This window comes from Netta rufina (genome assembly GCF_964035555.1).
Source record: "Netta rufina genome assembly, chromosome: 1".
In the NCBI taxonomy this organism is placed as follows: domain Eukaryota; kingdom Metazoa; phylum Chordata; class Aves; order Anseriformes; family Anatidae; genus Netta; species Netta rufina.
In genome coordinates, this window is record NC_140123.1 from 48,646,664 (window position 1) to 48,790,842 (window position 144,179).

Consider the following 144,179-nt stretch of genomic DNA (forward strand, 5'->3'; position numbering starts at 1 on the left):
ACATTTTTAAACTCACTATTTTTTTTTCATTTTACTTAGTCAAAAACAAATAAACAAACAAGAAAACACACACAAACAGCAACAAAAACAAACAGGAATTTCAGACAGAAAAGTTTTGTCCATCTTTTTCTGATACTAAGTTGAACATAATCCTTTTTTTTTTTTTTTTTAACCATCTGTTATTTCCATGTGAGTTTCCACAAGCGTAAATCAGTGTATCAGACCATCATCTACCATACAGATATTTTTTAATATTACAGAAGTCTGTAATAAACCTCTATTCTGATCTATTTGGGGGATTTATATAACTATCTTTGTGTTATTACGGCCTAATTTGAAACCATTATATAATGCTAACAATAAAAATAGCAGTGCATACTACTTAGCTATCACGCAAGAATGCAACTAAACAAACAAACAAACAAAAATATTGTCTACCTGCTCAGTTGCATTACATAAATATCATAATAAAGCATTTGTCTAAGAGTAAGCAAAAAGACTGACATAATTATCATCAGTCCCTATAAAATGGACTGAAATTGCAACTAAAAATGTTAGTTGCAATTTCTAAACTGTTGTCAAAGATGACAGCTACAGAGTGGGTAATGAATTATTTTAACCAAATTAATAGATGGAAGAAACCTTTCACATTTATGACACCAGTTCAGAGTTTGTTATCTTACATGTTCTGTGTTAGACACCAAGTTTTCATGGTGTATGAGACTGGATTTTTGAGCTTCGCTATCTCTGAAATAGATCATAGCACATAAGCAGTACCCTTGAATTTATACTCCAGCATTAATTCCAACGCTACCACTAATGTTAAAGTCTGAGGCTTTAATCTAGAATAACCTTTCTCTAGGTTTCCAAGCCTCGAGTCCCAGAAGATCACTGAACAGATATTGCATATATGACAGATCTTTTTTTTTTTTTTTTTTTTTTTCCTTCTCTCTGAGGAAACATACAATCATAGTATACAGAGAGTAACTGACTATTCATCTACCTGCTCCCCCTCCCTGTCTGCTCTGCACTCTTATCCCCAGTAACTAAATTACCTAAACTGATCCAAAGAAGTACAACCTTTCAGAAAGAAAAAGATATTCTGAAAGACGAATCTCTTGCCTTCCCTGCTGCTTTATTCCCCTAAACTCATTAAGTGCTGGCCTGGGAACACTATAATGAACAAATTGCTTCAAGCACCATTGTGTTTTACTTTAAAGTTTTGGCCAGACGAGTTCATTACTTTAATTGAACTGATTGAAAACAAAACTGGTGCATATAAGAAACATATTGGTTCAAGATATGGACTGAGAAGGAATTCTCTGCAACATTTCTTCTTGTATATGTAATTCTATTTAGGTGAAGAACATATTTGTAAACTACTCTAATGTCTGAAAATTCCCCTTCATAACTGTGTCTTCTAGTGTGGATGTTTTTTGGTTTATCTGCATAAGACAAAGTTTGATTCTGCAGTCTATGAAATGTGCACGCATTTAAACAGAGGACTTTTTAGTAAACACATTTGTGCAAACTATTTTAACACGGTAATGTATATTCCTAATATGTTAGTTCTATAGAGAAGACTAATCAAACAATTATCAGGTTTACCACATTCTTCCTCATTTAGCTAGCTGTTCTTCATTCAAAAGAAATTAAGATACTCTCTGGAAAGCCAGAAGGTAGCATAGATTTATTTTGACCTAAAGCAGATAGATGATTCTCTGCATCAGCGAATATAGTAATGAATGAAAAATCAGCATACCCTATCTGAAACTTGAGATTCATCCCATTTAACATTAAGCTATTTAAAAGTTAATGCTTCCCCTAATCTGAGTATGTTGTTTCTGTAGTATCTATATATCTGAAAACCTTCTTTTGGCATCACTGGAGCCTTTGTTATTGATAGAATACAATAGATAATTTGTTTTCGAAGAAAAGAGACCAGGTTTTAGCAAGATTAAATACTATTTTTGATAGTACTGTGGTGTAGTGGAAATATAAATCTTATTTAAAAATCATCTCAGGATTTCAACAACATGGAAATTTTAACTCAGAACTGTATTGAAACCTCTAATCTAACTCCAGTCACTACAGAGTACATCATGAGGAAAAAGGGCAAAATTAAATTTTCTTTTGCTGCTGTGATTCCCAAGACAACAAAATGATTCTGGTGAGTTGTTCACAAATCATACGGTATTGAGGAACTCCAAGGCTTCCCTATATATGTCAAGAGAAAAGGCGTACAAGAGAAAAACCAGGACCAGGCAGTCACCTTTCAATCATGAAAACTGCGTTGAGCTGGAGTCTTAGTACTCTCAATTTTACTGAAAATGGAATGTTGCAGTATTGGTACAATTACATTTGAGAGGTATCGCTCCATAATTTACTACTAATCATACATTATCTATCTCCACATTCTTTTTATCCAAAGTCTTATTAAGTTGCAGGCCAAGTAAACATTACTATGTCCCGCTTTTCAGATGTTAGGCTGAACTCTACTTCTGTTATTATTAATTTGCAGAATATTTAATATAACTCACGGATTTCAAGCAAAAGCTATCTCAAAGACATCAAAAGGATTTTATAAGGGAGTGTAATTTAAGCATGCCTGTAAATTGTTTTTAGGACTGTTGCTTAACGATTACCATTTCTAGGGTGATTTATGCTTTTTTTTTCCACATGGATAAAGAGATTATTCCACATTGTTTCTAACAAAAGCAGAACATTACTGGATGTAATTTACTAGTTGAGTTTGTAGGTTAAGGAGCTCTGTAGCTCTTTATACTAATAGTAGAAAAAAAATAAATAATTCAATAAATAAAGATTTCTAATAGTGTTGACTGTTCCCTTACCCTTTCACAGCCTGATTTCTTCTATACTTAGCCCAGAAGGGAACCAGAGACATAGTTATCTTAGGAAGTCTGGCAATGAATACTAAGCTAAGCTCAGAATCCTGGGTTCATTTCCTTAGGGTATCCTCTCCTCAGAGAGTGTTTGGGCATTAGTCACTTGTATTTTTAGCAATATTGCTACAAGGCAAATCTTATATTTGATCTATACATAATGGAAATGTACCTTCATGGTATGGTCAATGATTCTTTTAAAGAAACATTCTCAGAATGTAGGAAATACTCTTAGTGCTATAATTTTGATACATACATATTTTTATTTTTTTTTTAATGAAAGTGCCGACAACAGCTTTTCAAGAGTAATAAAGAAACAGGACCACCTGTGTCAGGGAATATTTTCACTTAAACACTTACATAGATTAACCAGAGAATACTCACTAACAGTCACTAAAATCTTTAAATTTGGATCATTATTGTTTAACTTTTAGTTTTATATTTAAGTGTTAAAAGTTATTTCAGACTTTAAATATGAACTAGACCATCTACTGTTGAAAATGTTGCTTACTGTAACACTGGCATTTGTGCTCACAACAGATGAAATTGTTTGTTTGTTTGTTTTTTAGAATGATCTACTACTCACTGAAACAGATATCTTTGCTGATGATGCAGCTAAAATTCATGAGGGAATTCATGACGTAAAGGAGCTTTGTGACCTCTCAGAGAACTGATCCACAGTAACCACAGCAAAATTGTAGCTAGGCAGAACATTTTTTTTCTTTACTGTATCCAGAGATATATTCACTTTACTAAAACCAGAGATCACACTGCCTTTCTGCTTTGCAGAAAGACTTCTAAAAATGCTGCTTATTTGTTTGTTTACTGGAAGTTCATGTTTCTCTTTATGGAATGGATAATATTACATAATACTCATATTTATAATGTTCTCTCACCCCTCTATGCAACATCAGTGCGTTTGCAAAGTATAGTAATCCTTTTTCTTTTGTTCTTTGTCCCTTATTGTCACTTAAAATAAGAAGTTTAAGAAGATCAGAAGATGAAGCTCAGCATCTCTTTTGTTGATAAACAGCAATAAATAAATAAATAAAAAAATAAAAATAAAAAAAATCACAGCCAGTTAGTGCTTAGATTGCAGGAGGGTTAATCTTTGCAATACTTATTAGGTGTTGTCCAATCACCCATTTCCATGCAAAATGGCAATAGAAAGTCTTCAGGACATAAATAGGTTTGTTTTGCCTGTGTATAAATGACTACCCAAAGTGTGAGAAAGCAGAAAAACAAGCACAAATATTTTACTTCTTACAGCTTTACTTGTAGTACAAAAAGACAACTGATTTAAGGAAACAGATTCTAAGAAAATTGAGGATAATGGGTACATAATTTACAGCATGCCATTTTCCAGAGGATGTAGAGGTTGATTGATGTTAGAGGTTAATTGATTTCAGAGTATCACACAGAATCACAGAGAATTGAAGGGGCTGGAAGGGACCTTGAAAGATCATCGGGTCCAACCCCCCTGCCAAAGCAGGTTCCTCAGAGCAGGCAGCCAAGTTAGGCGTCCAGACGGGTCTTAAATATCTCCAGAGAAGGAGACTCCACAACCTCCCTAGGCAGCTTGTTCCAATGCTCCGTCACCCTCACAGTGTAGAGTTTCTTTCGCATGTTGGTGCGGAACTTCCTATGCTCTATCTTGTGACCATTACTCCTTCTCCTGTCCCTACAAACCACTGAAAAGAGGTTGGCGAAATCCCTGTCTCCCACACCTCAGATATTTATACACATTGATGAGATCCCCTCTCAGTCTTCTTTTCTCGAGGCTGAACAGACACAGGTCTCTCAGCCTTCCTTCATAGGGAAGATGCTCCAGGCCCCATATCATCGTTGTGGCCCTCTGATGGACTCTTTCCAGGAGATCCCTGTCTTTTTTGTACCGGGGAGCCCAGAACTAGACACAGTACTCCAGGTGAGGCCTGACCAGGGCAGAGTAGAGGGGGAGGATCACCTCCCTTGACCTGCTGGCCACGCTCCTTTTAATGCATGCCAGGATCCCATTGGCCATCTTGGCCACGAGGACACACTGCTGGCTCATGGTCAACCTGTCGTCCACCAGGACCCCCAGGTCCTTCTCCTCTAAGCTCCTCTCCAGCAGGTTGTCCCCCAGCCTGTACTGATACCTTGGGTTGTTCCTACCCAGGTGCAGGACTCTACACTTGCTCTTATTAAACCTCATTTGGTTTCTTCCTACCCATCCCTCCAGCTGGCCCAGGTCTCGCTGAGTGGCAGCACAGCCTTCTTGAGTGTAAGCCACTTCTTCCAGCTTTGTGTCACCGACATACTTGCTGAGGGCAGACACTAGTCCCTCATCAAGGTCATCAATGAAGATGTTGAACAAGACTGGACCCAGCACCGATCCCTGGGGATCAGTGCAGTCACAGGTCTCCAGCAGGACTCTGCACCACTGATCACCACCCTCTGAGCTCAGCCAGTCAGCCAGTTCTCAACCCACCTTACTGTCCACTCCTCTATCCCACACTTTCTCAATTTTGTTAGCAGGATGTCACGGGAGACAGTATCGAAAGCCTTGCTAAAGTCAAGGTAGATGACATCCACAGGTCTCCCCTCATCTAACCAGCTGGTGATGCCATCATAGAAGGAACAAGGTTGGTCAAGCACAAATTCCCCTTGGTGAATCCATGCTGACTACTCCTCATAACCTCTTCCAATTGCTTGGAGATGGCATCCTGAATGAGCTGTTCCAACACCTTTCCAGGGACAGAGGTGAGACTGACTGGCCTGTAGTTTCCTGGATCCTCCGTCTTGCCCTTCTTGAAGACCGGAGTGATATTGGCTGTCCTCCAATCTTTAGGTACCTCTCTTGTTCTCCAGGACCTTTCAAAGACGATAGAGAGTGGTTTGGCAATCACCTCTGACAACTCCCTTAACACACATGGATGCATCCCATCGGGACCCATGGATTTGTGTGCACTGAGCCCACTCAGATGCTCCCGAACCACTCCCTTGTCAACAAGGGGGGAGATCTCCACTTCCCAGACTCTTTCTTCCCCCTCCAGGGTTGAGGAGTCCCAGGGGGTGCAGTCCTTGAAGCAAAGACTGAAGCAAAGAAAGCATTCAGTATCTCCGCCTTCTCAGCATCTCCCGTTACCAGGACACCCCCCTCGTTCAGCAGGAGACTCACATTATCCCCAGTCTTCCTTTTACTGTTTACATACTTAAAAAACAAAACAAAACAAAACAAACAAAAAAAACCCTTCTTATTATCTTTTATCTCTTTTGCAAGCCTCATCTCTAGGTGGGCTTTAGCCTTCCTTGTTGCGTCCCTGCAGGCCCTGACAATCCTTCTATACTCCTCCCAAGAGGACAGGCCCTTTTTCCACATTTCATAAACCTTCCTCTTCCTTTTGATTTTATCAAAGAGCTCCTTGCTCATCCACATAGGTTTCCTGCCCCCCTTCCCCAATTTCCTACTCTTAGGAAATCCCTACTCTTAGGGATGCACTGATCCTGAGCTTGGAAGAAGTGCTGTTTAAATGTAGCCCAGCTCTCACATGCACCCTTGCCTTCTAGCAACCTAGCCCATGAGATACTCCCAAGCAGGTCCCAGAAGAGGTCGAAGTTGGCTCTCTGAAAGTCCGGGGTTGCAATCCTGCTTTTAGCCTTACTTCTTCCACCAAGTTCCATCTGGAACTCCACCATCTCATGGTCGCTGCATCCCAAGCTGCCCCCAACCTTCACATCCCTAACAAGCCCATCCCTGCTGGTAAGGACAAGGTCCAGGAGCACCCCACACCTCATTGGCTCCTCCACCACCTGTGTCAGAAAATTATCTTCAGCACATTGTAGGAACCATTTGGACTGCGCATGCCTGGCCGAGTTGCTTACCCAATAGATGTCCAGAAAATTGAAGTCTCCCATGAGAACCAGCGCCCGTGATCGTGAGGCTACTACCAGCTGCTTGTAGAAGGCCTCGTCGACCTCCTCCTCCTGATCTGGTGACCTGCAGTATACTCCCACAATAGTGTCCCCCATACCAGCCCATGCCTTAATTCTCACCCACAAGCTCTCCACTTGTCCATCACCCTCCCCCAGGTGGAGCTGGGTACACTCTAACTGCTCCCTCACATAAAGGGCAACCCTACCCCCTCACTTCCCCAGCCTGTCTTTCCTAAAAAGGACATAGCCCTCCATGACAGTGTTCCAGTCATGCGAGCTGTTCCACCATGTCTCTGTGATTGCAATGAGATCATGACCCTGTGACCAAACACAGATCTTGAACTAATCCTGTTTATTTCCCATGCTCTGCGCATTGGTATAAAGGCACTTTAGGGAAGCAGCAGGCACAGTTATTCCTACAGGGATGCAAGAAGAAGAAAATTCTGGACAGGGTATCGGGATCATCACCTTCTCTAAGATGCCCTCAGACGATCCTATGGGACAACTCAGAGGTTTTTCTCTACTATCTTCAACAGTTACAGGCCCTTCTCACTTTTAGCTCCCCTCCCTTCCCCTGTCAAAACCTAGTTTAAAGCCCTGGTAATTAGCCCAGAGAGCTTGCTTCCCAACATACTTGTGCCCCACATACTGAGTTGAAGTCAGTCAGGAGCCCACATGCCCACATACCTGGCTTCTCAAAGGGCTGCCCAAGATCGAAATACCTAAATCCTTATGTATGTAGAAGTTGACTATTAAATGGCAGCTTCCCAGTGTGAGTACACTACTGTTGCTACTGTTCTTAAAAATCCACTCATTCTTTTTCTAATCTGTGATTCAACGGAGGTGTCAACTATATTTTTATGTGTAACAGAATTCAATTAATTCCACAGCTTTTTTCAAATGACTCACAGATTCTCATCTTTATTCTTTTGACCTTAACATTCCCCAACATTAATCTTCCCTGTCTTCCATATATTTCTGCATCATTAAGAGGACAATATTTCTGAATATTCTGTGAGTAATCTGCTGATACAGTTTACAAGTATAACAATAATTGTTTTTACCTTTGCACAAAATTCTGCATCTCTTTAGCAAATTTTCACACATAGTAATTAAGAATCATCATTTGTGTCTTACAGTGGAGGAACTAAAGTTGTCTTTTTCAAAGGTGAAGAACAACGTGTTTCAGAAGCATAGTGTAAGCTCATGATCATGTTATTAAACAGAACTTAAGTACATGTTAAACATAGAATGATAGAATCATAGATTCATAAAGTGGTTTGGGTTGGAAAGGACCTTGAAGATCTTGTGATGCCAACTCCCCTGCCGTAGGCCGGGACACCTTCCGCTAGACCATCTGTCTCAAAGCCCCATCCAACCTGGACTTCAGCACTTCAGGGATGGGACATCCACAACTTCTCTGGACAGCCTGTTCCAGTGCCTCACCACCCTCTGAGTAAAGAATTTCTTCCTTATATCTAATCTAAATCTTCTGGTTTAACATTACCCCTTGTCCATGACAAACACTGATACAGTCTCTCCCCCTCTTTTCTGTAGTCCCTCTTTAAGTACTGGAAGGCCACTATAAAGTCTCCCTGAAGCCTTCTCTTCTCTGTACTAAGAAACCCCAATTCTCTCACTCTGTCTTTGTAGGAGGGGTGCTCCAGCACTGTGATCATTTTCTTGGCCTTCCTGTAGACATGCTGTAGCATGTCCATGTCCTTCTTGTACTGGGGGCCCCAGACCTGGATGCAGTACACCAGGTGGGATCTCATGAGTAGAGGAGGAGAATCACCTCCTTTGACCTGCTAGCTACATTATTTTTGATGTAACCTAATATAAAATTGGCCATCTGAGCTGCAAGCATGAAGCATATTCAATACATTTGAAATATTTTTTTGCATGTGTTGCAACCCTAAATGTAGCCCTGAGTAAGACAGTATATGAGAATCAGATTTGCTTCAGGATAAATAGCAAAATCAATAATATAATCAATATGCTGATCCATTGACTGCCAGTCTTATACAGTAAATTCAAAAAGAATCTTTGCTCTTGAAACTATAGATATTCTTCTTCCCTTATCATAAAAGAAAGTGAGCCAAATGACTATATGTAAATATATCTATATTATATTTAAAAGCCTGACTTCAGAGTAAATAGGGAGTTTTGTACGGGAAAGCTTTTTGCCCAGTTCAGTGCATGTAGAAACAGAAAATATGCAAACAATCATCTTGCCTCTCTTTATCCAACTTTTTATTTTTTTATAGATATATTTGATGTAAAAAAAATAGTAACATAACATCTTTCAAGTTGGGAAAGTAGTATACACAACATAGGACTGGTGTTACCCACATAGTATTAGGTTAGTTTGAAAAGAAATAACTTGAAATATATAGGTTAGAATGGTTTATAACAACACTTCTAATTCTGAAAGTAGTTCCTGTGGAAAGAAGTAAAAAATATAGGAGAAATATAACATATTTTGAACTATTCAAACCTTCTTAATGAAAAGTGTACATTCTCATAAGCTTACATTAGTAGTTATTTTAAGTAAGTAGTTAGACTTTGTTTTATGGTTCACCTGTAACTCTAGAATTTGTGTCTTATTGAGTATGTATGACTTTTGAAGCAAAAAGATTTTTACAACATTAAAAAATTGTCATAAAGTCTGCAAGACAAAGACATTTTATCAACATCTCTAAACCTTTATCTTTAGAATTTAGCACTAGGTAGTTGCTAGGACATTAAAAAAATAATAATAAAAAAAAAAAAAAAGTGAGAGAGTTTACTTTTAGATTGTCCCTGAAATTCTGAAATTGCCAATTCCTTTTGCATGATGTTCTCCTTTTATTTATCTTTAGATATTTTTGTTGCTACCCATCAATTCTGAGTGCCTTCCAAGTACGAACAGTCATAACTGTAAAACCTGCAATAGGTTTCATACTTATCCATCTCCCGCAATGCTGTCTGCTGTCTCACAGACCACATAACTCCAGCTCTGGTGAGTGATGGGGAATACCTAATAACACTAACAAGAAGAAATATATATAAATATATATAAAAGAAGTATACTATATATATATATATATAGAGAGAGAGAGAGAGAGAGAAATAAAGAAAAAAAAAAAAAAAGAAGAAAACAAGAACAAAAAAATAACCTACAGTAAACCTCACATGATGCATTGGATATTTTCTAAAATTTAAGTTATGGTAGTAATAAAGATCAAGTGTAAAGAAACACTATGGAAACATGAAATTTGTAAGATGATACAAGCAGTCCTTTGGAGTCTGTAATAGTATATAAACAATTGTTCTTCCACTTTATTCAGAAATAGAATCCAACTCAACCTCCAAGGAGCATACAAGTGAAACATAAGAGTTAAAATTTAGAAGCTCAAAATAAATATTTCAAACTTTCTTCAGATTTTAAATTAATTTTTTAGCTGTCAGGGCCCTGCAGGTACCTTTAGTTCTTACTGGTCCTGCCCAGCCTCCCCAGGCTACCTCAGTCCAATCCATGTCCCAGAACCCCATTTCAGCCTTTGAAGCCGTGTCTCCCTTCCTCAGAAAAGCTGCTCCAGCTCCTCACAGCACTGCCCTACCCAGCCATGAGCACCACCAAACTGTTCCCACCCAACAGCCCATGTCCCAGCCTGGTCTCAGCCTGTCAGTCCACAAGGAGGTTTCAGATGCTGTGGTCTTCAACTGCCTCTTTTGCCCCTAGCTGCCCGGCACCTACCTGGGACAGACCCTGGCTTCCAGGCACTATCCTGCTGCCCCAGAGGGAGCCCCTGCTGGTTCTGGCACACTGCACTGTAGGAGCCACTGGCCGTGCTGCAACATGATACTACCTTTGGATTCACTAGGTTTAGTCCGTGTTAAATTTCCTTCATCTGTACCTTTTATTTGCAATGTGGGATCTTCTTGGTAAGATATGAGGAAAATATATTAAAGGGGATATTTATTATATGATTAAGAAACTTAAGATATAGTAAAATGAAGATTAGAAGCCAAAATACACAGGCTATACGTGGGTTAGGTTAGAAAGCTTCACATTAAGTTAACTACTTAGAGTCTGGTATTGCTGGCAAACACTTGACCAAGCACTATAACTTTTGTTAATGTTCTTAGTTCTGCATATGTAGGTGTGCTGATGTTATCTCTTATGAGAAAACTTCTATGGCACTTGGATTGTTTACTTATGTCATCTGAAAAATAAATAAATAAATAAACAAATAAATTTTGTGTTTATATCTTCCTTATTAGCTTTAGAACTTTGGCTGACAGTTTCGAACCTTATGGAATAGGTGCATCCTTCATCTTTCAGCCTTCAGAGTGTTACGGAATCCATTGGACTGCAGGCTGTGGGATGCCTTCCCACCTTTCTGGAGCTGAATCCTGTGCACTGTCAGACCCAGGTTCTTTCTTCCTTCTCAGTGCAATGGATATAGCTGCTGTTCTTCCTGTTTGCAGATCTGAGCAATAAGGAGACTGAACATGTATTCTGCAGTTTCAGCTGGAGAGGCAACCTCATGCACATACATGCATGCCCCACACAAACTTTCTTGATTGCACAAGCAAACCATGTTCGTGTATGCCTCAGAGATACTTTAGCCCAGTCTTAATTTCCCTAGTAAATTACTAAAACATACACAATGGAGTGTACTCCATTCTATACAGTTACATGCACCCAGGACCTACAGGCTCCCAGTGAACTGTCTACCCTTGTCCAGGTGTTGGCACTTAGGTACATATACACAGAACATAGACAGTGAGACTGCACAGAAAATAGAGAAGAACCGGATGTATTAACAAGAGGGCAGACTGTGGTAATGAGAAGAAGGGCTCAGTTAGACAAGTGTACTGACCAGCAGATCATTTACACATAATTAGCACCTTTTATTCCTCCTTTCTCTCCATTTTCTATGATTGTGATCCATGTGGATCCACGCCCTTCTTTGGCCATGACAGTTCCCAAGAAACCCATCCCCAACTACTTTTTCCTATTGGTCCCTATTTAGCTAAATCTATATCCAGATGTTATATTTTTGATAGTCCTTCTGTGCCCAAGCTTTAGAGGAAGCCTTTATTATGTGATTAGAGGCAGGATTCCAGCCACTTTCAATGTAGCATGCTGTAGCTAAAAGAGAAAGTAAAAGTACTTGCAAGACTTTGAATGTATTCCAGCTAGATTCACTGTATCTTTGAACTTCAGAAATTCATCCAGTTTTCATAAAGTTTTTGTCTAACCTTTCTGGGAAGACCGTAATTCCTTCCACTTTGTTAAACTTCACTTTGTGAATTCAGAAGTTGTAACTTTTAGCAGCAAAATGTGCATTAATAGCAAAAGCACATTTATCAAGTTTCTGCCAGGTTATCCAGAAATCTCATTTTTGTGGACAAGATCTATATCCTCATTGTTGTCATCTGGCAGTCAACACAAATTCTGAGTCAGCTCCAAGGCTCTTGGACAGGACTGTGTGCACTTTTTGTTCTGTTTCTTACAATTAATTATTAAGCTTCTTAGAGGACCAGAGATGTTCACAGATGTTAAGGGAACTATAATATACATGCCATCACAGACTTCAGAGTCAATGGTTCTTACTAACATTTTTGAGATTTCAGTTCTGAAGGTGAAAAGCAAACATAGACTTCTCTGTGGGAAAATCCACTTGTCTCTAGAAAAATATTTACACTGCACAAATTTTGAAAAAAAAAAAAAAAAAAAGAAAAAAAAAGTAAAAAAGTTTAATAAGAGAGGTTAACATCTATTTCCAGGTTTGAAAAGTACCAAATAGTCTTTAATATCTCTGGTCCACCTTGGCTGAGTCTCTGCGCACACCCTCTATACCCATGGACCCCATGGACCCAGGGCCTTCTTTTCATTCCCAGTCTGGTGAGATTTATTGTAGATGGGCCTGTTTTGAGCTGACAGACCCCTCAGACAGCTTGTTTCCATCCCTGTTAGCTGTATGGACCTCTTGGATGGTCTTCTCAGATGCACTTTCTGCAGTCCCATGCTCCTGAAGGAATCACTTACTGCACCCCAGCCTTGTCTCAGTGCTTGCCAAAAGCATTGGGGACTGCTGGAGGGCCTGTTTTCTGGCTGTGTCTCAGCTCTGATCCTGACCTGTCTCTGATCAACACCAGCCATATCTTGTCTCCAGATACATCTATTTCTCAGTCATCTCCTGGTGATCATGGCTGGACATTCCACATATACCTGGACCTAATCCACCACATGTTGTGTCTGAGATTTTTGATATCTCTCTTACCAGTACCTGTGTTTGCCCACACAAATCAAGTGCTGTGGGACTAAGCCCACTTGGTGCTAGCACAGCTAATGCTGGGGTCAGCTTTGTCTCCTGCCTCATTCCTCCATCTGGAGCAGCCCTGTTCACACTGCACTTACTAACAAATTAAGCTTAAGGTAAAGCAAGTAGATATACATTTTGTTTTGAAAGTATTTTGTACAAAGATATAATTATTATAGCCCTTGAGGAGGGCTATGCTACTCTCATAGTCATTTTTACCACAGCAATTTTCTCTACATTACAGAACTAATAACTTTTAAATCCAGTTTAGTTTTCAGATTAAAAAAATAAAGTTTCTTTACATTTTAGCAGACAGAACTAAGCCTAATGAGCGCTATGTAGGAAATTGTCTGGTATGTAGCCATTCACAGTATCTGAGTTGAAATGCCTAACCTGGTGCCATTTTCTCTTCCACCAGTGAATTAAAGTAGAACACATTGAAGATAGATTTATTTTTTAAAAAATAAAAAATAAATAATACATTTAACCAGAAAATTCATACAAAATGTCATAAAATATTGATACCATTTTCCCCCATGTTGCATACTGATTATTTCTATTTTTTACTCATTTGATTCTCCTCCTATCAACTTAAATTAAAAACATTGCAGTTGTATACTCCCAGCAAACAAGCACAATCTATATATATATTTTTAATTGCTCTATTCCTGCAATTGTCCATGCTAGAAGACTTATTGAACGTAGTGAGACCCACCTTTACAATTCAGCATCACCTCCTCCCAGAGAAAAAGGTACACGGAGGGAAGGTGTCATTAGGGTTTGCCCAAACATGGTCAAGATATGCCTGAAGCATTTTTGCCAGAACTGTGTAATGCATCATGGAATACTTATGCTACTTGTTACTAAGACAACTTACTAAGAATCAGGTTAAAATTAATGGCACTTAGGAATATCAGTTGGAATGGAATATTCCATTGGAATATTTTTTGCATTCAATGTATGTGTTTTCCTAAATGCAAGGAAGCAAAATCTAAAAGCATAAAAAATCTAAAAAAATAAATCTAAAAAAAAATGTAAAGCTTCTATATTATGTATATTATGTTTTCTTGTTTAATTTGCTTGATGGCATTTTTTTCACAATTTAATATGCCATTTACATATTTATGCATATGTTCATGTGCAGGCTGTTTAGAACTTTAAGTCATATGTTATAGGAAGTATTTTCTATAACTGCAGTATTTCTTTTCTTGTTCTTAGTTGCACAGTGTTCACATCCTAATGAGGTACTCACTCATCCTGCATAGGTGATCTTTTCTGCCACCGTGGTTTTTTATTATAAAAACATAACTGGCTATTCAGATCTTCTGAAAGTAAGTGAAATATCAGAGACTTCAATCAGTTCATCCCACAGGCTCAGATACACTTGGAGCTGTAGGAAATGAAAGACAGAAGAGACGTGTTATCTGTATTGCAACCTCTTTGTTCAGTTTTCTGACTAACTGCAGCTTACTTTCTGCATTCAATGAAAAGACTTGTTCTAAAGCACAGCATCACTTATTGAAGGTCGGGATTATATTCTTTATGAGACCATCTTAAAAAATAAAAAGGAATATTGCTTCTGCATTTAATTTAAAGTTCTTTGACTACTTTTAGGGATACCTACCTACCATCTAAATGAGCTCCTATAATGCGACAGAATTAAAGTTATTGCCATAAAAAATAGGATACACATTATTACTGCACACAAGAGATTTGATTAAAGTCATTGTGACCTTTGCAGTTCCTACACTTAACCAGTTATCTACACAAGTGTACCTGATTTGTAATGCTTATGTTCTACAGTTGCTACTTCAATAAAACCAAAGAACTTCATTGCATTATTCTATTTTTTAATTCTAAAAGAAGAATAGCATATACCATTGAAAACTGAAGCAATCTACAATGAAGACACTGCAGTTCTTTACAAAAATTTTAAGTTCTCTTTGACTGTAGAGGAATTGGTTGACTTGTATTTTATCTGGCACGGAAGACTAAATAATTAATTTGTATTTTCTGAAGAAAAGTGAGCATAGATAAGGTATAGCTGGTTGAAGATCAGTCCTAAAAGAATGAAGATAAATATATAGATAAATATAGATAAATATAGATATATATAAATATATAGAATAAAGTATGGTGGCAAAACTAGTAAAAAATCTAATCATTCAGATGCTGCTCTCTGCAAAGCTGTAGTATTTGGATATCTGATACTTATTTATATGACCAAGTGATGAGTGCTGCCTACTTCAGTGAAAACTGAAGACAAAAGTTATGTTCTAAGGAGTGCGGAATGTTGAGAAAAGATACACAAATGTATAACAGGAAATGGGATGAAATAAGATGGAAAAACAAAAACAAAAACAAAACACAAACTCATCAACTTGTAGGTTATGTTGACATAAGTATATCAGTGTATAAAAGTAAAAGGAAAGAAGTAAATATTACATAGTGAAGTCCATATTTTTTGAAACACTTTAAACTTGTAGCAGATAAGGCTATCATCTCTGGTTGACTAAGACCCTAATATTGTGTTCAGTTTAGAAAACACTTTAGAGCATTTAAAACAAACTTACACAAAACAATTGTAGTAATACAAAAGAGGGTTTACAAATGTTCCTGAGTAGTGTCTAATTCAAATTCTTGTGTCAAGGAAAAAAGAACTACTCATTCTTTTTTTTTTTTTTTTCTTTTTAAAGGACAATACAAAATGTCATGAAACCATAAAAACTGCTACACTATTCATCTGTTTCCTAAAATATTCCTCATTGTTCCTCTCCATACTCTCAAGATCTATCAAGAGTGATCTTGAGAGACTAGGGAAAACAAACAAACAAATAAATAAAAAAAAAAGGAAATAGATGTGAAAAAAAATGACAAGATGTATACTTGTTTCCACAGTAAAAAGGATTTAACTCTGTTATCCTGCCACATAATTTATTTATTTTTTTTTTTTCAGGATTAGCTCTACTAGAAATTTTCCGTATATGGTCTTCTGACAAAAACAGTTAGATAGCATATAGCAAAGATAGTAACACTTATAGTTATGACATAATTTTAAGAAGTATCCACAAAAGCTCAAGGATCCATTGACCAAACATTCAGAAGCGCTTCAATAACTTAGTTTTAGGAAGTCAATGTCTTGCAGAAATATTATATTGTACAGAAGAGTAATAAATCATTAAGATATGTAATAAATTGTTTATATATTATGCAAAGGCCCGAGGATAGGAATTTCTTTAAGTAAGTTTCCATGAAAAAAGATTATAACATGGAAGTCAAACAGATATATACGCTATTCATAAGCTCACTTTGAAACAAGTAAGTAAAAATAAAAATATGTTCACAGGTTCAATTGAATTTAATGTGATTTAAGCAAAAGCTTAAATATGTGAGCAATCTAAAACTGAGATGAGGAAAAAGAAAGTTGAATTATTTTACAGAATAGACAATAAAAGTAAATTCAAAGAGCAACTAAGAGACAAGAACTTGTAAAAATTAAATCACATCTGAAAAAAATATGTTATTCTTTCTAAAGTTATCAGTCAAGGTAGAAAATTATAGTTCCAAAAATTTCTAAATGAAGTTTTTTATAAAACCATTTGTTCCAACCTCGGAATAGGCTGAAAATGTTGATGAGCATAATATTCATTCTTTAGTAGGAAAAAACAAAAACATTAAAAAAATAAAATCATAAATAAAGCTGTCTTCATCACTATTGATGAAGAAAGAGTCTCAGCAGTGCTTTAGATTATGCTTATTATTTTTTCAGGGTTAAATCCTGATAATACTCATATTTGCATAATAGGAAAAGGATTTAGTGTTATCTCAAGGGACTACATTTTTTAATTTGTTTCTTAAAGCTGGGTGTTATCAAGAGACCAGGAGTACATAAATGTGTGAATAGTATCAATGTTTTTAAGAAAATGTATCAAACAGATACATGTTCCAGATGGAAACATTTAAATAAAGTCATTTTTTTTTAATAAAGTAATTATTTATTTAAATAAACAAATTTTAAATATAAAATTATCAACATTACAATACAGCAAGAAATATATATAAAATGATACACAATATCTTCCTGATAAGGTAGTAAAAGATTTGACAGTATTGAAGTTGGTGGATAAAAAATGGATAAAAAGAAAATCTAAGCCAGACTTGAAGAGGGGGAAGAACTCATCACCATAGTTAACCTAAAATTAAAAGAGTCATGGGTAATTTAGAAAGTGATAAGCACATTAAAGTTGTTTCAAATAGCGATAAGTGATATGAATAGTAATATACATATTTTGCAAGACAGTGAGTTTAGTAAGTAAATATAATGCACAATTTTCTCTACATTTTCTTTATAAATGCATTTTCTTTATAAACAATGCCTATGTCTTCAAGAAGTACCCAGCAAAATAACATGACTCAGTCATAAAAAGTTTCAGATTTTAACACAGTACATTTTGAATTTCAGTTCTGCAAGATGTCCTGGTTTCAGTTAGAGCAGAATTTTCTTCCTAGTAGCTGGTGGAATGCTGTGTTTTGGCTTAGGATGAGAAGAGTGCTGATAACACCTCGATGTTTTAATTGTTGCAGAGCAGTGCTTATACCAAGCCAAGGACACCTCAGCCTTTTGCTCTGTCCTGCCAACAGGCAGGCTGGGGGTGCAGTAAGAGCTGGGAGGGGACAGACCCAGGACAGGTGACCCAAACTAGCCAAAGGAGTATTCCATACCATCTGACGTCATGCTAAACGATATATAGGGGTGGCTAGCCGGGGGAGGGGGCCGGACTGCTCGGGGTTAAGCCGGGCATCGGTCAGCGGGTGGTGAGCAATTGCATTGTGCATCACTTGTTTATACATATTATTACTTTCCTATTATCACCATTGTATTATTATTATTATTATTTGTTATTGTTATTTTTGTTATTATTATTTTCCTGTCTTATTAAACTGTCTTTATCTCAACTCACGGGCTTCACTTTCCATTTCTCTCCCCCGTCCCAGAGAGGGAGGGGGAGGGTGAGCGAACAGCTGCGTGGTGTTTAGCTGCTGGCTGGGTTAAACCATGACACAAGAATATATAAAATAATTTAGTTTAATATCTTAAGAAAAAACTATAGAGAAAGTTTAGGGAATATTCCAAAAGAAAAATAATTAAGCCCCAAACTTCAATCCAGGTGGGGATGCATATGTATATGTATCATAATCTCATATAATGTAGCTTGAAAAGCATTGATATCACACTGATTGTCCTGGTTTCAATTAGAACAGAATTAATTTTCTTCCTAGTAGCTGGTGGAATGCTGTGTTTTGGCTTAGGATGAGAAGAGTGCTGATAACACCTCGATGTTTTAATTGTTGCAGAGCAGTGCTTATACCAAGCCAAGGACATCTCAGCCTTTTGCTCTGTCCTGCCAACAGGCAGGCTGGGGGTGCAGTAAGAGCTGGGAGGGGACAGACCCAGGACAGGTGACCCGAACTAGCCAAAGGGGTATTCCATACAATCTGACGTCATGCTAAACAATATATAGGGGTGGCTAGCCGGGGGGAGGGGGCCGGACTGCTTGGGGTTAAGCTGGGCATCGGTCAGCGGGTGGTGAGCAATTGCATTGTGCATCACTTGTTTGTACATATTAGTAGTAGTAGTACTATTATCACCATTGTATTATTATTATTATTGTTGTTGTTGTTGTTGTTGTTATTATTTTCCTGTCTTATTAAACTGTCTTTATCTCAACTCACAGGCTTCACTTTCCATTTCTTTCCCCTGTCCCAGAGAGGGAGGGGGAGGGGGAGTGAACGGCTGCGTGGTGTTTAGCTGCCGGCTGGGTTAAACCACGACACTGATATTTTATCTTTGTGCTGGTGCAGCACAAAGACTCCAAATCTCCCAAAGCCTGACTGGGAACGGGCAAGATGTGGTGAGGGGACATCACCAAGGCAGCTGACCTAAACCAACCAACTTGGTGGGGAGGAGCTCGTGTTATGAAACATAGAATCATAGAACCAGAGAATAGCTTGGGTTGAAACGGACATCAAAGATCATCTAGTTCCATCCCCTCCTTCCATAGGCAGGTATGCCACCCACTAGATTAGGTTGCACAGGGTCTTGAACACCTCCAGGGATGAGGCATCCACTACCTGTCTGGCTAACCTATACCAGTCCCTCACCACCATCTGTGTGAAGTTTCCTCCTAACCTCTAAGCTAAATCTACCTTTTTTTTTGTTTGTTTGTTTAAAATCCTTCCCCTTTGTTCTGTCATTATCTGATTGAGCAAAAAGAGTCCCTCTCCATCTTTTTTGTAAGCACCCTTTAAGTACTCAAAAGACACAATGAGGTTGCCCTGGAGCCTTCTCTTCTCTAGGCTTTACTGAGAGCTATAGGTTTTATTGAATACAGCCCTACAGAGAAGGACTTGGTGGTTCTGGTGGATGAAGAGCTCGACATGAGCCGGTAGTGTCTGCTTGCAGCCCAGAAGGCCAACTACATCCTGGAGAGGGCAGCAGGTCGAAGGAGTTGATTGTGCCCCTCTGCTCTGCCTTTGTGAGGCCCCACTTGGAGTACTGCATCCAGGTCTGGAGCCCCAGCAAAAGAAAGATGTGGATCTGAGTGGGTCCAGAGGACAGCCATGAAGCTGATCAGAGGACTGGAGCACCTCTCCTATGAGGAAAGGCAGAGAGAGATGGGGCTGTTCAGCCTACAGAAAAGAAGGCTCAATTGTGACCTCATTGCAAAATAGGAATATGTTATTTATATATGGTTTATATATACATATATATATATAGTGTGTGTGTATATATATATAGTACAAATATATATACGTATATACTTATTACACAAGTATCCTAGTTTGTATCAAAAATAGTGTGGTCAGCAGGACTAGGGAAGGGATTGTCCTGTATTCAGTTCTGGTGAGGCTGAAATTTGGATACTGTGTTCAGTTTTAGGCCCCTCATTAGAAGAAGGACATCATGGTGCTGGAGCATGTCCAAAGAAGGGTGAAGTGGTGCAGCTGGTGAACAGTCTAGAGAAGAAGTATCGTGTGGAGCTGAGTTTGTTTAGCTTGGACAAAAGAAGGCTCAGGGGAGACCTTATTGTACTTTACAATTACCTCAAAGGAGGTCGTAGTGGGGTGGGGATTGGTCTGTTCTTCCAAGCACAAAGTGATAAGATAGAGGGGAAATGGCCTCAGTTATGCCAACATTGGTTTGGGTTGGATATTAGGAGAAAATTTTTACTGAAAGGGTTGTGAGGAATTGGAATAGGCTGCCCAAGGAAGTGGTTGAGTCACTATCCCTGGACGTCTTCAAGAAATGTGTAGATTTAGAATTTAGTAGCATGGATTAGTGGTGGGCTTGTCAGTGCTATTTTAAAGGTTGGACTAAATGATCTTAGAGTCTTTTCTAACTTGAATGATTCTATGATATGTACGTATACATTATACTTCTCTCTCGCTTTCTCTCTTCACATTTGTGTATACAGAGTGTGTATATATATATATTTATAAAATAAAAATTCTAATCATTTACAGCAGAAAAGTTGTCTAGGCCTCATTATATTGGATTGAATTTTGTTCTTCTGTTTTTGATAATAGAAAGAAATGAGTCTTCTTCAAGCTATTTCCATTAGTCAAGGCGATTCCTGCGGACTGTCCAGAAATCAAAGACTGCCTTGTTTTTTTCTTTTCTTTCCACATCATATGCCAAGGAAGAGGATAGTCAAATTCAAATGATTTCTAAGCAGTAAATGCAAAAGGGATGCCATTAGGTGTGAATTAATCAGACTTGATTACTATTTCAACTAGATAACCATGTTTACCCACTCAGGCCGTATGTGTCAATACAATAGTATGTTACTAAGTCACACTGAGCCGCCACAATATCTTTTTTTTTTTTTTAGGTTGTAAGGGATTCCTGGATTTTCATGTCACTGTCATCATACTGCTACTATGTTTTCCCAACCACTGAAGTTAGCATTTAAGTAACTTTGATCAGACAGGAAATAATTTCATAGCATCCTGATCCCTTCCAAATTTGTGGGCTTTGTTTTTTTTTTTTTTTTTTTTATGAAGCTGCATGTACAAGCTGATATTTTGAGGTTAACAACTCTTCATCCAGAAGATACAACAGATACAAGTGCTCTCAAATTTAGAATCAATTTACGAGTGTCTCGTCAAGTTAAGCTTCAAAGTAGTGAGGTAAAATTCAAGATTCTGAAATACCTCAAAAAGCAAGTTTGATTCATAATAATAAAAAAAAGAAAGTTTAAAAATTTCAACACTGCCTGCTGCAAATTTACAAAACTGGGGAAACAGGTCATAAAAACATTAAGTTGAGTGACAGCTAGATTTCCATAAACATACCACAACATATTACCTTCTAACATTAAGAATGGAGAGCTAGCACTGAACACGCATTCAGTTCTCAGAGATATGTATACTACAACAGCAAGGAAAAGGTTCCCAAAATTAGCACTGAATAAAAATGCAACTCTGTGTGCAGTCTAAGTAAACTTAATCAGAGGCAATACTGATTAATGCAGGTGAGATGGCAGGGTAAAGCAAATGTATTATTTTGATCTATATGTCTTGTGGGATCATGATCATGTATTGTGACCTGGAGATTTGCTTCAAGATAATCAGTCCTATTTTTTATTTATTTTTCAGTCAAAAAGCAGCACAGTAGGCACAGTTTATGAATAAGGCGGGAAAAGAACAAAGAGAACAACAAAACAAACAAACAAACAAACAACAACAGCAACAACAACAACAACAACAAACTAAAACAAAAACAAACAAACAAAAAAACAACAAAAAAAAGAACCATCAATCACTTCTCTCTTTTGATTTTAGTAAGTATCTTTTTTTTTTCTTTTTTTTTTTTTTTTCTCCTTAGGTCCAGGCCCAGTAAAACAGAATACCATAACTATAAAGTACAATGGTTTTAACATTGACAGTTTGCATTATGCAATAACAGCATAGATTCCTAAGGAAACATCAGTTTCTTTATTTTTCTTGTGCCATATTTCCCTCTGTTTGCATTAGCTTGCTACTTCAGCTACATATGTACATGCTAAGCATTACAGTGTTGAACCTGTTAGATGAACTATACCTTAAATTATATACAATAAATATATATAATAAATTGATATATACACTATATCATATATCATATATTATATATTATATAATATATTATATAATATCATATATCAAATAATATATAATTATAATATATATTATATATATAATATATATTATAATTATAATATATATTATAATTATATAATATATAATTATAATATATTATATATATATATAATAATATATGTAATATATACACAATATATTATATATAATATATATACACACTATATATAATATATTATATGCATTATATTATATCATGTTATATATACATAATATATATTATATTATATATAATATATACATATAAATAATAAATTATATATTATTTCTTGTATATGTGTATATCTTTTGTGATTACTGTTAAAAAGTGAATAAATTAGCAAAAAAAAAGAGCTATATTATACTAATGAATAAACCATTTCATTAATTACACTAATAATTTAACTTGTTTAATAACCCATGAGGGGGTGGAGGAATCAAAATCAAAAGAAAATAGAATCTTTCATGGTCCTCTAATGTGGTTATGAGTATGTCAAATTAGACTAATAGCGCAATACTTAAAACAATGATATAGAGAAAAAAATCAACAAAATGCTTTGGATGGCTATGGTTTATTCCTAGACGTTGAAAAAAGTCAAATCAAGGTATAAGAGTGGTAAATATTCGGAATAGTTCTCCTATCAGATTCCAAATACTGTTAAGAACATGCAATGCAAAGAACAAAATGAGCAGGGAATAGGCTAACCCAGGAAATTATTGTGATAGTCATTCCAGATAGACATCTGTAACTCCAGATGCTTGCTAAGCTTGAGGCAAACTTTAGAACAGAAGTTCAGACATTGGTACACTCACAAGAAAAACAACAACAACAAACAGTTATAATGCAGATGTGACAGGATTTTTATTTTTATGTTTTTTTTTATGTTTTTATGTTTATTTTTTATGTTACATTATGTTTTTTATCTTTATTTTTTCCATTATTATTATTATTATTTAGGCATGTTATATTTAGACCGTTATAAACATGTTAGGATGTAGAGATGCATATATCATTGTGGTGTCAGCTTTAAAAAGAGAAAAAAATGTTTGGAGAAATGATAAATGAAAAAAAAAAAAAAAAAAGAATAAAGAAAAAAATCCAAATAGTAACTTTTCTGAGGAGGAATCTTTTCTAGTATTTCAGTATACATTTTGTAGGATCTAACGTATATCTTATTTATGCACAATGTACTGACAAGATTTTTACTGAGTTAGAAAACATGGGTTTAAAGCAAGGTTAACTATGCCTTCTAGTTCATCTAGTAGTAGATTTAATATTGACAGTTCAAAGAGGATACTTATGTACTTTCTGTAAGTTGGAGCGGAATTCCTGGGTCAACAAAACGCTTAGTCATCTACTTGATATTGCCACCCAGTACAAGGAAGCACGTGAACTTTTTGCTTCCCCTTAGCTTGAAGAGAAAATTATTCCTATGACTTATTCCTTCTAGGTATACAAAATGCGTACTTTCACTACTGCATGTCCTGAATTTCTATTTCAGGACTTTAACAGGTATGTTTGCATATCATCTCCCTCCTTCAGTTTCTTTTTATTAGGGGCCAGCTCTGTGGTACCTAAAGAGGAAATTTATTATTTGTACCTTGTGTTTTCTCTAAATGAATAAATTATTTCCTCTAACAGGAGAAGTATATGCAGTGAGATCTGGTTCAAGAGCAAGACACCTATATGTAGGCAACTACATAAAAGTGTCCATATATTAGCTATGTTTTCCAATTCCCATTTTAGCCAATGGCAAAGTAGACAGCGGAGGCCAGAAAGAGATCCAACTGATATTCCACTACTGGAATATCATAGTTGCATTTTGTTATTTAGGATAATCTAGGGTTGATGGATAAAAATTAGCATTTGCAGAAGACCTTCATAGAAGAAAAGGATCTCTTGATGATGCTAGATGACTATGAGTAAAATAATTTTGCCCTTGTTAGCTAATAATGAAGGTTATAAATAGCATATCCACCTAGAATATTAACATTGGTGCAAACAAACTGCTATGTACCATTTTCAGCACAACTTTAGAATCCAAGCATCCTATCCTTTCTGTCTCTAAAGGCCTTAAGGAGACTATGAGGTTATCACTATGAAAATCACACAGCTTAATCTAAAAAGAGAAAGAATTATATGTACATATATATATACACACACAAAAATCTGTCAATTGATAAAAGCCGTAGAATCATAGAATATCCTGAGATGCAGCAGACCAACAAGGATCATCAAGTCAAACTCCTGGCTCTGCACTGGACCACTGAAAAATCAGACCATGTGTCTGAGATCACTGTCCAAACATTTCTTGAATTCCAGCAGGCTTGAAGCCATTGAGGCCCTGAGGAGCTTGATCCAGTGCCTGACCACCCTCTGGGTGCAGAACCTTTCCCTAACACCCAGCTTGACCCTCCCCTGTCCCAGCTCCATGCCATTCCCTCAGGTCCTGTTGCTGTCCCCAGAGAGCAGAGCTCAGTGCCTGCCCATTCGCTCCCCTTGTGAGAGAGCTGCAGGCCACCATGAGGCCTCCCCTCAGCCTGCTTTGCTCTGGGCTGAACAAACCAAGGGACCTCTGTCACTTCTCAAACATCTTGCCCTCTAGACCCCCCCCCCCAAGATTATAATACATGTATTTGATCACTGCCTAATATCCATACAGATATGTTATAGATCAGGAGAAAGAAAATATTTTCCCAGCCTATAAAGTGATATGAAATAATTTGTGTCCATTCTGAATACAGGATGTAAAACAAGGTGGAGGAAACGTTTAACTGCTAAAACACTGTGTAGTTCTGGTGCAGTTCCACCAGAAGTCATCATATGTAAGTCTTCTAGTCTGGAAATAATAAATCACCTAGACAGATAGATGGGAAGTATTTTAAAAGAAGTTACCAGTCAACAAGTTTGGGTGTTAAATATATGGAAAATTCAAAAAGACTTTTATTTATGTAACTGGGCTGACACAAGGCAAATGAAATCTAATGCTGACAAGTATACAACAATACGTGATGACAGGGAAAACAATACATGATGACAGGGAAAACACTGGCCTCAAAAGTAAATTAAACATAACAATTTTTAATTATTTATTTTATGTCCAAAAATAGATCTTAAGCTAGTACCAAAGGTTTCAAAAAAAATAATAAAATATTTATATATATGTTTATATATATATACATATATATATATACACATATATATATATATATATATGGAGGAATAATTAAAAAAAAAAAAAAAAGTATTGTCTTACAGACCCTATGTTAAATTAAGTGTGGCTAACAAAATATTTATTGATTGCATGGAAACTAATTAGTAATAAATTATTGAATGCAAAATATATGTATGCATTTTGTAGAAGAAAGTGTACTATGCAAACAAATGGTAATAAACTGCATAACTAAAAATAGAATAAAGTATTAATTTACTACCAGGCTTTCATATCACTTAGCCATATTTCTGAAAGATTTATATCACTGAAATATTAAAATAAACATTGTATTATTACAGTTTATGATATATAATATCTATTCTAAAAAGTCTATGCTTTAATTTCTTTTCACTCACAGTTTTAAATGCAGTGACTCCCATTCCATCAGTATAATAACTTTTGTTATTATACGTATTTAGATAGATTTCTCATTCATGCTTCTCTGACTATTCTCTGAATTGTATTTCACCATTTAAATGTTAGATTTATTCCCCTAATTGAGGAAGAAATACCTTTTTTTTTTTTTTAATTACAAAAATCTTTCCGTTAATGTTTACTAAGGAAAACAATTATTTATGGATTAGAATGAAAGACCAGTATACTAAAGGGTTTTGTTGAGGAGGGAGGAGAAGGGAGGGAGAGAGAGGGAGAGAGAGAAAGGAAGTTGACTTTTTTTCTTTCAACTTTCAGAGCAGCGCTGAAGAGAATGACTTGGCAGTTCTGGTGGTCAAAAAGCTCAACATAAGCCAGCAGTGTGCACTCGCAGTCCAGAAGGCCAACTGTTCAACCTGAAGGCTCTAGGATGACCTCAATGCAGCTTTTCAGTACTTAAAAAGGGCTTATAAAAAAGATGGAGAGTGACTTTTACACAGGCAGATAGTGATAGTGACTTGTGGAAAGCTGACTCCACAGTCAGTAAGATAGTAAAGTAGGTATGTTTATTCAGCACTGGGCAGCATGGGGGGTAGTCCCACCAAAGTCATGTGCACCTAACATGGCAACTTGCCATGGGTATATACAGTAAAGAGTTACATACGCATGAAGTTTCCCAATACGCCTATACATATGCATAACCTGTCCCCGCTTAGTATTAAAATTAGCTACAAGAAGTCATTTCCATAAATTCCTCTTGTCTGCACTTAGTGCCTTGTGGCATTGAGGGTCATGGGGATGAAGTAAGATGTCTTCATCAGGGTTGAACTTTTCACCTCATCTCTTTGCGCATGCTCTCTGAGGCCTTGGTCACAATCTGGGTCATAAGGTTGGTTTGATCTGGTTCTTGGGGTCTGAGAGGCTCCTGTTATCTTGAGACCTTGTATGTTTAACATTCCTTATCTTGTCCCTTTGTAAGCAGTCCTACTTATCTCTGACCCCTTGGTTAAAATCTGAACCATGAGGGGCTCCTGTTATCTGGAGGCCTAAGTGCAGCACAGGGGAAGTACATCACAAATATAGCACCAATTCATTCTTAATCAATTGTTCTCTAATTTCTAATTCCAATGATTCAATAGGACAAGGGGGAATGGTTTTAAACTAAAAGAGAGGAGATTTAGATTAGAAATCAGGAGGAAATTCTTCACTCAGAGGGTGATGAGGCACTACAGTACCTTGCCCAGAGGTGGTGCCCCATCCCTGGAGGTGTTCAAGACCGGGTTGGACAAGGCCCTGGGCAACCTGCTCTAGTGCATGACATCCCTGCCTATGGCAGCGAGGGGGAACTAGGTGATCTTTAAGGTCCCTTCCAACCCAAGCCATTCTATGATTCTATGGTTCACTTAGGTTTGTGAACCATGTAGAGTAATTTCTTTGCAGAGGTTACATTTGCTGTTTTGGGAAGTAAATTCTTGTTTTTGTTTTTATTTTTATTTTTTACAGATATAAGTAAATTACTTTTAAATTTCTCATGTTTTTTTTTTTTTTTTTTTTTTTTTTTTTTTTTTTAGAATAGACTTACTAATTGAAGTTTAGTCTTAGCAGATAAAAAAGATGCCAGTGACTTCCAATTATCTTACCTTAGTATTGATGAAATAAAAAAGAATATGTCTTGAAGTCGTTTGTATTCCAAAATATTTGGTATTCTTATGGCAAAGGATTTTGTTCATCATAGGAAAGTAGTATCATGGTTGATAGCTTGTTTTTAGCTACGATTTTTAAGGTAAGTTTTGGTGCATTGTCAAAGGCATTAAGAACCTAAGTGCTTAGTATATATCTCTGGTCAGAAACTGGTTCTATGAAGTAAAGAAAAGATATTTTAACAGTTTTATTAACTTGAAACTGCTGCATATTACTGTTGTGGTTTAAACCACCAGGAAGCTAAGCTGCTCAATCACCCTCCCCTCCCCCCACAGAGGGATGGGGAAGAGAATCAGGAAAAAAAAAAAAAAAAAGTAAAAGCTTGTGGGTTTAAATAAATACAGTTTAATTCAACAGAAAAGGAAGAGAAATAATAATGATAATAGTAATAATAATTATGTATACAAACAAGTGATGCACAATGCAATTGCTCACCACCTGCTGACCAATGCCCAGCCTGTCCCCAAGCAGTGGTACCCCCCCACCACACTCCAGCCAGTCAGCCCATATAGTTGTTCAGCCTGACATCACATGGCATGGAATATCCCTTTGGCCATTTTGGATCAGATGTCCAGACTGTGTCCCTCTCTCAGCTCTCTTCAATCTCCTCACTGGAAGGGCTGTATGAGAAGCTGAAAAGTCCTTGACTTAGTCTAATCAGTACTGTGCAACAACTAAAACATTACTGTGTTATCAGCATTATTCTCATCCTAAATCCAAAACACAGCACTGTACCAGCTATTAGGAGGAAAACTAACTCCATCTTAGTTGAAACCAGGACAGCTACATGGAATGTGGAATGAGAAGATAATACCTAATTTCAGAATCAACTTGCCTTTTCTTATGACAGATGTGAAAATGCTTTAGCTAAGAGCGTGAGGAAAACATTAACCCAATGTAAAAGAAATGACATGTACTTCTCAATGCCACACATTTTCGTTTTATGAAATTCACCAAATCAGTTGAGACAAAGTGCTTGAACTTTCCCAAAGGGTAGTACTATACTGGTATTATATTTTTACCAGGCATATAAAACAAAAACATTTCAGGCAAAATTATGTATGAATACATACATTTATTTTTTCTCTATCTTAATTTCCCAAAGGAACCTTTTAAACACCCACATGATGTTTGTGAATAACAGCTTTTTGCAAGTAATAGACAGAAAACATACATAATGAAATCATCTATGCTTCACACCTTTTGCTACCTGTCTTTTAGTCACTTATGAAAATTGCCTTTAAATTTCTCAGAAATCTTCAGGATCTGCAGGAGGACACCTTCCCACCTTTCATTAAAGTTATACTTTAATTCTAAGCTCAGTCTAATCCCACATTGCAACCAGGCAATCAGACAAGTAGTAAATAATGACAGGGTTGTGTAAGTGTCAAGTGCTGTAAATATTTTAGATCAGATCAGATAATCACTATCTGGAAATATATATATATACATTTTCCTTTCTATCTTTTACACCTACTTCAGTAGTTCAAAATTGGCAAACACATTTCAGTAATATATGTAATGACTAAAATAACAAGGTCAGTAATTAAGAGTTCCCAAGTCTCACATAATTAAAATGGTGATGGTTCTGTTATACTCTATAAACCTGCATATCTTTTGTTTTTAATGGAAATTCCCAAATATAAATCAGAAAACTATCAATACAGTTATTAAAATTTAGTTTCTATCAAGCCTGTCATCTTTCAGACTTTCTATGGCTGACTCAGAAGTAGTGAAAGTGTGGTGAAAAAACATTGGTCTCAATAATGTCTGGTAATACAGTTAATTTTCTAAGTATTAAGGGCATAGGTTTTTGTTTTTTTATATATATCTACATACATGTGTTCATGTGCATGTGTGTATTTATGTGTCTGTAAGTATAATCTGATAAGTTTCTACAGCTTTCTTATCTGCCTCACTAATTTCAACAACATTAAATTCTTCAGATACTAGTTTCCTTTAAGCCGATCACACCTGTAAACCCATAACAGTGGAAATGGATGGTAGGGATGTAAGCTTCCACTCCCTTTTTCCACAAGAATATGTCAGGACTGATTCTCCACAGCATTATCTCAGTGCAGTTATTGATTTAATTCCTGTCTTCCTTCCACCTCACAGCCGGTAAGTGAAGAACATGGGATTCTGGCCCTTGTATTGATTCTTGTTCTTACCATTGGTTAGCACAAGATCAGAGAACTTTCCCCTACTCTAACATTGAAGAATACTAAGAAAATAACTGATGGAACCTTACTGATGGTATAGAATTGCAGAGAATGCACAAATAGAATACGAATACTGTGCTGGTTGTTTTACAGATAATAGTAGAAAATCCTACATGAAAATTTACATTCTACGTGAAATTCTACATTGGAATTTAATTTATACATAAATATCAGAAAAATGACGGCTCTTCGGCTAACAATAAAATGTAATATATTTCATTTAGAGTCCATCAGTTTATTATTTTATTCTTTCCTCCTTTTTATTTATTTATTTTTTTTCCCCACTGATTAGAAAGCCATAGATACATCATTTCACATATGGTTCTTGAAGTTTCTGCATTAGCATGTTTTATACCACACATAAGCAATTAGGGAAACACTTTGATTTCACAGTCTGATGCAAAAGTGTCAGTTGACCATTTTTAAAATGCTGCTAGCACTCCTGACAATTTTAGTTTGCGTGCTGCTGCTCTGACTAATGGTGACTTTGTGATATCTTTAGCAGTGTGCAGCCTAAGATCCCCCCTAGCAGTTTTCGCCTTTTCATTAACAATTCTCCTCAGTCTTTCTCAGTTTGGTGATGCTTGTCAGATCTGAGATTTACAGAGGAGAGAAGAATAAACAAATACATATTTAGTTACAGAATCACAGAATCACAGAATTTCTAGGTTGGAAGAGACCTCAAGATCATCGAGTCCAACTTCTGACCTAACACTAACAGTCCCCACTAAACCATATCCCTAAGCTCTACATCTAAACGTCTTTTAAAGACTTCCAGGGATGGTGACTCCACCACTTCGCTGGGCAGCCTGTTCCAATGTCTAACAACCCTTTCGGTAAAGAAGTTCTTCCTAAGATCCAACCGAAAACTCCCGTGGTGCAACTTTAGCCCATTCCCCCTCGTCCTGTCACCAGGCACATGGGAGAACAGACCAACCCCCACCTCGCTACAGCCTCCTTTAAGGTATCTGTAGAGAGCGATAAGGTCACCACTGAGCCTCCTTTTCTCCAGGCTGAACAAGCCCAGCTCCCTCAGCCACTCCTCGTAGGACTTGTTCTCCAGGCCCCTCACCAGGTTCATCACCCTTCTCTGCACCCGCTCAAGCACCTCGATGTCCTTCTTGTAGCAAGGGGCCCAAAACTGAACACAGTACTCGAGGTGCGGCCTCACCAGAGCCAAGTACAGGGGGACGATCATTTCCCTAGCCCTGCTGGTCACACTGTTTCTTATGCAAGCCAGGATGCTGTTGGCCTTCTTGGCCACCTGAGCACACTGCTGGCTCATATTCAGCCGACTATCAACCATCACTCCCAGGTCCTTCTCTGCCTGGCAGCTCTCCAACCACTCATCTCCCAGCCTGTAGCTCTGCTTGGGGTTATTGCGCCCTAGGTGCAGGACCCGGCACTTGGCCTTGTTGAACTTCATGCAGTTGACCTCAGCCCATCTGTGCAGCCTATCCAGATCCTCCTGCAGAGCCTTCCTACCCTCGAGCAGATCGACACACGCACCTAACTTGGTGTCATCTGCAAACTTACTGAAGGTGCACTCAATGCCCTCGTCCAGATCATTGATGAAGATATTAAAGAGGACCGGCCCCAGCACCGAGCCCTGGGGGACGCCACTAGTGACTGGCCTCCAGCTGGACTTGACTCCATTCGCCACGACTCTTTGGGCCCGGCTATCCAGCCAGTTTCTAACCCAACGAAGCGTGCGCCAGTCCAAGCCAAGAGCAGCCAGTTTCTTGAGGAGAATGCTGTGGGAGACGGTGTCAAAAGCCTTGCTGAAGTCAAGGTAGACCACATCCACAGCCTTTCCCTCATCCACCCAGCGCATCACTTTGTCATAGAAGGAGATCAGGTTCGTCAAGCAGGATCTGCCTTTCATAAACCCATGCTGACTGGGCCTCATCGCCTGCTGGCCCTGCAAGTGCCACGTGATGACTCTCAAGAGAATCTGCTCCATGAGCTTTCCTGGCACTGAGGTCAAACTGACAGGCCTGTAGTTTCCCGGGTCTGCCCTCCGGCCCTTCTTGTAGATGGGCGTCACGTTTGCTAGCCGCCAGTCAACTGGGACCTCCCCCGATAGCCAGGACTGTTGATAAATGATGGTAAGCGGCTTGGCCAGCTCCTCTGCCAGTTCTCTCAGTACCCTTGGGTGGATCCCATCAGGCCCCATCGACTTGTGCACATCCAAGTGCCGTACCAGGTCACCAACCATTTCTTCGTGGATAGTGAGGGCCACATCCTGCTCCCCATCCCCTTCCATCAGTTCAAGGTACTGGGTATCCAGAGAACAACCGGTATTGCCGCTAAAGACTTAGGCAAAGAAGGCATTAAGCACCTCAGCCTTTTCCTCATCCTTTGCAACTAAGTTTCCCCCCACATCCAGTAAAGGCTGGAGATTCTCCTTAGTCCTCCTTTTTGTGTTGATGTATTTATAAAAACATTTTTTGTTATTTTTAACGGCAGTAGCCAGACTGAGCTCCAGATGAGCTTTGGCCTTTCTAATTTTGTCCCTGCACAGCCTTTCAACATCCTTATAGTCCTCCCTAGTGGCCTGTCCACTTTTCCAAAGATTATAAACCCTCTTTTTTCTCCTAAGCTCAAGCCACAATTCTTTGTTCAGCCAGGCTGGTCTTCTTCCCTGCCAGCTCGTCTTTGGGCATGTGGGGACAGACCATTCCTGCGCCATTAAGATTTCCCTCTTGAAGAGCGCCCAGCCTTCCTGGACTCCTCTGCCTTTCAGAACCGCCTCCCAAGGGACTCCCAAGAGAAGCCCCAGTTAAATCATAAATCTAATTGCTTCAGAAATTATAAGATCTATTATTGAAACTATCTACAAGAGCCATGTCACCATAATTTCATTTCTTCATTTATTTATTTACAACATATATGACCCTAGTGGACTGGAAGCTGGTAAATATTGTTCCAAGTTTCCAGAAGGGGAAGAAAGAGGACTCTCTTAAAAATACTGAAAAGATTATTCTGAGAGGTTTTGAAAAATACATGAAACAAAGTGCAGTCATTGGTCACAGTCAACATGGATTTGCAAGGGGAAAGACTTGCTTAATGATCTTAATTTCCTTTTACGACCTATAGGTCACCCACCTAGGGGACCAAGGGAAGCCAGTTGAAATCTTTAGAATTTCAGCAAAGCTTTCAATGCGGTTTCTCATAGTATCATTCTGGACAAAATGTCCAACATACAGCTAGGTAAATGCATAATATGATGGTTGAAAAATTGGCTGACAGGTCAGGCTCAAAGGGTTATAGCAAATGGATTTGCATCAGACTGGCAGTCAGTCACTAGTGAGGTTCTCCAGGATTCCATTTTAGGGCTCTTTAATGTTTTCCTAAATGGCTTGGATGCAGGAGTCAAAGCAAGTTTACAGACAACACTAAACTGGGAGGAGCTGGGATTCACTTGAGGTAGAGATGTCTTTTTAAATTACATTTCAAGAATAATAGCAAATTGCTCTTAATGCAAAGTGGGAAATCCCTTGGGGAAAAAATAAAAAAATAAAAGCATGTGGCCATACGGTAAAATTTATTATTATTCTTAAGTAAGCAAGATACACCAATGAAACTAGGATGGGGTAGCTGAAAAGTAACTTTAGAGTGGGTGTTTGACAACTATATTATTGATAAGGGATCACCCTTTCTTCATGTAACCGACATGTAAACAACATAGCTATGTTTCTCAAGTATTTTGTTAATATTTCGCTATCTGACTGAGAAAAATAGAACTTTCTTCACCTGGATAAGAAAGGTGAGACTCAGCCCTTGGACAAAGGTTTAGTTATTCAACAAATCCACAGTCTTCCAAGTTCAGTTTTTTTTTTTTTTTTTAATGAATTCTGAATGCATCCATTAAAACTGACAGCACATAATATTGAGTGAAGGATTTAATATGCTGATAAATAGATGAATTTAGTTCACAAAACTGATATCTCGTATTGACATGATTAGACTAATCAAGAAAACCTTACAGTGGTTGAAGTTTTAAGGAAGATGGGCAAGGTCAATGTACTAACAAAGCTCAGGGAAGAACTTTGGCATTAACTGACTGTTGCATAAAAAGCTGAACAAAAGGTGGCCTGTGTTTTAGACAAATGGCTGTATCAGTTGAGCAGATCAGCTGTCTATATCAGTTGAGTGGATCATGCTATTTGCACTTAAAAAGAAGATTAGTCAATCTTGGTAAGACCAGTGCATTTATTTATTTATTTATTTATTTATTTATTTATTAACAAAAACACTATCTTGACCTCAAAAAAAAAAAAAAAAAAAAAAAGCTAGAGATGATAGAAAAATTATATGCAACAAAAGTTGTATTCTAGGTATCCCTGCTTCCCTGCTTGAGCAGTTGATTAGACTACATGACCTCCAGTGGTCCCTTCCAACCTAAATCATTCTGTGACTCTGATTCTGTGAATTCTATGAAAAATCCAAAGAAATGAACTTGAAGTGTTTTTTCTTTATTTTGTCACTTCTGCCGGTCCTTCTTTCTCACTGCTAAGAAGAATGAGATAAATAGAGAAAACGAAGTAAAATATAATAATGTGGAAATACTTGAAGAAAGAAACAGCAACAAAAATCTAATCCAAACAAGAAATTATTTTCAAATTAATATTTTGGAGATTATTCTAAAATTTTTGTTCAAGGGATTGTATCTCTTATTTCTATATAATGCATAATCATCAAATCCTCATTTTAATGCTACTTGCAATCAAGGCTGAGGAATTTGAATTTTAGACAAATTATTTCATCTTTTTCTTTGTAGTGTTAGAAATTCAATTATATGGCTAGCAGACAAGAATTTGTACAAGATTGTACTGGTTTTGCTGGGATAGAGCTAATTTTCTAATAACTCATATAATGTTATGTTTTGAATTTCTGTCTTCCCAAGTAACTCTTACGTGTGATGATGCTCTGCTTTCCTGGAAATGGCTGAACATCTGCCTGCCAATGAGAAGTAGTGAATGAATTTCTTATTTTGCTTTGATTCCACACATAGCTTTTGGTTTCTCTTTTAAACTGCCTTCATCTCAATCTGGTTTTCTCACTTTTACTTTTCCAATCCTTTCCCCCATCACATGGAGAAAGAAGTAGTGGGCAGCTGTCTGGTGCTTAGCTTCCTACTGTGGTTAACACTGAACTGTTTTCATTTTGTTTTAAGTTTTTGAAAACCAGAGAACTCAACAGAACAGCTAAAGTGGACACTTATTTAGAAGGGGGGAAGGTTAGATAAGTATTCAGTTTTAGAGGAATTAAATTTAATTTCTGGCATACTCCAAGTGTATGCCTTAAATTCTTTTACATCTATGCAGTAGGTTTTGGTCTCTCTATTGGGATTCCACTCCGATCCTGGGAAAGTTTACAGCTTAGTTTTAGATGTTGCCTAAATTTCTTTAAAGAAATGACTTTCAGCAAAACAGTTTTCTGATTCAAAATATTTTAAAGGAGGAAAAAATATCAGAGTTACTAATCACACCTCTGCAGCTAGCAAAACTGATGAAGGATATTAAGTCCATTACTGCAAAGCAATATTTTTGATTTTGAACATGTTTGTTATCTACATTAATCTATTTTTTAATTAAAATTAAGTACTAATTCCTATTATTTATTTTTAGGATCATTCATTTTACTCTCTGTCTTTTAAATGAATTATTATGCTAAATTATAATTTAAAATTTAATTTACATGCAATTCCATGTATCAGTTCCAATGAAATATCGTTTTAAAATGTTCAATAAGGAATAGAATAGAAATTTTTTTCCTAATATACATCAAGTTGCCTTCTTTCTAGTCAGAAAGTAGGATGGTTCTAGGTTCTATGATGGAATGTTGCCCCTACTTCATCCTGTTGTATGGATTTCTTCTATGGCTCTCTTTTTTTTTTTTTAATTATTATTTTTTATTTTTTTTCCTGCAGGGAGATGTGTACTGAGTCTGGCTGGGATGTAGTTAATTTTCCCCTTAGCAGTGGTGCTCTGCTCTACACACAAGGCTCAAAAAGCATTGATATCACACTGATGTTTTGTCTATTTCTGAGTAGTGCAATAGATAAGACTCCAAATCCCCCAAAGCCTGTCTGGGGGTGGGCAAGATGTGGGGAGGGGACGTCAACAGGGCAGCTGACCTAAAACAATCAAATGGATATGCCATACCATGCAATGTCACACTCAGCAATAAAAGGTAGGAAAGCTCCTGTTATGAATCATAGAACCATAGAATAGCTTGGGTTGGAAGGAACCTTCAAGGTCATCCCCCGGCCATATATACATATATATATATACATATATACATATATACACAACCCACTAGATCAGGTTTCTCAGGGCCTCACCTAACCTGGTCTTGAACACCTTCAGGGATAGTGCATCCACAACCTCTCTGAGCAGCCTATCCCACTGACTCACCAGCCTCTGAGTGAAGAATTTCCTCCTAACATCTAAGCTAAATTTACCTTCAGTTTAAAACCATGCCCCCTTTTTCTGTCATTATCTGATGGAACAAAGAGTTGCTCTCCATCTTTTTTATAAGCAACCTTTAAGTACTGAAAAGCTGCAATGAAGTCACCCCAGAGCCTTCTCTTCTGTAGATTGAACAGCCCCAGCTCTCCCAGTCTTTCTTCATAGGAGAGGTTCTCCAGCCCCCTGATCATCTTTGTGGCCCTCCTCTGGACCTGATCTGACAGATCAACATCCTTCTTGTGCTGGGGACTCCAAGTGAGGCCTCACAAGGTCAGAGAAGGGAGACACAATCACCTCCCTCCACCAGCTGGCCACTCATCTGTTGATGCAGCCCAGGATGCAGTTGTCTTTCGGGGCTGCAAGTGCACACTGCTGGTTCATGTCAAGCTTTTCATCCACCAGAACCACCAAACCCTTCTCTGCACAGCTGCTCTCAATGAATTCTTGTTCCAGTCTGTATGCCTCTCTATGACTACCCCTGTCTAGGTGCAGCACATTGCACTTGGGCCTGTTGAACCTCACTTGGCCCACTTCTCAAGCTTCTCCAGGTCCCTTTGGATGGCATCCCTTCCTTCTGTTGTATCAACTGCACCACTGAGCTTGGTGTCATCAGCAAACCTGCTGAAGGTGCACTTGATCCCCATGACTATGTCATTGGTAAAGATGTTAAACAGTATGGATCACAGGACAGACCCCTTAGGGACACCACTTGTGACCAACCTCCACTTGGACATAGAGCTGTTGACCACATCTGTCATCCCAAACAACTGCCACATGCATTGAGGCCCTGCTTCCCAGGATGTAGCCAAACATTGCTTGTTGTTGGGAAGTTGTGGTGGTTTTACTCAGATGGGCAGCCTAGCTCCACTTCAGCCACTCTCTCATTTTCCCTCCTCAAAGGTGAAGAAAATATGATGCAAAGGGCTCAAGGGTTGAGATAAGGATGGGGAGATTGCTCTACAATTATTATGATGGGCAAAACAGACTCAGAGTAGGGAGATAGTAAGATTTGTTGCCTATCACTGACAAGCTAGAGAAGTGAGAAACAAAGGAAAGAAACCAAAAACACCTTACCCCATTCACCCTTTTCCACTTTCTCCCCTCAAGCAGCCTAGGAGAATGGTGGAATGAGGGTTGCAGTCAGTCCCTAACGCATCATCTTTGCCGCTCCTTCACAGTCATTCTCTGCCCCTGCTCCTTGTGGGGTCCCTCCCACGGGATGCTGTCCTTCCTGAACTGATCCTGCATGGGCTTCCCACAGGCAGCAGCTCTTCAAGAACTGCTCCAAATATGGGTCCATACCACGGGGTCCATCTGTCAGGAGCAAAGTGCTCCAGCACAGGTCCCCATGGGTGGCAGCTCCCCCCAGACCTCCTGCTCCTGTGTGGGCTCCTCTCCATGGGCTGCAGGTCTGGCCCAGAATCGGCTTTGGCAGGGGTTCTCCATAGGCTGCAGCCTCCTTCAGTGTAGCTCCACCTGCTCCACTGGGGTTCCTCCATGGGCTGCAGCATGGATATCAGCTCCACAGTGGTAGTCCATGGGCTGCAGGGAGACAGCCTGCTCACCATGGTCCTTACCACAGGCCACAGGCGAACTTCTGTTCTGGTGCCTGGAATACCTCTCCCCCTCCCTCTTCACTCACCTTGGCATCTGCAAGGCTGTTACTTACTCCTTTCTCTCTACTAGCTGCAGTTCTGGAGCAGTTTTTTTTTTTTTTTTTTAATTATTATTTTTTCACAGAATCACAGATTGTCTAGGTTGGAAGAGACCTCAAGATCATTGAGTCCAACCTCTGACCTAACACTAACAAGTCCTCCACTAAACCGTAACGCTAAGCGATATGGTTTTATTTATTTATTTTTTATTTTTGTTATTTAACACGGGGCAGCTTCTGGATTCTTCTCCTGGAAGCCACCTTTATGGCTCCCCTGCTTAACCTTGCCACTTAAACCCACTACAGAAGTAGAGAATAATTGTGGTGTTTTGTTTGTTTGATTTTTCTCTATCTGTGTTTCCACATGGCCTTTTTGTTTTGTTTTGTTTTGTTTGTCCCCTCTTGTTTTTACTTTAATTAAATTATCCTTATCTCAACCTCTCAACTCATGAGCCTTTTTCTTTCCCATCCTACTTTCTTCCCCATCTCTCCCTTTGTGGAGGAGGAATGAGAGAGTTTATCAGTCCATCACTGTGAAACCACCACAATATGGAGGTAAGATTTAATTATGAAACAAATCTTATTGTTTTCTTTGTGTTTACTTTGAGTCACTTCTTTGACATAAACCTGAGGTTTTCTGACAATGATTGTGATGTCAGAAGACTGTGACTTCAGCTGGAGGAATAAACAGAAGCAGCAGATGAATTCTTATAAAATAAGAAATGCTTCCATAAAAATGCCTTTGTTAATAAGAAACAGGAAAAGGAAAAAAAAAAAAAAAAAAAAAAAAAACAAACACAGAAGAGATGTGACATATTTAGGTTGATTTTTCCCCTAAACAAAATGTCCTTAAATATTCAAGATGTATCCCAAACTTGCTTATTGCTATAATCTTTTCTTGTAACTCTTAACCCGTTACAGACTTATTTATTTTTTGTGGAGTCTTCAGATATTTCTGTTAATTATTATGATTACTGAAACTTTCTTATTCACTTATGCACATATCAAATCACTTAGAAAGTAATACCATAGCCATGTTCTGTGACCATCATGATTTATTCCCACAGTTATTGTATCATGCTATATCTACAGTGTAATAGGTGTAATTGAATACCTAGCTGGAAGACAGCTGCAGTCTTAATGTGGAAACAGAAAGTTGTAGTTTCACTGTATTTTTCTTTGTATCTGCATTTTACACAAATTTTACATTTATAATATTCACACATTAAATATTCAATTCAAATTCATCTTAAAATTCCTATTTCATCAAAAGTAAAACTACAAATTATTATAATACACTAAAATATAATATATAGATAAAAAAAACAGTTTGTGAAAAGATTGTATAAAATCAGTTCTTCAAGGGAAAAATATTTTTAAAAAAGAAAGAGAAGAAAGAAAAAGCATCCACTAGCACAACAATGTAGTACTTTCACAGTACATCCCCTACTTTTAATAAAAAATATGCAACATTTTCAATACAAGACATATAATATATGAGCTACATTGGACAAAAATTAAATTCAACCACACGATTTTTCCATGTCTATAATCCTTTTTCTTTATGAGACTCTTTATAAGTCTCTTGATTAATCTCAGCTGTGGTAGTAGGATATCTTGGGAAAATAACTACTTTCTCAGGTAAGTAGGTCTGTAGCTATGGCAGGTTTGATCTTGACTGGCTGGCAGAATCCCACCCAGCTGCTCTCACTCTTTCTCTTCAACAGGAAATGGGAGAAATATAAGATGGAAGAGCTTGAGAGTTGAGATAAGGATGGGAAGATCACTTACTGTCATGGATAAAGCAGACTCAACGTGGGAAAGATTTATTTTATTGGCAGTTAAAAATAGAGTAGGGTGGTAACAAGAAAAGACAAAACTAAAACCATCTTCCCTCTGAATTCCCCCCACCTTCCTTCTTCACAGGCTCAATTTCACTCCCTTGTTCCTAGCAGTTTCACCTCCTCCCCATATGAGGGACACATGGGGTGGGGCATGGCAAGGCTTGCAGTCAGTTCATAAAATTCCGTACGGCTTTTTCCTGCTCCAATGTGGGGTCCTTCTCATGGGATACAGTCCTTCACAACTGCTCCAGTGTGAGTCCTTCCCATAGGCTGCAGTTCTTCAAGAAATGTTTGAGCAAGGGTCTATTTCATACAATTGGGTGCAGCCCTTCAGGAACAGACTGATCCAGCATGGGTCCCTCATGGGACTCAATTACTGCCAGAAAACCTGCTGCAGTGTGGACCCCTCTGGACAAGCCACGGTTCTGCCAGAAGCCTACTCACACATGGTCTCTCCATGAGCTGCAGCTTCCTGCATGGCATATTCAACTGCTCTGGAGAATCTCTGCTCCAGCACCATTGTTTTTCTTACATTTTTTTTTTCCCTTCATTCTCCTCTCTCAGAACTGCTGGGCAGAGGTTTTTACCCATGCTTAAGTGTATTATCACTGATGCACCGCCACTGGCTTGGCTGATGCGTCAGCTCTGTCCTGCAACAGTTCCACTGGAGTCAGCTGGAATTGTCTCTGTGCAATATGGGAGCACTCCCTGGCGTGTTCTCACAGAGGCAACCTCTGCAGTCCCCCTGCTGCTAAAACCTTGTCATATAAATCTAGTACAGTAGCCTACCTGCTGAGATAAGAAATCATAATCAAGTTTGACAATATAAAAATTATTTAGATTCTCATTATTTAGATTCTCATTTAATATTTATCACTGTGAAATATTTATATTTTCTACTTTCCACTTAATATACATATATATATGTATATATAAAAGGATGTTTTCTTGCTGTAAATAAATGAAGAAGATTTACGATTTCCTTTGGTGAGATCTGAACTTCTCCATGTTACTTTGAAAAACATTTTAATCTCCCTTTCTGATTTGAACCCTCTAATTATGGTAGCTTTGAAATATGACATCTTTTACAAGATTTACATTACTGAGATGAAAGTTGTGAGAAGTAAGGAGTTCAGATGAGGAAATGATATGACAACAGCTAGGCTTATCAAGAGTTCTATGTGTTAAAATCATAAGTAAAAGAAAAAGCTGTATTCAATAGACAGAGGTAAAATCCTCTGTCAGTATCTTCATTACAAAAAGAGAAAAGCAAAGGTGCTTTTGGTGTTGGAGACAGCTTGAAAGTGATCCTTTTGAATAATAAAATATTTTGATTTATTTGCAAAAATAAAAGATATGATGAAAAAATTATCTAGGTCCTGATCTTACACACTGGGATGTCTGAGGGTTATAAGCACTGATGCCATATTTCCTTACACAGTAAAGGCTGTAGTTGAGGCTTTGTTCATATCACTTTTTAAGGATATGAAGAGTTTGAGATGGCTTATTCCTTGGATAAAACAGTCTGACAAAGGGTATCACAGGAAAAAATGAGATGGGAAGAACAAACATTTACATACAGAAATCCTGATCATTTGGTAAAACCAAAAGACAACAGCCAAATTCAGTTGTACTAATAAATAAGGAGAGACACAGAACATAGGAAGGTTGTTCCAGCAGGATTATCCAATTTATGATTGCTAAAAAGTGAGAATGAGACACAGACTTGACAAGACTGTGGAGATGAACACACACACACACACACAAATATCAAAAAATCTCACTCACACTAATTGGTAGGCTAATAATCTACAGATAACACTTTACAGGAAAGATGAACCTATGACTCTAGTAGCTGGCACTAGTTCGACTTGCACATGCAGTTCCCCCCGACAGACTTCTGCATCCAAGTCATTTATGAAAGCATTAAAAAGAACTAGTCCTAAAATGGAGCACTGAGGAACCCCACTAGTGACTGGCTACCAGCCTAACATAGCTCCATTTACTATAATCCTTTGACCCTGATCCATCAGCCAATTGTTTACTCATCGCATTACATATTTGTCTAGCTATATGCTGGGCATTTTGTCTAGAATGATACTGTGACAAACAGTATCAAAAGTTTTGCTGAAATCCAGAAAGATTTTATCATTTAGACATCCCCAGCCTGTGGTGCCAGCAACTGGAGAGAACAGGGCCCCAGCATCAGCTATTGGAGTGAAGGTCTTCTACTCCCAGCCACTGGGGCAGGTGCTGTGGGTGTTCCCAAACCAGATGCTGGGAAGAGGGGGGACCAGCGTGAGAGAGGCAAGTGCAGGGATCTGCACTAGCCACTGGAACAGCATGTGTAGGTTGCAGCCCATGTGCCTGGTGCTGGCTGCTGTCAGGGAGAGGGTTGGGGGGTTGGGGGAAGAATGTGGTTTTCCCAACCTTGTTTGCATGGGTGTCCATGTGTGTTCTATAGCAAGCTTGAAGCTGGACTAGCCAGAAAGTGATGGGGCCTTGAATCTAGACCAGGGTATGAGGTGGGTGGGCAGTCCATGCTGGTACACCCAGAGGGACTTGCAAATGTGGTGTACATGAGGGATTGGTGAGTGAGTACTTGTGTGCTTGCAGGAAACTTCCAGCCGGACTAAGCAGCAAGTAGGTGACCTGTGAAGTGGGTAAGGGGTCTGGGATCCAGGCAGGGATTCTGGACAGAGAGGCTGCACCTGTATTTGAAGAATCCAAGCAAGGAGCCCAGGATGCAGGCAAGGGTGCTGAACAGACATGCATGCCGGGTACTCAAAGGATCCACATGTGTGGATATATGCTTCTGAACCTAGCGGGTGGTGTGATCGCATGTGCCTCCAGTAGGGACCTTCTATCCCTACCAACCAGAGAGGAGGAAAGGGGTCTCATCTGTCTGTGTCTCTTTCATGTGTGTTGTTGAAGACAGACATTGACTGGGGCAGCCTCTATGAATGGTCATGCCGGTGTCTTTTCACTGTCTGTGTGTCTCTGGGATACATGCTCAGCTTTGCTACTGGCTGAACATGCAAAAAAGGAAGTGGCAGCTGCATCCCCCAGCCTGGGCAGAGACCCTTGTTTCCTGGGCGCTGGGCTGGGTGCCAGTGGCCCCAGTGGCCAGATAGAAGCACTGCTGGTCCAGAGCAGCTGGAGGTGGAAGCCACCTCCACACCTCCAGCTACTAATTTTCATTATGCCAGTTACTATTTTTCATTCATAACTATGAGCTCAGTAAGACTAAAAAAAAAAAAAAAAAAGTGAAAAAATATTAGTTCAGGGCAAATGAGATTGAATTCTGTACCCTGATGTGAGTCAAAAGCTCCCCTTAATTTAGTATCAACTGAAAACTTAGTAAGCATTTAGTTTGGTCCTCCGTCCAGGTAATTTATGAAAAAAATAAAGGAAACTGGTCCTAAAATTGAGCCCTTGGGAACCCAATTTATGACCAATTGCCAGCCTGATGTAACCTCATAATTCTTTGAGCCTGACCCATCAGCCAATTATTCACCCATTGTATTATGTATTTGTCTAGCTGTATGCTGTACATTTTTCCAGAAAAGTACTGTGAGAAACGTTATTAAAATCTTCATTGAAATCCAAAAAACCTATATCAACCATTTTCCCCTCGTCAGCTAGGTGGGTAACCTTGTCTGAAAAGGAAATTGTTACTTAAACAGGATTTTCACCTCAGAAACCCAAGCTGGCAGTGATCTATGACTGTACATCTTTCAGGTGTTTTTCAATAACTCTCAGGAATCTTCTCCATAATTTTACCTGGCACTGAAGTAAGACTGACAGGCTTGTAATTACCAGTGTCTTCTTTCTTGCACTTGACAAAAAATGGGACATTTACCAGTTTCCACTTGAGTAGGACCCCTCCAGATTCCCAAGAAAAATACCTGAGAGGGGTCTTGTTATGATATCAGCCTGTTCTTTGTGTATCCTTTGAGGAAACCTATCGGTCCCATAGACGTATATACATACAAATGCACTAGTTTGGAACTGACTGTGTTCTGCAGTCATGGTCTTCTGAACTGGGGCTCCAGTGGCCCAGGACCCATCATTGGTGTTGAAAGCAGAGGCAAAGAATGCATTAAATATCTCTGCTGTATTTATGTCCCTCATCAAGTACGGGCCAATGCTATACCTGTTCTACCTTTTTCTGTTAATATATTTATAAAAGCGCTTTATATTGTCCCCTACAGTACTGACCAACTTCAACTCTAATTGAGCTTTGGCTGCATGATTTTTCTCCCTATCATTGTCATCAGTATCTCTTTGGTATTCCTGTGTCACCTGACCTCACTTCCAATGTACATGCACTTTCTTTTTCTGCCTAAGCTCTAGAAGAAGATCCCTGGTCAGCCAAAATATTCTACTTCTCCATCTTCTTGACTTCTGATATTTTGGAATTGCCTGTTCCTGTGCTCTTAGGAGGTGATACTTAAAATCTTCATGGCTGAAGCAGTCTTTGGAATGCTTTGTGCAAAACTGAAAAAGTTGCAAAGAAAAACAATTCAAAACATCCCTAGAGTATCTTCAGAACAACAAGCACTGTATATTTGGAATAGTCTTTTCAGAATATTCTTCAGAAAAAAAAAAAAAACAAAAACAAAAAACGTGTTATTACTTGCATCTATAGAGACTCTTTCTTGAAAAAAGACAGCAGTTTTCTGACAGGATATAGGATGCATTTGAGCTCATAAAATTCAGATGTCATGTCTCATGAGGAAATCATGTTTCAGATGTATTTTTGATAAGGTCACTAGTAGAAGTTAAAGTGGTCTCACTGTGACAGGTTTCTTATATGACAGTAGAATTGTGTTGATTCCTAATATTTGTCAACTGGTACAACTTGTCCTAATGCATATTTAATATATACCTCTTCTTTTAAGATAGAAGGAAGGAATCTGATTCATCATGAAGCAGTAGAAAATCTAAGTGCTACTGTAAGTAGAAAATCTGAAGGCTACTGTCTCAATATAAGAACTTCTTGAGAGTTCATTTATAGGGTAGTAGAGGGGACAGTATCCCATAATCTAAATCAGATTGTTTAAATATCTGATGTCTAAATCTCTGCTTCATTTCCTGGGAGCCCTTTATTGTCAATGCAGAAAAGCCAACAGCTCTAAAGAAATGTTTATGTATCCAGTCTTAGACAGCTGTATAAGCATGCAGTGAATAATTTCTGTAGGTATCTATACTGGCTATAAACAAAGTTTTTGAATTTTCCCTCAGTAGAATTAGGATTGCCCTCAATAATGATTTTCTATTAAATGTATAAAAAAGTAATGATTTATGTTTGTGTTCTATTAAAAAAGCAGTCTAGAGGGCTCCTGGAGTGCATGGAAGATAACTTCCTGACTCAGCTGGCTAGTGAGCCTGCTAGACATACTGTTCACGAACAGAGAAGGACTAATGGGAGATGTGATGGTCAGGAACTGTCTTGGGCAGAGTGACCATGAAATTATAGAATTCTCTATTCTTGTTGAAGTCAGGAGGGGGGTCAGTAAAACTGCTACCTTGGACTTCTGGAGGGCAGCCTTTGAATTGTTCAGGATGCTCATAGGGTGGGTCCCTTGGGAGTCAGTCCTGAAGGGCAGAGGGGTCTAGGAAGGCTGACAGTCCTCAAGAAAGAAGTCATAAAGGCACAGGAGAAGGCTGTCCCTGTTTGCCATAAGATGAGCTAGTTGGAAAGAAGATCTGCATGGCTGAACAGGGAATTTTGCTGAGTATTTGGGAGAAAAAAGTGGTGACGTCCAGTGGAAAAAGGGACAGACAATTTGGGGAGAGTACAAGGAAGTTACCAGCATATGCAGAGAAAAAAATCAGGAAGACCAAAGCCCAGCATGAGCTCTACCTGGCCAGTATGGTTAAGGGTAACAAAAAATGTTTTCACAAATATATTAGCAGTAAGAGGAACGCCAAGGAGAATCTCCATTCTTCACTGGATGCAGAAAGGAACATGACTACTGAGGATAAGGAAAAGGGTGAGATTCTTAACACCTTCTTTGCATCTGTCTTTACTAGCCAGACCACTTATCCTCAGATTACTTATCCTCCCAACCTGGATGTCTGGGACAAGGAGCAGAATAACCTCCACCCCTGCCTAGTTCAAGTGGATACAGAGACCTGCTGCGCCACCTGGACTGTCACAAGTCCATGGGGCCAGATGGGATACACCCAAGGGTGCTGAAGGAGTTGGCGGATGTGATCGCTGGGCCGCTTTCCATCATCTATCAGCAGTCATGGTCATCCAGAGAGGTCCCAGATGACTGGAGACTTGGTAATGTGATGCCTATCTATAAGAAGGGTAATAAGGAGGATCTGGGGAACTACATGTCTGTCAGCCCGACCTTGGTGCCAGGAAAGGTGATGGAACAGGTCATCTTGAATTCAATCATGCAGCATGTGTGGGACAACCAGGGGATCAGGCCCAGTCAACATGGGTTCATGAAAGACAAGTCACAGCCCAGTCAACATGGGTTCATGAAAGGTAAGTCCTGCCTGACCAACATCATCTCACTCTATGACCTGATGACCCACCTGGTGGATGAGGGAAAGCCTGTTCATGTAGTTGACCTAGACTTCAGCAAGACCTTTGCCACTTTCTCCCATAATATTCTCCAGGAGAAGCTGACAGCCCATGGCTTGGACAGGTACACTTTTTGCTGGGTTAAAAACTGGCTGGACAGCTGGGACCAGAGAATAGTGGTGAATGGAGTTAAACCCAGCTGATGACTGGTCACCAGTGGTGTTCCCTGTGGGTTGATGTTGGGGCTCATCCTGTTTAATACCTTTACTGATGAGGGAAGTATCATATATACTGATGATAATACCTTTTGGATGAGGGAATTGAGTGCACCCTCAGTAAGCTTGCAAATGACACCAGGTTCAGGGGAACTGTTGATCTGTTGGTGGGTAGGAAGGCCCTGCAGAGGGACCTGGATAATTTGGATTGATAGGAAGAGACCAATGGGATGAGGTTCAACATGACTAAGTACCAGGTCGTGCACTTGGGGCACAACAACCCCATGCAATACTACATGACTGGGGCGGAGTGGCTGGAAAGATGGGAAGAGGAAAAGATCCATGAGTGTTGCTCAATGTTCACCCGAACATGAGCCAGTAGTGTGTCCAGGTGGCCAAGACAGCCAACAGCATCCTGGCTTGTGTCAGGAATAGTGTAGTCATAGGACCAGAGGGGTTACCCTGTACTCTGCTCTGGTGAGGCTGCACCCCAAGTACTGAATTCATTACAAGGACATTGAGGCCCTGGAACATATCCAGAGAAGGTCTGTGAAGTGGGAGAAGGGCCTGGAAAAAAAGTCCTATGAGGAGCAGCAGAGGGAACTGGGCTTGTTTGGTCTGGAGATGAGGATGCTCAGGGGAGACCTTATTGCTCTCTGCAACTACCTGAAAGAAAGATGTGGGGAGCTGGGTGTCAGACTCTTTTTGCAGATGACTAGTGATAGGACTAGAGGGAATGGTCTCAAGTTGCACCAGGGGAGGTTTAGTTTGGAAACTAGGAGAAATTTCTTCTCAGTAAGAGTATTGGAATCCTGGATCCCATTGGAATGGGATCCCAGGTAGGTGGTGAAGTCACCATCCCTGGAGAAGTTTAAGGAAAAGCTGGACTTGATGCTTTGGGACATGGTTTAGTGGGTGATATTGGTGGAAGGAGAATGGTTGGACCAGATGATCTTGGAGGTCTTTTCCAACCTTAATGATTCTATGATTCTATGAATCCATCAATATGTCCTCATCCTCACTCTTTGTGTGAGTGAATGTCTTCTCTCTGAAATACACACTGAAATTGTTACCTTAGTCTCTTTCTTAGTCAAAAAATGCATAGGTCTCTATTTCACAGAATCACAGAATAGTTTAGGTTAGAATGGACCTTTGGAGGCCATATGGTCTAAATATGCTCTCAATATTACTTTTAAATTAATTCTCCATATTCTTATTCTGTAGATAAGCTCAGTCCTTTTTACCATATCTACATTTTATTTTTCTTTTTAATATTAATCTTTTTAAAAAGTTATTGTCGTGGTTTAACCCGGCTGGCAGCTAAACACCACATGGCCGTTCGCTCACCCTCCCCCCTCCCTCTCTGGGACGGGGGAGAGAAATGGAAAGTGAAGCCCGTGAGTTGAGATAAAGACAGTTTAATAAGACAGGAAAATAATAATAACAAAATAATAATAACAATAATAACAATAATGTTACAATGGTGATAATAGGAAAGTAATAATAATATGTACAAACAAGTGATGCACAATGCAATTGCTCACCACCCGCTGACCGATGCCCAGCCTAACCCCGAGCAGTCCGGCCCCCTCCCCCCGGCTAGCCACCCCTATATATTGTTTAGCATGACGTCAGATGGTATGGAATACCCCTTTGGCTAGTTTGGGTCACCTGTCCTGGGTCTGTCCCCTCCCAGCTCTTACTGCACCCCCAGCCTGCTTGTTGGCAGGACAGAGCAAAAGGCTGAGATGTCCTTGGCTTGGTATAAGCACTGCTCTGCAACAATTAAAACATCGGGGTGTTATCAGCACTCTTCTCATCCTAAGCCAAAACACAGCATTCCACCAGCTACTAGGAAGAAAATTAATTCTGTTCTAACTAAAACCAGGACATCTATCCACCCCTTATTCCATACCATTTATGTCACGCTCAGGTTACACTCTTTTCCATACATTCTAATTAGTCACCTACAGTAGTCATAGTAGTGATAACATACAGTATTATATAGTAATTAACATGGTACAATTCAGTTCATGGGCTATTCTCACCCAGTATTAAATCTCCTTGAGGTACACACCGGACCTCTCCGTTCTTTTGCATCACCCACCAAGTGTATCCAGGTCCCTGAGCGAAAACAATTCCACGAATAGGTTTGCCTTTTCCTGAGGCAGGAGTAGCCCAGACTGTTTTACCCAGCATATTTCTTACATGCACTACAGGAACTTTATCCCCATCTACAGTACGTAACAGGTTTGATTGGGCAGGTCCAGCTCGGTTGGCAGATCCCCTAGTATTGACTAACCAGGTGGCCTTTGCCAAATGCGTATCCCAATTTTTGAATGTCCCAGCGCCCATTGCTTTCAATGTAGTCTTTAACAGTCCGTTGTATCGTTCAACTTTCCCGGAGGCTGGTGCATGATAGGGGATGTGATACACCCAATCAATACCATGCTCTTTGGCCCAAGTGTCTATAAGGTTGTTTCGGAAATGAGTTCCATTGTCTGACTCTATTCTTTCTGGGGTACCATGTCGCCATAGGACTTGCTTTTCAAGGCCCAGGATAGTGTTCCGGGCGGTGGCATGAGGCACAGGATATGTTTCCAGCCATCCGGTGGTTGCTTCCACCATTGTAAGTACGTGGCGCTTGCCATTGCGAGTTTGAGGGAGTGTGATGTAATCAATCTGCCAGGCCTCTCCATATTTATATTTCAGCCATCGTCCTCCATACCAAAGAGGCTTTGACCGTTTGGCTTGCTTGATTGCAGCACATGTTTCACAGTCATGAATAACCTGTGCTATAGCGTCCATGGTCAGGTCCACCCCTCGATCACGAGCCCATCTGTATGTTGCATCTCTACCTTGATGGCCTGAGGTGTCATGGGCCCATCGGGCTATAAATAATTCACCTTTATGCTGCCAATCCAGGTCCACCTGAGCTACTTCAATCTTAGCAGCCTGATCCACCTGCTGGTTGTTTTGATGTTCTTCAGTAGCCCGATTCTTGGGCACATGAGCATCTACGTGACGTACTTTCACAGCCAGGTTCTCTACCCGAGCAGCAATGTCTTGCCATTTTATTCCTAAAAACTGAATCTCTCGTGCAGGTCCTTTGACTTTATTTTGTTTTATGGCAAAACCGGCTTTCAGAAGGATTTGGACTATTTTCTTCCCTTTCTCGAAAACTTCCTCTGCTGTGTCACCCCACACAATTTTGGTGGGTACTCACCCCGTGCCACCCTGTGGTTTTACTTACGAGACCATGGAGAGGACATGAGAAAATGGGATGGAAAATCTACTGCGACCCTAGAGGCACGGGTACGTGAGTTGCAAAAGAAAACAATCAAGAAAAAGGGATTCTCTGAAAAGTTTGCTGCTCCAACTTCCAGCAGACAGTCCTTCAAACACAGAAATGAAGAAGATTCTGACCAGGATTAGGGGAGCCCTGCCTCCAGCCAGGGGGAGGAAAGGGACAATCGAGTTTATTGGACTGTGTGGATTCGATGGCCTGGCACGTCAGACGCACAGAAGTATAAGGCTTTAGTAGACACCGGTGCACAATGTACTATAATGCCATCGAGATATAAAGGACCAGAGCCCATCTATATTTGTGGAGTGACAGGCGGATCTCAGCAGTTGACTGTATTGGAGGCTGAAGTGAGTCTGACTGGGAATGAGTGGGAAAAGCACCGCATTGTGACTGGCCCGGCTAGCTCAGTCGGTAGAGCATGAGACTCTTAATCTCTGGGTCGTGGGTTCGAGCCCCACGTTGGGCGCCAAAAAGACTGTCGTGGTTTAACCCGGCTGGCAGCTAAACACCACACAGCCGTTCGCTCACCCTCCCCCCTCCCTCTCTGGGACGGGGGAGAGAAATGGAAAGTGAAGCCCGTGAGTTGAGATAAAGACAGTTTAATAAGACAGGAAAATAATAATAACAAAATAATAATAACAATAATAACAATAATGTTACAATGGTGATAATAGGAAAGTAATAATAATATGTACAAACAAGTGATGCACAATGCAATTGCTCACCACCCGCTGACCGATGCCCAGCCTAACCCCGAGCAGTCCGGCCCCCTCCCCCCGGCTAGCCACCCCTATATATTGTTTAGCATGACGTCAGATGGTATGGAATACCCCTTTGGCTAGTTTGGGTCACCTGTCCTGGGTCTGTCCCCTCCCAGCTCTTACTGCACCCCCAGCCTGCCTGTTGGCAGGACAGAGCAAAAGGCTGAGATGTCCTTGGCTTGGTATAAGCACTGCTCTGCAACAATTAAAACATCGGGGTGTTATCAGCACTCTTCTCATCCTAAGCCAAAACACAGCATTCCACCAGCTACTAGGAAGAAAATTAATTCTGTTCTAACTAAAACCAGGACAGTTATTCAGCCCATTTTTAAGTGTACATGCATTTGTACGTGTTAGGAAGCACGGTCAAAAGCACAACAGACACCAGTTGAGTCAGATCATGCTGCTCCATTTTATTGCCTGAATAGCCTAACTTTTATAGTGAACTTTACAGGGGCGGACAGTGTTTCACACAAGATTATTGGTCAAAAGCACTCAGACAAACAACTATAAGAAAACAACCCCACCTGCAAGAAAAGAACCCCCCTTGTGATTAGCAGTCAGGAAAAACAACCCCCCTTGTGATTAGCGGTCACGTAGACCTTGTCCTTGAGGCCAGCTGCTGGTAACAATATTTTTCTGAGTTCCTTAATTGGGCGATGTGGGAGTCATTGCCGTGGGAGCTTCTCACAGTTACCCTGGTAGCTTGGTTTGCTCAGCTACAGCAGGCCATGAGATTTTCTAAGGCCTACTCCTGGTTGCTTAAGGTAAGCTCAGATTGAACAATTGTTCTACGGACACATGTCCACGTCCTGTATGCCAATTCCCAACACGTACGTACAAATCCATACATGTTTGATGCATGTCAGATGAAATTTTTTAGATAAATGATCTTTGAGGAAAAAAAATTAGATCAGAAATAATAGATAAAATAGAAGTTTTTTGTCACACCTTTCACAAGTGGAAGACGTGAGAATACTAAACCTGCACACACAACATCAAATACTCATGCAATTCATAAAGGCCTGTTCCAATTTTTCAGCCATGTCACATATCTAACCCCTACAATGATGGCTGGGTTGTACTCTTCCATAAATATACATTAACTTTTTCATACTGAACTGTAAGATACATTTTCATATTAAACAGTAAGATGCCCATTCAGGCTATTTTTTGCCTGTCTACCTTAGTGATATGACTTCCTCTGTACTGTTTGTAAACCCAGATCAGTTTAGGCACTTTAAAAGAAAAAAAAAAAAAGACTCTATGTGTTTGTATTGTTCATTTTCCTCTAGTAAACTTACCCAGTAATTCTTATTTATTTATTGATTATTAATTAATTTATTTACTTTTAATATTCAGAATGTTCATAGAAATACATTTACTTTTCCCAGAGCTGCCATATGAAAATTCTCCAAATTTAAATGACAAAAGAAGAGATTAATAATTTAAAATATGACAGTATTTATATTATTTTCCTGGATAATATTGTCCGTCCGATCAATACGTTTAAAAAACAGCCCTCTTGACTGCCTGTAAACAGTGGACAGAGGATTAAAAGCTTAAAAATGCCGTAAGACGTAATTGACTAATATTTGCTTTCAATGCTAGTAATGTTATCTGTTTTATAAAAGTCCCTCAGTTTGCAAGAAAATAGTTGGAGAACAATGATTATTTTTTTTTTTTTAATTTTAGAGAATTAAAAGCTTGCTTGTTTAAATACCTGTGTTTTGGTTTTTGTCTTTTTTTTTTTTTTTTTTTTTAATCTAACCAAAAAGGATATATCATGTTTTCTATGTCTTCTTTTAAATATGATTCTCTTCTGGCTTTGATCATCCTAATTACAGGGGAATTCTATATACTCTATAATCTATTTATATATAATCAATTAATTATTAATATATTAATTATAATAATATTAATAATTATATTAATATTGACATTGATATATGCTCTATTCTATATACTCTATAATCTGTTTAATGAATGGCTGTAAAAACAAAGGTCCTTTTTATGAAAATAGTCATTCATATATATTGAAATACTTGAGAAAATGACATTATTCTGTCTAATTAATCAAATAAAACATAAAAAGAACTATTGTATTTAATTTTAGGTCTTTTCTAACCATTCAAATACAGTAGAGCTGCACATTCCTGAAGGAAACACAACTCAAGCAGATAAAGTTCAGAGTATATGACATGGTTTTTAAGTACCCTGAAATAGAAAAGTAAAATAAATATTAGACGTATTTGCTGAAACATTTAAGGGCTAACACATTTTAATTTTTTTTTTTTTTTTTTTTTTTTGCACATCTTAAAAAATTGCAAGTACTCTGCTTACTCAGTTTGTTATCTAAAACTAAAATGTCACTTAATCTTTGAGCTCAAACTAGTCACATTGGATGCCAGAAACAAGATTCTAAGACTTGGAGCTGGTATCTTCTATGCAGAATATATATATTAATATATAATAATAATATATAATAATATATATCTATATTATTATAAGAGAAAAAAATGTTACTTTTATCTGCTTTCATAAATAGGTGACTTGAGGAGCAGGCAGATCTCATACAATCATCAGATTAGGAAGATTTGATGTAAATAGGTAACTCTAAACTTCTAAGCTTCTTAGTCTTTACTTAGTGCTTTGCTAACCTATTATTCATCCCATTTTCAAATGATTAATGAACACTGTACCAGTGACTGGGGGGGGGGGGGAGAGGGGGAGAGGAGGATTTTTTATTTTTGTTTTAGCTAACCAAAGCAAGAAGAAGTTGGATGATAACTAGAAAGTCATATAAGTCATATCAATAAAATAACAGGAAAACCAAGCTTTGCCAACTATTGAGGCCAAGGCACATACGAAAACAGCACTTATTAACAAGATTGCTAATTCCTAGATTGTCCGTGAAAGGAGCCAAGTGAACTTTTTGTGAATTGAATGTAATTAGTGCTATTTCTTTACCATGTTCATCATTAGTAATCATACTGTTGATTAGAACTTAATACAATCACTAACCTTCATGTTTCTTGAACATATACATGTTCACCTGCTGTTAAATCTCTATGTTTGTTATAAAGTAGACAAAAGAATATAATTAAAAACTATGCATAAATTTTTACCTGTAAATGTGAAATGGATAACATCTGAGCAGTTAAAGGGCTGGAGTGCTGCTACTGCTTTATTTTGAATTGCAACATACTTAAACTTGAACATTTGAAACAGCATATTGTCATAACTTTCTGATTTTCTAACCCCTTGGAAATATGCAAAATTTCTAAGCATTCTAACGCTTGCAATCAATTTTAAACAAATTTTATACTTTTCTAGAGAACATTGCTCCTTGGGTTTAGTTTCAGTGCCTGAAACTTAAAATCTACATCAGATATTTGAGAAAAAAATTATAGAACAAATCAAAATTAATTTTATTCTTTTCCCAATATATGCATATTTAAACAAGTTATGATAAAAATATCCCTAACATTTTTAAAAAATATATATTAACTAAGGTTTTATATCATTGACACTTTGAAGAGAGTGTCCTAATTTTAAAACAGAGTATAAAATATATTAGCTATTAAGAGAAAAGTAAAAGCAATATCCTGTAATCAAAGGTCTATAATACTCTCTGTTTTCTTAAAATAAAAAGAAATTTAAAAAAAATATAATGAGAAATTTACATAACATAAAGAAATAATTTCTAATATCTAGAAAACACTTTCCAGGCTACAGTAAGAACATATTGTAAGAACGTGCCTCAGTCTGCTCACATGTTGCTGAATAACAAATGCAGGATGTTTTGTAGAAATTTTTAAATTGCTATCTAAAATGTTTTGTTAATGATAGGCAATATGTGAAATAGAAAGATAGCTGTAAACACATTAATTTATATATTTATTCTGTCTTCCAATTTTATGCTCATATTAACATATGAAAGTGATGAGAGCTCAAAGCAATTTCATTGCTACACACTTTAAAAACCATTTTCAAATATCACTCATACTGCTTCTTTTATGACTGGGAAATAATCAAGAAATAATAGCCAGTTCAAATTCAAACTCAATTTCCACATATTTTTATGTTTTCCTGCTTTGAGGCATTTTTAAACATTGTGAAGAATATGTGTTTTCCAAAATATTTTTCATTGTTTTCTCAATAGAAAGAGGAGTTAATTGCTTAATTGATTTGTCAATACATAGTTATTTTAGCTGTGCAAAGTGTATTACTTTAAGTGTAGGTGAAGCTTTAACAACAACCGTGTTTTACATGCATCTTTTATTTTTTCTTAATTTGTTGTTGAAAATAGTTTGTCTGTCCAAAGAATCATGGATAATACTATATTGCATCTTGTATTTCTGTATTCCAGTAAAAGTAGACAGCAATATTCAGGGAGGAATTTGGCTCCAGATTAAGACATGCAAATTTTCTATAGCATCTATCTGCAAGTTAGATGACTCCATACACATCATTGTTTATCTAATCAGTAAAATTTAAAATTAGCAGAATAGCAGAATTAAGAGAGCTGGTCAGATCATCCTAAAACATATGTGCCCATTTGGTGTGTTGAACACTGTGGAAAACTTTTTTTTTTTTTAAATAAATAATAAAAAAATACAGTATTTAGTTCAAAAAAAAACCAATATTTAGTTCATGGAAGTTATCATAAATAAAGTGTTCCAATCTTCATCTCTCCAAAAAGAATAAAAGCAACTTTAAACATCTTTTATTTTGCATTTCCGTGGTGATTTGTGGCATCACAGTAAGAGCTTTTCTAAAACAATTAGGAACTTTGGGAACTTTAAGATAATACATAAGTATAAAATACATTATTTCACGTCAGATAGATAGGGCTTTATCTGAAGACAATGACAACAACAACAACAAACAGATTTAGACATTTAGAAATTTGGATGCCAATGTTTCTTGTGTTCCTGCAATATTTTCTGCCACTGCCTGGCCAAATTCTTTCATCCTCTTGTAACCTAATCAGTGCAAAGCCTAATAGATTCCAGCTTTGATATATATATACATATATATGTATATCTTTTTCAATGCTTGTGGGACTGTCCTGTTTCTGTTCTTTGTCCCACCTTGCCTTTTCGTAAAATTCAAAGGAAGCCATGTACCCTTTACAATGCTACCCACAAGATTTTGAAGATCCTCTGCAAATTCTTCAGTAGATTTGAACACACAAGCATTGTACTACACAAAAGTTCTTTAAAGGGTTGTGTTCTCTTCTGTTTTTAAGATACAGAAATTAGCTAAAACTTTTCACATCGACTTCAAAAGCCTTTTAGATCCCTTCTTGGATCTGTCAGAAGGATCTGGCACCCCAAAATGTTTCAAACTCCACTTGCGCACAGTATATTAGATCTTCACAGTAAACTCCTCTTTGGGAAGAGTTGTTGACTCTTTTAAAGGTAGAAGGGCCTTGCAGAGAGATCTGGATGGATTGGAGAGCTGGGCAATCACCAACCACATGAAGTTTAGCAAGAGCAAGAGCCAGGTCCTGCACCTGGGACGAGGCAACCCTATCTATATGTGCAGACTGGGGGACGAGATACTGGATAGCAGCCCAGCAGAGAGGGACCTGTGGGATTTGGTTGGTAGCAAGCTGAACATGAGCCAGCAGTATGCCCTGTTAGCCAGGAGGGCCAACTGTATCCTGGGGTGCATCAAGCATGGTGTTGTTAGCTGATCAAGGGAGGTGATTGTCCTGCTCTACTCTGTGCTGGAGTGGCAGCACCTTGAGTACTGTGTGAACACCAGTATAAACAGGATGTGAGACTATTGGAGAGTGTCCAGAGGAGGACTACTAAGATGGTAAAGGGCCTAGAGGAGAAGATGTATGGGGAGTGGCTGAGGTTGCTTGGCCTGTTCAGCCTGGAAAAGAGGAGGCTGAAGGGAGATGTCATTGCAGTCTACAGCTTCCTCACAAGGGAGAGTAGGGGGGCAGGCCCTGATCTTAGTAACCAGTGCTAGGACCTGAGGGAATGGAGTCAAGCTGTGACAAGGGAGATTCAGGTTGGATATCAGGAAAAGGTTCTTCACCAAGAGGGTTGTCGCGATCTGGAACAGGATCCCCAGGGACATAGTCACAGCACCATGCCTGGCGGAGTTTAAGAAGCATTTGGACTGTGCTTTTAGTTATATGGTTAGAATTGTTGAGTAGAAAGAACCGTGGAGCCAGAAGTTGGACTCAATGATCCTTGTGGGTCCCTTCCAACTCAGGATATTCTATGATTCTATGATTTTATTAAACAAGTGCTAATTTATTATTGCCTGTACATTAACTAAAAATTTTGTGTAAGTATTTCTTCTTGCATTCATTTAATTTTCATTTCTCAAGGTACGTGTGTGAAAAAAAACACTATCACTAAAAAATACGGTATAAACAGCAATGAAATTTAGGAAGAAAAATCATACATATCTGGGCATTTTTACGATTGTTATTTCAACTATGTATCCCACTGAAGTTGTAGGGTAGCAAGCAGTCTTTATGGTCTATAAAATGGTAAGTTATGAGGTTGAATCCTACATCTAAAATGATAAATATTTGGCATTTACATTGATTAAGGTTGCTTTGAAAACTAGCATTTACTGATATTCTTGTGAGAAATAAATGAAATTAAAGGATATTTTAAATTTTAATTAGTCAAACTAGATGAATGTATAAAGAAACAAATAAGACTGAGATTTAAAATCAGGAAGGGGTTTTTATGAACAGCAGTTAGTTTATTCATATTTTACTGCTTCGTTTGGTTGTTATGTTTTGTTATCACTAGGAATCTATCAAAATGTAAAATTGATTAGATTTAGAAGCTGTAGTTACTTATGACAGAACATCAATATTCTGAAAGATTTTGATATAAATTTTCTGATTCCCTTAGAAACCATATCTACTTGTGAAGAACTGATCAAGTAATTTGCAACATGAAGGTGTTTTGTTTTTATATTCAATAACAACATAGATTGCTCTACCTTGTGTTACTTTTCTGTTTCAGGTGTTACTGATTGACCTGAGGCTACAAAAGATAAACTATGCATATAAGTGGATCATTAATGACATAGTTTGTCAGCAGGAAGAAATTTTTAAAAAGTTTTTGAAGTCTATTCTTAAAAGTTGATATTTTATCTAGCACCAAACTGTGTTCCCCTTCTTTCAGATTTTAGATAATAGTAGCCAAGGCACCATGGATACTGCCTCTTTCTCGTTATTTATATGTAGACAGAGACAATAATATTATAACTTAATATTTACATTACTCTCTCATAATATACTTAGATTCCCAACACCACATAGATTGAGCTTAAATCAAATGAGTCCCACTTATTTTAGGCACATCACTATGTTAACTTCAAGAAAATAAATGAACTCATATGTCAAAAATTGAATATATGAGTTTTTCACTGTAAACCTTTATAATACTTAAGTAAGGATCAGGGTTCTGGGTACAATGGCTTCAACCTATGAGTAAAAATATTGTTGTGAACTTTGAAAATGTATTAAAAATGCAGTAAAGAAGGAAAAACAGGCATAATATTGTAGTATAAAATATTAGTTAAAGTTTCATTTGCAGACCAGATTTAATTTATTTTTGTTTTGCCATGGTTTTATATGTGTGTGAAGAGACAAGGGAGAGTGTCAGGAAGCTGCCCAGCAGAAAAGGACCTGGGGGTGTTGGCTGACAGCCATCTGAACATGAGCTGGCAGTGTGCCCAGATGGCCAAGAATGCCAATGACATCCTGGTCTGCATCAGAAATATGTGGCCAGTAGGACTAGGGAAGTGATTTTTCATTTGTACTTGGCTCTGGTAAGACCACACTTTGAGTATGGTGTTCAGTTCTGAGTCCCTGACTACAAGAAAAATATTCCCTAAATTGCAACAACCATTTGTCAGCCGTGGAAAGGGGAAGCACAATCGGCTCTGGAATAATTGGATAGCTGGTCTTTGTTCTGCCTGCTGGGCATCACCAAAACTCCATCACTCCACTGTTGTCACCACTTCATTTCAGGTTGCCGGTGGAACCTTGGTAGCTAGGTCTGTATAATTTAAATTCTATTTTTCATCAGACTTTGCTATCATCAGAAGCCAGGAACTTGAAATATGGAAATTTTTGGAAAGGACCAGTAGTGCATTTTTCACATATTAGCATTAAAGACCTCACAACTAACAGTTTTTTTTTTTTTTTTTTAATGCTGTTGCCAAAGAAAAAAAGTTCATCTATCTTTAACAAAAGCTTTCTGTTTTGAGTTTCTTCCCAATACAGAGAATACTTAAATTTACTTCCTGAAAACTCTGGTTTATGCAATTTTGCTATCTTTACTATCTTTTGAAGATGAACTCTTAAGATGATCAGATGTATGTTTTCTATAGCTAGAGGAAACAACGGGGAAAAAGTACTTGTCCAAGTGTCCTGGTTTCAGTTAGAACAGAATTAATTTTCTTCCTGGTAGCTGGTGGAATGCTGTGTTTTGGCTTAGGATGAGAAGAGTGCTGATAACACCTCGATGTTTTAATTGTTGCAGAGCAGTGCTTATACCAAGCCAAGGACACCTCAGCCTTTTGCTCTGTCCTGCCAACAGGCAGGCTGGGGGTGCAGTAAGAGCTGGGAGGGGACAGACCCAGGACAGGTGACCCAAACTAGCCAAAGGAGTATTCCATACCATCTGACGTCATGCTAAACAATATATAGGGGTGGCTAGCCGGGGGAGGGGGCCGGACTGCTCGGGGTTAAGCCGGGCATCGGTCAGCGGGTGGTGAGCAATTGCATTGTGCATCACTTGTTTGTACATATTATTATTAATAGTACTATTATTATTATTATTATTATTATTATTATTATTATTATTATTATTATTATTATTTTCCTGTCTTATTAAACTGTCTTTATCTCAACTCACGGGCTTCACTTTCCATTTCTCTCCCCCGTCCCAGAGAGGGAGGGGGGAGGGTGAGCGAATGGCTGCGTGGTGTTTAGCTGCCAGCCAGGTTAAACCACGACAGTCTTTTTGGCGCCCAACGTGGGGCTTCTTCAGCACGACCCACCTCCTCCTCTGATGATATCCCAAAGTATTTGCCTTCTGGCCAGTCCATAATCACTTCCAATATTCCTGGGCGACTGGGGTTTCCTATTCGAGCCCGCTGAGTAATCAGTGCAACCCACTTGCTCCATGTAGCATCAGTTGCATGATGCGTAGAAGAGACCCTTCCCTTGAACATCCAGCCTAGTACCGGCAATCGGGGTGCTAGGAGGAGCTGCGCTTCAGTACCGACCACCTCTGAAGCAGATCAAACTCCTTCATATGCTGCCAATATCTCCTTTTCAGTTGGAGTATAGCGGGCCTCAGATCCTCTGTATCCCCGACTCCAAAACCCCAGGGGCCGACCTCGAGTTTCCCCAGGTTCTTTCTGCCAGAGGCTCCAGGTGGGGCCGTTCTCCCCGGCTGCAGTGTAGAGCACATTCTTTACATCTGGTCCTGTTCGAACTGGCCCAAGGGCTACTGCATGGACTATTTCCTGCTTGATTTGTTCAAAGGCTTGTCATTGTTCAGGGCCCCATTCAAACTCATTCTTCTTACGGGTTACTTGGTAGAGCGGGTTTACAATCAGACTGTAATTTGGGATGTGCATTCTCCAAAACCCCACAACACCTAGGAAAGTCTGTGTTTCTTTTTTGTTAGTTGGTGGAGACATAGCTGTTATTTTGTTGATCACATCCATTGGGATTTGACGACGTCCATCTTGCCATTTTATTCCTAAAAACTGGATCTCTCGTGCAGGTCCTTTGACTTTATTTTGTTTTATGGCAAAACCGGCTTTCAGAAGGATTTGGACTATTTTCTTCCCTTTCTCAAAAACTTCCTCTGCTGTGTCACCCCACACAATAATGTCATCGATGTACTGCAGGTGTTCAGGAGCTTCCCCTTGCTCTAGCGCAGACTGGATCAGTCCATGGCAAATGGTAGGGCTGTGTTTCCACCCCTGGGGCAGTCTACATATATTTCTGCTTTGCTGACTAAAAGATAAAATTATTTTCTGAATTTCTGAACCAAACAAAAATAGATTACAGAAACTGAAATATATGCTTCTGCACAAAGAACAAATGAGGTGTTCATTTGAAACTACCTTGATTATACGGTGAAAACAGTAAACTAGGGAGTCCTTAATAACATTGTTCTTTGTACTGACTGACTGACTGTTAAATGTCTCTGTGAACAGGGAAATATAAGCAGATGCTTTTGAAAAAGTAACATCAAGACTTATTTAGTAAATATTTATAGGCATATTCTCCTTTGTGGGGGAAGAAGAAGAATAGTACTGGTTTATTCAAAGTGCTTATTTCACATGGTTTATAATATGTCATTATCTTTCTTTTATGTATTTGTAAGGTGAACAGGGGGCTAGTGAATGAACAACTGTGTTGTTCTTAGCTGCCTGGTAAAAAAAACCACAGCTTTTCAAAAAGATAAAATTAGGTGATCTTTTTTCTTTTTCTTTTTTTTTTTTACTTGTTATTTTTATTTATAATATTTCATCATAGTTTTATATTTTTCCTCTGTTTTCTAGAACAGCCTTCAAGTATTTAGCCTGTTAAAGCTCCTTGTATTTCGGAATGTCTTAATCACATTCACAAGAAGTATATTAGAAAGGAGAGAGAATTTTCTGAACCACAACCTTAGTTAATCACTGTATGATCATCAGACCATTAAAAATCCCCCCAAAACCTACATCAGTCAAACAAAATGAAGAGGGAAAATCAGAAGTCCTGAGAGGAAAACCAAACTAAAACAGAGACAGCAATTATTTTGTATCACATCCCTCTGCTCCACTTCAGATGGAATGAAGGACTAAAATTTACATAGTAGCTTGTTCATGAAAGTATGAATATAGCTGTCATTTCATTATTGCATGAAAGCAAAACTGAAGCGGCAAGAAGAAAAACTTGTCCCTTAAATACTCTACAAGCTTTCAGATTTAACTTACTCTAAATGTGTGTGGTGGCTTGGATTTTGATGTTGTTGCCATTTTTGTTTTGTTTTGTTTTGTTTTTGAGAGAGAGAGGGGGAGACTAAAATAAAGCAAATATATTCTCTGTTGGCTAGGAAATAAACAAGACAACAATATGTTAAAGCAAAATGCCTTTTTGTACTGGGAAATGTTTACAAGAATCTACACGATGGATGAGTGGACAGTACTAACGCTTGGATTATTCATTCCTTTTTGTAAAATCAACATGAAATAAGTTTTGATATATATATAAAAAAAATGCTTGAAAAAAAGGTCTTAAGAACATTTAGAACATTCTATCTAGAAATAGATAGACAAGACAAGATAGACAACCCAAGTTTCAAAATATAGTAAACTTGATTGTCTAGTATATCTTCTCTCAGAGCAGAATCTTGTCAAAGTACAATAATACACATTGCTAAATTTTTAGAAAACAATAATGCTAAAACTGTTTTCATTTAAACAAAGAGATGCACATTTTCAGATTAGAACCTTTTTTTTTTTAATAGAAAAATCTTTTTTTGTCATAATACGGAACTATATAATACTAAGCAACATAGGGAGGGGGGTGAAGAGGGAATTAAACACAGAAAGACTGAAGGCTAAGCTATGCTGTGAAAATAGTTCAAATATTTCTACCTATAATCTTTGGATGGCATCTAGTACACATTATAGAAGTGCCTGAATCTATGCAGTGTAAATTCAACTATGAACTTACCTATTTTCCTTGAAATTTATCTAGGCATTATAGTTATGTAAATGTAAAAAATAAATCCTGTTTCTCCTTGTATCTAGAAGTTTACTGTGTTCCAGGTTTAAGTGTGTGGCCGTACACACTCCATTTGAGACCTCACTGCAGATTCAAATGTCCATAAACCATCATAACTAATAATACCTTCCCTGGTGGTGACTTCAGAGCCAAACCTTCTTTCCAGGCTATGATTCATGATGTTCTCATCCATCAATTCCCCAAACACTAAACTATTTGTTTTCTTTTTTTTTGCATTGTTTTTAGCTTACTTATGTTCTGGCCTGATACCATCCTACATTACACAAGGAAGAGAGATGAATGCTGCTTGGTGTTCAGGATCACCTGTATAACCTGTAATGTAGAAGATCTCATTCAGACATCAAAGATCTTGAAACAGCTCAGTGTCTTACAATCCAGTAAATGCCCTCATCACCAGAGCAAAACAATTAAAAATACATAAAGTTTTTTTTTTTTTTTTTTTTTTTCCGGTAATGAAGGTAAGGTAAATAAGTGAACATATAGAACCCCAGTGGAATTAAGTAGTCTGATATTTTAAAATGGCTTTCTGTAGAGTAAAGATAAGTAAAATGAGATAGCTATAAGCCTTCTGTGGGTATTCAGAGGTTCCCATATATCTCCATTAGCTGTATTGAAAAGTAAGACAGTAAATTTGTAATATCAGATTCTCACTTTGACATGGCAATGACAAAATTAGGCACCTACATTAAGCAACTACTTTTTGCATTTCACTTTGAGTTATAAGACTCAGGAAACTAAGATCAGCTGAATGCAATAAATAAATAAATAAATAAATATGGGGATAATGAAACACTGACAAACAAAAGAGAAGTTAATTCATATATTCTCTTCATATATATTATCTGATTGAACAAAGTCCCTTTCCATCTGTTTTGTAAATCCATTTCAAGTACTGAAAGATCACAATTAGGTCACCCCAGAGCCTTCTCTTCTGTAGGCTGAACAACCACAACTTTCTCAGCCTTTCTTTGTAGGAGAGGTGCTCCAGCCCCTTGATCATCTTTGTGTCCCTCCTCTGGACCTGCTCTAACAGATATACATGCTTCTTGTGCTGGGGGCTCCAGAACTGGATGCAGTACTCGAAATGTGAGGGAGTGAGGGAAGATAATACACAATACCAAAAAACTATTAAATCGGAACAATAGAAAAACTGAATCTAAAATGAAAGAAAGGGGGATTAAAAATGCTAATTATCTAGGAATATTTTGTAATAGTAATACATAATGGCATCTAAGCTATTACGTTTATTCCGTTTGTGGTTCTGTTGTTATTTAACCCCAGCAGGCAGCTAAATACCACACAGCTGCTCATTCACTCTTCCCAGGTGGGATGGGGAAGAGAATAAGAAAGGTAGAAGTGTGAAAACACGTGGGTTGAGATAAAGACAGTTTACTAGGTAAAGCACAAGGCATGCATGCAAGCAAAGTGAAACAAGGAATTCACCTTGTTCACTATCTGTTACTAGGAAAACATAAAGGTCAGAAACAACTAAGAAAATTTCTGAGAAGTGCCAAGGACAATTATGCAGGTTATCAACAAGCCAATAGGGTAGGCTTCACCTTGAGTACTGTGTACAGATGCCACAACATAACAAGAATATAAAACTTTTAAAGAGTGTTTAAAAGAGGGCAACAAATATGGTGAAAGGTCAAGAGAGCAAGATGTATGAGGAGCAGCTGAGGTCACCTGGCTTGTTCAGCTTTGAGAAAAGAAAACTGAGGGAAGACCTCATCACAGTCTACAGCTTCCTCACAAGGAGGAGTGCGAGGGAAGATGCTGATGTCATCTCTCTGATGAGTAATAGGACCCAAGAAAACATCATGAAACTACAACAAGGGAAGTTCAGGTTGGATATCAGGAAAAAGTTCTACACCAAGAGGGTGGTTGAGCACTGGAACAGGCTCCCCAGGAGCCTGTTTGGTCATTTCGCTGAACCAGAAAGAACTCAAGAAGTGTTTGGACAACATTATCAGACATAAGGTTTGATTTTTGGGTGATTCCATGTGAAGCCACGAGTTGGACTCCATGATTCTTGAGGGTCCCTTCCAGGGATATCCTTTATGATATTCCATTATTCTAGGATACTGGGCATTTTACTGGACCTGTTAATCACAAAAATTAAGGGTAACCTTTGTTACAGTGAACAGTGATAATAAAGCTTAGGATCCTAAGAGCAGCAAGCAAAACAACTCTTTGACAACAACATACTCTTTGAAAAATGTAGTTAATATTGAAATGATTACAGTATAATTAAAATGAAAGTTGGAAAGTAGTCTTATGTTGTTGAAGCTGTTTTTCCATTTTGTTTGTAAAGAAAACAGAGTAGAACTAAATAGAATTGAAATTCCTTAAATCTATTGTTACTCAGTAACTCACTTTGAAAAGTGGATTTTTTTATTTTATTTTTATTTGTAGTGCTAATCTAGGAAAGAGAAAAACAACAAAAAATACAATAAATATAAGTACAAATTAGAGAATTAAACTAGGCTTTTCTTGCAATTATGTTTGTCATTTTGTCAGCAGAATTTTTTATATTTTAGGTCTGAAAAAAAAAAAAAAAGTTCTGTTTCTGAGGCTGACAACCTAGACATTCTATCCCTACGTTAAATAGAGAAGTCTCCATTGCATTTATGTATAATATCATAAAAAAAAAAAAAAGTAGGTAGCAGATCCTGTGCCGAGCTAAATGAGGAATGGGAACTCTGAGAATTGTAACTTATTCTGACAATTGTGATGTGAACTAATTGTGTAAGCTTTTGAACACAAAGGGACATACATGCTTTTACACTTGGTTTTAATGAGAGTTACCCTCTGGCAGCAATTTTACATGACTGATCCTACAAATAAGATAGAAGTAAATAATCTGTCAAAAGACAGAAAGAAATACTGAAGACAACACCCTAATCACAGAATGGTTGAGGTTGGACGAACCTCCAGAGATCCTGTAGTCCAACCCCCCACTAAAGCAAGGTCACCTAGAGTATGTTAAACAGGATAGCATCCAGGCAGGGTTTGCAAATCTCTAAAGAAGACTCCACAACGAGTGGTCTGTCACCTGAACCATAAAGAAATTCTTCTTCATATGGTGATGAAACCTCCTGTGGTTCAGTTTTTACTATTACCCCTTGTCCTATCACTGGCAACCACTAAGAAGAGTGGCCCCATCCTCTTTACACTGTCCCCTCAGGTATTTATAGAGATTTTTATGATCCCCTCTCAATCTCCAGGCTAAACAGTCCCAGCTCGTTTAGTCTTTCTTCAAAGGACAGATGCTCCAATCCCTTAATCATCTTCGTAGCTCTACGCTGGACCCTCTCTAGAAGTTGTAAATCCCTCTTGTGTTGGGGAACCCAGACCTGAACACAATATTCCAGGTGTGGCCTCACCAGAGCTGAGTAGAGGGGAAAGATCACCTCTCTTGACCTGTTGTCCACTATCCTCTTGATGCAGGCTAGGATTCCCTTGGCCTTCTTGGCCATAAGGGCACACTTCTGACTTATGGTTAACTTGCTGTCCACCATGGCCCCCAGGTTCCTCTCCACAAAGTTGCTCTCCAGCAGGTCACCCTCCAGCCTGTACTGGTACCTGGAGCTGTTCCTCCCCACGTGCAGGACGCTGCACGTGACCTTATTGAATCTTGTGAGATTCCTCTCCACCCAGCTCTCCAGCCTGTCCAGGACCCTCTGAATGGCTGCACAGGTCTCTGGTGTGTCAGCCACTCTACCAGACTTTGTATCATTTGCAAACTTGCTGAGGGTACGCTCTGTCCCTTCATCCAGGTCACTAATGAACAAATTGAATAGCACTGGACCCAGTACTGATCACTGTGGGATACTACTAGCCACAGGACTCCAAATAGACTCAGCACTACTAAGCACAACCCCCTGAGCTCTGTCATTCATCTAGTTCTCGATTCACCCCACTGTCCACTCATGGATCCCACACTTCCAGAGCTTGCCCAGGAGCCATCCAGATATTGGGTTGTAGGGTGTGCCCAAGTCTTCCGTCCGTATCCAACAGCAGCAGCAAGGGGTATGCCCGTGGGAGGTGTGCCCAGGTTGACGAGCTGCTCAAACAGGTAGCGGAGCTTCGTGAGGAGGTGAGCAGGCTCAGAAGCATCAGGGAGTCAGAGAGGGAAATTGACTGGTGGAGGTGTACTCTACCCTCTCTGAGACAGACTCAGGAGCCTGCTGCAGCACAGGTGCCTCCTGCTGCGCAGAAGACAAAAGTCCCTTCATCCCACAAGGCATTGAGGGGACCTAGGCCACAGGGGGGAATGGAGGCAGGTTCCTGTTCAGGGTGGTAGGTGAGCCCTGTCCCTGCCCACCTCACCTTCCCATCTACCCTTATGCAACAGGTACGAGGCTCTAGAACACCATAGTCAGAACAATGAAGTAGACGAAAGCCCGTCCCAGTTGGAGCGGGTGCCTAAGGCAAGACAACCTACCCCCCACATTGCTACATCATCTGTCAAGAAAGACAGAAGGGTTATTGTCACGGGGGACTCCCTTTTGAAAGGGACAGAGGGCCCGATATGCTGATCGGACCTAACTGACAGGGAAGTCTGTTGTCTCCCCAGGGCTCGGGTGAGAGACTTAGCTATGAAAGTCAAGCACCTAGTACAGCCCACCGACTACTACCCACTACTGGTCTTTCAGGGTGGTAATGACGAGGTAGCAACAAGAAGTCTGAGAGTGATCAAAAGGGACTTTAGGGCTTTGGGCCAACTACTTAAAGAATCAGGGGCACAGGTTGTGTTTGCCTCTGCCCATCTGATAGGGGGGATTGATGCTGACAAGCGGGCTCATCACATTAACACGTGGCTTCAGGACTGGTGCAACCAACAGAACTTCAGGTTTTTCGATCATGGGAAGGTCTACGTGACGCCAGGCCTGCTGTCACCAGATGGGATGTGCCTCTCTCAGAGAGGGGTAAGGATTTTTGCTCAGGAGTTGGCAGGGCTGATAGATAGGGCTTTAAACTGGAGTTGAAGGGGTAAGGGGATAAAACCAGGCACGCCGTTGATGAGCTAAGGGATGGTGCTCTAGAATCAGAGGGACTATGTACCAGTGAGGTCCTTCAGTCGGCTCTACAGGGTGCTGTGTGTAGGGAAGCGCATTTGAAGTGCTTCTGCACAAATGCAAGCAGTATGAGGAATTAAATGGATGAGCTAGAAGTCTTGGCCCAGTCCCACAGCTACAACATCATCGGCATAAGCGAAACCTGGTGGGATGAGTCCTGTGGCTAGTGTGCTTCAATAGATCGTTACAGGCTCTTCAGGAGGGATAGGCAGGGTAGGAGAGGTGGCAGTGTGGCGATGTATGTGAAGCATGGGCTGGACTGCATGGAAGTTCAAGTTGGGGATGGCAAAGTCAAGAACCTCTGGGTAAGGTTTAAGGGACGAACAAATAAAGGGGATGTCATTGTGGGAATCTATTACAGACCACCCAGCCAGGACAACAACGCCAATGAATTATTTTTTGCAGTCTATAGAGATCTAAGAGATGCCTGGAGATCAACTCCCCTTGTCCTTATGGGAGATTCCAACTTGCCAGGCATCAACTGGGATCACCACACAGCCGACACAAGCAAGTCCAGGAGGTTCATAAAGCACCTAGATGATAACTTCTTGGTGTAGGTGCTAAGGGAGCCAACTAGGAAAGGTGCCCTCCTTGATCTGTTGCTGGAAAACAGAGAGGGTCTTGTGGGAGATGTGGCAATTAGCGGCTGTTTTGGTCATAGTGACCATGAAGTGGTTGAGTTTAGAATTTATGGTGACAGAAGGAAAACTGCCACCAAAACTTCAGTCCTGGATATGGGGAAAGCGGACTTCAGGCTGTGCAGGGAACTAGTCAGCAAGGTCCCCTGGGAAGCTGCTTTTGAAGGCATTGGTGTCCATCAGTGCTGGTCAATCTTTAAGCACTGCCTCCTAAAAGCACAAGATCAGGCAATTCCAAAATATCGGAAGGCAGGCAGTTGAGGCAGAAGGATGGCCTGGCTGACCAGGGATCTTCTACTGGAACTTAGACGGAGAAAGAAAGTGTACGGCTGCTGGAAGGAGGGTCAGGTGATGAGAAAGGAATATAGGGATGCTGTTCATGTTTGTAGGGACAAAATTCGTGGGGCCAAAGCCCAACTAGAGTTAAAGCTGGCCATGTCTGTGAGAGACAATAAAAAAGTTTTTTTTTAGATATGTTAACAGAGAAAGGAGAACCAAAGAAAATATAGACCTTGATGGGGAAGGTCTCCTCACAGACAATGACATAGGCAAAGCAGAGATGTTTAATGCCTTCTTCACCTCTGTCTTCAATGCTGATGATGGACTTCGGGACCCAGGGTGCCCTGAACGGGAAGACCATGACGGTGGGAATGACAAACTCCCAGCCTCCCCTGAGCATGTGCAAGATTTGCTGCTCCACCTGGATCCATACAAGTCCATGGGTTCAGATGGGATCCATCCCAGGGTGCTTAAAGAGCTGGCTAATGTCATCACAGGACCTTTTTCCATTATTTTTCAATGATCTTGGGAATTTGGAGAGGTCCCAGTAGACTGGAAGCTGGCAAATGTTGTGCCAGTTTTCAAGAAGGGTAAGAAAGAAGACCCTAGCAATTACAGGCCTGTCAGTCTCATGTCAGTGCCTGGTAAAATTATGGAGAAGATGATTCTTGAAGTTATAGAGGCGCACCTGGGGGACAATGCAGTCTTTGGTCCCAGCCAAAATGGGTTCATGAGGGGTAGGTCCTGTCTAACAAATTTGATTTCCTTTTGTGATAAGATCACCCATCTAGTTGATCAAGGGAAACCAGCTGATGTGATCGTTTTAGACTTCAGCAAGGCTTTTGATATGGTTTCCCATTGGATCCTACTGGACAAAGTGTCCAGCATACTACTTAACAAAAACATCATACAACGCATGAGCAATTGGCTGACGGGCAGGGCTCAAAGGGTTGTGGTTAATGGGGCTACATCTGGCTGGCAGATGGTCACTAGTGGGGTCCCTCAAGGCTCCATTTTAAGGCCAGTCCTCTTCAATGTCTTTATAAATGATTTGGATGTAGGACTAGAAGGTGTTTTGAGCAAATTTGCTGATGTTACCAAACTCGAAGGAGTTGTGTACTCTGATGAGGGTCGAAAGGCGTTGCAGAGAGATCTCATTTCAAATGAAGGAAAGCTTCTCTTTGTGTGCATAGTTTTCATGGTGGGATCACACTGATCAGAAGAATAAGACCAAGTAGATAAAAAGATTTCCTGACCAGAAGGATTATTTCATTTTGCCTCAGTAATGGTTATTGTTTTCATTCATCATATTATTATCATCTTACATACCTTTTTGTCTTACATGGTGTAATGGAAAATATCAGTATGATGTCATATAGATAGTTGTGAGTAAACTGATCAATGCCATGAGGGTAGTCTTTCAAATTATACTCTCTATCTTTGTCACCACATCACCACATCTGAAAGCAATTGCATTGCATTGAGATTAGTTTATGAGTTGAATGCTCTGGCAAAAATAATAACTACCATTGTTTTGTTCTTTAGGATTATTATTATTATTATCATTTGGTTTCTGTACACAATACACTATCTCAAATAAAACTTTTTGCACTTAAATCTACATGAACCTAGTAAGGACTATTCTTGAATGTCAGCAATGTTCAACTTGCTGACTACCAGAGACACTAAATAATCTTGACTAAATAGGACAAGTAATGGAATCTTCTCAAGATAATCTTAGTTTTTTGAAACCAGACTAGGTATTAGTACTTGCTACTGCTACACAGGGAAGTCATGTATTTTTCGACAGATGTTAGTGAAGGAATAGTACATGAATCAATGTATTTCTTGTCTATAATATTTTGGTACAACTGGCATAACTGACCTCTATGCCTCAAAAAATTTGACAGTTCCTCTTATACCTGTGTAGAATTTATATGGAATCACACCCTCTGATTTCTCAGCAGTTTCTGTTACTTTCAGATCTCTTCTACTTTGAACAGAACGTGATATAACACACTCATCAAACTGTATATATTCTTATATGTAAAATAAATTCATATGTTTCAAAAAATAAGTGGGAGAGGAAAAAACAAAAATAAAAATACAACACTATGCACCTGTACAATGAGTAATATCTCTTCAGAAAATTACACAGGTGGTCTCAAAAACAGTTGTCATTACCATATTTCAACAATATTTTAATATGTGTCTCTGTTAATAAAAAAATACTCCATAAAAATTGCATTTGGGAAGTTGAAAGTTATTGCTTTACTGCTTTTGGAACATATTTGCTGATGTACATTTTCTAACTGCCAGCTCAGCTTTGAGAATCAAGCTGGTTCCTTTCCACCTCGCAAAACATCACCAGTAAATTGGATCTTGTCAGAAAAATCATGTTCTGAATTGTGCCTTTTTTTTTTTTTTTTTCTTATTTCCTTCTTCAATGACAGTCCACAAAGACTCTGCAAGCAAAAACATCAACGACACAATCTGGGCTACAGGACTTAGACTATTTATAAAATCATGCTAAATAGAAAGAAATAAACAAGACAGTCAAATTCATCAGTTTTGGTTAATATGTTTGCAAAATGGTAAGTCCAAAAAGCAAAGGAAGATCCAATGCCAGAGAATCCTTGGGAAAAAAAAAAAAAAAAAAAAAAAAAAAAAAAAAAAAAAGGAGGTGTTATTTCCCCCAGATTCATATTGTCAGCAAGTGAAAGCATAGGGCTCAGAAAGCTATGCATTTACTAGCACAACAGAAAAGTATTCAGTCATTTATTATATATGTTGCTTTGCAATGTAATCTCTTACTGGTTAGCCATAGTAGAACTGTCAGATTAAAAATAAATAATTCATTACTTATAACAGTAATGAGTTCTTGCTTTGATGTATAATTCATTATTAAACTCACCAAATGTTTTTAGACTAACTTATGTGGGTCAGCATTAGGGCTTTCAGTTTTCTAGCCAGATGGTTAGAGGTTGTCATTAAATTAGCTTGAATCAGTCAGTATCTCATCATTTAATCTCATGTACTATAAATGGCAGATGAGTTTTCTTTGTACAGATTATGCAATTTACAGCATCTGCCCATTTTCTGCTTGACTGTGTCCTGTCTGAAATGGTCATTTCCCCAAACCTGCTAGAGCCAATCAAAAACCTGCTAGGTTTGCAAGAAGACTGCAGGCACATGGTGATTCAGTTTATATTTTCACCATAGGGTGCTTAGCTATTATGTATGACTATGCAAAAATCTGTAGGATAAAATCATTAAAGTGCTGAACAGTAAGAAGCATAGTCATGGTACACATTATGACAGTACTGCAGAAAATGATCATCTGTGTATATATTTCAGCTGAATGGTTATTTTATGAATGGTGTTTAGTTTTTTTTAATATATGAAATGGGAGAAAGCTGTCATTATTGAATTATATGATTCATATATATGTAACTAAATGTCCTTGTAATCATAATTTTCTGGTTATATTTATGCTTTTGGGGTAATGCTTATATATTCCTAATAAATAAATAAATAAATAAATAAATAAATAAAAGAGCAGAATAAACTGGAAAATAGGCAAAATGATGAATACACCATCCTTAGTGGTTACTGTCAGGATAACATACTATCAATGATTTTCCCATTAGCCTTCTGCTGTATATATTCTACATAATATATGCAGAACTTCTATACAGATGATAAGTATATAAACTAAACATAAGAATTTGCCATTTAATTCAACAGAGTGAAAATCACAAGGATTCTTCATAACTTTTTTTTTTTTAAATAATTACTCTTAGGTAGACATTCACTACTGAAAAAAAAAAAAATCTAAAGTACCTCTTCTCTTATCCAAATACCATACTTCACAATATGGTGCAACAGCTACAGTAATTACAGTATGGTAACAATCTATATCAGTAGTATATAAAGGATGTATTTATAAAACAAAATTATTGCAGTCATAAAAAAAAAAAAAATGGATAAAGGGGTGGGGGAGGGGGTGCCTCGGGGTGGGGGAGTAGAACAAAAAGGTACATACTCCCTACTTACATTTGCATCTATGATATGAAAGATAAAATTACTTTGAATACACCATTGGATAATTACAGAAATATTACACAGATATATGTGTAATAATATTGTACCTGCTCTTTGTTTCAGTCACCATTTTGAGCCCATAAAACCATAATCAGGTGAAGTGAGAGTATCATAGTCATCTAAATTTATTTCATTGTACTTCAACTGTAGAGCAGAAAAATGCCTATAACTGATATTTTGGTTGTCGAGGAATATTTTGACTCAATGTGTGTTTGTTTCCTTAAGAAACAGAGACAATCAAGTCCTAAAGAAACATTACTTAAATTCCTATCTCCAGAATAAATTCTTAGGGTTAGGTAGTAAACTCTTAGCATAGACTATATGCACATTGCAAATGTAACTTTATTTATGCCACTGCTTATTATTCTGTGGCAGACCAACTGTTTGTACAAAATGTTTCACAAATATTTTCATCCAAAGTAGATATTTATAGAATAACCTAAAGAAGAAACTCCTGACTCCCAAGTTATGCTCTGTTAGGGCACAGGTTAATGACTAGGAAGGTTAACAACAACTCTAGGTTCTTTTGTATATTTATTTCAAAACAAACTAAATTTCACTTCATGACACCTTGCAGGTACATAAACATCAGAAAGTGGCCAAGATGAGAAGTTAAGGGAAACATATTCATGAATTCCTTTCCAGTAACTTATTGACTACACTGTAGACAATATTACACTCAAGCACTCTATACATCTTATTCCTACCTCAGATATATGTGATGTTTTCCATCATTAACGTGGATCCAAAGACAAATATATCAAATATATTCTCTAATTACGTGTTTCAGTCAAGCACTTAAGTTTAAGGTAGATGACATATTGAAGTGTGCGCTTTCATAGGGATTATATTACAACGTGATTACATTGAATGTGTCAATACCACTGACATTTTTTTTTCTGCAATGAAGATTGAGAATCTTTGCAAAAAGCAAACAGAAAAAAAAATGATTCATATCATTTTTCAAGATGACATTAGAAAAAAAAAAATCACTAGAAGCAATTTACAGGTTGTAAACGTGCTCAGGCCTCTGAGAACTCTGGGATTTGGGGAGCACAGATGGCTGAATCTGGAAAAGAAGGACCCTGAGAGTGGGCTGTTTTTTTGATGCATGTTGCACAAGTTGTCTGCCTTTGGCTTGTAATCAGCAGGCAGTCAAGGCAAGCCAGTGTACTAGAAAATCCTTCAACCGGTCTAACTTTGCTTTAAGGTGCTGAAATCCCTAAGGAATTTTTATATTCAGATTTGCAGTTATCTCAAAGCAATGTCTCCTGTGAGCAGTTTCATTAAAATTGTTGAAGTCACTGAAGACTTATTAGTGCCAGGGATAATTATTAGTGCCAGGGACAATATATTGATTATCCAAATATCCATAATTAAGCATATTACAAGACTCCACAAGATACTGAGAGTCTCTAATTACTGTTACAGACAATAAAAATGTTTTTATAAATACATAAACAAGAAAAGGAATACTATGGATAATGTCCATCCTTTATCAAATATGGGGGGAAACATAGTGACAAGAGATAAGGAAAAGGATTGTGCAGGATTTGCTGCACCACCCGATGCATGGATGTCCATGGGGCCTGATGGGATTCATCCCAGGGTACTCAGAGAGCTAACTGATGTCATTGTGTGGTCTCTCTCAATTATTTTTCAACGGTCTTTGGAATCTGGAGACGTCTCAGTTGACTTGAAGCTGGCAAATTTGGTCCCAGTTTTCTATAAGGACAAGGAAGAAGACTCTGGTATTTAAAGGCCTGTCAGTCTCACTTCAGTACCTGGTAGAATTGTGGAGAAGGTTATTCTGGGACTTATTGAAAAAAACCTGAAAGACAACACAGAGATTGGTAACAGCCAACATGGGTTCACAAGGGGAAGGTCATGTTCAACAAATTTCCTTTTTTGACAAGATCACACGTCTAGTTGACCAAAGGAAGCCAGCTGATGTAATCTTTCTGGATTTCAGTAAAGCTTTTGATACTGTCTCTCACAGTATCTTTCCGGACAAAATGACCAGAACAATTAGATAAAAGAATAATAAGATGAGTAATAACAATTGTCTGGTATGTCGGACCCAGAGCATTCTTGTAAATGGGGTTATATCAGGCTGGTGAACTGTCACTAGCTGGGTTTCCCAGGGCTCCGTTTTAGAAACAGTCCTCTTCAACGTTTTCATAGATGCTTTGGATGTAGGACTTGCAGGTTTTTTGAGCAAGTTCACAGACAATACCAACTGGGTGAAGCTGTTGACTCCATCAAGTCAACAGCAAGGTGGCGAGGCCTTGCAGAGAGATCTGGACAAATAAGAGATCTGGGCAATCACCAACAATGTGAAGTTTAACAAGAACAAGTGCTGGATTTGCTGCCTGGGAAGGGGCAACACTGGCTATAAATACAGACTGGGAGAGGAGATGCTGGAAAGCAGTCCCACAGAAAGGGATCTGGGGGTTTTGGTTAACAGCAAGCTGAATGTGAGCCTTGGCTCATGTTCACACAACAGTATGCCTTGGCTGCCAGGAGAACCAACTGTATCTCAGGATGCATCAAGCACGGCATTGCTAGCTGGTTAAGGGAAATGATTGTCTGGCTGTTGCAGCCTCACCTTGAGTACTGTGTGCAGTTTTGTGCACCACATTATAAGAAAGATATAAAGCTGTTAGAAAGTGTCCAAAGGAAGTTGATGAAGATGGTGAAGGGTCTAGAGGGGTAGACATATGAGGAGTAGCTGAAGTCATTTGGATTGTTCAGCACAGAGAAGAGGAGACTAATGGGAAACCTCATTGTGGTCTACAGCTTCCTCACAAGGGGAAGGAGCACTGATCAGTCCAGGCACTGATCTCTGCTCTCTGGTGACCAGCAATAGGACCCAAGGGAATGGAGTCAAGCTGCGACAGGGGGAGGTTAATGTTGGATATCAGGAAAAAGTTCTTCACTGAGAGAGTGGCTGGGCACTGGAAGAGGCTCCCCAGGGAAGTGGTCATGGCACCGAGCCTGCCAGAGTTCAAGAAGCATTTGGACAGTGCTCACAGACACAAATTCTGTTTTTTTCGGTCATCCTATGTGGAGCTAGGAAATGGACTCGATAGTCCTTGTGGGTCCCTTCCAACCTGGGATATTCTAAGATTCTATGATAAAAATGTGAATAGCAAAATACTTTGATTTGAATTTTCTCAAAGCTAAACTACTTTTTTTTGAAGGTTTATGAAGCATATAAAATGTTTTTAAGTGAAGCATTAGTGTCATAAAAATAAAACTAATACATAATGCACAAAAATACATAGAATATTAATACATAAATCAGAGAAGTAAAATTATGACACCTGAATTTAGAGATTATTTAATCTGCATTTCCAAGACAATTTAAAAATTCCTATACACAAAACGTTTTTTTTTCTTCCCTTCTGTTGGTCTTTTTTTTGTTCGTATATTTGCTTGTACTTATTTTTTTTTACACTGTTTCAGTGTGCAAAGACTTCTTGAGAAATATTATTAAAATCTTTATTCTATTATGGATGTTGTATTTGTCTTAGCATGGTTAAGATTTAAACTACAGTCTTTTTTTATATAGAATCATAAAATCATAGAATGGCTTGGGTTGGAAGGGACTTCATCTTGGGTTGGAAGGATCATCTGATTCCAACCCACCTGCCATGGGCAGGGGCACCTTCCACTAGAGCAGATTGCTCATAGCCCCATCCAACATAGCCATCAGCACTTCCAGGGATGAGACATCTACAACTTCTCTGGGCAATCTGTTCCAGTCCCTCATCACCCTCACACTAAAGAATTTCTTCCTAACATCTAATCTAAATTTACCCTCTTTTAGTTTAAAGCCATTACCCCTTGTCCTATCACTATATTCCTTGATAACGAGTCCCTCTCCAGCTCTCCTGCAGGCCCTCTTTAGGCTGCTATAAAGTCTCCCTGGAGCCTTGTCTTCTCCAGGCTGAACCCCAACTCTCTCAGCCTGTCTTCCTAAGAGAGGTGCTCCAGCCCTTTGATCATCTTCATGGACCTCTTCTGAACTCATTCTAATATGTCTCTGTCATTCTTGTGCTGGGGGCCTCAGAGCTGAATGCAGTACTCCAAGTGGGGGGTCTCATAAGAATAGAGTGGAAGAGGAGAATCACCTCACTCGATTTGCTGGTCATATGTCTTTTGATACACATATATATTGTGCTTTCTCAATTTTACCAATATTTTATTTACCAACTTTAGCTGAATAAACGTTTTTCCCTTCCCTTCCCTTCCCTTCCCTTCCCTTCCCTTCCCTTCCCTTCCCTTCCCTTCCCTTCCCTTCCCTTCCCTTCCCTTCCCTTCCCTTCCCTTCCCTTCCCTTCCCTTCCCTTCCCTTCCCTTCCCTTCCCTTCCCTTCCCTTCCCTTCCCTTCCCTTCCCTTCCCTTCCCTTCCCTTCCCTTCCCTTCCCTTCCCTTCCCTTCCCTTCCCTTCCCTTCCCTTCCCTTCCCTTCCCTTCCCTTCTACCTTTTTGGTAGAGCTGCATCAGCAGTATTTCGAAGCTGCATCTGGAGACTTCTTAAAATCTTTCAAACTATTATGATTTGCTATTTAATAACCTTTTGTCTTTTGGTACATTTGAGAAGCAGGTGGTCCTTTAGTGCAAAGATAATTACTACCTGAAAAAAAATATCAAATTGAGAGCAGTGAATGAAAAATGAGTTTGGGAAATTTGCTGCAGTGATTAAGAAGGAAAAAGAGAGAAAATATATTTATACAATAACACTAAAACAAGACTGAGATTTTTGCTTAATTTTGAAAAAATTTAGTTTAGTTAGTGGCTTGTTTTGACAGTCACCATCTAAAGTTCTGTTTCCATGATTTTTATACTCATGTGATTTTAGAAGATTCAGGCTTATCTCGTATCTAAATTCAAGTAGAGATGGTGTTCTCCTGCGAGAAAGAATCTATAGCCAGTAACACAGACTCAGGTGAAGATCTATCTCAGTGAAGTAGTATTTTTATTCATGATTGCAATGGTGGGCATCCTGCAAGCAGGAAGGCTCAGCAGAAGTATATCATAACCTTATATTCCCTGTTACCTCATGCTTGATTCCTCTCCTGATTCCTCATTGGCTGAGTGCTATAAGTTCGCAAACTACCTCAACGCTTATTGCTATGCCATATATGGACAATTTTATTTGACCAACTTTTAATTTCTCATTTTCAGTTTCTTTCCTTATTCTTTCATGACCAAAGGGCCCATATTTTTTTTTTGTTTTTACTTATTTCTCACTCTTTGTTTTGTTTTTCTTAGCTATCCTCCTTATTTTGGAACAGTGGGACCTTCCCCTTAACATACTCCCCACTGTTATGCCACTGTTATGCTTGCACAATCACTTTTGAATATGTAAGGTTAGTGGAATTTTCCACTGCAAAAACACATTCTACTGCAAAAACACAACTGTTTCTCGCAAATTCCCCCTCTTCTTTTCTTACTACTATTTGTTGTTTTTGCACCTCTTCGCATTCCTCTCTCTTGAGTTTTTCCAACATTAGAGTGCAATATTTTTACTCATGAGGGATGACAGATGCACAATGCCATTATTACTAGAATACTAACAAATAGTTGTTTGAGCCAATTGCTCCAGGCAACCGCGAAATCATTTTTTCCCAAATATCTCTAAATGCCCAGGAAGTATCTTATTGGGCCTCCTCTTGTAAAATCTTGGTTTTCTCACAAAAATTTTTTGAGATCAGTCTCAGTTTGCCTTGTTTGGTCTACATACATACAGCAACTGGCATTAATTATAGTGTGAACCAATCCTTGCAAGGCCAGTAATAAATCCAGTACCTTTAGATTCTGGAATACTATCTTTGACAGACTTGTCACCTCCTCCTGTAGTGCCTAGATTGCATCCAGAGTGTTATTTTCTAATTCTTTGATTACAGCTGATATATTCACAATAGATTTCTCTAATTCACTAACCCATAACCAAAGGATAAACCACTTCATGAAACTGTGAAATACCCTGTTCCTTTTTTACTAGATGATTAGCTGGAGTCCTCTTAATTCTGTGTATATGGCTCCCAAGGTGGCTTTGGTTTTGTCTATCTTCAATAATAGTTATATTAGGAATCATTGCCCTCAGGGTACAATCTCCCTTCCAGCACAGGGGCAACACCTTCCTGGGTTTATTACCCCATAGTCAATACCACCATTTGCCTTTTGGGACTGGTCATCTGGTTACAGGATGATCCCCATGTACTGTTTGGTGTGCATTATAGGTATTAGCATTCCCGTGGCTACAATATTCAGTATGGTATGGATAATTCACAATGGTGTACCAGATGACACTCTCTGATTCCCATCCATAAGCTAATTTGTCAACTGGAGATCCAAGGAGTGATCAGCAAGACTCACTCACCCTTTAAAAGTCCCATATGGCCAATGTAAAAATGGTGAGTGGAGACTAACAGTGGACTACTGTGGCCTGAATTAAATCACACCACCGCTGAGTGCTGCAGTGCTGGATATCCAGTATGAACTAGAATCAAAGGCAGCCAAGTTGTATGCCACAACTGATATCACTTCATCCCTGTAGAAGCAGAGTGCAGGCCACAGTTTGCTTTTACTTGGAGGGGTGTCCAATACACCTGGAACTGACTGCCCCAGCAGCTGAAATAAAGCCCTGCCTTTTACCATAGACTGATCCACTCTGCACTGGAATGGAGGAAGCTCCTGGACACCTGCAGTACATTGATGACATCATCGTGTGGGGTGACAGAGCAGAGGAAGTTTTGAGAAAGGGAGAAAAATAGTCCTTCTTCTGAAGGATGTTTTTGCTATAAAACAAAATAAATTCAAAGGACCTGCATATGAGATCCAGTTCTTAGGAATAAAATGGCAAGACAGATGTCATTACATCCTAATGGATGTGATCAACATAATAACAGCTATGTCTCCACCAATTAAGAAAAAAAAAAAAAAAAAAAAAAAAAGCTTTCCTAGGTTTTGTGGGGTTTTGGGGAATTAACATTCCAAATTACAGTCTGATTGTAAACCCACTTTATCAAGTAACCCATAGGAAGAACTATTTCAAATGGGGCCCTGAGCAATGACAAGCCTTTGAACAAATTAAAAAGGAGATGTTTCATGCAGCAGCCCTTGGGCCAGTCCAAGCAGGACAAAATGTAAAGAATGTGCTCTACATTGCAGCTGGGGAGAATGACCCCACCTGGAGCCTCTGGCAAAAGAGCCCGGGGAAACTTGAGGTTGACCCCTAGCATTCTGGAGTTGGGAATAGAGAGGATCTGAGGCTCCAACTGAAAAAGAGATATTGGCAGCATATGAAGGAGTTCAATCTGCTTTGGAAGTGGTTGGTCCTGAAGCACGGCTCCTCCTGGCACCTCAACTGCTGGTAATGGGTTGGAAGAACACTCTCTACATCATGCAACTGATGCTACATGGAGTAAACAGGTTGCACTGATTACTCAGGGTGTTCGAACAGGAAACCCTGTCACCCAGGAATCTTGGAAGTGATTATGGATTGGTCAGAAGGCAAATATTTTGGGATATCGCCGGAGGAGGTGGTGGGCCATGCTGAAGAGGCCGCGCTGTATAACAAGCTACCAGAAAATGAGAATCAATATACCCTGTTCACTGATGAGTGTCCTATTGTGGAAAAGCATTGGAGGTGGAAGGCTGACGTATGGAGTCCTACACAACAAGTTGCAGAAGCTGCTGAGGGGGAAGGTGAATTGAATCAGTTTGCAGAAGTGAAAGCCATCCAGATGGCTTTAGATATTGCTGAACAAGAAACGTGGCCATTTTTCTATCTCTGTTCTGATTCTTGGATGTTAGCAAATGCCCTGTGGGACTGGTTACAGCAATGGAAGCAAAACAACTGGCAGCACAGGGAGGGGCAAACCCATCTGGGCTGCTGCATTGTGGCAAGATACTGCTGCCCTGGTGGGGAACCTGGTTGTAAAGGTATGCCATGTAGATGGTCATGTGCCCAAGAATTGGGCCACTGAAGAACACTAAAACAACTATCATGTGGTTCGGGCTGCTAAAACTGAAATGGATCAGGTGTGCTAAGACTGGCAACATAAGGGCAAATTATTTATAGCTCGATGGACCTGTGACACCTCAGGCCATCAAGACATAGATGCAACATATAGACGGGCTTGTGATCAAGGAGTGGACCTGACCATGGATGCTATAGCACAGATTATTCATGATTGTGAGACATGATGCAATCAAGCAAGCCAAGTGGTTAAAGCCTCTTTGTTATGGAGGACAATGACTGAAATATGACTATGGGAAGGCCTGGCAGATTGATTATATCACACTCCCTCAAATCAACAATGATAAGCTCCACATGGTTGTTGTGGTGAAAACAACCACTGGATGACTGGAAACATCCTGTGCCCCATGCCACAAGTCCTATAGTGACATGGCACCCCAGAAAGAATAGGGTCAGACAATGGGACTCATTTCCGAAACAACCTTATAGACATTTAGGCCAAAGAGCGTGATATTGAGGGAGTGTGTCACATCCCCTATCATGCACCAACCTCTGGGAAAATCAAGAGATACAATAGATTGTTAAAGACTACGCTGAAGACAATGGGTGCTGGGACATTTGAACATTGGGATACACATTTGGCAAAAGCCACCTGGTTACTCAACACTAGAGCATCTGCCAATTGAGCTAGACCTCCCTAATCAAACCTGTTATGTACTGTAGAAGGGGACAAAGTACAAAGTCCCTGTAGCACACATGAAAAACATGTTGGGGAAGTGTCGTGGTTTAACCCGGCTGGCAGCTAAACACCACGCAGCCGTTCGCTCACCCTCCCCCCTCCCTCTCTGGGACGGGGGAGAGAAATGGAAAGTGAAGCCCGTGAGTTGAGATAAAGACAGTTTAATAAGACAGGAAAATAATAATAATAATAATAATAATAATAATAATAATAATAATAATAATAATAATAATAATAATAATAATAATAATAATAATAATACAATGATGATAATAGTACTACTACTAATAATATGTACAAACAAGTGATGCACCATGCAATTGCTCACCACCCGCTGACCGATGCCCAGCCTAACCCCGAGCAGTCCGGCCCCCTCCCCCCGGCTAGCCACCCCTATATATTGTTTAGCATGACGTCAGATGGTATGGAATACCCCTTTGGCTAGTTCGGGTCACCTGTCCTGGGTCTGTCCCCTCCCAGCTCTTACTGCACCCCCAGCCTGCCTGTTGGCAGGACAGAGCAAAAGGCTGAGGTGTCCTTGGCTTGGTATAAGCACTGCTCTGCAACAATTAAAACATCGGGGTGTTATCAGCACTCTTCTCATCCTAAGCCAAAACACAGCATTCCACCAGCTACTAGGAAGAAAATTAATTCTGTTCTAACTAAAACCAGGACATCTATCCACCCCTTATTCCATACCATTTATGTCATGCTCAGGTTACACTCTTTTCCATACATTCTAATTAGTCACCTATAGTAGTCATGGTAGTGGTAACATACAGTATTATATAGCAATTAACATGGTACAATTCAGTTCATGGGCTATTCTCACCCAGTATTAAATCTCCTTGAGGTACACACCGGACCTCTCCGTTCTTTTGCATCACCCACCAAGTGTATCCAGGTCCCTGAGCGAAAACAATTCCACAAATGGGTTTGCCTTTTCCTGAGGCAGGAGTAGCCCAGACTGTTTTACCCAGCATATTTTTTACGTGCACTACAGGAACTTTATCCCCATCTACAGTACGTAACAGGTTTGATTGGGCAGGTCCAGCTCGGTTGGCAGATCCCCTAGTATTGACTAACCAGGTGGCCTTTGCCAAATGCGTATCCCAGTTTTTGAATGTCCCAGCGCCCATTGCTTTCAATGTAGTCTTTAACAGTCCATTGTATCGTTCAACTTTCCCGGAGGCTGGTGCATGATAGGGGATGTGATACACCCACTCAATACCATGTTCTTTGGCCCAAGTGTCTATAAGGTTGTTTCGGAAATGAGTTCCATTGTCTGACTCTATTCTTTCTGGGGTACCATGTCGCCATAGGACTTGCTTTTCAAGGCCCAGGATAGTGTTCCGGGCGGTGGCATGAGGCACAGGGTATGTTTCCAGCCATCCAGTGGTTGCTTCCACCATTGTAAGTACGTGGCGCTTGCCATTGCGAGTTTGAGGGAGTGTGATGTAATCAATCTGCCAGGCCTCTCCATATTTATATTTCAGCCATCGTCCTCCATACCAAAGAGGCTTTGACCGTTTGGCTTGCTTGATTGCAGCACATGTTTCACAGTCATGAATAACCTGTGCTATAGCGTCCATGGTCAGGTCCACCCCTCGATCACGAGCCCATCTGTATGTTGCATCTCTACCTTGATGGCCTGAGGTGTCATGGGCCCATCGGGCTATAAATAATTCACCTTTATGCTGCCAATCCAGGTCCACCTGAGCTACTTCAATCTTAGCAGCCTGATCCACCTGCTGGTTGTTTTGATGTTCTTCAGTAGCCCGATTCTTGGGCACATGAGCATCTACGTGACGTACTTTCACAGCCAGGTTCTCTACCCGAGCAGCAATATCTTGCCACAATGCAGCAGCCCAGATGGGTTTGCCCCTACGCTGCCAGTTGTTTTGCTTCCATTGCTGTAACCATCCCCACAGGGCATTTGCTACCATCCATGAATCGGTGTAGAGATAGAGAACTGGCCATTTTTCTCGTTCAGCAATGTCTAAAGCCAGCTGAATGGCCTTCACTTCTGCAAACTGACTCGATTCACCTTCTCCCTCAGCAGCTTCTGCAACTCGTCGTGTAGGACTCCATACAGCAGCCTTCCGTCTTCGATGCTTCCCCACAATACGACAGGACCCATCAGTGAACAGGGCATATTTCTTTTCATTTTCTGGTAACTGGTTGTACAGTGGGGCTTCTTCAGCATGACCCACCTCCTCCTCTGATGATATCCCAAAGTATTTGCCTTCTGGCCAGTCCATAATCACTTCCAATATTCCTGGGCGACTGGGGTTTCCTATTCGAGCCCGCTGAGTAATTAGTGCAATCCACTTGCTCCATGTAGCATCAGTTGCATGATGCGTAGAAGAGACCCTTCCCTTGAACATCCAGCCTAGTACCGGCAATCGGGGTGCTAGGAGGAGCTGCGCTTCAGTACCGACCACCTCTGAAGCAGATCGAACTCCTTCATATGCTGCCAATATCTCCTTTTCAGTTGGAGTATAGCGGGCCTCAGACCCTCTGTATCCCCGGCTCCAAAACCCCAGGGGCCGACCTCGAGTTTCCCCAGGTTCTTTCTGCCAGAGGCTCCAGGTGGGGCCGTTCTCCCCGGCTGCAGTGTAGAGCACATTCTTTACATCTGGTCCTGTTCGAACTGGCCCAAGGGCTACTGCATGGACTATTTCCTGCTTAATTTGTTCAAAGGCTTGTCGTTGTTCAGGGCCCCATTCAAATTCATTCTTCTTACGGGTTACTTGGTAGAGCGGGTTTACAATCAGACTGTAATTTGGGATGTGCATTCTCCAAAACCCCACAACACCTAGGAAAGTCTGTGTTTCTTTTTTGTTAGTTGGTGGAGACATAGCTGTTATTTTGTTGATCACATCCATTGGGATTTGACGACGTCCATCTTGCCATTTTATTCCTAAAAACTGGATCTCTCGTGCAGGTCCTTTGACTTTATTTTGTTTTATGGCAAAACCGGCTTTCAGAAGGATTTGGACTATTTTCTTCCCTTTCTCGAAAACTTCCTCTGCTGTGTCACCCCACACAATAATGTCATCGATGTACTGCAGGTGTTCAGGAGCTTCCCCCTGCTCCAGTGCAGACTGGATCAGCCCATGGCAAATGGTAGGGCTGTGTTTCCACCCCTGGGGCAGTCGATTCCAAGTATATTGGACTCCCCTCCAAGTGAAAGCAAACTGTGGCCTGCACTCTGCTGCTAGAGGGATGGAGAAAAATGCATTAGCGATATCAATTGTGGCGTACCACTTGGCTGCCTTCGATTCAAGTTCATACTGAAGTTCCAGCATGTCCGGCACTGCAGCACTCAGTGGTGGCGTCACTTCGTTCAGGCCACGATAGTCCACTGTTAGTCTCCACTCGCCATTAGACTTTCGCACTGGCCATATGGGACTATTGAAAGGTGAATGAGTCTTGCTGATCACTCCTTGGCTCTCCAATTGACGAATTAGCTTATGGATGGGAATCAGGGAGTCCCGGTTAGTGCGATATTGCCGCCGGTGCACCGTTGTGGTAGCGATTGGCACTTGCTGTTCTTCGACCCTCAGCAACCCCACAACAGAGGGGTCCTCTGAGAGACCAGGCAAGGTAGATAATTGTTTAATGCCCTCTGTCTCTAAGGCAGCTATACCAAAAGCCCACCGGAACCCTTTTGGGTCCTTGCAATATCCTCTTCTGAGATAGTCTATGCCAAGGATACATGGAGCATCCGGGCCAGTCACAATACGGTGCTTTTCCCACTCATTCCCAGTCAGACTCACTTCAGCCTCCAATACAGTCAACTGCTGAGATCCCCCTGTCACTCCACAAATATAGATGGGCTCTGGTCCTTTATAGCTCGATGGCATTATAGTGCATTGTGCACCGGTGTCTACTAAAGCCTTATACTTCTGTGCGTCTGATGTGCCAGGCCATCGAATCCACACAGTCCAATAAACTCGATTATCCCTTTCCTCCCCCTGGCTGGAGGCAGGGCCTCCCTAATCCTGGTCGGAATCTTCTTTGTTTCTGTGTTTGAAGGACTGTCTGCTGGAAGTTGGAGCAGCAAACTTTTCAGAGAATCCCTTCTTCCTGATTGTTTTCTTTTGCAACTCACGTACCCGTGCCTCTAGGGTCGCGGTAGATTTTCCATCCCATTTTCTCATGTCCTCTCCATGGTCTCGTAAGTAAAACCACAGGGTGGCACGGGGTGAGTACCCACCATATCGTCTTCCTTGTGTGGATGAACGACTACCCCTGATAGCTGAGACACTGCTCTGTACAGGTACGGAGGAGAATAATCTCTCTTCAAGTTGGTGAACCTTTTCAGAAAGTTTCTCCACAGTGTTCTCTTTTGGTCGGTGGACACTGGTTGGTTCAGGTGGGGATGAAGATAGATTCTCTTTAAGTTGGTGGAACTCTTCAGAAAGTTTCTCCACAGCTGAGACGCAGGCCTGTAAGGAAGAGGAGAGACTTTCTTCGTACTGCCGGAGTTGTTTAGCCACTTCATCCACTGTGGGTTCCTCATCCTCTTTCCAGGCCATTATTGCCAATGAGCTGGCATATGATGATGGTGCACTCCGTACAAACTTCCGCCACATGGGTCGCGTACACCTGACTTCATCTGGATCTTTGGATGTTTGTCTGAGGTCTGGATCCTCATAAATCACTTCCCGTACAGCTAATTCCCTCAGGTACTGGATTCCCTTCTCCATAGTGGTCCACTTGCCTGGTAGACATAAAAGTTCTTCCTTGAAGGGATACCTTTCCCTCACAGCTGAGAGGAGACGCCTCCAGAGGCTGTGAGATTGTGCTCCATCTGCAATTGCTTTGTCAATGCCTGCGTCTCTAGCAAGGGATCCCAGTCGCTTGGCTTCCCTGCCGTCTAATTCCACACAATTGGCTCCAGTGTCCCAGCATCGGAGCAGCCAGGTGACAAGCTGCTCACCTATACAGCGACCAAAATCTTTTCGCACATCTCGTAACTCACGCTCGTTTAGGCTTCGGGTAGTTACTGTTGATTTTTCGGCATCCTCATCTTCCTCCTCCTGAACCCTTGATGGCCCAGCGTCGTCGTCGTCTCCGTCGTCTCTATACCTAGATTTGGCAGAAGATTCTCTGCGTTCTAAACGACCTGAATCTCTATACCATTTTTTCACCTTCTCTACAGGGGCAGCTTGCACTGCTACTGCTCGTTTCTCTGACCTTGTTACAGGGTCTGCCACAGAGGTTGGAATACCCTCCGCAGGGTCAACTTGCACTGCTACAGCTCGTTTCTCTGACCTTGCTACAGGAGCTGGAGCGGCTGCAGGAGCTGAAGCAGCTGCAGGAACCGGAGCTGGAGCAGCTGCAGGAGCTGGAACTGGTGCGGCTGCAGGAGCTTGAACTGGAGCAGCTGCAGGAACTGGAGCTGGAGCGGCTGCAGGAGCTGGAACTGGAGCGGCTGCAGGAGCTTGAACTGGAGCGGCTGCAGGAACCGGAGCTGGAGCGGCTGCAGGAGCTGGGACTGGAGCGGCTGCAGGAGCTGGGACTGGAGCAGCTTCAGGAGCTGGGACTGGAGCGGCTGCAGGAGCTGGGACTGGAGCGGCTGCAGGAGCTGGGACTGGAGCAGCTTCAGGAGCTGGGACTGGAGCGGCTGCAGGAGCTGGGACTGGAGCGGCTGCAGGAGCTGGGACTGGAGCATCTGCAGAAGCTGGGACTGGAGCCTCTGCAGGAGCTGGGACTGGAGCATCTGCAGGAGCTGGGACTGGAGCGGCTGCAGAGTCCACCGTAGGGGTCACAGTGGCCGTTGGATCTGTCACGGGACTTGGAGTGGCCGCAGGGTCTGTCACTAAGTTGATAGCAGTATCCATGGCAGCTCGATAGGCATGAGCCAGGCCCCAGCATGTTACAATGATTTGTGTTACTTTGGAACTTCCCGAATCGCGACATCTTTTATTCAAGCATTCTGCCAGTTTTTGAGGATTTTGCACTTGTTCAGGGGTGAATTTCCAAAACACTGGGGGTGCCAACTGGTCTAGATGCCTGCCCATATCCTCCCATACTCTCTGCCACCCACAACTATACTGCCTCCGGGCAGATCTCCGGATGAGCTTCCTAAGTAGTTGTTTAACTTTAAGCAGAACCTGAAGTGCATTCAGGAGGCAGAACAACAGGACTATGCTGGTCTGAGTATCCCAAGGATATTCAATATCTTGGAGAGCTATTGTAATAAAATCGGAGGATAAGAGGGTGGTGAAGGAGGAAGGGAGAGTGATCAAGGAGGGTACAGGGGTGGTGAAGGAGAAAGGGAGAGTGATCAAGTAAGAAAAATTATCTTCCCCTTTCCCCTCCACAGATTGACTCCCTAATGAAAAAAGGCAACAGATACAATTGCTAATAGTTTCCAAAATACAGTTTCCAAAGTATAGAATCGAAGATGTTACTGAGTACAAATACCAGGTTAGAGTCATGGCCAGATATTTCATCATCTCATAAGCCACTGATACAACACACAGTACCATAATGGTCTGAAACCAGGGCCCGGAGAGGATAAACAACATGACAGAGAGCACATAAGGAAAATAACATGCTATAATACTCAATCTGGAAAACAGGCGCAGCACAGTTGAGATTAAAGCAATCAGCATTATGACAAGTGACTATTAAGCAGGTCTAATACTTATACCAATTTTAGTTTAACACACTCTGGTCAGATCTGCCGTTATCTCAACCTTTCGAGCCCCACGTTGGGCGCCAAAAAGACTGTCGTGGTTTAACCCGGCTGGCAGCTAAACACCACGCAGCCGTTCGCTCACCCTCCCCCCTCCCTCTCTGGAACGGGGGAGAGAAATGGAAAGTGAAGCCCGTGAGTTGAGATAAAGACAGTTTAATAAGACAGGAAAATAATAATAATAATAATAATAATAATAATACAATGATGATAATAGTACTACTACTAATAATATGTACAAACAAGTGATGCACCATGCAATTGCTCACCACCCGCTGACCGATGCCCAGCTTAACCCCGAGCAGTCCGGCCCCCTCCCCCCGGCTAGCCACCCCTATATATTGTTTAGCATGACGTCAGATGGTATGGAATACCCCTTTGGCTAGTTCGGGTCACCTGTCCTGGGTCTGTCCCCTCCCAGCTCTTACTGCACCCCCAGCCTGCCTGTTGGCAGGACAGAGCAAAAGGCTGAGGTGTCCTTGGCTTGGTATAAGCACTGCTCTGCAACAATTAAAACATCGAGGTGTTATCAGCACTCTTCTCATCCTAAGCCAAAACACAGCATTCCACCAGCTACTAGGAAGAAAAATAATTCTGTTCTAACTAAAACCAGGACAGGAAGACAGTCTGGACTATTCCTGCTTCAGTCAAAGGCAAACCCATTTGTGGAACTGCTTTTGCGCAGGGACCTACATTCGCTTGGTGGGTAATGCAAAGGAATGGGGAGGTCCGATGTGTACCTCAAGGGGGTTTAATATTGGGTGAGAATATCCTGTACATGAGTTGAATTGTATTATGTTAATTATTATATAATACTGTATGTCATCACTGCTATAATTTCTATATGTCAATGTCCTATTAATGGTATCACAGTAACAGCCACACGGATAATGACAAATTAATTTTGATATTATTGCACAAGCACAGCAGTATGATGGAACAAGAACAGGTTTCAGCATGTGATAATCCAACATAACACACCATCTCTTCTGCCCTAAAAGACTGCTGTGACAGATGGAGCCCAAAGTCAGTCATGGACTACGCAAACTCAGTGGATATTTTATATACATATATGAAAAGTGGTAATTAATTGGAATGTATTGGAAAGTGTGGAACCTAAGCATGACATAAATGGTATGAAATAAGGGGTAGATATTGTCCTGGTTTTAGCTAGGATAGAGTTAATTTTCCTCCTAGGATATGGTATGGTGCTGCGTTTGGGATTTAGGATGAGAATAATGTCGATACCACACTGATGTTTCAATTGTTGCAGAGCAGGGCTTACACTAAGCCAAGGACTTTTTAGCTTCTCACTGTCATGCCAGTGGGCAGGCTGGGGGTGCAGCAGGAGCTGGGAGGGGACAGAACCAGGACAGCTGACCTAAACTGGCCAAAAGGGTATTCCATACCATCTGATGTCATGCTGAACAATTAAATAGGGTGGCTGGCTAGGGTGGGGGGACAAGCTACTCAGGCATAGGCTGGGCATTGTTCATCAGATGGTGAGAAATTGCATTGCGCATCACTTGTTTATAACACATTATTATTTTTATCATCATCATCATCATCATCATCATCACCATCATCATCATCATCATCATCATCATCATCATCATCATCCTTTCTTTTCTATCCTAATAAGCTCTCTCTATCTCAATCCACAAGCTTTCCTTTTATTTATTTGTTTCCCTTAATTCTCTTCCCTATCCCACAGAGGAGGGGTGGAGGGTGAGCAAACGGCTGTGTGTTGCTTAGCTGTCAGCCAGGTTAATGCCAGCTATTCTATGATTCTATGATAAGAACATGACAGAAGAGCAGCATAAAGTGCATTATCAATTAAATGAACTAAAAGAAAAATCATTTAAAAACTTTAGCAAATAACCTGAAAACTAGTTTTCTGTTAACAGGAATGTCTTTCCAGGTAACATGCTTCACTATAAAAATACTGGGCTTTTGTGACATAGATATTTTCTTTGTTAGTGTATTCCAATTATAGCTTTGTTCTTTATGTATTGTTCAGTGTTCATTCTGTTTTTCATTTGTTTGCTTTTTACAAATCTATTTGTTTGTTTATTTAAGGACTTTTTAAGAGCAACTGAAGATCTAACAGTGTATATTTTCAGTTGAAATAATTGGCCACACTACATGTCATTATTATTCATTATTCATGTCATTATTATTCAAGTATTCATTAGTCTTTCTACAGATGGAGGTACCTTCCTGCTCAGAGTATTGCAGTCTCTTCATCTGAGTGAAAAAACATTTTAAGACACATCCTTAACATTCCCATTTCCAACTGACTACATAAAAGGGTTCAGTAAATGCCTTGACTGCTGCAAATGCCTTGGGGCAATGCCTCATCGAACAGTGTGCATGTAAAATTTTCAAATTTCATGCTGTCCTAATAATTTCATTTTTAAGATACATCAGACAGGTCCCTTGGTATATTATTATCTGTGGTTCCTATTCTTTAGCACTTAATTCCTAACTGAATTACAATGACCATCTACTGACTATGAAGCACCTTTTTGCAACTTGTCTAGGTCTGCCTATCACAGGAAAATCTTCCTTTTCTGTATTAGTTTTCAGTTTCAGTGAATGTAGTTCTTTTTCTGAATGCAGTTCATACCAGTAGTTTTTAAATACTAATATAATAAAAATTTAAAAAGAAATATTCAATGATTTATTTATTTATATTTAAAAACTGTATCATGTACACTTATTCCAATGAATCTCTTACAGTACTATGTATTTCATACCAAAAATAAATAAGTAGATAAATAAATAAATTCAAATCTGGGCTCTTTTCAAGTCTGTATTTTGATTTATGTCTCTGTTTATGGTATAGTTAAAAAGGCAACTTTTTCCAAGCTATAAATAAATCAGGTGACAGCAATCTTAAGTAAAATTAAAATATGAAGTCTAATATTTGAGAGTATGTCTTTATTGAAATCCTTTCATTTTTTATTTTTAGTTTGTAATTTGCTGTTATTAGTTTCTCACCATTTTTATTCCAACAGAATCTTTAATGTGATACATAACATACAAGACCAGTTTGTTAATTTCAAGAATGCATCATTAGGTTGTGTGTGAACACATCAGTAAAGATACAGAAATATTATCTTAAAATTTATTTCTGGCACTACCATTTTTATTATTAACATACAATTGAATAGGTATTATTTAATGTACAAAATTAGTTTTAATATCTGAAAGAACTCTTCAAAAAAAAAAAATCCTATAAACTAAAGATAATAAACATAATCATCTTACAGAGAAAAGCCTCTGCACTGGTAAAGATTCAAAAGTCCCTGTGACTATTTTTAAGTTTACATCCGTATTTCCAAAATGTTTCTGGCAGATGAAGAACAAGATTGAAAAAATTTTGGAAGAGTATTCAAATAATAGCTTATTTGTAATATATATTGTCTAAATATATATTTGTAATATATATTGTCATTGTCTAAAAGTGTGATTTTTGTCATAATCGACAGTATTACTACCATTTTTCTTTATCAAAGAAAGATGTTTCTTTGTTTGTGTTTCTTTATCAAAGATCAAATTGTTTCATTATATGAAATGCACTCCTTAAATACTAAGAAATCTTATTAAATTTTTACTGATATTTTGTAAATAATCCAGCTCCTCAGCTCGCAGCATATTTTTGTTTTCTTAGAAGCAAAAACAATTTTAGTCTTAGAAATTAGCTTGGATTTCCTTGTATTATCAGATAGCTTCTTGTAATCATAAGTTTAACAACCCATTGGTGGTTATTGGGTTCATCAATTTATTTATTTATTTCCAAATTAAAGTTATTTTTTTAGAAATTATTGCTCTATTTACTGAATTATGCAGACATTGCTCTAGTTTGCCCTGAAAACATAAAGCCTCATATAGGCACTATCTCTTTGCTTTTTGAAAGAATGTTATAATGGCAGTCACTGTCATGTTGATTAAATCAATTATAAATATATATATATTATATATATATAATCATGTTGATTAAATTAATTATAAATATAATTGATTTATATTTAATTAAATTTATATTAAATAATATGCAGATATGACCTCAAATCATGAAAGCTTTATCTGCTTTGTTCCAATAAACAAATATTCTATGTCCTACATAAATATTTGTGATACAACTATCCTTTAATACCTTTAATACCCTGTTGCAGAAAACGATGAAATGGCTTTCTATACAAATGCAATATTTTCCATTCTGTATTTATATTAATATATAACAATACAAAATTATAAAAATAAAAACGTTAAATATTGCAAATATTCAAAGTAAACGTGCAACACCTGGTTACCTGGGATACGGAGAAGGCTGAGGTACTCAATGACTTTTTTGCTTCAGTCTTCACTAGCAAGAACTCTTATATAGCCCAAGCCCCAGAAGGCAAAAGCAGGGACTGGGAGAATGACGAACTACCCAGTATAGGTCCAAGACCACCTAAACAACCTAAAGCTGCACAAGTCCATGGGACCTGATGAGTTACATCCATAGGTCCTGAGGGAACCGATGGATGTAGGTGATAAGCCACTATCATATTTGAGAAGTCGTGGCAGTCCAGTGGAGTTCCCGCTGACCAGAAGAGGGGAAACATAAACTCAATTTTTAAAAAAGGGGGGAAAAAAGACCTAAGGAACTACAGACCAGTCAGTTTCACCTCTGTGCCTGCAAGATCATGGAGCAGATCCTTCTGGAAACTATGCTAAGGCATATAAAAAATAAGGAGGTGACTGGTAACATGGCTTCACTAAGGACAGATCCATTGTGCCTGACAAATCTGATGGCCTTCTATGTTAGGGTTACAGCATTGGTGGGTAGGGGAAAGGCAACAGATATCATCTACCTGGACTTGTGCAAAGCTGTCCCCCAGATATCCTTGTCTCTAAGTTGGAGAGACATGAATTTATTGGATAGACCACTTGGTGGGTAAGGAATTGGCTAGAAGGTTGTACTCAAAAAGTTGTGGTCAGTGGCTTGATGTCCAAGTGGGGATCAGTAATGAGTGGTGTTCTTCTGGGGTCAGTACTGGGACCATTGATATTTAACATCTTTGTCAGTGACATTATGTTGCAATACAGTAGAGTATGTCTTCCCCATTGTTTTGCATTCAATATTTTAAGTTTTGTTCCTTTTTGAAGATGAAAAGGACTAGGCTTGCCAGTCCCCTCATGACTTTATCTTTTTAGAGATTTAATGCTTAAGCAACACCTAAGTGTACAGAATTTATGTTAATAAATATAAATATATTTAGAATATATTGGAATAAGTTATAACTTTATAGGGTTCAGTCCAAAACTGCAAATAATCATTTGTAGAGCTCAAATATTTAATATAAGCAGTGATACAGTTTTATGTAAGTAGATTTTCAGTCAAAATGCTGTTAAAATTCCAATCTAAAAAATCATGTCAGAGAACTGAATATGCTGTGACTATTGATAATGTCAACTAAACATCAGTGGACCATTGTCTATCATGAATGATCTGATTCCTTTCATTATCCATAAAAATCTGGCTGGAATTTATATTCATGATTGAGTAGAACAGACATTTCAAAAAAAGTCTTCTACTTGGAGGTTTATGTATCAGTGTGTCTTTGCACTAAAACCTTCCTTTTGGACAATGAAGACTCTCTAAAGTAAACCATTACAGTACAAAAACAAATTTCATACCCTTCATTCTATTTATTCAGAAGATATTTTATTTATCTTCTATTTTGTACTTCTTTGCTGTTTTAGTGGGAGTAATTTCACTCCTGTGCTTTTAACTGAGGCTCCTGTTGCCATGCTGATATAATTTCAATTATGCAATAGTTTATTACCACAGAGAAGTAAGAAATAAAACACGTAGAGACAATGGCTTAATGAAACTACCAAACTAATATAAATTAAAATGAAAAGCCTGGATAAAGAGAAACCAAGAAAAACACAGTTTTCCGAAAAACTTTGTTATTTAAAACAAAGAACACATACTTTGTTTACTCTTTCAAGTTTTACTTCTTGTCACTAACTTTCAGTACATAGAGGTTGTCTACAACATTAAATTAAAATTTTAAATATTATTTAGAGATGCAACTGTTAAAATAAAGTAACTAAAATGGTCTTAACACTGAATATAATATATACATTATTTTCTTGTGTCCTCTTTCTTGTTTTAAATAAGGACATTAAAACAACAATAACAACAACAAAAACAACTTTTATAAAGTGAAATATTAATGAATTAGTAAAATCAGCCTAAATTATCTGCTGAAGTCTGATGAAATCAAAATTTTCTAGAAGGACTTTACATCTGTCCCTGGGTATAATAGTCTGCTCTTTTGTATTTTGGTGAATTCAGATAAATTTGACATGAAAAGTAAACAGAATACAGGTCTTTAACATCATTTAATCTAATTACTTGAGAAAAAAAAACACAACACTTATCGATAAGCAGTCGTATCAACACTGATTTACATGGATGATTTGTTTAAATTTAGATTTATTTTGATTTAATTGACTACAGCATATGTAAGATTTAGAAACTGTCTTGACCATTGAAAAACATCAAAAGGAATAATCATGCATAACAATAATCACCTGATCAGCCAATCAGTCTTTCTCTCAGTCTCTTCACAAGCTATCAATAAGATACATCACTGCATAGATAAGCAAACAAACAAACAAACAAAAGACATTTTTATTCATAGCATAAAAACAACATTAAAAAAACATATTATATAATCATAGTATGGTTTCTGTTAAGGCAAATATCACCTGGTTCCAAACCCCATGCCATGGGCAGGGACACCTCCCACTAGATTAGGTTGCTCAAAGCCCCATGCAACCTGGCCTTCAATACTTCCAGGTATGGGGCATCCACAACTTCTCTGGGCAACCTGCTCCAGTGTTTCATCACCCTCAGAGTAAAGAATTTCTTCCACATATCTAATCTAAATGTACTTATTTTTAGTTTAAAGGTGTTATTTTTCCTATCATTACATTCCTTGTCAAAGAGGTCTCCCCCAGCTTTCCTGTAGGCCTTCTTTATGTACTGTGATTATATAAGACTATACATGATTATGCTGTTCATTTACATTGTATTCTATGAAAAATTTAGATGTACTTTTTCTGAAAGAAGTAATTGACAAGTAATTATGTAATGAAAGCCAGATGACAGTGTGAGAGACACTCTAGAAACATTCCATTTGAACCAAAATGGAAACCATATTACAGAAATTAATAAAATTTGGTTTGTAATTAAATCACATAAGATGTCTGTGGAGTGGTTATAGAAATTTGGGTTTGGTATGTAAGTCCCCATTGTGTGCAGAACTGCTAGGAAAATGTATACATAAAACTTTTCAGTGTTACATGGTGAAAATTAAACATTGTGAAATGTATAACTGGTATATAATTTGAAGATATTATTTCTACGTGAATATAGTCCCTATAATTTTATATGTGAAAAGAGTGGTTAAATGATTTTTTAAAGTCTTCATTGTGAAATGACAATAGCAACAGTTTTGTGGATCCATCTTTGGTTGAAATATATTTCTACATATAGCAAGCCAGAAATTCATGTACGATTCAGAATAAATTTGTAACAAAAAACTTTTTCACTTAGAAATACATTAAACCCTCAATTCTGTGATGAGGACCTTAAAGGATAATAAGTCTTTCCATGACAGTATACTATCAACATCTTGTCCTAAAGAACAATATATTATTCTATAAAACCAGAATTTACTCTACAAGGATTAATTGTAGAAAAAAAAGACACAGTTCAAAGGAAAGATAAATTCTGTGGAAAAAAAATAGAAAAAATAATTAACAAAATACCCCAAAATCTCTTCCGTCTACTCTCTACTATATTATTAAATTATCCTTTATTATTACAGTGCAAGTGACATTAAACTAAAAAATATAATCATGTCTTATTTCAATATATATACATGTATATATGTATAAAAGTGTTTAAATATGTTTATTTTTTGTTTTTATAAAAAGAATCAGATGTTTCATTCTTCAAAGGAGAAAGTTATAAGAAACTATATAAGTTATATAGTTTTCTAAATGTAGTTTAATGATTCCCTTCTAAACTGCAACATGCAATGATGTGACAAAGTACATGTCAAATGAAAACTAGGGCTCTTCCCACTCTCCGAAGCCTCATTTTAATTACTGAAAGGGACTGGTTCAAGCATCTTTCAATTCATTACACACTCGTGCTCATATTTTTAAGCAGATGCTAACAGACTTTGCACAACATGCAGTGTTCCTAATGCCAAAGAACAGTAAACAATCTGTTCTTATTTTTTCGAAGATGACTTATTCATCTCATTACCTAATTATTAAGGATGAACAAAGTGGCTTGGCTTACAAAACAAACAAATAAATAAATAAATAAAATCAACTTGAAATTTTGACAAAATTGAGCAGATGATTTTTTAATACTCTAAGTACTAAAAAAACTCCTCCTCAGATTTATCTATCACTATCACATCTGTGTATGGTCTCAAAAATATCCAGAGTAAGCCAAATTTTCATTATTGTAACATCAAACATAATGTATGTCTCGGCATAGTGTATAATATCAAATAATATGAAGTATTGCAATACTGAGGCTCTTAGAATTAAAACTCATAGGATCTTATTACTAAGGGAGGAATATATCAAAAATCTATTCCATTCATGGTAACTAAATTGAAGTTTCACTTTAAGTAATAAATCAATAGCATATATGCTGTTTCTCACTTGATTTTCTAAAATTATATATATATATATATATATAATATAATAGAAATTCTATTTCTAACATCTCTTAGCACACAGAAGGAAGAAATGAGAAGGAAGTTAAATTTTAATTTCTCTTTTCAGGAAAATAAATTTCCGTTAATATTTATTGTTAAATATATTAGTGAGGTACATTTTTAGTGTGTTTTTGTATTCTCTTGTGCTTGAAAATTTCAGCATTTAGTTTCATATAAATTAAAGTATGTGAATTTACAACTTTAATGTAAATAGAGGGATAAGTGTAACAGGTCAGAATTTAACAATTTGTATATTTTTATATAAATTATTTAATAAATAAAACAATATAAATGAAATTGCAGATACTGACTAAACCTTGTACTGTAAAGATATTTCACCTGAAAACAAACAAACAAAAAAAACTGACTTTTGGGACTGAAAAACACACCGATGTTTCATAGTATCAAAATTCCTCATTGGCTATGCTTCTCTTTTTTTTATGATGTTTGGACTGTACGCTCTTCCCTAGGAAGAATGTGAAAAAAAGATAATGTTAATTTAAGTGGAAGAAGAAAGCATACTTTCTGGAAAAAAAAATAATCAAAGCAAAACAAAACTAAATTAAACTATTGTAATATTCTGTATAGTTACTTTCAAAGTTTACATCTCCAAGCAGATGGTGAAGAACATTCTAGATATATGTCCGTATAAGCCATAATACCTCAGAAACAGCTGTGAATCTTTGCATTAATTTCACTGGATTTATTTTGCATTTTACACAATTGAAAATTAGGTAATATAGTGTAAATAAAATTCCTGTCAATTTCCAATCCTGATTTCAATCCTGAATAACTTGACAAAAGAAAGGATTGGGTTAACAACTCTGTATGTCCTGAGTCCTCACTTGTTTTGCTATAAATATTTATGACTTTATTTACGTTTGTGGGGATTTTTATCCTGTCCAAGACACACCATAAAGCCCTTTTTTTTTTTTTTTTTTTTTTTTTTTACTATATCAGTTCTCCTTTCCAGTCATCAAATCTGTGACATTTCTTTCATTTTTGTCTTTTGACAAAAGACTTAAGTGTCCATTTCAGGACAATTATTATTTCAGGACACATATTACCTCCAATTAACTTAATTTTAAGATTAAAGGTTATGTACCTGCCTGATGAGGAGGGACCATTAAGATACCTTGCCCCTGGCTTCGTTCATTTCTTTGTTCATTCCAGCTGTTCGTTTCTTTGGGTACAATAAGAAGATACTCAATTCCTGCTGTGTGTACAGAGCTCATATTTTGGCCTTTCCCAAAATATCTTTGCTGCTGAAATGACTCTTATCTCACCTGCTTTATGTGAAAATGCAGCCTTCTAGTTGGGTTTCTACTTCAAACAGACCAAGTGAAAGGGAAATGAAAGATAAGTTGAGTATGGTCTTATTTGGTTCAGCTTCTTCTCAGGAAGGATATCCTAATTACTATTTTTTGTTCTATGTTGGTGTGCTGACGCCAAAGTACTAGTTCTTCAACAACAACAACAAAAAAAGCTCTTTTATTGAACATTTCTGTAGAAATACAGACTGTAAAAGGTTTGAAATCACATGCAAATAACTTTCAGTTAGCACCTCAAATGGAATAATGTAAAAAGAGACATGTTTTTTTTCTGTCACTATTATTGTCATCTCTCTGTAAAACTTCATGTTAAAGAGAAAAGTATTTCTGGATCTTGATTCCTAAATAATGTATAATGATAACTCATAACACTGAGTAGGTTGATGAGACAATCATGTTAACTGAAGATCTGATCATTTACTGCTTGTACATTTATAGCTCATGTAGAATGATTTTGTTTTCTTTTTATATTATTTTAAAGTTCTCCTTAAGTACACGTAATACATTTTTTATTATCTGATTAAAAACAGAGTATAAAATTAAATGCTGGGCTTACTGAATAAAATAAAATAAAATAAAATAAAATAAAATAAAATAAAATAAAATAAAATAAAATAAAATAAAATAAAATAACATAAAATAAAATAAAATAAAATAAAATACTTTTAACTCTACCATTAAAGCTGAGTTTCTCTCACCTACTTCAAGGCATTTAGAAATTAGATGGTTATCAGTAGCATTCAAGTTCATCCTTAGTCAGTGGAAAGATGACTGGCACTTCCCCAAAGCAAGACTTTTTTGTGTTGTTTGTGTGTAACTCAGCAGACTGAATTACTTCTGGAAGTGAATCTTCCACTGAGGAAGACAACATCATCAGACAGCCTGATAACCTGTTTCAGGCTGGATATTTAATTGCAAAGGGATAATATTAAAGAAAATTTCTCCTCTAGACATGTAGATATAAAAAATATCTCTTCCAGAATGTCTAAGAAAAGTATTCTTATGAAGAGTTTTAGAAAGCTTATCTCAAGTAGTAACTGATATTCAGCTCTGGAAAATTAAAAAAGAAAAAAAAAAGGTTGACTTTTTTTCAGAACATGTTCAAAAGGGGTATTATTTTTACATAATTAAATATGTGTCCTATATTCTATTTTATTTGGATTTACTAATAATTTTTTACTACTAATAGTTTACTAATAATTTACTAATAATTTATTGTAGATCACAACAGTGTACATACCACAGTATTACCTACTATAATATTTATTAAAGATAATATTTATTAATATTATTTGTTAAAAAAACAAATCTATGTGAATAGTTGCGTGATGGAAAGTAAAATCCTAATCTTAGTCTCATTAAATCAATGAAAGTCTTGCATGTAATGTCAGAACAGAAGAGTATCCTAGAAATAAATGCCTCGGGTTTTCTTTGGAGAAAAACCTGGGTTGAGATGTAAGAGATTTTGGTCATGGAAGTACTGAAAACGTCAGTTTTGTTGTAGTCATTTTTTGTACATACTTACCTTCAGTAGAGGTCAAATCAGCTGTTTAGTTACTCTCCTTGTTCTGTTTACTTTTCCTACAGTTCTACTTCTAATGCAGATTTCAAACTGCCCACTTTGTAATTCTTTGGAATTGGAAATTTTACCGTATCAGTATAATTATACTTCATGGTGTCACAGAAGGCCCTTCTTGGTAACATTGTGTGACGTGGCTGCTCCAAAATATTCTATCTGCTGACTGAACATATGTGTTCTGAGAACTTGCTTTGAAAAACATTTTTAATGCACATATAATTGCATACCAAATATTTATTGTTGTAATCAGGATATAAATAACTATTGACATTTCCTTGATGGAGATATATGGAGTATTGAAATGTTTTCTTATTGCCCTTCCTTTTTTTTTGCAAGTCATATTAATATATATATATATTTAAAAATAAGATTTCCTGTATATCTTAAATCACAGAGCTAAATCACACACATTTATGGTTAAGCATATTTCTGTCAGTTCTTTAATTGATCAAATTCAGCTTCATATTGTTATTGTTCTTAAATGACTATTAATTCTATTGAAATTTTGACCCCCATTTTTTTTTTTTTTTCAGTTACTACCACAGCTCTATTGTAGCAAGCATTTTCTTTTCATATAAATTTGAATGTTGTGTAACAGCTAAGTGGATATAACACAAATTCTTTCTTCACTCTGTCCTTTCAGTTTTCTCATTTATGACAACCAGTTTGTATTAATGACGGATTATATTTATAATTGAAAACATTTTTTTAATTTAATTTTTCCATTAATATTATTGTTCTGCTATTATTTGAAAAATATCTTAAATAATAATTTAATCACCTCTATTACTTTTCAGCTTCTTTCTCTTCCAAATGTCCTTTACAGAAATATATATGTATTTAAGCCTAGACAAGGTACAGCCATTGAGGTACAGCATTGACTGGTCAGAATAATTGCAAAAAGCTTAGCAGTTTAAAGTTACTTCACTGTGTTTTGTTTTCAATGCACAACACATAATTTATTATGTATTATTCTTATTGAAAAGGATAAGTATAAAATAAGTATAAAATTGCTTGTTCTTCTTTTTTCTCTTGTATTTATGTTTTGGGGGAGGCAGACCACCACTGACCAAATCAGTTAATGCAGCTGAGGCAGATAGGAGTTAAGGACAGAAAAAATGAAAAGGTGACATAGATTAGTAGAAGTCCAGAAGTTTGCCTACAGTACCAATGAGACCCAAAGCCAATCCATAGTGGTTTAATGGAAAGAATGGAGTCTCTTCAATCTGAATTATTAAAGGTGATGTACTGAACAGATTAGTAGAAGGATCTACATCACAACATAGTGTGTTCATGAATATATGTATATATATATATAATCAATCATTTATATTTAATCATATGAGTATACCTCATTTTCTGTTTTAAGAGCTACTTTTTATTACTTTGTATTTTCTTATGATTTCTAAAAACTAAACCCTTGAAGAGTTTGGTATGTCTTGGTGCAAACCTGAAGACAGAACAGCTCAAGGCGCTCCCTTAAGAGATTGAGATTTCACTGAAATTAACATTGTATTTGATTCTATCACTTTTAAAAAGTGACATTCTGTCACTTTTATTATCATATGAATGTTTTCACAAGACACAAAGAATAATGAAACAGAGAGGGTTTTCTTTACATGAAAGTAAAAATAATTAAAAATTAATTAATTAAATAATCAAATTAAATAATTAAATTTGTTAGATATTTATTACTTCCTGCATAACTTGTCTTTCTCTGCATCACAAATGTAAACCTTGGGCTTTTTGGCAGAGACAAGAAAAAGGTCATCTGAACGATAATACATACCCATTTTTTTTTTTTTAATTTTAGCCAAATGGCCTCAATCATTAATCTGTTGAATTAATTGATCAACTAATAGAGCAGTGAGAAAGCTATGCAGAAGAAAAACAAAACAAATAAACAAAAAACTTGATTATTTAACTTTGAAAAGTAAAAGATTATTTAACATTGAGAAGTGACTATTTACTGAGAAAAGTAATTTCTAATGTTTATATTTCACTGCCTCTGGGAGTGGATAGCATATTTTTTTTACAAATACTAGGAGATCTTACTTAAATAAAGGAGGTTGAATAGATTAAATAAAAAATGGTTGCAATTCATTTGTTCACCTGTAATTTTTTATATATCTATATATAAAATATATAGATATATCTATAATATATATATATAATTTATATATATATAAAGTATAATATATTATATATATTAATATTTATAATATATATAATATATCATATATAATATATATGGAGAGAGAGAGAGAGAGAGCTGCTTTGCTTAAATGGTACAAGCAAGAAGACTGCCTATTTGCTGACTTCTTGGCTGTTGTGCTCTAAATAAGTAGTATATCTCTAGAGTAGAAAAAAAAAAAAAAAAAAAGCAACACTGAATCCTTGACGAGAAAGAAACTTCTGAGGCACAGGTAGGGTGGATGGTGAGAAATACTGTTAGCGGGGAAACATTGACATGACTACAGGTAAAAAGAAGAAATAAACTGAGATGTAGTGAAAAAAATAGTGGGTTTTTGTTTGTTTGTTTGTTTGTTTTTTGTTTTCAATGAACCAGAGGAGAGTGTTTAGGCATTGCAGACAATCAGAAAGCTTCTTGAAAGTTCTGACTGCAAAACAAGTGAGGAGGAAATCATCTATCTTGTGAGGTAGCAAAAAAAAAAGAAAAAAATAAATAATTTACACAATTTTATTTTTTGTATTTTATTTTAAGCACAGCTACTATGTTTTCTACTTCTAGTTAATATTTTATTAAAGCCTAATTTACAAAATTCAAACCTTGGATTTTTTTAGAAGTGTTTACTTTAATTATCATCCAATTTAAGGTCCCAGGTGAAATAGATACGTAGAAGTGACAATATATGAAAGCAGAAAGAACTGCAATACCAATGGTACAACTTTTCAAGAGAGCCTCAGGCCAGAGTCTGATGCAAATACCCAAATACTGAAAAGAACAGGCTTTGGTGGCTGCTGCTACCTGGACAAAGGTGGTATAAATGTGGTATGGTAGGGTTGGTGTGACCCTATCTGGGTGGTCTCTGCTGTTGTAGAGCTGGGGCAGAACAAGGTTATTCTAAATCCTGCTCTGGATCCCCATCACCACACTCACAATGTTGGCCACCCTTGCTCAGTACTAATCCCTTGCACACAAGGCACTAAAGTTCCTTTCTGAGGAGTCTCGCAAATGAGCATTGTCTCTTTTGTCTGAACACCTCTGTGCATGAATATTACTCAGCTGACTCTTAAAGACAGTCAATTCTTTCAAAGGTTAATTTGCTCAGTCAAAAGTAAAATTTGCAAATAATTTGGTTTCTGAAGACACTGGAAACCTTTGGATGAAGGACCTCTGTAATAAACATGTGTCTTCCGTTTGATCAAATAAATTCAAGGTTGCTGAATAAGAGTAATTTTTCAAGGTTTTAGTCACAGAAGTCATTTCCTTGTATTTCCTCTGTGACAGAATTAAGTGATTATCTCCTAGGACTCTATGAAATCCTCTCTAAGATCCCAGGAGGTCGCCAAGTCTTCATTCAATTGTAATACTGAGTTGAGAATCCAGAGAAGTATGTTAATCATATACAAATGACCTTGAATTTTTGTCAGAGTTAAGACCTTAGAAATGAAATCTAAATACTGCTAAAAGACTCTGATTCATCCAATAAATCAAACATTTTCTGAAATTGCATTAACTTAATTTCTATGCTAAATAAGAATGGCAAAACTTTAGGAATGAATTTAAAGGCTTTGTTGAAAGTGGATCATATAGAAGCTTTTTCTTTGTAGCTTTTTTTTTTTTTGTACTATTTTGAATTTTTATGGATGTGCAGTCAGGGGAAAAATTAGAATAAAGAAATCATGAGGATGATAAATTTAATCTTTTCTAAAATGAGAACATAACCTAAAAATGGTCTTTTATGGCATCAAAGTGTGATACAGAAACTTGCTGAGTTTGAACAGATTTATAATTTCTTCCTAATGGTACCATATTATTCCAAATGATAAATATAACATAAATTAAGAAAAAAATAGGGCTTCAGTTTTCAAATATGCAGATATGTCAGGACAGTGGAGTTGCATGAACTTAACAACAAATTCTATAATACACTTTTTTTTTTAAACTTTGTTTCAGTAGCTTTATGATCTTTAATAGACAACACTACCATCATCACTATATTCTGAAAACAACACTAAAAATACAGAATGCACACAAACAATTTTTGTTCTGATATAAACATCTTAATTTGTAACAGTATTATTCACACTAAACTCTTCCAACAGATGCTGCAAAAGTTATCTATTTTATCTATTTTATTTCAATGTATTTATGAATAAAGGATTTGTTACTAAAGGTGCTAAAATGCTTAAATCTCTTTTGTCATCTTGTATTCATAATAAGATTTGAAGGAATGATGTAAACTGCTGAACAAATGTTTGTTTTCTTTTACCTTTTTGTTGTTGTTGAAATCATAACATCCACACTTCAGGATTTCTTCATGTTTCACTTTGCAGCCTCAGTACAAGCCAGAAGAATATATAGCAAAGATAAGTAGAGAATATAGACTTCTGCTCAGAGCATCTACATTTTTATGGTAATGCTAAGATTAAAAGAAAACAAAACAAAACCAAGACAAAGCCCCTTTCATTATGTTCCAGGCTTTTATTTTTATTTCCCCCCCTAAGTCCAATTTATTTCTGTTTTGTTTGATCAACTCAGAAGCTACAGGCAGTTTCAAGCTTTTGAAATTCTACAGAACGATTTTGTTTCCCTTGTCATTATTATTTGGTCTTCAGCTGAACACTTTGGCTGTTTCACTATTCCATTTTATTAAATAACAGAAAGTGTCTACAGTGATCTGCTGTCAATAACCAGTCCAGTTAAAAATATTTGCAACCTTCAAAGTTTAAGAAGGTTGTGGATCTTGGCTCATGGGAGGGCAAGTTAATAAGCAGAAATGAAAGCTTGCCAAATTGTCTTATCCAAAACCCTTAATACTTTTAGTATGCTTCTCTTCTTCTACTCTCCTTTTCATACAAATAATAATAAAAACAGCTGTTTGATTAGATTAGTTTCTCTTTCTTTCTGTCTGTTTTATCACCCTGTCCTCATGCAGAACTTCTTGAATAAAATACAGCAGACTCTGTTATACATAAAGTACTTAAAATGTGTCTACATTTTATTTATTATTTTCATTCAACATACAGGATTTTACTATAAGAATATTGTGACACTTTATATATGTCTTGTCATGGGGAAAAAAGAGCTCTCGATACTTTTAAATGGAGTCAGATATTCAAATCAAAATACAGTAATTATTACTTAGCTACAAATGAAATAATAGTTGCATTCTCTACCAATACAGAAAAGCTTAATTAATGATCCATTTACAAGTGTTACACAAGAGATGTAACTAACACCAAACACTCTTCTCCAATGTGTCCTATGTTTGTCTGGCCCCCTGGCTGACTACACCAGAATCCTTCAACATGGGGTGGTAAGTATTGCAACATGGGTTGGTATTCCTGACAGGAGTAGCAGGGTGCCTGTGGTGGGTGTAGCCTCCTTAACCTAGGGCCCCACTTGGATAGGTTTCTCCCATCTTCCTCCCACCACTTATCTGCTTAACATACCCCCCACTGTTATGCCTGAACGATCACTTTCAAATATGCAAGGTTAGTGGAGTTATCCACTGCAAAAACACAACTTTAATTGTCACACATGTAAATCCAATACATTCACATATTCTTTAGCTTCAGTTCATTGTGAAGCTCTGGTAAAACATCTCAGTTTTTGTTAGAATACATGAACTCCAGAGGTCTCTTCCAACCTTATTTATTTATTTATTTATTTATTTATTTATTTATTTATTTTTCTCCCAATCTCAGAAAAGTCCATTACATACTTCACCTGCCTGGTTTTGCATCTCTGAAAAGTCTAAACCTATTCTTCTACATTAGTTTTTCTTTCTTTCAGATTTCTGAACTGGAAGATTGATTGATGTAATCTTAAGTGAAATGCATGTTAAGCTGTTCCCTCGCCAAAACAAAAAAAAAACCAGTAATGATACTAAAAACAAACAAACAAACAAAACTTTTTAGTACCTTACATTTAAGAAAAAAATTTTTGTTCTTACACTTCTGCTTTCATTCTTCTTTTTCCTATCCACCATTTTTGTAACGCTTCTGTCACAGAATATAATAATGCTATCACGGAATCTCATAAAATGCATTGAAAACTGCAATTGCTTTGATCAACTGCATGTTGATCAAAGAGTGAAACATATTCAGATTGTACCCAGTTTTAACAGTTCTCTAGTCAGTATAATTTATAACGTATTAGAAGGCTTTCTTTATGCTCGTTAAGGCTTTTCATTGTGTTGGAAAGGAAGGGTTAAGGAAAAAATTACTGCCTTCTGTACACAGAGAGAAGTAATTTCCTGGTGGGATTGCCCCAGCAAAAGAAAAATAAGAAAAAGAAAAGGATAATGTGGATGCTCTCTAATTTCACTGTTCACAAAATCTGGATGGATAGTTTAAACATGGTGGGATTTTAGATTTTTGGCCCTGGCTTTTTCTAATCTTTTCCTCATTCAACGTTGTTAAATATAGGACTGTAACATCTTTAGTTGTTCCTTTGCATAGTTTTCTGTATGTATTCTAATGTCAAAATAATTTTGTTTTATAAGCATGCAATGACAAATGGCTTAATTCATACTTCCTGACAGCATTTTAGCAGAGAATATACAGTGTACTCAGCATATGGGAAGGAATGTAAACATATCAGTTAACCTATGGAAAATGCAATCAGAATAGATCATAACTGGAGGACTGCTAAGAGAAATGTGTAGTGATTTTCTCATACAAATATTAGTCTGCTTTTTTAAATTATTATTATTATTATTTTTACATAATTCTCTGTGAAGTAGGCTTATAAAATCTACAGTATCCAAATGCTAAATCCATAGTAAGAATTAGTTTGTTTAAACTTTGGTCATTTTAGTCAGAATAAAGCAAGCCAAACCCTTTTGTGTAGACAAAATTTCAGCCTTTGGAGAAGTGCGAAAGGTGAATAATTTTCAAGAGAGTCACAATATTGTACCATGTGCTAATATAAACAGTAAATACCTGTTTGATTTTGGATCATATTTTCTCTGTTCAAAGTTTAGAAAGCAAAATAAAAATAAAATTATTGACTGATATTCAGCCAATTTTACTCCTGTTGAAGACAGACACATTTCCCTTGAGAGTAAAGGACTTTCATTCTCTCTCTTCTCTGCTAATGGAGGTAGAAAATATTTTGATTTTAACAAAGAAAGGAATTATCTTGCTGTTAATTTCTCTAATCAAAATACTTGTACCAAATAGCTGAAGTCTGAAATTAATCATCTGCTTAATAATAGAAAACAATGATTATATATTTCTGCATGAAATGTTTATACAAAATTCTTTTGAACTGTACCTGTAACTGTCCAACGAAAAACATACATGTAAAATTAATTTAATTTATTTATTTTTCCTTCCAAAGGGAATAGGGAGTACAATTCTCTTTTCAGATGCAAATGTGTATTAGTAATAACTGTAGCAAAACCAGTAGAGACACAGTAATACTAATGTTATTATACATCATCAGATCTTTTGAATCAGGTATGTAAATCATCTCCTGCTTTTAAGCATTATCTAATATGTCTCACGAAAATTATCATTAGTTTGCACACACGTTCATTTATTTATTTTTGAACAATTAAAACAGTTCTAAATGCCTTATTATGAATCAGCAAAAGGTCAATTGAAAATGAAACTCTGAAAATAATGAGTGAGATGTATATGAACTCTATTTTATTTTTACTTATCTTTATCTTACTTATCTTTACCAGGTAAGCATTCTGAAAAACATGTAAATATTTTTGTAACACTTAGTATCTTGCAAATATGGCATTTAGCTGATCAAAGACAATCACACCATAGAATAACTGCACTTTCTCTTGGGAATTTATTACCAATAACGTTTTTGTTTTAATCTGTATAACAGACTATACAATTTATTTCATGGTTACAGACTAACAGATTGTGCAAGATGACAAAGTGACATCTGACTTTAAAACTATCAAAACAGATCATTGTTAATAATGGCTTAGGGTAACATTGTAAGAGATCTAATATTTTAATTTTACAGTGTTTAGTTAGCCAATCTTAGGCTTTTAAATCAGTTATTTTTAGAGAGTAGTACTCAAAAATTTCTGAAAGTTGAGGGGTTTTGTATGTTTGTTTGTTGCTGTTGTTGTTGTTTAAGATATCTCCAGTTGCCTAACAAAAAGCAAAGAAAACAGACACCTGTTTTTAGAAAAGTACAACAGAAAGAAAAAGAAACATTGAAAATAAAGTATTGAACATATTTATTTGATTTATTAGACTTTTAGGGATTTTAATTTTAATAAGAAAAGTAATACTACTGAAATGAATGTTTCATAGAGTGAATTCATAGAATTAATTTCTCAAGAGAGTAAGGAAAAATAGCATAATTGAATCTTACATTAACAAAAGAAAAATAATATTTGGACAACATAATGTTGGAAAAGCACGAGGGTCATATGACATTATATGATATTATATCACTTTCAGTGAAATTTTCTCATAGCATTTCATACCTATGAAATCACATATATGAAAAACTGATGTCTGATACCCCTCCCCCCCCCCCCCCCCCCCCCCCGATATCCCCAACAAGGAATCACAGAATCACAGAATTGTCTAGGTGGAAGAGACCTCAAGATCATCGAGTCCAAACTCTGACCTAACACTAACAAGTCCTCCACTAAACCATATCGCTAAGTTCAACATCTAAACGTCTTTTAAAGACCTTCAGGGATGGTGACTCCACCACTTCCCTGGGCAGCCTGTTCCAATGCCTCACAACCCTCTCAGTAAAGAAATTCTTCCTAATATCCAACCTAAACCACCCCTGGCACAACTTTATCCCATTCCCCCTCGTCCTGTCACCAGGCACGTAGGAGAATAAACCAACCCCCATCTCACTATAGCCTCCTTTAATATACTTGTAAAGAGTGATAAGGTCGCCCCTGAGCCTCCTTTTATCCAGGCTGAACAAACCCAGCTCCCTCAGCTGCTCCTCGTAGGACTTGTGAGGAGACAGATGTTATTTTGATTTTCATTTTTGAAAATTAGATTAGCCTTTCAGGTTTTCAGAGTTACTATTTTCACTGTTGATACAATTTGCTGTTACAGTCTTTCTATACAAGAAAAGGCATAAACATTTTAACGTACGTTAAAATAGCGAAGATGATTATGTTCTATTTCTTTGGTATACCTTGTGCTGTCAGGCTGATGGATTTAACTAATCCAAGGTCACTAGTGACTGAAAATTGTTGTTAATTGAGAGAATGTAGGAATGAATTGCCACAGTCACTTCCCAAGTTGTAATCATGCACATCCACTAAACAGTCATTGTATACTGGTTGCCAGACTCTCTGGCAGTATAATCAAAGGTCATGAAGAGACATATTCTGGTTATTTATACATAAAAAATATTATCAGATTTTTTTATACTACAGAATTAGTTAGAATACTAACTATAGTCAGAATACTACTTTTTTTTTTTTCCTACTTTAAAATAGTCTGAATTTATTTATTTTATTTTATTTTATTTTATTTTATTTTATTTTATTTTATTTTATTTTATTTTGTTTTGTTTTGTTTTGTTTTGTTTTGTTTTGTTTTGTTTTGTTTTGTTTTGTTTTATTTTATTTTATTTTATTTTTACTATAGAATTATTTTTAGGTCTACATTTGAGGCTTCTCTTCCCATGCGTGGTCCACATGGCCTCCCCTTGTAGTCCCTGCCAGCCACATTTTAGAATGGTTGTAAGATACAGAGATAGAAAGGAACGTCAAGAATGTATATACATATTTTGAAGAAGAACAGCTGTTTGTCAATGGCAGATTTTCCTCCTTCCAATGTTTGTTTAGTAATGACACATGGTTACTTTCAAGTACTTTAAAGCTTTTTTTTAAAAGAGCTTTAGAATAGTTTATGTGTCAGACTTATTGTTCATCTTTGATGTCAAACCATGGTCAAAAGAAACCACATTTCATATGTTTTTAATTAGTAAAAATCTTGTGCTGTACCTCTGTGCCAGAACATCAGCTCATACTTCCCACTACAGAGTAGCTTTCCTGTTCTGGCAATCTTCTCTAGACTTGGCCAGATACCAGAAGCTCTTGAAATAAAGAATGGTAGAGATGGAACGGCAAGGCTTGCAGTCTGCATTTTAAATTTTAAATTTTAAAAATCCCAGGAACAGTTTCTCTGTCAGACCTTACATATGCAAAGAGAGAACTCCAGGGTTCTGGAAAGGGCAGTCTCTACCTCTATTATGCATTTGCATATTGGACAGTCAACCAAAAATTTAACCAATTTTGTTGAAAAATAACACTATACATGCCATTCATTAATGATTTTTTATTAAAGAAATAAAAAGAGGGGTGGGAGGGATGAGTGAGTACAAACACCAGAAAACCCTGAAAATCAACTTAGAGAAGCTGAACCAGAAAAAGAGTTTGCATTTACTGTGACTACTTTAGCTCCATTGGAGGTCTTTGATCTTCTAAGAAATGTACCGGCTAAATTTTAAAAATAATGTCACAACATTTCTAATGTCAATATCTAAAATATAGGAAATAACTTAGAAATATTGTTATACAATGTTGTGTAACATTATATTGTTATAAAATAATTTATATATATATTTGGGCCCCAGCACAAGAAAGAAGTGGACCTGTTAGAGCAAAACCAGAGGAGAGATACAAAGATGACCAGAGCACTGGAGAACCTCTCCTATGAAGAAAGGCCAAGAGAGCAGGGGCTGTTCCACCTGGAGAAGAGAAGGCTCCAGGGAGACCTCATTGTGACCTTCCAATGCTTAAAGGGGTCTTATAAAAAAGATGGAGGACTCTTTACTTGGGTAGATAATGATAGGACAAGGGGGAATGGTCTTAAACTAAAAGAGTTTTAGATTACGTTAGGAGGAAATTCTTCACTGTAAGGGTGGTGAGGCACTGGAACAAGTTGCCCAGAGAAATTGTGGATGCCCCATACTTGGAGGTGTTCAAGGCCAGGCTGGATGGGGCCTTGGACAACCTAATCTAGTGAGTAGCAACCCTGTCTATGGCAGGGGGGCTGGAGTTAAAAGATCTTTGAGGTCCCTTCCAACCCAAGCCATTCTATGATTTTATGATATTATACAATATATATTCTATAATATGATATATGATACGATATAACATAACACAATACAATGTTATATCACTATACAACGTAATGTGTAACAAGAGAAATGTTGTTATATAATGAAAAGTAGTGCCTTTCAGTATTCAGACATAGATTAAATTTAAGGGGATATATTAACAAGACTTTGAATATTTACAGTTATTAGAAATCAATGAGTATGTTAATTTTATGCTGAAACCACTTAAAATTATATTAGGTCAAAAGTGACTTATGTAAGTGTTCCTTTTCCTTGGAAAAGTTTCAGAAGAGGAATAGAAGGGATGACAATAATATATTTATTAAGGGGCTGTCTGACTTCTTCCTGACTATGAAAATTACGATAAAATATTGTTTAGGGAAATTGTGAATCTAATTCTTTTCCCCTCTTTTGATTTTCCTTTTTTTTTCCCCCCCTTTTTTTTTTTTTTCGTTTTTCTTCTTGCAGTTTGGTTTGATATGTATTTTGAGAACTAGATCTTTTCCAATGGTGAAGAAATATTTTGATTTTTGATTAAAATTAAAATAAATGTGGGTCTGTACAGTATTTATGTGAAGTAACTGTAAAATAAAGAGCATCAAAGAACAATGCAATGTTCCTTAGACATACTTTAAAAAAATCCCTAAGTCTTCCTGAACTAAAAATGAAGATGAAAGTAGTATCCAGATCATAGATAATTATTAGAAAAGTTATTTCATTCTATGAATTATACACGAGGTAAATAAAAACAAAAGCAGCAGAAATAAGAAGTAAGAAAAAATACCAAATTTCATATCTATATAAACCTTAAGCCATGTGGAGAATAGTATGTCATTTGCTATTTTTACTTACAGGGGAAAAAAATCTTAAAGTGCTGTCACAATTATACTGGATGCAGCATGAGTTCTTTGAGAAATGTAATTGGATAATATTTTAAGGCATGCATTTTTCTCTTCTTTACTTCACTTACTGAAAATTTAGCTTCCTATTTATTAAAGAATTCTTGTTTGCCCATAGTTAATATTCATTTAAAAAACAAAACAAACAAAACAAAACAAAACAAAAACAAACAAACAAAAACACCAAAAACACAACCCTCAGCCATTTTTGAGTAAGGCCACAGAGAACACATGCTCTTTAATATGGAAGGGAGGGAGGGAGGGAGGGAGGGAGGGAGGGAGGGAGGAAGGAAGGAAGGAAGGAAGGAAGGAAGGAAGGAAGGAAGGAAGGAAGGAAGGAAGGAAGGAAGGAAGGAAGGAAGGAAGGAAGGAAGGAAGGAAGGAAGGAAGGAAGGAAGGAAGGAAGGAAGGAAGGAAGGAAGGACAAAGGGAGGGAGGGAGGGAGGGTAGAGTTGGATTATATACAAGGAAGAAATTCTTACTGTGTGGGTGATGAAGCATCAGAGCAGGTTGTTCAGAGAAGTTGTGGATGCCCCATCCCTGGAAGTGTTCAAGGACATGTTTGATGGGGCTTTGTGCAACCTGGTCTACTGGTAGGTGTCCCCGCCCACAGCAGGGAAGGTGGATCATTTTCTTGTAACTTATTAATCAACACAAAGTGTATATATTTTTTCCTTATGTAGATATTATTTTTTACTTACATTTAAATACCTGTAGCATGGTACACTATAATATTACTAGATTTTTAAAAATAATCAAACTCTTAACTACTTGCAGATTAACAACGAAGTGAAACCAGCACTAATATTTCCTGCTTGCTACATATGTATCTCTGAATACCCTCCAATCTTCCTGTGGTTTACTATGTTCCCCCATTCCTTCATTGATTCAGATACTGATTTTGTGTTTATTTATTTAATTTTATTTTTTGTAATTTGCATTTTTAATATCATATGAAGGATGTGACTTTCTGAAGATGTTATTATTATTACACTATACTAAAAATTATTTCCCTACTTGCAACTATAAATAGATGTTATACAAGTTAAAAAGTCTGAGAAGGAAAATGACTTATCCATTTCCTTAACGTGCCCAAGACTTTTAACTTTTGAAAAAAACAAACTCCAGTGGATAAGAAACAAAATCTGAGTGGTTCAGAAATTTAAAAATAGAACAGAAAGCAATGATAGGCATTTTATTAATTATTAAGAAAGATATGTTCTTTTATAAAATCTCCCGTGCCAAAACAAAAGGAGCAACATCCAACAAATTAGTTGTAATGTGTGTTATTTGCAATAATATTATAATATTCCATGAGTATTATTTAATGAATATGACATTTGAGGGAAAAGTGGGAATTCTCTTCTCAAAAGAGAATAATTCTGTGTAGAATATTTCAGAATGTTCAGAATGTAGAATAATTCTGAAAACCAAAGGTAACTTACTGGCAAATACTAGGTGCATGATGCTCTCTTGAGACTTTTAGTTTATAGTTTATGTGCTCAAAGTTCCAAATCTCTTTTTTATGTGATTTGTGCTGTGACCAGGATTAAAACAAACTTGTTTATAAATAAACAGGACTGAATCAAATTAAACAGTTCCTTAGATGAAGTTTCTTCTCATAATTGATACAATCTGCTAGACTCCAAATGTTGGCTAACAACATACATCAAAAAGATTAATATGCTCATGCTTATAAGAAATCACTTTGACAAGCCACCTTGGATTTCCTGTCTAGCTTTGTTTATTGACTTGAATTATGCAATATTATATCCCACTTCAAGTGAAGTGACATTTTGCTGATCTAAATGGCTGCAGATGGACATTTAAGTTCCCTATGGCAGCAATAAGTAAGCCCAGCAGGAAAAAAACAAACAAAACAGATCCCTCTCCTACTCTCCTACCCCCCAAAAAAACAAACAGACAAACAAAAAAAGCAACAAGAAAAAAGCCCATCAGTTTTCTACCAGGTTATAGATTCATATCATCTTAATAATGGATGAGATTAGTTCCAGAAAACAAGTGTATAAGGTAGAACTTTGAATTACTTAAACTACCTGAGTAATTTTATATAATGGAAAGATGAAGTAATATCATCATGTTTATTTGTCAAGAACTGGTAATATATTTATTTATTTAGTTAGTTTTACAGAAAACTTACTTAAGCATCAATTTTACAAATTGCATGGAACATATAAACTATAAATTACCTTGAGTAAAAGATTCAATTAAATTAGTGTAAATACAATAATATCATAGTGCTTGAAATAAATTACTAATTTATTTTCAGATTTTTTTTTTTTTTCACCAGGACTAAGGTAATACGTAAGTTTGTTATATTGTTGATTTCTTGCTGAGAATGGGGGTGTTACTGCAAAAAATATATTTGTAGTAATATTTTTTGCAAACTATACATCACTACATAGAAAAAACAGCATAGCTGTAATCTTTTAGTCTTATATATTTTGATTCTATTTTCTACATCATTCAAAAGGCAGTAGAGGGAAAAGTTTCAAAAATAGGTAAATTTTCATGCTGTTTTTGAAGGAAATGTGAGGTACTTAACCCAGTTGTCGTGGTTCCGCTCGAGTGGGCAGCCGAGCTCCACCACAGCCGCTCTCTCACTCCCCCTCCTCAAAGAGGAATGGGGAGAAAATATGTGAAAAGGGCTCAAGGATTAAGATAAGGACGAGAAAATCACGCAATAATTATTGTAACGGGCAAAACAGACTCGGCATAAGGAGATAGTAAGATTTATTGCCTACAACTAACAAGCGAGAGAAGTGAGAAAACAAAGGAAAAAAAAACAAAAGCACCTTCCCCCCATCCACCCTCTTCCACCTCCTCCCCCCGAGCAGCGCAGGGGAACGGGGAATGGGGGTTATGGTCAGTCTACAGCACTTCTTCTCTGCCGCTCCTTCTCGGTCACTCTCGTCCCCTGTGCTGTGGGGTCCCACCCACGGGATGCAGTCCTTGATGAACTGATCCGGCGTGGGCTTCCCACAGGCAGCAGCTCTTCCAGAACTGCTCCAGATATGGGTCCGTACCACGGGGTCCATCCCTCAGGAGAAAACTGCTCCAACCTGGCTCCCCTACGGGCAGCAGCTCCTGCCAGATCACCTGCTCCTGCGTGGGCTCCTCTCCACGGGCTACAGGTCCGGCCCAGAATCTGCTCCGGCAGGGGTCTTCCACAGGCAGCAGCCTCCATCGGTGCAGGGCCACCTGCTCCACCGTGGTCTCCTCCACGGGCTGCAGCGTGGAACCCTGCTCCACCGTGGTACTCCATGGGCTGCAGGGGGACATCCTGCTTCACCATGGTCCTCACCACAGGCCGCAGGGGACTTCTGCTCCGGCGCCTGGAGCACCTCTCCCCCTCCTTCTACACTGACCTTGGCGCAAGGCTGTTCCTCGCTCCTCTCACTCTCCCGGCTGCTGTGTGGCGCAGCGTTTTTTCCCTGTCTTAAATATGCTCTCACAGAGGCGAAAAACAACATCGCTTATTGGCTCGGATCTGGAAAACAATGGGGCCCTTCCCAAACATGGGGCAGCTTCTAGATCTTTCTCACAGAAACCACCCCTATGGCTCCCTGCTACCAAAACCTTGCCACGTAAACCCACTACATTCCACCCCTCGCCTCTGTTAAAAGCATATTTAAGACTACTCACAACATACTCTTACTTTACAATTATCACAACAACCTTCACAAAATTCACTTAAATCAAAACGAAAAAGAATTCACCACACCAAAATAAACATAACATCATCACAGCACCGACAAGGTGGACATTTTACACACACACCACCCCTCGTCCCTTCACCACACTAACAGTTACTGCTTTCTTAATTCTTCACAACTTGTACATTCCTAACAATCATCCGGCACATATTTTTGCCCGTTACTTCTACTAACTATCATCCTTATCTCAAATTCCTCGAGCCCCACGTTGGGCGCCAAAAAAGACTGTCGTGGTTCCGCTCGAGTGGGCAGCCGAGCTCCACCACAGCCGCTCTCTCACTCCCCCTCCTCAAAGAGGAATGGGGAGAAAATATGTGAAAAGGGCTCAAGGATTAAGATAAGGACGAGAAAATCACGCAATAATTATTGTAACGGGCAAAACAGACTCGGCATAAGGAGATAGTAAGATTTATTGCCTACAACTAACAAGCGAGAGAAGTGAGAAAACAAAGGAAAAAAAAACAAAAGCACCTTCCCCCCATCCACCCTCTTCCACCTCCTCCCCCCGAGCAGCGCAGGGGAACGGGGAATGGGGGTTATGGTCAGTCTACAGCACTTCTTCTCTGCCGCTCCTTCTCGGTCACTCTCGTCCCCTGTGCTGTGGGGTCCCACCCACGGGATGCAGTCCTTGATGAACTGATCCGGCGTGGGCTTCCCACAGGCAGCAGCTCTTCCAGAACTGCTCCAGATATGGGTCCGTACCACGGGGTCCATCCCTCAGGAGAAAACTGCTCCAACCTGGCTCCCCTACGGGCAGCAGCTCCTGCCAGATCACCTGCTCCTGCGTGGGCTCCTCTCCACGGGCTACAGGTCCGGCCCAGAATCTGCTCCGGCAGGGGTCTTCCACAGGCGGCAGCCTCCATCGGTGCAGGGCCACCTGCTCCACCGTGGTCTCCTCCACGGGCTGCAGCGTGGAACCCTGCTCCACCGTGGTACTCCATGGGCTGCAGGGGGACATCCTGCTTCACCATGGTCCTCACCACAGGCCGCAGGGGACTTCTGCTCCGGCGCCTGGAGCACCTCTCCCCCTCCTTCTACACTGACCTTGGCGCAAGGCTGTTCCTCGCTCCTCTCACTCTCCCGGCTGCTGTGTGGCGCAGCGTTTTTTCCCTGTCTTAAATATGCTCTCACAGAGGCGAAAAACAACATCGCTTATTGGCTCGGATCTGGAAAACAATGGGGCCCTTCCCAAACATGGGGCAGCTTCTAGATCTTTCTCACAGAAACCACCCCTATGGCTCCCTGCTACCAAAACCTTGCCACGTAAACCCACTACACCAGTACACAGGGTTCTTCACTCAGAAAAAAATGTTGCCTGCAGTGCTACAGATGCTTTTAGAATAAACACTCAATGGCAAGCAAGAATAGCATCATTTGCCAAAGGTCCCATCTGCTTTTTCATTTCAGTAAATTGTATGACTTTCTTGTATGATACCATATTTGTTATTACAAAAGTATTATTCTGCTATTTGAAACACAGAGTGACTCCATCCTGATAATGTCATCATACTGCCAGCAGGTGAGACCCAAAACATCTGTCTGTGTAAATCTACATAGACAGAAATCCATTAATTAAACTGCAAATAGAAAATAGAAAAAAAAAAACTGCAAAATTAAACTGCTAGATTAGTGTCATTTCAGGCCAACTTTAAGAAGGTTTTGTGATAATGGAGGAAAAAAGCAAGAAATTGAAGAAATCCTGCTGAGATTCAAAACTGAATGTTAAAATTTGCTTTAGTTAACAGTTTAAAAGTGTTTTATATAAGGTTAAAAATCCTTAGCTTTCTGCTGATGGCATAATGTGTAAGGTGTTAGTGCAAATTATTTTTCAAGCTCATTTGAAATGATGGAGAAGCCTTTAAGACTAGCTTGCTGAATAAACACTGGTTTATTGTAAATAAATATATATACATGTATATATATGCATATAATTTGCGCATACATGCATGTATGCATATATGCATATATTATATATAATTGTAAACCACATACATTTACAAAATAAATGGTTCTAGTTATTTCTAACTGAATTGGGTATGAATAATAGAATAGAAGGATGTAGTAACTTTTTCTTCATTTGAAATATGCCCTATTAGGTATTTATTTAAACTATTTGTTTTATAGGATATGTTCTTGGTAAATATCTTTGACAATTATTTTCTATTAAAAGAATTTATTAATTCAGTCGATGACTGGAGATGAACTAAGCCCAACACCAGCCTGTAGCTATGACTACTCAAGCCTGTAGCTCTGCTTGGGGTTGTTGTGCCCCAGGTGCAGCACCCAGCACTTGGCCTTGCTGAACTTTGTATGAACTTCATACAGTTGACCTCAGCCCATCAGTCCAGCCTATCCAGATCCTCCTGCAGAGCCTTCCTATCTTCGAGCAGATCGACACACGCACCGAACTTGGTGTCTTCTGTGAACTTCCTGAGGGTGCACTCGATCCACTCATCCAGATCACTGATAAAGATATTAAGGAGGACTGGCCCCAGTCCTGAGCCCTGGGGAATGCCACTACTGACCGGCCGGTAGATGGATTTTACTCCATTCGCACAACTCTTTGGGCCCGGCTATCCAGCCAGTTTTTAAACTCTGGTATAAAACATGAATTTTCAAAAGAAATATCATATGACTGTTCTGAACTCATGCTGGAAAACAGAGTGTGTCAAATAGAGAGGCAGAGCCAAAAAATAAGAGAAGAAAATTCATAAAGGGTTTACATGTCACTTTCATCAGAGGTGAAAGAATGGAAAACACCCAGCTTTTGCTGATGGCAAAGATTATAATAATTCAATTACCATATATCTCCCTGATATTCAGAAAATTTTGGCAATGAATGAAACTGTTCACTAGAGGGGAAATCATATGTGAAAAGTCTAAAAATAAATACAGGCTATGTTTTTTTTTCCACTGAAATTAGTACTTTCATGTACACCAGAAACTTTATGAGGAGATTTTTATAATTTGAAAATTTAATGGTTGTGGAAAAAATAAAACTCATTTATGCAATCATTTCAAACTATTCCTGATATATTACAAGAGTAGTGCTCTTTGTGCTGTTTACTGCAGGCATAGAGGACAGACGACTCCTCCCTATGCATCAGACTTTTACACCTCAGATTTTACTTTCTCTAAATGAAATATCCCCAATTCTTTAATCCCTTCTGTAGATCATGTTTTCTAGATCTGACTATTTTCTTTTTCTCCCTGTGTTCTCTTAAATTGACCTGTATACTTCTTGAATTGTGCGTATCTCTAAATTGAACTCTAAGGGTGAAGAAATCAATGAATTTTGTTTTGGACAATGCATCTATTATACATTCCTGCATAATTTTATTTTTCACAGTTGTGAAAGTTCCCAGTTCCCTTGCTCAGTGCTAAGGCTTATCCACTAATGATACATATTATATTTCTTCAGCTAATTATCACCAAGTATAAAAATTTTATTCTTGCCAAATCAGATTTAATATTTTCTGAGTATTCCTTTGAGTTGTTGATATATTTTTAACTTAACCCTACCCCCTAAACAGCTTGAAAATCTATTAGGGGGCATTAGCATCAAATATTATCTTTATACAATTTGGCAAGACTGAAAACTGTGAAATACAGGACAAAAGAGTAACCTTTCAGCTTGACAAAGAATAACCAGAATACAGCTTTCTTATCAGCTATGCAAACACGTAACAGTATTTTTGAAGGAAGGGTGGCCCTGCTTGAGCAAGGGCTGTGGTCCTATGACCTCCAGAATCACAGAATCACAGAATTTCTGGGTTGGAAGAGACCTCAAGATCACCTAGTCCAACCTCGGACCTAACACTAACAAGTCCTCCACTAAACCATATTGCTACGTTCAACATCTAAACATCTTTTAAAGACCTCCAGGGATGGTGACTCCACCACTTCCCTGGGCAGTCCATTCCAGTGCCTAACAACCCTTTTGGTAAAGACGTTTTTCCTAACTTACAACCTAAACCTACCCTGGTGCAACTTTATCCCATTCCCCCTCGTCCTATCAACAGGCACGTGGGAGAATAGACCAATCCCCACCTCACTACAGCCTCCTTTAAGGTACCTGTAGAGAGCAATAAGGTCACCCCTGAGCCTCCTTTTCTCCAGGCTGAACAATAAAAAAAAAAAAAAAGGTGCTTCTCATAAGACTTGTTCCCCAGACCCCTCACCAGCTTTGTTGCCCTTCTCTGGACTCTCTCAAGCACCTCCATGTCCTTCTTGTAGTGAGGGGCCTCGTGTCCCCCCGACCTTGGGAGACCAGTGGATGAGGATGAGGTAGAAAGTGTACCCAGGAGGATGACTAGGGTGAGGAAGTCTACTCCACGCCTCAAGACTGCCTCCACAAAGAAACATAGAAGTGTAATTGATGTAGGCATTTCCTACTGTTCCTCAGGGGAACAGAAGGCCCTATTTGTCAGCCTGACCCTAACCGTAGGGAAGTCTGCTGCCTCCCTGTGGCCAGGGTCAGGGATTTTGCTGGAAAAATTCCCAACCTGATTTGCCCCTCTGATTACTCTGATATCCTCTTTAGATAGTCCAGGCTGGCAGTGATAATATTGAAGAGAGAAGCCTGAAGGCTATCAAACAGGACTTTAGGGGACTGTGTCGGGTACTGGATGGAGCAGGAGTACAGATGGTGTTTTCGTCCATCCCTACAGTGGCAGGGAGGGGTACAGAGAGGACACGGAAAGCCTACCTGAAAAACACATGGCTTAGAAGCAGGTGCCAACACAGAAATTTTGTGTTTTTTTTTTTTTTGACCAGGGGGTGGTTTACTTGGCACCCAGCCTGATGTCTGCAGACGGGTCCCACCTATCTATAAGGGGAAAACGGATCCTAGATCAGGAGCTGGCAGGGCTCATTGAGAGGGCTTTAAACTAGGTAAGAAAGGTGACGGGGCTGAAATAAAGCTTGTTGGAGGAGTGCCGGGGGGAATAATGGCTAGGCCAGAGGAGAAGGCAATGGCCCAACTGAAGTGCATCTACACTAATCCACCCAGCATAGGTAACAAACAAGAGGAGCTGGAAGCCGTCGTGCAGCAGGCAGGCTATGACTTGGTTGCCATCACAACAACATGGTGAGACCACTCTCCTGACTGGAGTGCTGCAATGTCTGGCTATAGGCTCTTCAGAAGGGACAGGCAGCACAGAAGGGATAGTGGTGTGGCTCTCTATATCAGAAAGTGTTTTGATGTTGTGGAACTTGAGGCTAGGAATGATAAGGTTGAGTCTCTACGGGTAAGGATCAGCGGGAAGGCCAACAAGGCAAGCATCCTGGTGGGGACCTGTTATAGATTGCTGAACCAGGATGAGGAGACTGATGAGGAGTTCTACAGGCAGCTGACAAAAGTTGTGAAATCGCCAGCACTTGTTCTCATGGGGGACTTCAACTTCCCAAACATATCCTGGAAGCACAACACAGCCCAGAGAAAGCAGTCTAGGAGGTTTCTGGAGGGCATGGAAGATAGCTTCCTGACGCAGCTGGTTAGTGAGCCTACCAGAGGAGGTGCCCCATTGGACCTTCTGTTCACAAACAGAGAATGACTGGTGGGAGATGTGGTGGTCGGGAGCAGTCTTGGGCAGGGTGACCATGAAATGGTAGAGTTCTCCATTCTTGGCAAAGTCAGGAGAGGGATTAGTAAAACCGCAGTCTTGGACTTCTGTAGGGCTGACTTTGAGCTGTTCAGGACACTGGTTGGTAGAGTCCCTTGGGAGGCAGTTCTGAAGGGCAGAGGAGTCCAGGAAAGCTGGGCACTCTTCAAGAAGGAAATCTTAATGGCGCACGAACGGTCTGTCCCCATCGGAACAGAGAGTTGTGGCTTGAGTTTAGGAGAAAAAAGAGGGTTTATAATCTTTGGAAAAGAGAGCAGGCCACTCAGGAGGACAATAAGGATGTTGTCCCTGTGCAGGGACAAAAAAAAAAGGTCAAAGCTCATCTGGAGCTCAAACTGGCTACTGCCGTTAAAGATAACAAAAAATGTTTTTATAAATACATCAACACAAAAAGGAGGACTAAGGAGAATCTCCATCCTTTACTGGATGGAGGGGCAAACTTAGTTAAAATAGATGAGTAAAAGGCAGAGGTGCTTAATGCCTTCTTTGCCTCAGTCTTTAGAGTCAAGAGCAGTCATTCTCTGGATAGCCAGCACCCTAAGCTGGTGGAAGGGGATGGGGAGCAGAATGTGGCCCTCATAATCCACCAGAAAATGGTTGGTGACCTGCTATAGCACCCGGATGTATGCAAGTCGATGGTGCCGGATGGGATCCACCTGAGGATACTGACAGAACTGGCGGAGGAGCTGGCCAAGTTGCTTTCCATCATTTATCAGCACTCCTGGCTATCGGGGGAGGTCCCAGTTGACTGGCGGCTAGCAAACGTGACGCCCATCCACAAGAAAGGCCGGAGGGTAGACCCGGGGAACTATAGGCCTTTCAGTTTGACCTCAGTGCCAGGGAAGCTCATGGAGCAGATTATCTTGATGGTCATCACACGGCACTTGCAGGGCCAGCAGGTGATCAGGCCCAGTCAGCATGGGTTTATGAAAGGCAGGTCCTGCTTGATGAAGTTCATCTCCTTCTATGACAAAGTGACGTGCTTGGTGGATGAGGGAAAGGCTGTGCATGTGGTCTACCTTGACTTCAGTAAGGCTTTTGACATCGTTCCCCACAACATTCGCCTCAAGAAACTGGCTTCTCACGGCTTGGGCAGGTACAGTCTTTGCTGGGTTTAAAACTGGCTAGATAGCTGGGCCGAAAGAGTTGTGGCGAATGGAGTCAAGTCCAGTTGGAGGCCAGTCACTAGTGGCGTCCCCCAGGGCTCAGTACTGGGGCCACTCCTCTTTAATATCTTTATCAATGATCTGGATGAGGGCATTGAGTGCACCCACAGTAAGTTTGCAGATGACACCAAGTTTGCAGATGTTTTGCAACAAGGATCTTCATATTTTAAATTAAAAGGTTCTACCTAGTCATACCATGAGATGCAATCAACATAACAGATAAAGAGTGGTTTCCAAGAGTCTGCAATAACCCAAGAGAAGGAAAATTCTACAATCACATCAGATGTAGTAATGAAAAAGAAACAAAAAAAGTCTGTGAAAGAAATTGTGAAGACTAGCCCTATACATTAGAATTCTACAAAATGTTTCTTGCATTACAATTCTCATGTATTTAATATCAAAGAAACATCAGAAAATAATAATCATAAAAAGTTATATTTTTCTCAAGATAATTTTTGATACATATATTTACAGAAAATGTACTATGCTGTAAAAGTCTTTAGAAAGGCATAATCTTACATAGAGATATGTTCTTAAAAAAAAAAAAAAAAGTAACAACCCATTATATATATATATATATATAGGTTTGTTTGTTTGTTAATTTGAATTGATTGAATGGAAATGGGCCTTTATCAGCTTTCCTATTGCCCTTTAAAGAGGTCATGGAAAAATATAACTTAGACCTGAAAACCTTAAATAATTATACAAATTATTATAAACAGTATAATATTGACTTGTATTTTACATGTTAGAGGAACAAAGGGTTCCTATTTTATTACTTTAACTATAACTTATATGTCCATATTAATTGAAATTTTGACATATATTTCAGTGTAATACTGTGACGGGAAAACTAATTGTTTAATGACAATCCATATTTAATTACTGGGTGGGGGGGAAAGAAAGTTCACTTAGAACACTGACAGCTGTCTGTAAAGTGATGACTAAGTGTTTTCTGTTCTGCTGCTGCATAGGCCTGGTGTCATCATTAGCCATAACACTATAGAACTTTTATGAGTGATTTGGCAATGACTGTAAATGAACAGAATCCCAATATCACAGACAAGGAGTCCCAGGTAGAAAAGAACATTTTCTGTCCGATAGTTTATTTGCCGTAAATGACACCGTGATTCACCTTAGTTTACTTTTACATTTTATGCACTTCCTCAAGTATTTATTTTTCTTAATCAAGTATTTACCTGTTAAAAATTAAATAAGAAACAATATATATAATTGATTCCTTAAAATATAAGTAATAATGTGATTGTAAAAAAGTCAGAGACAAACTTTGTAATTTTATTCCTGCTATTTTGATTACAAGAATGTATTTATTAAGTCTTCAACTATGCATTAAGCGTAAAGAATAACACATCTGGGATAAATGTAATTTGTTTGTTCTTGTTAAAATAGCCAACTTGAATGACAGAGAAGTTATGCAGCTACTAGAAGTAGTCATAATGAAAAAGTGTCAAATTTGGAGCTCCAGGTAGGGATTATAAAATCATGTAATTATTTAGGGTGTAAGGAACCTTTGGAGATTGTCTGATGTAACTCTCTGCTTAAAGCATGGCTTATATCATGTCCAGTTATAATAAATGTCCATGTAAAAAAAAAATAATAATAAATACTGCTATCATATGCAAATATCTATAGTGCAGACATCAGAAGTTCAGCAGTTGTCATATCAGGGAGATGGAATGGGTGTGCAGTTATCTTGGGTGACCTGAATATGTAGACTTTACCAGTTCCTCACAGTCAGATTCAGATTAACTCTTTATCTGATAAAACTTCAGCATGGAAAATACAATAGTAATTGCTCCACTATTTGCAGTTTAAATAAGCAAATAAAAAAAAAAATAATTAAAAAATAATTAAAAGAAATAAAAATGCTTGCTCCTTTTCTTCTCTTCTTGCTCTTATTGGTTAAATGCTTTTATTTCCTTAGTGAATGAACAAAACTATGCTGTCCCTGTCAGTTTCAAAACTGTAACGGCAATAAACACACAAGGAAAATAATTCAACATGCATCTCTTAGAATAACAGTTTTGCTGATAGCTCTAAGTCATATAAAACATTTAACAATGTGCAGTTCTGAGAGGTGATACAACACGATGTATAGAGCGGTGCCTGGGGTAGCCTCCAGGCCAGAACAATAACACTCACACATCACTTAGAAGTTGGTGTGCTAGACGGTGGCTGTGTTCTGCCTGCAACATAGGGACATTGTATTGCAGATTCCTGGGGTGATATCTCTTGTGCTTATACTCTTGTGCAAGTACTCTTGTTGAGGGATTTTTGAAACAGCAAAGATCCCATGACTTGCTGCAGATGAGCAAACCATGCTACCAGGATGACTATGAGAAGTTCTCATGACAGTGTTCCCACATCGCCCAATTGAGGAATTTAGAAAAATATTGTTGCCAGCAGCTGGCTTCAAGGACAGGATCTACATGACAGCTAATCACAAGGGGGTTGTTTTCTTGCAGGTGAGGTTGTTTTCGTGCAGTTGTTTGTCTGAGTGCTTTTGACCAATAATCTTGTGTGAGAAACTATCCTCCCCTGTTAAGTTTACTATGAAAGTCAGGCTATTCGGGTAAAAAAGTGAGGGCATGATCTGACCATACTAGTGTCTGTCGTGTTTTCGGCCGTTCTTCCTGCAACATACTCTCAAGCTTAACTAACCTAGTGCATATCGTCTAGGTATCAAAGTGCATTTCCAGTGAGAATTGAAATTCTTTAGCCTTTCCTAGAAATGTTCTGACATTTCTTGCTGCAAGAATGGATAGGACTTGTAGCCAGTATTCTGGCCAGTATTCTGCCAGTATACATTCAGCAGTCTGAATGTAGGCAGCTTATGAACTACCTTACCTGCTCATGGTGCCAGGACCTCAGGGGCAGCACAGGCTTCAGAGTCATTCTAGAAATGCTTTAGCAGTTATGGAAGAGTCAGAACTCAACAAATCTTTCTGTATTCACTGAACTGGTACAAAGGAACATCCCTTCTTCGTGTCCTTTATGTCAAATAACCATGTTAAAGTTGCTATTAATCAGTATGGAAACATTTTCTATTCTCTTTTCACTATTCTAAGGTCTTATGAAAAATCAAAAGTATCAAGCATTGCAGGGGCAGAGACAGTGCGGATATAGCTTTATAAACTTTCATCTGCATCAGTTATTCAGGAATATAGAATCTACTCTTTTTTGAATGTAAAAAAATAAAAATAAAAATAAAAAGTTAATTGGTAATTCACTGCATTAGCATCAAGCTGCAATAATTTCAGTGAGAGAGAACTAGTTAATACTTAATTCAACACTTCTGTTATAATCATTAGCCTCGTTAGTTGGGTATTCCTACAAGAGTATGACTTGAGAAATACCTAGCATGAACTGAGGTTACCAATGAAATTCTTATTTCTATGAATGGAAGGCTTCACACCTTGTGAGGCTAAAGAACATCTTTATGTTTACTACTGAAAACAATAAAATCTTAGCACCGTGGCAGCATCACTGTCAGAACTTTATTCTGTATCAATAATAATTGTGAGCCCCAAACCACAAAAGAAGTTTAAAGAAATATAATGTAATATTTCTAAATTTACTAATGAAAAGTAGCTGTTTATAAATTTACAGAAAGAGTGTCTTGAATAAAGAATGTTAGTTGTATTTCCAGACATCAGGTGATAGCAAACACCATGTTTTTTTTTCCCTCAGTCTTGATTTGTTAACATATTTTTCACATCAAAAGACCAGGGAGAGAAAAGAGATTATTACAGTTAAGAAATGACTGTTACAGGAGTGGAAATAAATTGCTAACAGTGACCTAGTGCAAATTTTACTTTGTTAATAGATAAACAATTTTCTTTTGCTGCTGGACTATGAGCAGTCAATGATGTGACAGTTAATTGTATACTTTTCTGACCTCAGCTGGAAGAGCATTCCCCATTTTGAAAGGCTTGACTTCACATCTAGCAGCCACTATATATTGTTCCTGAGAATGACAGAGAAACTCAGAGCAACAGCCTCTTCTCCTATAAGAGGCTGGAGAAGGTTACCAGCTTCCTACATGTTAACAGATTTGTGGCTTTTTCAACTGAAGAAAAGTTACCAGATTTGCTGATGCAGGCAGGCTTAATAAAAAGCCAATTTGTCTGAATTCTACAGAGAGTAATAGAACACTTTAGCTGACATCCTATTTATATTTTATTGTATGTTTGTCCTGTTACAGCCTCACTTCTGTTCATCACATAACATGTACTATGACTTTCTATACCCTATGTGCAAGGTAGTTTTCTTTTTCTTTCATTTGTTTTCAAAGAAGCCTCTGAAACATGAATCCTAATACAGATTTGATCTACCTTAGATTTCTGTAAAGATGGATATCTAGGCCCTGAAAATCAACATATTGACATAAAAATTGAACACCTTACTTGACTTTGAACTTTATTTAGAAATACATATGAAATGATTACATAACTTTTATTCATTATCAGCAATGACACAATAATCACAGAATCACAGAATCACAGAATTTCTAGGTTGGAAGAGACCTCAAGATCATCGAGTCCAACCTCTGACTTAACACTAGCAGTCCCCACTAAACCATATCCCTAAGCTCTACATCTAAACGTCTTTTGAAGACTTCCAGGGATGCTGACTCCACCACTTCCCTGGGCAGCCTGTTCCAATGCCTCACAACCCTTTCAGTGAAGAAGTTCTTCCTAACATCTAACCTAAAACTCCTCTGGCTCAACTTAAGCCCATTCCCCCTCGTCCTGTCACCAGGCACATGGGAGAACAGACCAACCCCCACCTCGCTACAGCCTCCCTTGAGGTACCTATAGAGAGCAATAAGGTCGCCCCTGAGCCTCCTCTTCTCCAGGCTGAACAAGCCCAGCTCCCTCAGCCGATCCTTGTAGGACTTGTTCTCCAGGCCCCTCACCAGCTTCATCGCCCTTCTCTGCGCCTGCTCAAGCACCTCGATGTCCTTCTTGTAGCGAGGGGCCCAAAACTGAACACAGTACTCGAGGTGCGGCCTCACCAGAGCTGAGTACAAGGGGACGATCACCTCCCTAGCCCTGCTGGTCACACTGTTCCTGATACAAGCCAGGATGCCATTGGCCTTCTTGGCCACCTGAGCACACTGCTGGCTCATATTCAGCTGACTATCAACCATCACTCCCAGGTCCTTCTCTGCCTGGCAGCTCTCCAACCACTCACCTCCCAGCCTGTAGCTCTGCTTGGGGTTATTGCGCCCTAGGTGCAGGACCCGGCACTTGGCCTTGTTGAACTTCATACAGTTGACCTCAGCCCATCGGTGCAGCCTATCCAGATCCTCCTGCAGAGCCTTCCTACCCTCGAGCAGATCGACACACGCACCTAACTTGGTGTCATCTGCAAACTTACTGAGGGTGCACTCAATGCCCTCGTCCAGATCATTGATGAAGATATTAAAGAGGACCGGCCCCAGCACCGAGCCCTGGGGGACGCCACTAGTGACTGGCCTCCAACTGGACTTGACTCCATTCACCACGACTCTTTGGGCCTGGCTATCCAGCCAGTTTCTAACCCAACGAAGCGTGCGCCAGTCCAAGCCAAGAGCAGCCAGTTTCTTGAGGAGAATGCTGTGGGAGACGGTGTCAAAAGCCTTGCTGAAGTCAAGGTAGACCACATCCACAGCCTTTCCCTCATCCACCCAGTGCGTCACTTTGTCATAGAAGGAGATCAGGTTCGTCAAGCAGGATCTGCCTTTTATAAACCCATGCTGAATAATTCCAATAACTTGGAATACAGATAGTTAAATAAATACCCTAGTTTAAGCTGTGGTGATTCATGACCTGTGGAGATTGTCATAGCATTTCCTTATTTCTCAAAAACGTTACAATACATTCAACTAAAGATTAAGTACTTATAAGCTACTATCAAGTAAGATGAATCAGTAATTTTGGCAAGTGGCATCATCATAACAAACACATCTTCATACATTTTAAAAACTATAAAATATTTGCAATTGTTTTAGCACAGGAAAGATTAATCCAAGATCTAACAAAATAAGTAGAATCAATATCTCCTTTCCTAAGGGAGAGAAAATTCCCTCATTTTTCTAGACGTTGTCCCTTATTCAACAGAAAGTATATACTTTTTTTCTTAGTTACTTTTTTTCTTCTTTGTACTGTTAATATGTGCAGTGTTCACAATTAATCTCTACACCTCTGCTCCCATGCTAGGATCTCTGCAGAGATGTCCTTTCTCAAAAAGTGTAGTTTCTACCTCCGCCAAACCTGCTCTCATCAGGATCACAAATCATCCCTATTTCATGAAGAAATAGGATGGGAGAATGAGATGAGATGTCTTGTAACAAGTTGGGATATATTTTTTTAGATTTGCTTTCTTTTTGCAATAAAGAAGAGAAATGGGAGGGATCACATTTGATATGGTCTGATCTCTGTCTGCTGGAAAGAGGTAGCTGTTCATTGGGTATCTGTGAAAGAACCTTCTGACAAAATACAAATGCCTGTAATAGGCATAGAATAGAGATTTCTACTGCTTTAGGGCTGAAGAGGGAAAGTTGTTAGTTTCTCTGTTAACACATATGACATGTATATCCCAAACTTACAATGTCTTAGCTGATCTCAGACTTCCACATCTAGACAGCTTCATTTCTCCCGTTTGAAGTTCTACCGGAGTCATAATAGAATCAGAGGCTAAACATTGAACTGTACTTCTTTCTTTTCCCTGTCAAGCAGTTTAAAACTCATAACTTACTTCAATTTAAACTCTGTTTAGAAAACTAAAGCAAACCATTATTTCTAAATTCTATATCAATGATTTAAAAAGCAAAATAAGCTTTTTGCTTCCATTTTGCAAATTATTCCTAGATCAAACAGGCAAACAGTTCAACATTTATTTTTACATAACAATCTTAGTTACTAGAGGTAGAGGTTTATAAAATGAAGTTTTCTTTTGGCTGCTGATAGCAATTATTTTTATGTACATTTTCAGATCTATTAGTTTATCAGAATGTAGCTTCAGCTAATTTTAGTTGTATGTTCATTAGGAAATTATGTCTCTCACATTTCAGAGTACTTGAGGACACTAATGAAAATAGATATAATAATAATAATTTAGATTCTTCATTTAATAGCTTCAAGCAAATTAGAGATATAATACAATAATTTCACTGACACCCATATAAAATTGCCCAAACCCTGATGTTCAAGACAACTGTAATTTATTTGAGAAAGTGACCATATAAGTGTAGTCTTATTTCAAGTATCCTTTTTGGGTATTTATTAAATGGATATATTTGAATAATACTTTGTTATTGTATAAGACTACTTTATGATACTTGATTTTTTTGAGACTGCTTACTAGTTTTAATTGTTATACTCCTTCCTGTATTAATAACTACTTTTGCTGTGGTTTTACCTGCTAAGATGAGCAAAGGGCTAACAACACCAGGAATTCTGAAGGGCTTGCTGTTGTGCGAAACATAGGTATAATGGGAAAATAGCTCGTAGTTACAATTACTCATGAGTATTATTATCACCTCCCAGACTTTTGCCAGCAATTTATGTGTTGCTGCATACATGCATATGAATGCATATATAGGCATATTCATTCTTTAGCTAAGTATTGCCAGGGATTATGAGTGCTAGCACGGCTGTTCCTCGAGCAGGAGTGAAGCATAGCTGAGGGTGACAGTGGCATGACCAGTGCCCTCATCCCCTTTATTGGTTTATGTAGCAAGGTTGTGGTTGCATATAGGGTGTAGGAGGGGCCTTCATGAGAAGAGGCCAGGGACTGCTCCCTGCTGGACACAGTCAGTTCCAACAAGTTCTGCAAAGAATCCATCTGTGGAGAAAGTGGAGCCAATCTGTGAAACTTGTAGCACTGCTTGATAAATAAATAAATAAATAAATACATTATTATTATTATTATTATTATTATTATTATTATTATTATTATTATTATTATTATTATTATTATTATTATTATTATTATTATTATCATTAATTATTAATAATTGATAATAATTATTAATAACAATAACAATAAAAACAACAACAACAACAACAATAATAATAATAATAATAATAAATGCCGTGTAGCATTTGACAAAGAGTGAGGAAAAACCTGTAAGAAGGAATCCTATAGACACCAAGGTCAGAGAAGGATGGGAAGGGGGTACTCCAGGCACCAGAGCTGAAATTCCACTTCAGCTCCTGGAGAAGACCATGGTGATGCAGGTACCCTGCAGCCCATGAAATGGACTGAATATTGGAACAAATATCCACACTGCAGCCTGTGGAGGACTACACAATGTAGATATGCCCTTCTGGTGGGCTAACCTCAGCTGGTCACCAGGTGCCCACAGCAGGACAGGGAAAGAAAATAAGATAGAAAAATAAATAAATACATACATGAAACAAAACTTGCAAGTTGACTTAGTGAAAGAAAAACAAAGGTCATGGATGGAAGCAAAAGGGGAAAAAAAAATCTGTACTTCTCATCCCATCAGCAGGCAACATACAGTCACTGCCTGGGAAGCATGGCCTCAGTACAAGTAGCAGCTCTCTTCAGAAATCAAGCTCCCTCATAAAATGCCCCCTGCTTCCTCTTTTCTCTTAGGTTTTATTGTTCAACATATTGATTTCATAAAGTATGCAATATACCTTTGGTTTCTTAGAGACTTGGCTCGGTTCCCTCCCAGTCTCTTGCTCACCCCCAGCCTACTGGATTTTGGCAGGGGTGGGGAGGTTGGAGAGACAGCCTTGGTGCTTGTCCTGGTTTCTGCTGGAATACAGTTCATTTGTGGTTATGTGCTGTGTTTTGGGTTTAGGATGAGAATAATGGTAATAACACACTGGTGCTTTACTTGTTGCAGAGCAGTGCTCACACTAAGTCAAGGGCTTTTCAGCTTTTCCAACTGACCTGCCAGTGAGGAGGCTGGGGGTGCACAAGAAGTTGGAAGGGGACAGAAGAAGGACAGCTGACCCAAACTGACCAAAGAGATATTCCATAACATAAAACATCATGATGAACAATGGAACTGGTGGGGTTGGCTGGGGGAAGGGTGGTCACTGCTTGGGGTCTGGCTGGGCATTGGTCAGTGTGTTGTGAACAAACGCTTTGTGCTTCACTTGTTTTGTATATTCCTTTATCATAATTATTATCATTATTTTCCCTTCATTTTCTGTCCTATTAAACTGTCTTTACTTCAACCCACCAGTTTTATTTTTTCTTTCCTGATTCTCTTCTCCATTGCACAGGAGTGTGGGGAGTGAGTGAATGGCTGTGTGGTGCTTAGCTGCCTGACGGGTTAAACCACAAGCACTGCTCAGCAATAGCCAAAACACTGGTGTGTTAACACCAATCTAGCCAAACGTACAAAGCGCAGTACTAGCTGGGCTACCATGAGGAAAGGTAATACCTTCCCATCCAGATCCAGTAAAGCTCTGCGAGGAAACTGCCACATATAGAGAGCACTTGCTGTTTCAGGTTTCTGGTAGGAACTGTGGGCGGTGGGATATCTGTGCTAGAGCAGTCCAATCTTGAAGACTGGAGCTCAAGGACAGGACCCACAATGGAGCAGTCATTGATTACAGTCAAGACTGTAGCCTGTGGGAGCAGCCTCACACAGGGGAGAAGGGGAAAAATGTGAAGGAAAGGAGCAATAGAGAGGAGCTGCCTATTACAGAATCACAGAATTTCTAGGTTGGAAGAGACCTCAAGATCATCAAGTCCAACCTCTGACCTAACGCTAACAGTCCCCACTAAACCATATCCCTAAGCTCTATGTCTAAACGTCTTTTAAAGACTTCCAGGGATGCTGTTTCCACCACTTCCCTGGGCAGCCTGTTCCAATGCCTAACAACCCTTTCGGTAAAGAAGTTCTTCCTAACATCTAACCTAAAACTATTAGACACTCACAGCCCTAAAAAGTATACCGTGAACAGTAGAAAATTACTTATGCAGATAAGAATTTTCTAGAAGTGAAATCTGGAGTCATTCAACTCACTCTCAATTTACTACTATATGAGGATATAGACTTTTAAAGGGTATTGGAGGTTTAAACTTAAGTAAGGTGCTTAAGTTCTGAGCTAACTAATAACATTTCAAAACATTGAAAATAAATAAACTGTTGACAATAAAGTCTTGCACCAGTTTGTATTTACCAGTACAAATTTTGCTTAGTTTTGACCTACATTCTGAGAACAAAGTGAACTAAGCAGCCATGCACTAGGTAAAGACGTTCTCAAAATAACTTATTGCTTACGTGTATCTGTACAGATGCACATGCTTTTTCAGCTAGCATTCTGGGAAATATACATAATTTTTCTGCACACATGTGCTAAACTAATTAACATGCCTGTCTGATTTGAGTACTGCATACCACAAAATACCCATATACCAAAGACTAGATGTCATATGTTCTGACATGTCTGATAGGCTTTCAGGAATAAATAAATAAATAAAAAGCCTTTATGTTATTCAAAGCACAGGAATTGTGCAAGGTAATCATATTCTGGATAATATTCCACTTTTTTTACCTAATGGGGAAAGGAAAAGAGTAATAATTTGGACAGTGTAAATGATAACCCTTTACTTTGAGAGGTTTTGTAATTGTGCAAAAAATTACTCCTGGCTTTAAATTGATATTGCCTTTGTTCTGCAGAATTAAAAACAGGAATGTCTGTACTAATGCTTGCCAGAGTCTGAAATTATTCCATGTGCAATATTATAGTGTAAGACCTTTTATATACACTTTTTTAGAATTAAAAAATAAAAGGGGAGGGGGAGGGGGATTAGTCCTCCTTGATGTTTAATGGTATTCCATGGAGCAGCAGCCAAGTCCAATTTACAAGATTCCTGATTTCTGAAGTTCTCTCTGTTCTTTAGAGGTCAAGAATTCTGCAATTTTCACTGCTCATCAAACAAAAAGCAAAACACTGTTGAAAAGAACAGCAGGAGACAGAGACAAGAAGCAAAAATCAAAATGTAGCAGCAGGGAAGCAAGTAGAAACAACATGAAGAGCTGGGTGACTAAAAGCACTAGTGAACTGAAGAAGAAAGTGGAGCTCAAACAATCTATTTAAAATGAACAACTAGTCTAATGTTTGCATGCTTGTCCAGAGTATTTGTACATATTTTTAAGTTCACAATTTTCAGTCTTTTTTAGTGTCTCCAGATGTTGAGTATAAAGGTTTTTTTTATTATTTCTTTCATGTCTGAATGCATTTTTGGTTAATGAAGAAAATTTTTAAATTTTAAATGTAGCAATTTTAAATTTTAAAATGAATATATTGTAATTATCATGCTTGGTAACATGCTTTTGTTACATCCTAAAAATTCCCTACAAAACAGTCTGAAGCAATATAAAATTATAAATCCTTAGTCATAAGATACATCACTGACACAGAACAACAGAAATAATGGAGTATATAAGTATACAAGACATGTGCTAGCAATATATGAGTACTTCTTCAACAATTACTCTTGATCTTGCCATTATGAATGTTGCTTATCCATAATTTGAATGAATATAGTTGTTTTCTTTTTTGTTTGTTTTGTTTTTAATTACTATTCATCTTCTGTTCAAGTCCAAGTATAAGATGGCTTTAAACAAGCTCCCCATACCCTGTTCCCCCTGAAAAAAAATGCTTCTGTTATGTTCATAACTGGATTTTAAAAAATCTTCTATATTACATGACTGTTCCAACTAAGTGTGTTTTTCTTTTTCTTATTTTTTTTTTCTACTTTGCTACTTGAATTCATGCTGTGATAGTTCACTGAAATAGTAAGATGCATATATTTTATTTTATTTTGATTAAAAAATATTCCTCTATCCAAATAGATTTATTTTACTATGTCATGGTTTGCAGCTCTGATGTTTTTCAATGACCATTCAATATTTTGCTTTTTTGAGCTTCATTTTTGCACTTCAAAGTGAATCCCTTCAGTTCTCAAGTAATGCTTTCAGCAGACATAGCCTATGGTTACTTTGATTAGTATGAGCATTTTGAAATATATTTACAGATATATTTCAGCTAGTCCTCTGAGCTGTGCATAATAAAGATTGATAGCACACATACATAAAATTTAAATGATTTCCAAAAATTTTAAGGTCAAATATCTCAAGCACAGATGTTGTGATTTATCTTCCTAAGTATAGTTCTCTACAATGCAAAGACTCACACCCTTGCTATGCATTATTAACGTGTTTGGTCAATTTTAAAAGACAGTCTATAATGAGCAAATTATTCTATAAGTAGTCTCCAGTATACAAGTTGATCAATAATCAATTGCTTTCAAAATAGAGATTTAAAGGTATCATGAGTTATCTGTGTAGTTCCTTGTATAATGTTTTGATTAAATTCACTAATCACAGTTTTATTCTAAATGTTCATAGCTGCCCACCTAGTTATTTCACCTGTTTTGTTTTCCACTGTAGAATATTTCGGTAAGTTTTGGTTTGGTTTGATTTAGTTTTGTTTGGTTTACTGTTTTTCTGGTGTTGGTGTTTGTTTTGTTTTTGTTGCTTTTTTTTTTTTTTTTTTTTTTTTTTTTTGTGCAGCATTGGCTGATCTTACTGTTGATTTTAAAAAGTATATCACATTATGTCTCTTGATGTTTTTCTTACTGTTTTCAATAACTTATTTGCAGGCAGTGGTTAAGTGTTGCAATGTTGAGTTCCTCTTAGTTTTCTTTTTTTTTTTTTTAATCTTCTAAATCATTATATAATAGTAATCTGACCAGAAATACAAGTGACAAGTGGTGTCCCTCAAGGGTGGGTCTGGGTCCCAGTGCTGTTTAATACTCTTTCTCAATGTCATGGACAGTGGGATTGAAAGCACCCTCAGCAACTTTGGAAACTACATGAAATTGAGTGGTACAGCTGACAGAACAGAATGAAGGGACCTCGACAAGCTAGATAAGTGGGCCTGTGTGAACTTAATGAGGTTTAACAAGTTCATGTTGAGACTACTAAACTGAGGCAGAATAGAATGGGAGAAGACAGACTGGGAGAAGAACTCACTGATAGCAGCCTTGCAGAGGAGGACTTGGAAGTTTTGATGGATGAAAAGCTTGACATGAGCCAGCAGTGTATACTTGCAGCCCAGAAGGCCAACTGCATCCTGGGTTTCATCAAGAGAGGAGTGGCCAGAAGGTTGACGACCTGCCTTTTGAGGTCCCACTTGGAATATTGTATCTAGGTCTGGGGCCTTATGCACAAGAAAAATGTGACCTGATAGAGAGGGTCCAGAGGAGGGCCACAAAGATGATTAGAGAGTTGGAGCACTTCTATGAAAAAAGGCTGAGAGACATGGGGATGTTAAGCCTGCAGAAGAGAAGGCTCCAGGGAGACCTCATTGCAGCTTTTCAGTACTTAAAAGGAACTTATAAAAAGATGGAGAGTGACTTTTTTGTACAGGCAGAAAGTGATAAGACAAGAGTAGATGGTTTTAAACTCAAAGAGGGAAGATTTAGATTAGACGTTAGGAGTAAGTTGTTTACTCAGAGCGGTGAGGCACTCGAACAGGTTGCCGAGAGGAATTGTGGATGCTCCATCCCTGGAGGTGTTCTTGGCCAGACTGGATGGAGCCCTCAGCAACCCATCAAGGTGGCATCCTTGCCCATGGCAGGATAGTTGGAACGATACGATCTTTAAGGTCCCTTCCAACCCAAGCCATTCTATGAATTTAGTCAAATAGAGAAAAGCTAACTTAACTAAAGTTGTCATCTTCCTCATAAATCTCAAACCATAAACATTAAACAGAATCGCTATTTAGTAGCTGCATGTGTGATGGCTATTTTGGGAAAAATCTTCTAATGACTGTCTGCCTTGAATAATTTGGGGAATTAGGCAGCCAAAAAATAATGTATAATGTATAGCTGTAAGGACTCGCGACTGGATTTAGGAGAAATCAGAACTTAGAACAGTTAGAATGAGGTTATGAGGAAAGCAGAAAACAAGAATGCTGAGAAATTGTATCTCTGAGAGTAAAGACTGTGCTGAAGTACTGGAAAATTTATTAGTAAGTAATGCAGAAGAAGACAGCTCTAAGACATTTGTGACAGCAAGAGAAGAATAAAAATGAAATCTGAAAGAAAGGCAAATATATACAACACTTGTCCAACAGAGTATGGTGGTTTTACTGAGCTGGGCAGCTGAGCTCTGATACAACTGCCCTCTCATTCCCCCTCCTCAAAGGGAAAAGGAGGGAGAAAATATGATGAAAAAGGCTCAAGAGATAAGGACAGGAATAACATCTGCCAGTTATTGCAATGGGCAAAACAGACTCATCATATGGAGATTGCTAAAATTTATTGCCTATTACTTACAAGCTAGAGTGGTGAAAAACTAAAATAAATAAATAAATAAATAAATAAATAATAAAAAACCATCCCCCATCTATCTCTTATATGTTCCCCCCACCCCCACCCCGCCCTGAGTGCTACAGTTGGGCAATGGGGGGTGTGGTCAGTCCCTAATGCTTCATCTCCAATGCTCCTTCTCAGTCACCCTCTGCCCCTACTCCATGTGGGGTCCTTCCCACAGGATGACGTTTTTCCCAAACTGATCTTGTGTGAGCTTTCCACAGGCAGCAGCTCTTCAAGAACTGTTCCAACATGGGTCCATACCACAGAGTCCATCCATCAGGAACAAAATGCTCTAACCTGGGTCCCCCACGGGCAGCAGCTCCCTCCAGGTCACTGTGTTGGGTCTGTCTGGGATGGAGTCACCTTTCCCTGCAGTGGCCCACACAGTGCTGTACTCTGCACTTGCAGCTGGAACAGCACTGATATTTCTCCAGTGTTGTGTCTATTGCTGCGTAGTGCTAGCACAGCATCAGGACTCCTTCCAAGCCCCCAAGAGCCAGCAGGCTGGGGGTGGGCAAGTGATGGGGAGGGAACATCACCAGGGAAGCTGACCTAAACCAATCAAAGGGATATTCCATAACAGCTGATGTCACACTTAGCAATAAAAAGGGGGACTCTTGTGGGGGAGGGGGCTGTTCCTCCTGAACAACCACTATGAGTTTTGAGGCCCTGCTTTCCAGGACGTGGCCAAACATTGCTTGTTGATGGGAAATAGAGAATATTTTTTTTTCCTTCTCTCTGTGCTTCCACATGGACTTATTGTTTCTTTTTCTCCCCATTCCCTTTCCCTTTAATTAAACCTTTCTCATCTCAAACCTCGAGTTCTCTGTGTTGTATTTTCATCCCCTTCCACTCTGAGGAGGGGCGGGAGTGAGAGAGCGGTTGTGGTGGAGCTAGACTGCCCACCTGAATAAAACCACCACAGTCACCTGGCTCTTGCATGGGCTCCTCTCCACAGGCTGCAGCTTCAGCCCAAGGCAGGGGCTCTCCATGGGCCACAGCCTCCTCCAGGCTATATCCACCTGCTCCACTGGGGTCTCCTTCATGGGCTGCAACGTGGAGATCTGCTCCATGTGGGACCCATGGGCTGCAGGGGGACAGCCTGCTCCACAAGGGGCCTCTCCACAGGCCACAGGGGAACTTCTGCTGCATGCCAGGAGCACCTACTGCCATCCTTCTGCTCTGACCTTGGTGTCTGCAGGGTTGTTTCTCACTCCTCCTTGCTCTCCCAGCTGCTGTTGTGCAGCATTTATCCCCCTTTCTTAAATATGCTTTCACAGAGATGCAAATAGCATCATTTATTGGCTCAGCTCTGGTCAGCAGTGGGTCCCTTTTAGAGTCACCTGAAAATGGCCCTTATCTGACATGGGGCATCTTGTGGACTCTTCCCTAAGAGGCCACCCCTGCAGCTCCCCGCTACCAAAATCTTGCCACATGAACCTAATAAACAGAGAAGTGTTGAGGGAAAAGGTGGGGAAATTGTCATTGTCACTGACATTTTTTTTTTTTTTAAGGTGAATGGGGAATGAACAAACTGGGGGATGAAGGACTTGAGTATAGTTTCCTTGGGCAGTTAAACACTACCTGATCAGCACAGAATATATAACTGAACCATCAAAGTCTCATCAACACTGATCAGTTCCACATTTGCTAAATTTTAATAAATAATTGTTGAAGAGTAGCTGACATAATTTCTGGATATTTCCAAATATTGTCATAAATATATCCACAACTACAATCCATGGTCACAGGAAAGGTGTTTTTCAATAAATGCACAAATCGAACCATATGAATTCATCATAGAAAAGACTTCCATAGGAAAATATAGATGCAAATCCCAGACTTCCCTTTTAGAAGTTCTGATCAGGCTTAAAAACTAGTTGTTAATTACCTTCTGAACTTGTTTGCTTCATGAGAAAAAAAAAAAAAAGTTATTCTTTATTACGTATGGAAGTTTTATACAATTTTGTATTTACAATTTAGTTAGTTGTTTAAGATTTTATCTTGGTGCTTTGGCACAAGGGCGTATACTATTGTAATATCTGATGGTGTGTCAGTACTGGATACATTAGAAACTTTAGAAAATAAGATGTTATTTAGAAATTACATACTTCTGATTCTGTTTTTACAATACAAACATGATAGGCATTTAGAAATATATTTTTGTAAGTGTCCCACAAAAATAAATGAAAGTTCATCTTTCCAAAATTTTGGACTGCAAGCACTGAGAAATGAATTCAAGAATCATGTGGGTCAAGAATAATAAGATAGCTGAAACTGTAAGCTATGAAGTTATGTTAATATGCTATTTCGTTGACCTAATAAGCTATACTGAGCTCTGTGCAGTTATTCTGTCTCCAGTCTAGAGATGCAAAATTTATACATTTTTGTTTCAAATGATAATGGTTCACTGATATATAAGCTTGATGTATCTTCCACCTTGGAGAGTTCTGCATAGTGTACCCTTCTGTGAGCTCTCTTAAGCTAGAAATTTCTAGAATTTCATTAATACTAAAGAATTCCATGCTGTTACATTACCTTTTATCAAAGATTGTTACTTTCCTTCTTTTATCTTTTCATATTACTAAAGAAAATATATTCAGTGGACTTCATACATTACTTGGACAAAATTTTCCTGTCAGTGGACATGCTGTAGGTGGACTGAATAAAGCCATGTTTAATTCTCTTCCAATTATTTACAAGATCATATTATGAAGAAATCTGGTTACAAGAGGGTTGGGAAGCTCTAAATTAGACATCATGACAAACTAGATATAAACCAGTTACAGCACACTTTGACCTAATATGATAAACCTTATTAATATAGACAGTGAATAACTCCTGTATTTCCAGTTCAATTCATTTTTTGACTAACTTGGAATTTCTCCATATTTTATGTGTGGGTACATATACCTATATATTTAAAAACTTTACTAATTATTTTTATGAATAGCTTAGTCATAAAAATTCTGTGCAATTCTGCTACTTTGGAAAAACAACAACAAAACCTTTGGAGAATAATTTTCATATGAACTGCCATAAAGGAAAAGTCCTATTATTTGGTGGCTAGGAGTGTTAATGTTACAGGCTACCTTCTATTTCGCTTGGTAAATTTATATTATTAAAAACAATGATTTGTTAAAACACAGTTCAGTTTATGAACCAAGTTGTTTCAACAGCACTATTGCCAGTACTAGTTTTTCTATAGCCATAACTCTAGTTTCCAGCTGTTTCTGCAATAATTTTCCCTTTTTCAATTATTTACATGTTTTGTCAAGGTCCTAACCCCAAGCAGTAAAAGCAACAGACCATTTCTGTTGTCTTTGGTATGTTTTGTATCAGGCTCTTTGCTTGCTCTTCACACTTGCTTTTTTTTTTTTTTTTTTTTTTTTTTTCCTCCTCACACAGTACTATTTTTGTATGTGTTCTAATCCACTTTTTTGAAACAACTTCAATGGCACTAATGTGTCACTCCTGAGGGTGCTTTTCATACTGATTGGTCCTTTTTACATCTATTTCCACACTATTATAGTCTGCCAATAAAATGCTGTTTTTCTTTCATGAATCATTTTGGTATTGACCTTTAAAAAATCCTACATATCTTCATAGTCCTACTGTGTTTTCTTGCTTTTCTATATTTATTTTTACTTTTATTTTTATTTTTTAGTGTTTAAACTGTTAGACATTCTGTGTTCAGGTTCTTTTCTTTTCTTTTTTTTTATATTCTTTTTTTTTTAAGAACTCTTAAACAACAAAATAAGTGTTTCATTATTTCATTTGTTTATTTACTATGTGTTTATTTACACATAGTAAATAAACAAATGAAATAATGAAAAGTTTCAGTAGACTTCTTACTGAGTTTCAAACTACCATTTTTACACAACAATTAGGGTTTCTAAACAAGAAGGGCTTTCATAAGTACATAGATGATAAAAGGAAGACTAGGAAACATGCGGTTCCATTGCTGAATGAGACGGGACCTGGTTACACCAGACAAGAAAAATGCCAAGGTACTGAATGCCTTCTTTGCCTCAGTATTTACTGCAAGACCGGCTTTCAGGAATCTCAGGTCCCAGTGACCAGGGGGAAAGTCTGGAGCAAGGAATTCTCACACCTGATCCTCTCCTTGTTGGAGAGGATCAGGTGTGAGAATACTGAAGAGAATTGGACATACATAAGCCCACGAGTGCTAAGGGAGCTGGCAGGTGTCATTGTGAGACTCCTTTTAACAGTCCTTGATTTATCATGTCTACTGGGAGAATTGCCTGAAAACTGAAAGTGTTTTCCAATCTTAATGATTTTATTATTTCCAACCATAATGATTCTGTGATTCTATGAAAACAAATGTCACTTCTGTCTACAAAAAGAACAGGAAGGCAGACTGAGAGAACTACAGAATATTCACCCTCACCTTGATCCCTGCCAAGTTTGATGGAGGAACTAATTCTGGAAAGCAGAAAAAGGACAAGAAAATCACCAGACAAGTTTAGCATGGATTCACCATGGGGACGTCATGCCTAACCAACTTGATAAACTTCTATTTTGAAATGACTGGCAAGGTAAGTGAAGGAAGACCTGTGAATATTTCTACCTGGACTTCAGTAAACCCTGTCTCCTATAAGATTCTCACAGACAAGGTGTTCATGGGTGGATGGATTTGTAGCACAAAGTCTATCTGGAAGCCAGTAACTAGGGTCAATACTGGGGATCAATATTGGGTCAAATACTGTTCAACATCTTCATTAATTGTCTGGATGATGGGACAGAATGTACCCTCAGCAAGTTTGCAGATTACAAACATTTGGGAGGAGTGTCTGATACACCAGAGGGTTTTGCTGACATAGACAGGCCGAAGAAATGGGCTGATAGGTACCTCGTGAATTTCAGAAAGTTCTTATACTGTGGGAGGAACAATATCAGGCACCAATGTATGTTGGGGGCCAACCTGATGGAAAACATCCAGGGAATTTGGCTGGACACCAAATCCAATGTTCTCCAGCTTCAAAGAAGTCTAATGTTCTCCTGTGCTGCATTAAGCAAAGTAAAGCCATCAGGTCAGGAGAGGTGTGGTGTAAGGACCACTCAGACACCAGGGTTCTTTTAGGATCAGTAACTGCTACTACTTTATTGATGACATAACTTCAACTCTCTTATTGAGGGCATAACTTCATCTCTCTCTTACTGAGGACAGGCTCCCTTCTTATACCATTCACTCTACAGCAGTACTTTTCCACTAACTATTCATTGGTCAACAACTTTGCCCAGCAACATCAAACACCCAGCAACTTCCATGTCTTAACAGCTGGAGACCAAGCAACCAGAGACAACAAGGCATCTCCTGAATCACACTTCCTTGTTCCTTCTAAACTCTTTACATTCCTGATGGCCTCATCCTTAAGAGTCTGATGTTGTCAGCAACCATGGGGCTTGTCAACCCCCATGGCCACACTCCCACATCTCCCCCTTCTTTATTACCAAAGAAAGCACAATTAACACAAATTAAAACACAGAGAAAAACTACCAGGCATACTAATCCTGTCTTTAACAAACTTTGTAACCACACCCCTGGGAGAGGCAGGCACTGAGTGCTGCCCAGCTGGTGGGTGGTTCTGGCTGCCCCTCCAGATCCTGGAGTCCTTGTTTGTGGGTCCTGCATATGTCAATGAGACCCTCCCATATGTTGTATTTTGTTTGAGCTGCAGTCCAAACTGCAGAGGAGAGTGCTGTGATCATGTTAAGGCAGATGATGAGACGGACAGATGGACCCATCTAGGACCAGCTCCTGTTGAAACACAAACACAGCCTTGGACCCAAGTTATTAGAGAGTAGGACCCTTCCCAATGATTGGTGTGTTTTTTTTTTTTTGTTTTTTTTTTTTTTTTTAACCACGACTTCTGCCATTTCTTTAATTGAGTTTAAAGTATTGTGATTAAAATATCTGTGAATTGGAGGACCTTCCTCTGTCTATCAATTTTAAAATTTAAGAACATAGAATGCTTTAGCTATCTTTTCCTGAGGGTCACACCTCTACGCCCCCTTTTTTGTTTTTGAAGCATAGCTTTTAGCGTACCATGGGCTTGTTTAATAATTGCTTGACCCATGGGGAGAATGAAGTATACCCATCAGATGTTGAATACTCCACTGTTCAAAAAACATGGGTTGCATGGGCCACATGTCCTGGCACATTACCTGTTTTAATTGTTTTGGGGATTTCTAATGTCGCAAAAACTGACAGAAAATATTTACACACAACTTTTGCCTTTCTCCTGCACGGACAAATGCAAAAATACAATCAGAAAAAGTGTCAGTTGAAACATAAACATAGTGAATTCTTCTGAATTCTGGCAAACGTGTAACAAACAATCCTTTAAGTTTATTACTATTAATGTCCATTACTGGGGGAGCATAGTTGGGGATGGCAATCCCGGTTGAAGTGCTCCCATATCTTCTATGACTTCATTGATTTTTCTCAGATCATATAACAGTCTCCATTTTCTATTCATTTTCTTGATTACAAACACTGTCGAGTTTCAGGAGCTAGTCGTGGGAACAGTATGTCTTACTTTAAGTTGTTAAGCAACTTGGCCTTCGGGCCTTATGTATCCTATTCCTCCCAGATCGAAGGGAAATAGATAGTGCTTCCTGATGTTGAGATAGAACCTTTAGTCTTTCAATTTTTGCCCATTGCCACTTGTTCTGCTACTTAAATGGCATCTTAAATATTCCTAGCTGAAGTCATGTTTCAAAAAAAATAAATAATAAAATACTAATTACTTCTATGGTATCCCTCCCCCCTCAACCCTCCTCCAAACCTTATGAAAACAAATGTTTTAGGTTACCTATTTTGGAATATTTGTATCCAAAAATCCTGCTTTGTTCTTAAGGCCAGGAAGTCAGCATAGACATATAACATAAAAATTAAACCAAAACAAAACCTTATTTCTTTCAGTTACTGCTGGCATACATGATGCAAACATACTGATACATTATTTATTCGGTCACAGAACAAATATAGAATTTTCCTAGCACCTGAAAATTTACACTATGAAATTATATTAATAATAATTTCCAAGCCTGTCTAGGCTTTATATTTTATCTTTTAAAATAATATACATTGCCTGTATAAGGAATATTATCATCCATTTACAAAATGCCTTTTGTAGTTGATTTATAAGTAATTATATCCATATTGTAGTTCTCTGGTACAAAACATGAATTTTCAAAAGAAATATCATATGACTGTTCTGAACTCATGCTGGAAAACAGAGTGTGTCAAATAGAGAGGCAGAGCCAAAAAATAAGAGAAGAAAATTCATAAAGGGTTTACATGTCACTTTCATCAGAGGTGAAAGAATGGAAAACACCCAGCTTTTGCTGATGGCAAAGATTATAATAATTCAATTAC